The sequence below is a fragment of the Muntiacus reevesi genome, chromosome 3, assembly GCF_963930625.1.
Source record: "Muntiacus reevesi chromosome 3, mMunRee1.1, whole genome shotgun sequence".
Classification (NCBI taxonomy): domain Eukaryota; kingdom Metazoa; phylum Chordata; class Mammalia; order Artiodactyla; family Cervidae; genus Muntiacus; species Muntiacus reevesi.
In genome coordinates, this window is record NC_089251.1 from 107,542,874 (window position 1) to 107,685,967 (window position 143,094).

General features: G+C 48.4%; 2 protein-coding genes across 3 annotated transcripts in view; both read left to right on the forward strand.

The window, feature by feature from the left end:
• Window positions 1–21,820: 21,820 nt before the first annotated feature.
• On the forward strand, window positions 21,821–96,754 carry ZBTB40 (zinc finger and BTB domain containing 40). 2 transcript variants are annotated; one of them, XM_065930016.1, is made up of 20 exons: window positions 21,821–21,956; window positions 29,015–29,055; window positions 48,802–48,852; window positions 57,231–57,994; window positions 58,450–58,583; window positions 67,533–67,722; window positions 68,328–68,485; window positions 72,488–72,680; window positions 75,017–75,153; window positions 75,546–75,747; window positions 76,111–76,244; window positions 77,867–78,035; window positions 78,344–78,802; window positions 79,863–80,069; window positions 83,614–83,778; window positions 86,952–87,166; window positions 88,468–88,630; window positions 89,368–89,454; window positions 90,564–90,781; window positions 92,517–96,754. In XM_065930016.1, exons 4-20 carry the CDS (start codon window positions 57,304–57,306, stop codon window positions 92,709–92,711), a joined length of 3,717 nt encoding a protein of 1,238 aa, XP_065786088.1. In that variant the 5' UTR covers window positions 21,821–21,956; window positions 29,015–29,055; window positions 48,802–48,852; window positions 57,231–57,303; the 3' UTR covers window positions 92,712–96,754. The 2 variants fall into 2 exon arrangements, with proteins under 2 accessions (XP_065786088.1, XP_065786089.1); XM_065930017.1 differs by lacking the exon at window positions 48,802–48,852.
• Window positions 96,755–127,863: 31,109 nt separating this feature from the next.
• EPHA8 (EPH receptor A8) overlaps window positions 127,864–143,094 on the forward strand; it is a 37,151-nt gene continuing 21,920 nt past the window's right edge. Inside the window, exons 1-3 of the mRNA XM_065927509.1 lie at window positions 127,864–127,957; window positions 133,325–133,389; window positions 139,809–140,472. Of these exons, the coding sequence (XP_065783581.1) occupies window positions 127,864–127,957; window positions 133,325–133,389; window positions 139,809–140,472 (823 nt within the window). The remainder of the gene's footprint in view (window positions 127,958–133,324; window positions 133,390–139,808; window positions 140,473–143,094) is intronic.

A 143,094-nucleotide genomic window follows, 5' to 3' on the forward strand; every position in this document is an offset into this window, starting at 1 on the left:
CTTTGGGGTGAGGGGCTCTTCCGAGTTTTTCCTTCCTTGAGTACACTCCTTCAGCCTTAGAGGCAGCAGCTTACTCTCTACATCTGTGTCCTATGTGGTAGCCACTTTCCAAATGTGGCAACTTAGATTCAAATATAATTAAAATAAAATCAATTTTAAAATTCAGTTCTTCAGCCTCACTAGCTACATTTAAGTGTTTCATAGCTCATGTGGCTAGTTGACTATTGCACTGAACAGTGCAGATATAGAACATGTCCATCAGTGCAGAATGCTCTACTGGTTGGTGATGCTTTAGCAGCCTCTCTTTTTCTCTTAGGAGTTAGTTTCCTTTATTAGCTAATAATTCTTTACATTGTTCAAATTAATTTTACACTAGTTACATTGCTGTGCTGTGCTTAGTCACTCAGTCGTGTCTGACTCTTTGCAACCCCATGGACTGTAGCCTGCCAGGCTCCTCTGTCCATGGAGATTCTCCAGGCAAGAACACTGGAGCGGGTTGTCATGCCCTCCTCCAGGGGATCTTCCCAACCCAGGGGCTGAACCCAGGTCTCCCACATTGCAGGCCGATTTTTCACTGTCTGAGTCACCAAGGAAGCTCAAGGATACTGGAGTTGTAGCCTATCCCTTCTCCAGGGGATCTTCCCGACCTAGGAATTCAACCGGTATCTCCTGCGTAGCAGGCGGATTCATACTCATACTAGCTGAACTAACAGGAAAGTCCACTAGTTGCATTACTAACTAATAATTCTTTTTATTATTTCCTGTTCTGATTTCCCAGGTTTCTGTCTGCTGATCGGCCCATGAATGATACACATTCTATTTTTCATATGTAACTTTCCAATATTTTTATGCAAATATGAGCAAATACAAGTATATATTCCTTTTTTAAGCTTTTTATTTTGTGTTGGGGTATAGCCAATTGTGGGTTTCCCTGGTGGCTCACAGGGTAAAGAATCTGCCGGCAATGCAGGAGACCTGGTTTTGGTCCCTGTGGTGGAAGATCCCCTGGAGAAGGGAATGGTTACCCACTCCAGTATTCTTGCCTGGAGAACTCCATAGACAGAGGAGCCTGGCGGGCTACAGTCCATGGGGTTGCAAAGAGTCAGACACGACTAAGCAGCTAATACATACAAATAGCCAATTAACACTGTGAGAGCGTCAGGTGACCAGCAAAGGGATTCAGCCATACATATACATATATCCTTTCTTCCCCCAAACTCCGCTCCCATCCAGGGTGTTACATAACATTGAGCAGAGTTCCATGTGCTATACAGTAGGTCCTTCTTGGTTATCCATTTTAAATACCGTAGTGTGTACATGTTCATCCCAAACTCCCTAAGTAACCCTTCCCCTCATCCTTCCCACAACCCAGCAACCATAAGTCCATTCTCTAAGACTGTGAGTCTTTTTCTGTTTTGTAAGTTCATCTGTATTAACAAATATATATTCCTATCTCTATCCACTCCAACACATACACTTGTTTACACAAAGATAGCAAAATATGTATATAGAGCAGAAGTCTGACAAACGACTGCCAGCAGGCCAAATCTAGCTAAATCTGTCCACACCCATATGTATTGTCTGATTGCTTTCAGGCTACAAATGGCAAGTTGAAAGTCAAGCAGCTGCAACAGAGATTGCATGGCTCGCAAAGTCAAAAATATTTACTGTCTGGTCCTTTACCAAAAAAAAAAAAAGTTTGTTGATTTCTGTTCTTCATCTTGCTTTTTAAATTTAGAAATACATATAGGAGTTCTTTCTCTGTGAGAATGTTAGTGCTTCTTCATTCTTTTTGAAGCTGTATACTATTCCATTGAGTGGACACATCACAACATATGTAAGTTTGTTCCTTTGGTTTAAATCCCATCTTTTTTCCTATTTCAAGGGTTATTTCAGTGAATAACTTTGTGTATGCATCATTTTGTACATCTGTAGGTGCATAGACAAAATAAGTACCTGGAAGTGAAATTATTGATCAAAGGGAAAATGCATTTTTAAAGTTTGATAAAATCTGTTAGTCTTGGGACTTCCCTGGTGGCCCAGGGATTGAGAGTCTATTTGCCAATGCAGGGGACATGGGTTTGATCCCTGGTCCGGGAAGATTCCACATTAGCTACAAAGTAACTAAGCCTGTGCGCTAGAGCCCACAAGCCGCAGCTACTGAAACTTGCACACTTAGAGGGCTGTGCTCCCAGCAGAAGAAGCCACGGCAAGGAGAAGCCTGCACAGAGCAGCTAGAGGGCAGCCCCCACCTGCCACAGCTGGAGAAAGCCCGTGAGCTGCAGCGAGGACCCAGTACAGCCCAAATAAGTAAATAAATAAAAATCCTTCATCTACGCAGGAATGGTACTAATCTACATTCCAATCAACATGGAGTGCCTGTTTCCCATCTCACTGTCAAATTTCCAAAATTTTGTGAAATGTGATAGGTTTTTTTAAAAAAAGGTATTTCAGCATAGTTTTAATTTGCATTGCTCATATCATGAATGGGTTGAGGACATTTTTGTGTGCTTATAGCCCATCTTCATGTCTTTTTAAGTGTGTGAACTGCCTCTTGATGTCTTTTTTTTTTTTTTTTTCTTTGATTTTCAGAAGACTTTCAGTCTTGTTCTTCTTAATTTCTAGACGCTCTTCGTGTGTTAGGGAAATTAGATCTTTGTCTATACTATGTGTGGCAAATAAATCCTTCCAGGTTGCCATTTTTGTTTAAACTTTATTTATGAGCCTTTTAAAAACTCTGGCTATATTGATCAATCTTTTCTTTTTCAGTTTTTAGATTTTGAATCAATTAGAAAGTCCTTCAGTACCTCAAGGTTATAAGGAAATTTGCTCATTTTTTCCCCTAGTACTTTAATGTCTACAATTTTGAAGCTTTAGTTCTTTGATCTATTTTTAGTTTATCCCAGCATAACATGTGAGGTATAGATAAAACTCATTTTTTCAAATGATTATCCAATTATCCTCAAACCATTAATTATAAAGCTTAACTTTACTCTTATACTTTTAGAATATATTAAACTTCCATATGAATTTTGGTTTAATCTTGGATTTTCTATTTCATTCCATCAGTTTGTCTGTTTATGTGCTAATTATTCACTGTTTTAATTGTTGAGGCTTTAGAATGCAGGTCTGGTTGATAGGTCTGGTTCTTCATATTCTTTGCTGTTTATTTTTTCCATAAGAAATTTAAAATCACCTTGTCCAGTTGCAGAAAAAAAATATGTTGTTGTGTTTGCTGAGAATTAACATTTTCATATTTAGTCTTCTTGATATTTAAGAAATGATGTATCTTTCCTCTCAAGTTTTCTGTTGTATTCTGCACCAATATTTGAAGTTTATACTTAAAATTAATTGACAATTTATTTTTTGTTACTATTGTATATATGGTCTTTTCTTCTATTATCTCCTCTAAGTGGTTTCTGTATAAAGTTTATTCATTGGTATATCAGTCAGAGTTCTTCAGAGAAACAGAATCAAAAGGATACGTATGGACATGAAAGAGTTTTATTTTGGGAATTCAGTTCAGTTCAGCTCAGTCACCCAGCCATGTCCAACTATTTTCGACCCCATGGACTACAGCATGCCAGGCTTCCTGTTCATCACCAACTCCTAGAGCTATCTCAAACTCATGTCCATCGAGTCAGTGATGTCATCCAATCATCTTATCCTCTGTCGTCCTCTTCTCCTCCTGCCTTCAATCTTTCCCAGCATCAGGGTCTTTTCTAATGAGTCAGCTTTCACATAGCTCAACTGGAATTCCATCACCTCCACTAGCTTTGTTCATAGTGATGCTTCCTAAGGCCCACTTGACTTCACATTTTAGGATGTCTGGCTCTAGATGAATGATCACACCATCGTGGTTATCTGGGTCATGAAGATCTATCTTGTACAGTTCTTCTGCATATTCTTACCACTTTTTCTTAATATCTTCTGCTTATGTTAGGTCCATACCATTTCTGTCTTTTATTGTGCCCATCTTTGCAAGAAATTTTCCCTTCGTATCTCTAATTTTCTTGAAGAGATCTCTAATCTTTCCCATTCTATTGTTTTCCTCTGTTTCTTTGCACTGATCACTGAGGAAGGCTTTCTTATCTCTCCTTGCTATTCTTTGGAACTCTGCAATCAAATGGGTATATCTTTCATTTTCTCCTCTGCCTTGCTTCTCTTCTTTCCTCAGCTATTTGTAAGGCCTCCTCAGACAACCATTTACCTTTCTGCATTTTTCTTGGGGATGGTCTTGATCACTGCTTCCTGTACAATGTCACAAACCTCCATCCATAGTTCTTCAGGCACTCTGTCAGATCTAATCCCTTGAATCTATTTGTCACTTTCACTGTATAATTGTAAGGGATTTGATTTAGGTCATACTTGAGTGGTCTAGTTGTTTTCCCTACTTTCTTCAATTTAAGTCTGAATTTGGCAATAAGGAGTTCATGATCTGAGCCACAGTCAGCTCCCAGTCTTATTTTTGCTGACTGTATAGAGCTTCTCCATCTTTGGCTGCAGAGAATATAATCAATCTGATTTCAGTGCTGGCCATCTAGTGATGTCCATATGTAGAGTCGTCTCTTGTGTTGTTGAAAGAGGGTGTTTGCTATGACCAGTGCATTCTCTTAGCAGAACTCTATTAGCCTTTGCCCTGCTTCATTCCATACTCCAAGGCCAAATTTGCCTGTTGCTCCAAGTCTCCAAGTATCTCTTAACTTTCTGCTGTTGCATTCCAGTCCCCTATGATGAAAGGACATCTTTTTGGGGGTGTTAGTTCTAGAAGGTCTTGTAGGTCTTCATAGAAACGTTCAACTTCAGCTTCTTCAGCATTACTGGTTGGGGCATAGATTTAGATTACTGTGATATTTGGTTTGCCTTGGAAGAAAACAGAGATCATTCTGTCATTTTTGAGACTGCACACAAGTACTGCATTTTGGACTTTTTTGCTGACTATGAGGGCTATTCCATTTCTTCTAAGGTATCCTTGCCCACAGTAGTAGATACAATGGTCATCTGAATTACATTCGCCAATTCCAGTCCATTTTAGTTTGCTGATTCCTAAAATGTCGATGTTCACTCTTGCCATCTCCTGCTTGACCACTTCCAATTTACCTTGATTCATGGACCTAACATTCCAGGTTTCTATGTAATATTGTTCTTCACAGCATCAGATTTTACTTCTATCACCAGTCACATCCACAACTGGGTGTTGTTTTTCACTGTGGCTCTGTCTCCTGATTCTTTCTGGAGTTATTTCTCCACTCTTCTCCAGTAGCATAATTGGGCACCTACCGACCTGGGGCATTCATCTCTCAGTGTCCTGTGTTTTTGCCTTTTTACTGTTCATGGGGTCCTCATAGCAGGAATACTGAAGTGGTTTGCTAGTCCCTTCTTCAGTGGACCATGTTTTGTCAGAACTCTTCACCAGGACCTGTCCGTCTTTGGTGGCCCTGCACGGCATGGTTCATAGTTTTATTGAGTTGGACAAGGCTGTGGTTCATGTGATCAGTTTGATTAGTTTTCTGTGATTGTGGTTTTCATTCTGTCTGCCCTCTGACTGATAATGATAAGACTGTTATGGAAGCTTCCTGATGGGAGAGACTGACTGTGGGGCAAACCGGGTCTTGTTCTGATGGGCAGGGCTATGCTCAGTAAATCTTTAATTCAATTTTCAGTTGATGAGTGGGGCTGTGTTCCCTCCCTGTTGTCTGACCTGAGGCCAAACTACGGTGAAGTTAATGAAGATAATGGCGACCTCCTTCAAAAGGTCCTGTGCTCACACTGCTGCACTCAGTGCCCCAGACCCTGCAGCAGCCACCGCCGACCCACACCTCGGCTGGAGACTCCTGGACACTCACAGGCAAGTCTGGGTCAGTCTCTTGTGGGGTCACTGCTCCCTTCCCCTGGGTCCTGATGCACACAAGGTTTTCTGGGTGCCCTCCAAGAGTCTGTTTCCCCCGTCCTGTGTAAGTTCTGTAATCAAATCCCACTGGCCTCCAAAGTCAAATTCCATGGGGGTTCTCAATCTCTTTGCCAGACCCCTAGGTTGGGAAATCTGTTGTGGGTCACAGAGCTTTCTTACCAGTGCGAGAATTTATTTGGTGTAATTGTTCTGCAGTTTGTGGAAACAGTGAGAGACTTTATTTTGGGGGGCTCTAAAATCACTGCAGATGGTGACTGCAGCCATGAAATTAAAAGACACTTGCTCCTTGGAAGAAAAACTATAACCAACCTCGACAGCATATTAAAAGGCAGAGATATTACTTTGCTGACAAAGGTCCATCTAGTCAAAGCTATGTTTTTTCCAGTAGTCATGTATGGATGTGACAGTTGGACTATAAAGAAATCTGAGTGCTTAAGAATTGATGCTTTTGAACTGTGGTGTTGGAGAAGACTCTTGAGAATCCTTTGGCCTGAAAGGAGATCCAACCAGTCAATCCTAAACAAAATCAATCCTGAATATTCATTGGAAGGACTGATCCTGAAGCTGAAGCTCCAATACTCTGGCCACCTGATGTGAAGAGCTGACTCATTGGAAAAGACCCTGATGCTGGGAAAGATTGAAGGCAGGAGGAGAAGGGGACTACAGAGGATAAGATGGTTGGATGGTATGACCAGCTTGATGGACACGAATTTGAGCAAGCTCTGAGAGTTGTTGATGGACAAGGAAGCCTGGTGTGCTGCAGTCCATATGGGGTCGCAAAGAGTTGGACACAACTGAGCAACTGAACTGAACTGATATCTATAACCATGAGTACAGCTGTGAAAAAGAGAAAAGCACTAATAAATGCAACAACACAGATGAAAACCAACTAATTACACTGAATGAAAGAAGCCAGGAATAAAATACTATTACATAATTTCAATATATGAAATTCTAGAACAGTCAAAAGTCATCTATATGGACAGAACGTAGATCAGTGTTGCTTGGGGAGTGGGGAGAAAGGGGAATTGAACTAGGAAGGGGCACAAGAGAACTTTTTCAGGTGATCAAGGCTGTATATTGTCACCCTGCTTATTTAACTTATATGCAGAGTACATCATGAGAAACCCTGGGCTGGAGGAAGCACAAGCTGGAATCAAGATTGCCGGGAGAAATATCAATAACCTCAGATATGCAGATGACATCACCCTTATGGCAGAAAGTGAAGAAGAACTAAAGAGCCTCTTGATGAAAGTGAAAGAGGAGAGTGAAAAGTTGGCTTAAAGCTCAACATTTAGAAAACTAAGATCATGGCATCCAGTCCCATCACTTCATGGCAAATAGATGGGGAAACAGTGGAAACAGTGGCTGACTTTATTTTTCTGGGCTCCAAAATCACTGCAGATGGTGACTGCAGCCATGAAATTAAAAGATGCTTACTCATTGGAAGGAAAGTTATGATCAACCTAGATAGCATATTAAAAAACAGAGACATTACTTTGCCAACAAAGGTCCGTCTAGTCAAGGCTATGGCTTTTCCAGTGGTCATGTATGGATGTGAGAGTTGGACTATAAAGAAAGCTGAGCACCAAAGAATCGATGCTTTTGAACTGTGGTATTGGAGAAGACTCTTGAGAGTCCCTTGGACTGCAAAGAGATCCAGCCAGTCCCTCCTAAAGGAGATCAGTCCTGAGTGTTCATTGGAAGGACTGATGTTGAAGCTGAAACTCCAATACTTTGGTCATCTGATTCGAAGAGCTGACTCATTTGAAAAGACTCTGATGCTGGGAAAGATAGAGGCAGGAGGAGAAGGGGATGACAGAGGATGGGATGGTTGGATGGCATCACCAACTCAATGGACATGGATCTGGGTGAACTCCGGGAGTTGGTGATGGACAGGGAGGCCTGGCGTGCTGCAATTCATGGGGTCGCAAAGAGCCGGACATGACTGAGTTACTGAACTGAACTGAAACATATCCTAGAACCTCTGGTTTCTAGTCTGCCATGTAAGAAGCTTGGAGGTTACCACTCCATTCTAACATGAAGTAAAAACCTGAACACACTGAAAGATCTATAACTCTCCTTAGATTCATCAGAGAAGTGAGGTCACAGAGCAACAGAAACCTCCATGGGAACCAGTACCAGAATAGGAAAACTAAATTGAAATTGATGGATTTCTTGTGGATAAATCTGAAAGTTAAAAACTACAGAGGGACCTGGTAATAGATGGGGTGGAGGGGGGTGGGGTGAAGGGGGAAGCAACACACTTTTTTGAGTTTTATCTCCTCGAATTCTCACAGTGAGTGTCACAGAGAAATCCTCTAGTCCTTCTGGCATCAGGAGGAGGAAAGGAACCATTTTGGAGTACACCAGAGCATTTTATTTTATTTTTTCAAGAATAAGGCCTTCTTTCATAGGAAACCACTGAACCAGAGTCTAACCTGCAGGGTTCTATCACAGTCTAACAGCCATGGGAGAAGGTAAATACACAACTCTAGCTCACTCTTATCAATCTCACTCTTGCCAATCCCACATAAGGGGGTTTGAGGATGAGAAGCACTGGTGAAGTTCATAGTCCAAAGACACAGGCTCGCCAAAAATCTGAGATCGAGTCATATGTCTACAAAATACTTTCCCTCCCCCTATGCCTTACCACCCCATCACTAAAGGTCTATTCTCAGCAATTCCTTTTACCTAGTACATCATGTCCACCTTTCAACAAAAGATTACAAGGTATAACAAAGACAAAACCCACAATTTTAAGAGAGAAGCAAGCACCAAGAGTTAGAGGGATTTCCCTGGCAGTCCAGTGGTTAAGACTCTATGCTTCTGCTGCAGGGGGCATGGGTTTGATCCCTAGTCAGGAAACAAAGATCCTGCATGCCATTTGGTGCAGCCAAAAAATAAAACTTAAAAGAAAAAAACAGAGTTACATATGCCAGAGACATTGGAATTACCAGACTGAGAGTTTTAAACAACTATGACTAAAATGTTAAGGGCTCAATGAGTAAAGTAGGCTGCATATGAGAACAGATCAGCAATGCAAATAGAGATGGAAATTATAAGAAAGAAAGCCCAAAATGCTAGAGATAAAAAACAATGAAATGAAGAATGCCTTGATATGGGCATATGAGTTGAATGGACATGGCTGAGGAAAGAAATTCTGATCTAGAGGCTGTTGTTGTTGTTCAGTTGCTCAGTCAGGTCCGACTTTTTGCAACCCCATGGACTGTAGCCTGCCAAGTTTCCCTGTCCCTCACTGTCTCCTGGAATTTGCTCAAACTCTCGTCCATTGAGTCGATGATGCCATCCAACCATCTATCCTGTTGTCGCCCTCTTCTCCTCTTGCCCTCAATCTTTCCCAGCATCAGGGTCTTTTCCAATGAGCAGGTTCTTTGCATCAGGTGACCAAAGTATTGCCAGATTTAATAAATAAAAATACAGATCCCTGTTCAATTTGAATTTCAGATAAACAACACTAGGCATAGGGTATGTTGTTGTTCAGCCACTAGTTCATTTCCAACTCTTCAAGACTCCATGGACTGCAGCACACCATGCTTCCCTGTCCCTCACCCTCTCCCAGAGTTTGTCCAAGTTCATGTCCATTGCATCAGTAATGACATCAACCATCTCACCCTCTATTGCCCTCTTCTTCTGTCTTCAACGTTTCCCAGCACCAGGGTCTTTTCCAAGGATTTGGCTGTTTGTATTAGATGGCTGTTTGTATTAGCTCCAAAGTACTGGAGCTTCAGCTTGAGCATCAGTCCTTCCAATTGGTATTCAGGGTTGATTTCCCTTAGGATTGACCGGTTTGATCTCAATGGAAACCTCCAGAACTGAAAAACATAAAAAAATCCCTAGAATGTATAAGATCTATGGAACAACCACAAAAGGAGTAACAGACAAATAATGGAACTACCAGAAGGAGAAGAAGCAGAAAAAGTTGTTACTTGTTTCAAAGCAATATTTGAAGCTATAATGAGAACATTTCCTCTAATTAATGACAGATACCAAACTGCAGATCCAAAATCTAAAAGAATGCCAGCATGATAAATATGAAAAAAATAATCCACAATCCATATTGTATTCAAACTTCAGAAAATTAACTATAAAGAAAATATTTTTGAAAGAAGAGAGAAAACAACCTACCTTACTTAACAGAGGAGCAAAGATAAGAATTTCATCATGCTTTGCAGAAACCACGCTAACAAAAAGAGAATGGATGAAATCTTTAAAGTGTTAACAGGAGAAACCCACAAAGCTAGAAGGATGTACCCTGCAAAATTATCCTCTGTAAGTGAAGAAGAAATAAAGACTTCTCAGACAAGCAAAAATATAAGGAATTGGTTGCCAATAGAACTGCCTTGCAAGAAATGATAAAAGTTCTTCAGAGAAGAGGAAAAATATATAGATCAGAAAACTGTATCTTTTGTGTCCAGAAAGAGCATAAAAGAAGAAATAAGTGTGGGTAAAATAAAATTATTCATATTGTATTGAGCTAACATAATAGTTTGTTCAAAATAATAATATCAATGATGTGCTTGATTTTATAAGTATATAATATATACAAGAATATATTTATGTATGTTTATGTTTCAAGGAAATGAATGATAGCAATGATACAAGGAATAGGAAGGAGGAATTAAAATTATTTTGTTCTTATAATGTATTGACACTACTTGTGAAGTGTTATAGTGTTGTTTGAAAATAGACTTGAATTAGTTATAAATGTATTTTGCAAATCTAAGGCAACTACTAATGAAAGTAAAATAAGAAATATAACTGATATGCTAAAACAAAGAAGAGAAAATGGAATAATATAAAATGCTTGATTAAAACAAAAGAATAAAAAGGTGTAGAAGACAAAATTAGGACCAAAAAAGAAAGGACAACAAATAGAAAATAGTGACAAATGTGAAAGCTATTAATCCCATTACATAATAATCACTTTGAATATCAACTAGACTAAATACACCAATTAAAAGAGATCATAACAATATACAAAAATCAGTGTGCTTCTAAACACTAACAAGAAACTATTTAAATGATATTTAAATGATATTTAAACTATTTAAATGATATTTAGATAATTAGATATACTCCTAAGTATTTTATTCTTTTTGTTGCAATGGTGAATGGTATTGTTTCCTTAATTTCTCTTTCTGTTTTTTCATTGTTAGTATATAGGAATGCAAGGGATTTCTGTGTGTTAATTTTATATCCTGCAACTTTACTGTATTCATTGATTAGCTCTAGTAATTTTCTGGAAGAGTCTTTAGGGTTTTCTATGTAGAGGATCATGTCATCTGCAAACAGCGAGAGTTTCACTTCTTCTTTTCCTATCTGGATTCCTTTTACTTCTTTTTCTGCTCTGATTGCTGTGGCCAAAACTTCCAACACTATGTTGAATAGCAGTGGTGAGAGTGGGCACCCTTGTCTTGTTCCTGATTTCAGGGGAAGTGCTTTCAATTTTTCACCATTGAGGGTGATGTTTGCTGTGGGTTTGTCATATATAGCTTTTATTATGTTGAGGTATGTTCCTTCTATTCCTGCTTTCTGGAGAGTTTTAATCATAAATGAGTGTTGAATTTTGTCAAGGACTTTCTCTGCATCTATTGAGATAATCATATGGTTTTTATCTTTCAATTTGTTAATGTGGTGTATTACATTGATTGATGTGCGGATATTAAAGAATCCTTGCATTCCTGGGATAAAGCCCACTTGGTCATGGTGTATGATTTTTTTAATATGTTGTTGGATTCTGTTTGCTAGAATTTTGTTAAGGATTTTAAAAATGCAATACTACTTATCTTAACGTCCCCACAAGATTAAATACTTAAGTACAAACCAAACAGAATATGTTTAAGATTTTTATGAAGAAAGCTACAAGATTCTGGTAAAAGAAATCATAAAACTAAGTAAATGGAGGGCTATGGGGCTTCCTGGGTGGCTCAGACAGTAAAGAATCTGCCTGCAATGCAGGAGACACAGGTTCAATCTCTGGGTTGTGAAGATCCCCTAGAGAAGGGAATGGCAACCCACTCCAGTATTCTTGCCAGGAGAATTCCATGGACAGAGGAATCTGGTGGGCTACAGTCCATGGGGCGGCAAAGAGTCAGACACGACTGAGCGACTAACACTTTCCCTCTCATCCCAAGTTCATGGATATGAAGACCTAATACTGTGAAGATATCAGTTCTTTCAAACTTGATCTAAATACTTTATGCAATCTCAAGGAAAATCTCAGTAAATAATTTTGTGGATTTTGACAAACTGATTTTAAAGTTTTTATGGAGAGGCAAGAGACCCAATAAGCAGCACAATATTGAAGGAGAAGGACAAAGTTGGAGGGCTGACACTACCCAACTTCAATACTTACTATAAAGCTATGGAAATCAAGACTGTGGTATAAGCAAAAGAATAAATCAAGAGAACAAAATAAAGAGCCCAGAAATAAACCCGTATAAAGTCAACTGATATTTGACAAAAATAGCAAAGGTAATACAATGGAGTAAAAATGGTTTTAACAAATGACACTGGAACAACTGGACATTCACATGCAAATAAATGAACCGTGACACAGATCTTACTTTTCACAAAATTAATTCAAAATGGATCACAGACAGAAATGTAAAATGCAGAGCTCCAAGACAATAACATAGGAGAAAATCTAGATAATCTTGGCTATAGTGATGACTTTTTTGGATACAAACCAAAGGCAGAATCTATGAAAGAAAGAATCAAGCTAGGCTCATTATAATTAAACTTTTTGGCTCTGCGAAACATTATGTTAAGAGAATGAGAAGACAAGCCACAGACTGGGAGAAAATATTTGCACAAGATGTACTTGAAAAGGACTATTATTCAAATTATACAAAGAACACTTAAAACTCAACAATAAGAAAACAAACAACCTGATTTTAAAATAGACCAAAGACCTTAATAGATCCCTCTCCAAAGAGGATGAACAGATGGCAAGTAAGCATATCAAAAGGTACTCCACAACATATATCATCAGGGAAATGCACATTAAAACAACAAGATACTGCTATATACCTCCTAGAATGGCCAAAATTCAGAACACTGACAACATTAAATGCTGGTAAGAATGTGGAGCTGTGGGAACTCTCATGCCCTGCTGGTGGAGTTCAAAATGGTACAGCTACTTCAGAAAATAATTCAGGAATTTCTCACAAAACTAAACATATTTTTCTTATATGACCCAATAATTGTGCTCCTTGGTATTAACCCAAACAAACTGAAAAGCTATGGCCACACAAGAGCTTGCACACAGATGTGTATAATACCTCTATTCATAATTGTCAAGACTTGGAATCAACCAAGACGTCTTTCAATGGGTGAACGAATGAGTAAACTGTGGTACGTTCAGAGGATGGAATATTATTCAGTGCTAAAAAGAAATAAGATACCAAGTCATGAAAAGACATAAAAGAAACTTATATGTATATTACTAAGTGAAAGAAAGTAAAAGTGAAAGTTGCTCAGTCGTGTCTGACTCTTCTCCATCCCCTGGACTACATACAGTCCATGGAATTCTCCCAGGCAGAATACTGGGGTGGGTAGCCTTTCCCTTCTCCAGGGAATCTTCCCGATCCAGGGATTGAACTCAGGTCTCCCACATTGTGGGCAGATTCTTTACCAGCTGAGCCACAAAGGAAGCCCTAAGTCAAAGAAGCCAATCTTAAAAGGTTATATACTGTATGGTTCTAACTATGTAACACTCTGGAAAAGGAACAACTATGGAAACTCACAAGGACAGTGACCTCCAGGGGTCTGGGGGCAGGGAGATGAATAGGGAGAACAGAGAGGACTTATTTACTTTTCAAGTGATTTTTTTTTTTAGCTTTAATTTTTAAATTATAAACATAGCATATGAACATATTTATTAGAAAAACTCAATCATCACCAAATATATAGCAGAAAAGTGAAAAGCCATCTGCAAATCTCAGGTTCTACCTTATATACAGATGTCAAGCAGTTTGATGGGTTTACAAATGTTCATTTTTATAATAATTTTTGAATAGGAAATATATGCTAATAGTTCAAAATTCAAAAGCTACCAAGTAGCTTATAGGAAAAATTGTCTCTTTCCCTGTTTCCAGCAATTAAATTCCCTCCCTTGAAGGAAATCCTATTAACAGTATATATATTTATGGGCTTTTTAAAACCTTTTATTTTATAATGGGGTATAAGTGATCCCTGGTGGCTCAGTGGTAAAGAACCCACCTGCCTGCCAATATAGGAGACCCAGATTCGATCCCTGGGTCGCTGAGATCCAGTGGAGGAGGAAGGATCCCCTGGAGGAGGACATGGCAACCCACTCCAGTTTTCTTGCCCGGGAAGTCCCATGGACAGAGGAGCCTGGCTGGTTACAGTACATGGGATCTCAAAAGAGTTGGATACAACTTGGCGACTAAGCAACATTTGTGTTTTTTTCAATTTTTATTTCATATTGAAGTATAGGTAATTAACAATATTGTGTTAGTTTCAACAGTACAGCAAATGCATTTCAGAGCAGCGAAACTACCCTGTGTAATGCTATAGCGGTGCATACATGTTATGCTGTTGTTCTTGTTCAGTCCCTAAGTCATGTCTGACTCTCTGTGACCTCATGGATTAGAGCCTGCCAGACTTCTCTGTTCGTGGGATTTTCCAGGCAAGAGTACTGGAGTAGTCAATCCCTGGGTCAGGAGGATCCCCTGGAGTAGGATACACGTTATGTTGACCAAGTCCACAGAACGAACTCCACCAAGAGTGAACCCTAACATAAACTTTGGGTGATAAGGATCTGTGAATGTAGGTATATCAAGTGTAACAGATGCGCTGTTCTGGTGGGAGATGCTGATGGTAGGAGAGGCTATGAGTGTGTGGGGATAGGGGAACACTGGAAATTTATATACTTTCCTCTCAATTTTGCTGTGAACCTAAAACTGCTCTTAAAAATAAAAATATTCTATATCTTGATATGGTGGTGGTTACATGGGTGTATGTACTTGCCAAAATGCCACTTTAAACGTGGAGAAGGGAATGGCAACCCACTTCAGTATTCTTGCCTGGAGAATCCCATGCAGGCTATAGTCCATGGGGTCACAAAGAGTCGGACACACCTGAAGCAGCTTAGCAGGCACACATGCACACACTTTAAGGGAGTATACTTTTTCTTTTATGTAAATTATATTTAATAAAGTCCACTCTAGATGAGATGACAGATTACACTGGCCTTCTGTCTGCAGAATAAAGGATAATTTAAAAAAAAAACTGCAGGAGGAGGATAGGTGAGAGATAAAAGTCATTCAAACTCTGGCCATGGAAATAGAGTATATTTAGAGGTAAAATCAACAAGACTTGGTGACTAGTCGAGGGTGAGTGACAGACATGTCAAGGACAATTCCCAGCTGTCTAACCTGAGCAATCAGGTAGAGAGTGGTGGGTGGGCTGTTCTCTCTGAGCTCGGGAGCTGCAGGGGAGAAGCAGACTGGGCTAGAAAATTACAGCTTCTGGTTTGGATTAGATGGATATGATGGGCCTGTGAGCCATCTCCAAACATGTTGATCCCGTCAGTCTGAATGCAACAAAGCCTCTTGTCTCAGGGGAAATTGAGATTCATGATATAAGATATAAGAAGACCAGACCCCACAGAAGTACCCTTATTGGCTGAGAGCCCCTTTGGAGTGAGGTAGTCTCTCCCTTCTCTTGGTTTTTTTGTCATCTCAGATGGATGAGCAAGCTGACCTTTCTGAGTCATTTGGCAAATTCCAACAGCATCCTCATCTGAGACTCTCTGGCCTCCACTGGGCAAGATCTGAAGACAAGCTTCATTTGGATTGGAGAAAAGGGTTAGTGGAATTCTAACACTTAGAAAGCCAGGAAAAGAAGGCTAAGGCCCAGATACCTACTCTAGCAGATAAAAAGCATATGCTGAGCCTCTAGCAAACTTCACTTCTACAAATAACACCACCGCCTTGGGGAACAGCAAAGACATTTGACCAGGCGGCAGCTGTGCGGAGAGTGCTATTTAAAGACACAGCTTTTGCAGCCCAAGGACTCTGGGCTTAAGATTTGATTGGAAGGCGGAGCAAAGACTGAGGAAAGAACCAGATTTGGGGAAAAACATCACCAGGTGGTTGGCTGCTGATATGAACTCTGAATATGTTAAATGAGCTCATTTTAATAAAATTATGTCTATCCATCTCTCTCTGAGTAAATTAAATGTGCTAATTCACAGAAAGCACTTGGAACAGTGTCCAGCTCATGGTGCTTATTGAAAGGAAACTGTCCTTATTACCATCATTATCTCCCCATCTATCTACCTACATATATTTGCTCAGAGATGGAGAAATAGTCATCTATAATGATATGTTACTGCTAAGTGGTAGGATTTAGAGTGATTCTGTTTCTAACTCTCTTCTTTATATGTTTCTGTAATCCTTGAACTCTTTATAACAAACACATATATTTTGTAAAACCCACAAGTCATTATTCTGGGGGTAGGGGGAAGTGAAGGCTCTAGAGTCAGAGCCTTAACCTCAACTCCACTGATTAATCACTGTGTAACCTTGAGCAAATTATTTACCTCCTCTGAGTCTGGTTTCTCCTCTATAAAAGGAGGTAATGATATTACTTACCTCATTTGGTGGCTATGGGAATGAAATTAGATAATCTAGGTAGAACTTGGCATGGTACCTGGCAGCAAATAAGAGAGAGACAAATAATGACTGCTATTACTAGTGGTAGAAGTGGTCCTGGTTGTGTTATTTCCTACCAGGGCAAGGCTGATGCTCTACTTACCTCAGTGTTCTTGCCCTGAAGTAGTCATTCGGGAGACAGTTGGCAGTTTAACCAGGTCCACCTCAGGCATCAGCCTGGGAACATTTTATGTCAAGGTAGAAAAGAAAGTGAAGAGACCTCAAGCACCATCCCCCTCATGATCAAGAGTTAGGTCCTTTTGGTGATTGAGAAGTACAAGTTATTTCTCCAAAACTCTTGAGACTCTCCCAAGTGAGGAGGTCGAGGATCCACCATTGGCTTCTTATTCTCCCATATGATGGCTGGCCAGAAGCCAGGAACACTGCCTTCCATCACTTTATGCTGTTCTTCATGGGCTGTAGGCAAGTCATTTCCATGAGAATTTCTAATAATACAAAACCTCAAGAGAACAATTATGGGGAAGCTGCAGCCATTTTCCATTGACCATGTGTGAGTATGTTGGGGAATTGCAATCACTGTTATGTCTAAAGCAATCCTTCAATGTACAGATGACCAATAGGCATATGAATTCCAGCTGTTCTATTTAAAATCCTAAATGATGATGCTGTTAACATGCTGCACTCAATATGTCAGCAAATTTGGAAAACTCAGCAATGGCCACAGGGCTGAAAAAGGTCAGTTTCCATTTCAATTCCAAAGAAAGGCAATGCCAAAGAATGCTCAAACTTTCATACAATTGTGCTCATTACACATGCTAGCAGGGTTATGCTCAAAATCCTTCAAGCTAGGCTTCAACAATATGTGGACTGAGAACTTCCAGATGTACAAACTGAATTTAGAAAAGGCAGAGGAACCAGAGGTCAAATTGCCAGCGTCTATTGGATCATAGCAAAAGCAACGGAATTCCAGAAAAACATCTACTTTTGCTTCATTGACTACTCAAAAGCCTTTAATTAGGTGGATCATGACAAACTGTGGGAAATTCTTAAAGAGATGGGAACACCAGACCACCTCACCTGCCTCCTGAGATACCTGTATGCAGGACAAGAACCAACAGTTAGAACTGGACATGGAACAACAGACTGGTTCAAAATTGGGAAAGGAGTATGTCAAGGCTGTATATTGTCACCTCACTTATTTAATATAGATGCAGAGTACATTATGCAAAATGCTGGGCTGGATGAATCACATGCTGGAATCAAGATTGCTGAGAGAAATATCAACAACCTCAGATATGCAGATAATACCATTCCAATGACAGAAAGTGAAGAGGAACTAAAGAGCCTCTTGAAGAAAGTGAAAGGGAAGAGTGAAAAAGCTGGCTTAAAACTCAACATTCAAAAAACCATGATCATGGCATCTGGTCCCATCACTTCATGGCAAATAGACGGGAAAAAAGTTGAAACAGTGACAGATTTTATTTTCTTGGCCTCCAAAATCACTGTGGATGGTGACTGCAGCCACAAAATTAAAAGGCACTTGCTTCTTGGAAGAAGAGCTATGACCAACCTAGATGGCATATTAAAAAGCAGAGACATCACTTCACAGACAAAGGTCCATATTGTCAAAACTTTTTCTTCCATTTTTTTACACTCTTCCTGGGGGCATGCCTTGTGGCTCAGCTGGTAAAGAATTTGCCTGCAATGTGGGAGACCTGGGTTTGATCCCTGGGATGGGAAGATCCCCTGGAGAAGGGAAAAGCTATCCACTCCAGTAGTGGGGTCACAAAGAGTCAGACACAACTGAGCGACTTTCACTTTCACACTTTCCTGTAGTCATGTACAGATGTGAGAGTTGGATCATAAAGAAGGCTGAGTACTAAAGAATTGATGCTTTCGAACTATGGTGCTGGAGAAAACTCTTGAGAGTCCCTTGGACTGCAAAGAAATCAAACCAGTCATTCCTAAAGGAAATCAACCCTGAATATTCATTGAAGGACTGATGTTGAAGCTCCAATTCTCTGGCCACCTGATGTAAAGTGCTGACTCGTTGGAAAAGACCCTGATGCTGGGAAAAATGGGAGGCAGGAGAAGGGGGCAACAGAGGATAAGATGGTTGGATGGCATCAGTATCAGTTATCAGTTCAGTCGCTCAGTCGTGTCCAACTCTTTGTGATCCCATGGACTGCAGCATGCCAGGCTTCCCTGTCCATCACCAACTCCCAGAGCTTACTCAAACTCATGTCCATCAAGTCGGTGATGTCACCCAACCATCTCATCTCTGATGGGGTCACAAAGAGTCAGACACGACTGAGCAACTAAGCACGCATACATGCACTCCTAAGTTCACAGGAGCAGCATTTACAGTAACCAAACATGGAAACAATCTAAATGTCCATAGACAGATGAATGGATAAAGAAGATGTGGTTGTATGTATGTGTACACACACACACACACACACACACACACACATACCAATGGAATACTGAAAGAAAGTGCAAGTGTTACTCACTCAGTCCTGTCCGGGTCTTTGCCACTCCATGGACTATAGCCTGCCAGGCTCTTCTGTCCAAAGAATTCTCCAAGCAAGAATACTGGAGTGGGTTCCCATGTGCTTCTCTATCCAATGGAATACTGCTGCTGCTAAGTCACTTCAGTCGTGTCCAACTCTGTGCGACCCCACAGACGGCAGCCCACCAGGCTCCCCCGTCCCTGGGATTCTCCAGGCAAGAACACTGGAGTGGGTTGCCATTTCCTTCTCCAATGCATGAAAGTGAAAAGTGAAAGTGAAGTTGCTCAGTCGTGTCTGACCCTTAGCGACCCCACGAACTGCAGTCCACCAGGCTCCTCTGTCCATGGGATTTTCCAGGCAAGAGTACTGGAGAGGGTTGCCATTGCCTTCTCCAAATGGAATACTACTTCACTATAAATAATGAAATAATGCGATTTGCAGCAACATGGATGGATCTAGAGATTATCATACTAAGCAGAGTAAGTCAGAAAGAGAAAGACAAATACCATATGCTATCACTTGTATGTGGAATCTAAACTATGACACCAATGAACTTTTTATAAAACAGAAACAGGAAGAGACTCACAGACTCACGGACATAGAGAACAGATTCGTGGTTGCCAAGCAGTGGAGTGGGGGTAAGGGCAGGGATTGGGAGTTTGGGATTAGCAGATGCAAACTATTACATGTAGAGTGGATAAATAACAAGGCCCTATTGTATCTCAAGGGCAACCATATTCATTATCCTATAATAAACCATAATGGAAAAGAATATGAAAAAGAATATACATCAATATTTAGAACTGAATCTCTTTGCTGTACAGCAGAAATTAAGACAACATTGTAAATCAACTACTCTTCAATAAAATTTTGAAAAATAAATAAAACAAACCTTTAGATGAAAAGAGTTCTTTCTATATTGTCTATACTTTACAACAAATGTATACTCCTCAAAATAAGAAACAAAACTTATTTAAAACCTCATCCTATAACCATAACCCCAGGAATTCAACATATCCACATTTCTCTTTTTTTCTTGTTCTTGTCTCTGTAGGATTCAGTCTTAAATAAGGAGCATAGATTGTGTCTGCAGTTATTCCTGTTGCTTAAGAATAATAAACCTCAAGTCATCCACATTTCCATATAGTACCTTGGCAATAACACTGCTCTTTAAACATTCGACTGATCAGATAAATATTTCAATAGCACCTACTATGCACCAAGCACCACTCTATGTGTTTGTTAAATCTGACAATGTGGTATTGAGTGCTCCCACCAAAGGAGAATGCAGAGATCGTGAAAATAAGCGATTAGGAGACACAATGGCTATAGGTGTGAGTCTAGTGACTACAAAAGTGACTGTCATCTACAGTTACTTTGACTCTTAATGTGATAGCGACACATGACTGTACTAGTGAACGTGACTAAGCGGGCGGTAACAAGGACCCTGTACACCCAGCTGTGTGTGTTAGTCCCTCCGTCGGGTCCAACGCTTTGCGACCCCATGGACTGAAGCCACCCAGGCTCCTCTGTCTGTGGAGTTCTCCAGGAAGAATACTGGAATGGGTGGCCATTCCCTTCTCCGGTGGGGGAGGCGGGGATCTTCCCGACCCAGGGATCTCACCGGGGTCGCCTGCACTGCAAGCAGATTCCTTACTCTCCGAGCCACCAGGGAAGCCCGCCTGCCCAGGCGGGGTCTGTAAATGCTGACTGTGTGGCAGGGAAAGTAGCTGAGGGATAATGATGGTGAAAGCAACTGAAACGGTGACAGCTGAGCACACATTCCAATTGCTACACCGCACAGGAACTGTTAGAAGTTTGTGGCCACAGAGAGGGGAGGTCGCGTACTGGACAGTGACTGTAGAAGATAATGAACCGATGGCAGCAACAATGCAAATGACAGTTTTGCCCAGTAGATTGAATTTATGATTAAAAAGGTGATGGGAGTGGGTCCAACAATGACATCCTTCACAACGACTGAGTATTGACACTGTGGATGGAACAGCTGTAACCAAACAGGGAGCTTGGCCTTGTACCGAGACAACTAGATTTGAGCAGCATGACTGGCAGTGAAAGGAAAATTTGCTGTCAGTGACAGAATGATATTGTGGGGTTCAGCGGGCCAGCATCGATGTGATTTAACTTATCTGACACTGTTTGGATATGATTTCATCTGTCCGGCTGTGGGAAGGTGGCAAGAGGAGCCCCCCAACTGCAAAGCATAGGATGCGATGGCATGTCAACAGAAAAACAGAGCAAAAGCAGAGCTGTCATTTCACCCCCAAACCCACGCATCCTACAATGGCCTCTTCACGTCCGAGTCAAGCTTCTCCACCAACGACGAGGCGTTTGGGGACGAGGCTCGGGTCACGTCTCTGTCTTGCACGTGAACTTGCTGTCTTTGGAGAAGGGGAAAGAAACCTTTAGTGCCTAATTCTCTGCCGTGGTTTGAAATGAGAGAACCTTAGCGCGGCCTCACCCAGGTTAGTGGAAACCTGTTAGAATTTCCTCAGGGAGTGTGGGGAGGGGAGCGAAGGGTCAAGGGTCAGAGGTCGGAGAAGGAGTTAGCAACCGGCGGGTCCTAGCGTGTTTGCATTGGTAGAGATCACGCGCGTGCGCGGGACGCAGGCCACGCCCCCGTAAGGCCTGCCCCCTCCCCCAGCACGTGACTGTGGCGCGCGAGGCAGGCCGGGCCGCCCCCTCCCGCTCTTCACACGCCTTCAGCGCCGGCCTCAAGATGGCCGCCCTCTGGCGTCTCTGGCGCTGTTGAATGGAGAAAGCTTTATTGTTCCCTTCGGGTACGAGTGTTCGTGTCCTCTATGGCGCTGTCAATAAAGAACGGCAGTTTGAATCGGTCCTGAACAGGTAACCATAGAAACGGGGCCGGGACTCCGCGTTGGAGACCCCTTTTGCCGCTGAGGGCCGGGAGGCACCCCAAATGAGGGGCGCGCAGAGACCCTTCGGCCTGGCGAGGCCCGCTGCGCCCTGCCGAGTGTCCCAGCCGCCTGTCCCCGCCCCGGGGGGAACTTGGAACCCCCCTACCGCACCTCCGGAGCGGCCCACACTCCTGAGCGTAGGCTCCGCTCTCGTCTCCGGCCGAGGGGTATGCCCCGGGGTCCCGGCCCGGATGTTCGGCCGGGCCTAGGCCCCGCTTGGGGCCCGCCCTCCGCCGGGGACTTGCCTTCGCCCCGCATCGCATCGCACCGGCAGCTCGGCGCAGTCGGAGGCCTTCTCGCAGCTGCTCCTCGCATTTCCCCTTCCCCCCGCCCCCGCTAAAATCCCTACCCCTCCCCGGGCCTCGGCAAACTGAGGCCTTGGCCCAAAGCCGCCGCTCCCCTCCCTTCCCTTTTTTTTTGGTCTGCCGGGAGCTAAGAAGGTTTTACGTTTTTTAAAAAAACTGGTTGAGGAAGAAAGTATTTCACATAACTTGTGACAGTTAACAGGAAATCAAATCCCGGTGTCCATCAGTGGAGTTTTCTTGGAACACAACCGTGTTCGTGGTTTCTATATTTGTCCATGGCCGCTTTCCTCGTGCAAGAGCGAATTTGAGTAGTTGCAAGGCTTAATCTGATGGCTCTGACGCTTTGATCCCCAAAGCCCACGCTGTCTTTGTCCTTTCGCAACAGCGTGGCAGGCCCAGCTGTAGACACAAGTAGGCTGGGTCAGTGTTGTCCTTCAGGCTTCAGGGACTCCTCAGGCCCCTTCTCACCCGAGTGGGAAACTCGAGTTACAACTACCCTGTGCACCCCTAGAGCTCTGTAATTAACCACACACTCTGGCTTCCATTACTTCTGGTTTTATTGGTTTATTATTCCAAGTGGAATTGTTTCCCCTCCTTTGAATAACAGTACGATCTACTGAGCACCTGCAGTAAGCCAGATGCTTGTTTATATTAATGCACAGCGCTTTTGTGCCAGCGACTTTTGTGTGTCCATGTGTCCGTTTTGCGTGAGTTGAAAGCCCAGGTTCTGAGAGGTTAAGCTGTTTTAGAGCCTAATCGATTATGGGTCTAGCAAGTTGCTCTTGGGAGCCACCTGCCTGGGGACCCATGTCATTCTGCTTGGATTTTATTCTTTCAGATCTGTCAACCTGGCACTGTTGGCTCTTCCTTGGAATGGAAGCCAAATCTTTGTATGGTTTGTGGATTTTAATTACAGCCTCAAAATGAAAATTTCCTCTTACTTGGCTAAATCATCAAACTTCTGCTGCACCCCCACTTTCTAATTTAGACTTTGTCCTTTTATAGGAGTTGTTCCCAAACCCAACTATTCATCACTAGTTTAACAAGTAGACTCAGAGTACCCCATACTTGTATGCATGCATTTGTTAATCATTCAGTATTTGTCGTGTGTCTACAAAATACTAGAAATGATTCAGACTCCTGGAAATAGAAATACAGTGGTGAACAAGATCAGTGTGATCTCTGCCCTTCCGTGGAATTTAAATTCTGTAGAAACTTGGACAGATGGCATACGAGTAATCAAAGATAACTTCATATACAGCTGTCATAGCATCTTTATAGTAAAATTAGTAGTTAATTTTTATTGAGTGATTCCTGTGTGCCAAAGACTGCATTATGTGCTTTATTTCCATAGCCTATCATTTAATCCTCACACCAACACTATGGCATAGGTTGTGTTAATAGTCCTGTTTTAAAGATGAGGAAACAGAATCAGGAGAGATGTCCAAGGTTACATAGTTAATGCCTAAGGGAGCTAGGACCTGAATCTAAACTGATCACACTAACCACCCTGCGTTTCCCATCTGTTTATTGTCTTTCCTACTGCTGGGGAGGTCTTCAAGGGCAGGTCCTGCTCCTTGCTTGTTTTTACACCAGCTGCTAGCCAGGGCCCACAACCTGGCATCTGGCAAATATTAAGTAAATGCAGGTCATTCATTGAGCAAACATTTGAGTGTCTGCTGTCCACCAGACAGCACTGTGCCTGTGATCGCCAGGATGATACGTGGACCTAAAATCAGGGTCTTAACACAGGAAAGCGACAGCCGAGTTACACCAAGTTGTGGCAGCTGCTGTAAAAGGAACAAGGCGGTGCTGGCTCGGGGGCCCCCCTGCCTCCAGGGGTCTTTCTTCCGGGTAGCTTAGGCTGAAACTTGTGCGGTGACCAGGATCCAGTTCAGAAGGGAAAGGGGGAGGAGTTGAGGCGGAAGAACTTTTCAGCAGTTCAAGCACTGTGCGATGGCAGCAGCTTGAGAAGCCGGTGATGGTGCTGTGGTTCACAGGCCTGAGCCGGGAGTCCTGGCCGCTTTTCCAGCTTTCCTGCTGCTAAGGGGCATCTCTTGGGCCAGTTACAAGTTATCGTCTTATCTGATACATGTTGGTAATGAATAATGGTACCAGAGGACTCTTGTGTGTTTTTTGTTACACGTGTTGCTGAATTCCAGTTAGAGTAGCCAAGTTTGGCCCCAAATGGAAGCTTACTTAAAATGCTGGAAAGTGAAAGTGTTAGTCACTCAGTCCTGTCCAACTCTTTGTAATCCCATGGGCTGTACTCCACTGGCCCTTCTGTCCATGGAATTCTTCAGGCAAGAATACTAGAGTGGTTTAGCCATTCCCTTCTCCAGGGGATCTGCCCGACCCCGGGATCAAACCTGGGTCTCCTACATTGCAGGCAGATTCTTTACCTTCTGAGCCACCAGAGAAGCTCACTCAAAGTGCTAAATAAGAACAAAAATTCAGAAGTGCATTACAGTTGAATTTGAGGGTGTGTGTGTACATGGGTGTATATGTGTATGTTTTTATGTTTGGGGGAGGGGACAGGTCTTATTTTTTTCTTAATGTTTATGTTAAGAGGGGGACATTTCCAAATGGGATTTAATTTTTTTAATAAAATTGCACAACTGCCTGTAGAGAGTGTTTCATCGTTTTGGTGTTTTAAGCTTGAAAATATTTGCATTCCTTCATTCTAAGAAAATGATAGGCTTCTTCTAGTTGGTAGTAATTTTAGAATTTGTTTGCAAATGATTTTAGGTTTCCTCTAAAAGTTTTCAAAATAATGTTGCATACTATAAGCAGAATGTTGAATGCTTTAAAGCAGGTAGATTTTTTGCACAGGTAAAGACACATGATGTTTGGGCTCATAAACATGAAAAATTACAGAGGCAGTAATAAATTGAGCAGAGTATATAGGAGGATCAGCAGTGTCAAGTTTTACTTTAAACTCTCTCCAGTAAACACACTGCATAAGTCATCAGAATATGTGATCCAGCCCAGCAAATGGAGCAGGGAACCCAACAGAGAGTGGCGTGTTAATGCAGCGCTAACCAACAAGCCCTGAATTAAATTGCTATTTTAGGTTTGGGTGGGACCTTCGCATTTAAACTCTTGCAGTTTTACTCTGTGATTTGGGTCTGTTGGGTTTCGGTAAAGAGTAGGTGGTAACACTATTTGAAGGATAATATAAAACTGCAGGAAAAGCCAGGGCATACCAATTTGTTCTTCAATCTATTTTATTTCAGTTCAAAGCGTCATTGCAGACAAGCAGCGCAGGGTAGCAGGCCACACTTGGGCAATACTCACCTGCTTTTGGAGATTGAGGAAGACTGAGAATAACCAAAGTGTGGCTTGTTTTCTCGGACTATCTGTCTTCGAAGATGCTTTGAACTGAAATAAAATAGATTGAAAAACAAATTGGTGTGCCCTGTTGCCTCGTACTGAGTATTTACATTACCCTTCTGGAGTACTGCCTGTGCCAGCACCCTGGGGGGAGGCGTGACCCTTCAGCCTCTTTCAACTCTTCAAGAGCGTGAGCTCTTTGATTTTCACAAGGAAATTGAATTGGGATATGTGGTTTTCTGGATCTCCAATAGCCTGCCTTCTAAAGCCATCATCCTAATAACGTGGAGAAGGCAAGCTATAACCACAGAGAGGAAAGAATTAAATATTAAGGGCATTTAAATTCAGAGATGAGGTTGTCACTTCCTTTAAGTCATGCAGAGGGTGCGGTATTTCATTCATACAGAGTGCAGTTTTAAGGCTGCTACAGCTCTCAAGGCAGAGAAGGGTAGGGAAAGAAAACTGTCTTTCCTAACATTACCCTAATGATGTTATTTAACTGCATAGCCTCAAAATCATGACATCAAGTATTTCATTTCCATAGATAAAGTAAATATGTTACTGCTGATCCACGTCAACTTGTTAATCTGGGGTAGATGGTCAGGTTGCAAGGGACCTGTGAAGCCTTTGAATTTGCCTACAGACTTGTGTGAATGCCATTTTTAATTCTGGGAAAAGAGCCCATTATAGGCATAGTGCAGAGATGTGGTGGGTTCAGTTCTAGACCATTGCAATAAAGTGAGTCACATAAATTGTTTGATTTTTCAATTTCTCAATTTCGATTTCTCACTTTCTCAAACATGACATGTAAAAGCTATGTTCACACTATATTAGTCTGTTAAGTGTGTAATAGCATTATGTCTAAAAAAATGTACATACCTTAATTTTTAAAAAACTTTATTGTTAAAAAATGCCAACCATCATCTGACAATGCGTGATTGCCACAAACCTTCAATTGGTAAAAAAAATGAACTCTTTTTGAACCACAATAAAATGAGGTATGCTTGTACTTTAGTCAGATCTCAGAGGGGTGGATCCTAGACCCCTCCAAAGGTGCAGAGCCAACAATGAACATACATACACCACTGAACTGAAACAGCGCGGAGAATCCCCTTAAAACCCGTACTTTCTGTTTTTCTTTGACCTTGACCTCAAAGATGGAAAAGTATCTTTCCTGACTTTGTTTCTTGTCTAAACCGGTTGAACATAGTTGAATGTTTGTGCATAAGCCTTTACCCAGCGAAGTGCTTCAGAGATGCTTTAGAGATCCCTGTCATTGTTTTACGGGAGGCTGGTGAGTGGGGACGCATTGTCTCGGCAGCCTGGTAAGCAGATGAAACAATCGTTTCTTCCGACAGGTGAAGGGAAGAGCACAGAAGCCCAGTACTGTGGCTCTAGGCACCAACTTTCTGCAGATAGAGTCAGCTCCTCAGGATTGGAAAGCGGGGATAAGGGGGAGAGAGAGAAGGGTAGACTCAGGGAGGCAGCCCAGGGGGAGAGGGTGCTGCCCTGCGTCTGTCCTGGGCCCCTCTGTGACAGCAGAGCTGCTGCTTTGAAACCAGACCCTTCTCAGACTTTAGCTAGTGTTAGGACCTCTGAAAAAGTCAGTTTGTAGACGTGTTTTCTGGTTTTATTGGTACCCAAAGTGGGGTGGGGAACGGGGAAGAAGGAAATATCTTTTACATCTTTATGTTCCGTGTGTGCATGCTCAGTCATGATGACTCTTTGCAACCCCATGGACTGCAGCCGGTCAGGCTCCTCTGTCTGTGGGATTCTCCAGGCAGGAATACTGGAGTGGGTTGCCATTTCTTCCTCCAGGGGATCTTCCCAGCCCGGAGATCGAACCCGCATCTCCTGCATTGGCAGGTGGATTCTTTTAACCACTGAGCCTCCTGGGAAAGCCCATCTGTATGTTAGGATATATATTTGTTTAATGGGACCTTAGTAGAAAACAGTTTAAGCCAGAGTTTGGCCCATGCAGTGTTTACCAATTAATTGCTTACTTTTATTTTATTTTTAAATATTCTGTCAAATTAATTGATTACTTTTAAACATCAAAGATTTTACATCTGTCTGACCCCTGAAGGCATTTGCATGAGTGCCTTCTGCTGTAACTAGAATCTGATTCTGGGACACACCATAGAGTCTGTTTTGTGAAGGAAAAGACCCAGAAAGGTTGAGGGAGATTAGGAGCAAAGGTTCACAAGGCTGAATAGCTTTTTAGGTTCCAAATACTGGCTGTCTGACTTTTTTAAAAATTAAAATCATAAGTGAACAGTATACGATTCTGTTTCTGACTTTGAGAAAATTTTACTACGGGTAATCTAACTCTCCAGTTTCACCTGTTTCTCATCTTTCCAGGACTGTGGCCTGACAGCTGGGTCTTTCTTCTTGACTTCCCTTAGCTCCCTCCCCCCACGAGGGGCTCCAGTAGCAGTGAACTTGTTCTTTTTCCTTCATCTGCCACTTCTCTTGGGTTCCTCGTCTTGGTGGATGGCGCCACAGTGTTGCCAGAGGTAGAAATCCGGGAGTCGTCCAGTGTTCTTCAACTCCCCTTCTCTTCAACTCTCCATCCCCTTCCACTCCCCATCCGCAAATGGCACCCATTTATTTAGCCTACAGGCCTGTTGAAGTCCCCTTTCTCTTTTGGCCAAAGCTGCTGTAATCTCTTGTCTTGAATTACTGCCACAACAGTCTTCTAGCGGGCTCGCCAACTTCCAAGCTTCGTTTCTCTCCTGTCTGTTTGTACACTGTTGCTCGTGATCTTTGAAAAGCACAGATCTGAACGTGTACTCTCCAGGCTAAAACTCGTCTGCACGGCTCCTTGGCATGGCTTGGGCTGCCCTCAAACCCTGGCTGTGCCTGCCTCAAGCCTAACTCTGAGCACTGTCTCCACTCACCTCTCACCCTTCTGCTTGGCTAACAGTCATTAACACTCAGCGGGCCATGCTCTGGGGCTTTGGGGCTGTTCATTCACTCTGGATTTCTCCGGCCACGTTTTTAACCAGGCAGGTAGCAATGCTGTTATCTGTACTGACCATTAGGTTGCTGAATGTTTTAGTTTCCTGTGTGGTTTCTTTTGTCCTTCGAATATACACTGTTTGAGATGAAGAGTCAAACACTGTCCCAAAGTCCCTTGATATAATTGTTTTCTCTATGTGGTTATGCCACCAACTTGATAATCAGACTGATTTTTGATTTAAAACTTAAAAATTGCTTTTTAAAATTTAATTTTGTTTTTTTAAACTCTGAAAACCATGTACATGCTTCCAAAATCGGAACTATATAACAAGGGACATTCACTGAAGTTTTTATTTCATGCCTGACCTTTCTTTTCTTTTTCTCTTAGGTCTTGCTGCCAGAGTTTTGGGGGTTCTGTCAATCTGTTAGGTAAGAAATAATATTTAAGTATATTTCTAATTTGTTTTCTCCTTTTGTGAGTTCAGAATATCTGCCCAATGTCTGTGGTGTAAGTTACAAAAATATTTTTCCCGGTCTGTCACATGCCTGACTTTTACATATGTTGCGTTATCGCTGTAAAGTTTTACGTCTTTATATAATCCTAATTATCAGTCCTGCAGTGTAGACTCAAACTTTGTAGTTTGAGTCAGAGTTAGGAAGTTTGCCCCACTCTCAATTTATGAGGAATTCATTAACGTTTTCTTCTAGAAAAATATATGGTTTCACCTTTTTTAAAAAAACATCTAAGACTCTGATTCATTTGGAATTTATCTTGGCATTTGGTTCGAGGAAGGGTCGAATTTTATATTTTTTCCAATGGCCAGCCATTTATTGTAACACTACTTATTAAAGGCTCTTATCCTTTCTTCACTGATTTGAGATGCTGTCTTCAGCAGATACTACTAAACTCTTATGTGCATTTGGGTTTCCTACTGGATTTCCTGTTTTGTTCCATTGGTTTGATTGTCAATTAATACGCCATTACAAAACTGTCTTAATTTTAGTGGCTTTGTAATTTGTTTTGATATCTGGAGGGATTAGTTTTTCCTTTTCAGAGTTTCCCTGGCTGTTTTGCTTATTTATTCTGCCATATGAGCTTCATAATAAGTTTATTTAATTTCCAGATGAATCAGCTTGGTGGTATTTTTATTGAGATTATGTTTTAATTTATAAAGTAGCTTAGAGAGAATCGACATCTTTATGAGGGTGAAATTTTCTTCCCAAGGATCATGGTTCGTTTTTCCATTTCCTCAAGGCCACTTTTGTGATTTTTCAAGAGTATTTTATGTTTTTCCTTATATAAATTTTGTTTGCTTCTTGCTCAGTTTATTATACTTTTCATTCTTAAAAAAAAAAAAAAATCCTTTTAGAATCCCCCCAGAACATCTCAGAGAAGTTGTATACACCCATATACTCAAAAAGAATTTGCATATCATTTCTGATGGTTGATAGATGCCCTCCTCCAAAAGCCCATCCCACTATGTCGTCCCCTCAGAATCCCTCCTCTTCTCTCTCTTCCCACTCTGAGTGCTGAGCTCCGAGTCCTACATACTGAAGGCAGTCAGTGCATGTTTGCTGAATGGAGTGAGTAAAGCAGTAAGAGGAGAGGAAAGAGAATCAAAGAGTGGGGAGGAAGCCTGTAAGACCTGCTTTAGGGAGGTTTTCCATGTACAGATGCTAGATGTCCCTAACATTAAAAAAATGAAGATCATGGCATCCAGTCCCATCACTTCACGCCAAACAGATGGGGAAATGATGGACACAGTGACAGACTTTGTTTTCTTGGGCTCCAAAATCGCTGCAGGTGATGACTGCAGCAATGAAATTAAAAGATGCTCCTTCGAAGAAAAGCTGTGGCCAACCTAGACAGCATATTAAAAAGCAGAGACATTACTTTGTCGACAAAGTTCCGTGTAGTCAAAGCTATGGTTTTTCCAGTAGTCATGTATGGATGTGAGAGTTGGACCATAAAGAAGGCTGAGTGCCAAAGAATTGATGCTTTTGAACTGTGGCATTGGAGAAGACTCTTGAGAGTCCCTTGGACTGCAAGGAGATCCAACTAGTCTATCCTAAAGGAGATCAGTCCTGAATATTCATTGGAAGGACTGATTCTGAAGGTGAAGCTCCAATATTTTGGCCACCTGATGTGAAGAACTGACTCATTAGAAAAGACCCTGATACTAGGAAGGATTGAAGGCAGGAGGAGAAGGGGATGACAGAGGATGAGATGGTTGGATGGCATCACCGACTCAATGGACAGGAGTTTGAGTAAACTCTGGGAGTTGGTGATGGACATGGAGGCCTGGCGTAGTACAGCCCATAGGGTTGCTATGCATTGGACGTGACTGAGCAACTGAACTGAACTCCAGTCTGTAGTCTTAATTCACTGGTTCATAGCTTTTTGTCCTCCTCTAATCCCCATCCCAGAACTTAAAAAATACAAAAAATACTGTGTTGACAATAAGAGTTACCATTTATTGAACACCTAAAAGGTGCCAGGCACTGTGCTAGGTGTTTTACCTAATTATTTCTTGTAATCCTCACAGGAACTAAGCAATAGATACCATTATCCCCATTTTAAAAATTATGATGGAAATTTCAACCATAAAAGTGAGTAGAGCATTATGAGCTCCCATATACATGTTCACTCATTTTGCACTTGAGAAAACAGATTGTGAAAGGTTAAGTAACTCAAGGTTTCAGAGCTAAGGTCAGGCTTAGAACCCAACTCTTGTTATTTCCTTACTAAGACTGTTTTTTGCTTTTTCAACTCCAACTGGCCAGGGAAAAGCAGAAGCAAGGGAGATGGTCAAGAGCCACGCTTCTAAATGCCTACTAGTTGTCGTCTAGTCACTAAATCATGTCCGACTCTTATGACCTGAGGGACGGTAACCCACCAGGCTCCTCTGTTTATGGGATTTCCCAGGCAAGAAGACTAGAGTGGGTTGCCATTTCCTTCTCCAGGGGATCTTCCCGACCCACAGATAGAACTCCTGTCTCCTGCATTGGCAGGTGGAGTCTTTACCACTGAGAGGTGATGTTGAGGTGGATTCTTTACCACTTTACATTCTAATTCACATCACGATATTTCCCTCAATGCACTGTTTGCAAACAGCAAGCCCTCCTCTCCCTCTTTACTGCCTCTCTTATGCTCTCTGCCTTTGCTCTGCCTTCTCTTTATCTAGTCTTATTAGTGCAGTCTGATACTAGTTGATTTTTAAAGGCCTGTCACTGTTTTGAGTACCTAGCTGCTAACTTGATGTTGGGAACATAGTAAAAACTTGTAAATTTAAATAACAGTGAAACTTGCTGCTCCTAGTCATTTAGCCTGTACCCACAAAGTTTGCTGCGGTGCTATAACTTTTGAGTAATGCTCAGACGCCCCGGTAGTCATTAAGTCTGACCACCTAGACACAAGCTGCTCTTCTAGCTGGTACTTGAAGCTGCCGTCAGCTGCCCTCAGTTCCAGTCAGATTTAAACCAGAGGGAGGCTTTCTAAGGTCAGAGTCCAAGACAGCAGAATAATTGGCCCCTAGAGTTCTGGGTTTTGTTTCTTTTTTTTCCTGGGCAGCAAAATGTTGAGGATAAAATTTTCCATGTATTTCTTTGAACATTTTTGAGCAAATATGGAGTCCCATAGGCTCTTTTCAAAAGTTAAAGGCAAGAGAGAAGCTACCCTTTTTTTTTTCTTTTTCTTTTTTTTTTAGTTAGCTAGTTAAGTTAATCTTCTTGTCATAATCCTTAGTGATGGGTGAGAGAAAGATTGAGATGAAAATAATTGCCACTTCTTCAAAGACAAGAGAAAAGGCTCACAGCACTGAGAGGAGAGGGGACTGGAGTTCACGTCTGAAATATCCACAGAGCTGTCCTGCAGGCTGGGGGACCTGAGTAGCGGAATAGGACAGTCTTGCAGGAAGTTAGGGCTCCACAGCCTCTTCAGTGCTTCTGCTGCTTAACTACAAAGCAGAAGAAAAGAAGGCTCTTAAACTGAAAGTGGTCTCTCCTTCCCAGATATGCCACAAACTCCTTGAGAGCAGGGAGTACGCTGAACTTCTTTCTCCGTGTAGTTCCAAGCCAGTGAAGGGCCTTTGGCTGAGCTCAGTAAAGATCTCCAGGACAGACAAGCACACACTGTCCACTGACAGTCTAGGAAGTGGGCTTGGAGCTTCACGGGCGGCGTGGGGTTCGCTTCCCCCAATGGCTCTTTGACCAGCTGTGTGGCCTTGAACAAGTCAGGGGGGCTAGAGTAATGTGTATGTGGTGCTTCTTCAAATAGCAGGGAATAAGGGCTTCCCTCATGGCTCAGCTGGTAAAGAATCTGCCTGCAGTGCAGGAGACCTGGGTTCAGTCCCTGGGTTTGGAAGATCCCCTGGAGAAGGGAACAGCTGCCCACTCCAGTGTTCTGGCCTGGAGAATCCCATGGACGCTATAGACCATGGCGTCACAGAGAGTTGGACACGACTGAGCGCCTCTCGCTTCAAGTAGGCTCTAAATCAAGGTCATCTGTTCTTCCTTAAAAAATCACTTCATTTGCTGTCTGTCTCTGCACTGCCTCTGAACAGAGAAGTTACTAAAAAAAGTAGAAGGACTCAAGGATCAAGAGCTTCCATGCTTTTTAAATTCTCAAGCTTGGGCAATATCCAGTGGGAAAGGTTCTGGCTCCAGAGTCAGACAGCATGGGTTCATTTACTGACTCTCCCTCTCACTGGCTTTGTGATTTGGGGCCAGTCATTTTATCTCTCTAGGCCTCCACTTTCTCAGTTAAAAGGGGAGTTAATAATAGTAACTACCTCACAGGTTTTGCAAAAATTATATAAGGCCACCCATGCAAAATGCTTGTCACAGTGCCTGGGCTATAATCTTCATAAAACGTTAGCTCCCGTGGTTAGGTTGCTGCCTTAACCCTTCCAAACTATGCCTATCTTTCCGCCTTTCCATCATGTCTTCCTCACTGCTTTCCATTTAAAAAATATTTATCGGAGTCAGAGCAAACAGAAGAGTCTGATTTCTGTCGTTAGTGAACTGGAAGGTCTTAAAACACTTCTCAGGGCCTCAGTTTCTTCATCTACAGATGAGAGAATTGGAGCAGGTGGTTTCAGTTCTTTGTATCTGCTATTAATTTTCAGTGAATTAAGGGCTTTCTGTGAAATCTCTCAGATTACAGTCCAGCATGCTGTTATGAGAGGCCCAGCTCTCTCCCTTTCTTAGCTGATTCAGCTGTGAAACTAGCAATGTGATTGTCTATAAATTCTTTTTTAGAAATTATGTAATATTTGACGTGTAGCATATAGAAGATACTGATACACATATAATTTATATAAGTGACGAGGCAAAGTGGTTAAAAACAAGTAAATCTGTGAACTGACCACACAATCAAAAACTGTAAAAAGGATATTTGGCAGGTGTATTTTTATGCTCCCTTTTAGCATTTAATAAATGTTTACAATGTTATGGGAAAGGCTTTCATGTCTATTAACTCATTAACAGTGACTTATTAATGCTTGGGCTTCCCTGGTGGCTCAGATGGTAAAGAATCTGCCTGTAGTCAAGGAGACCTGGGTTCCGTTCCTGGGTTGAGAAGATCCCCTGGAGAAGGGCATGGCTACCTACTCCAGTATTCTTGCCTGGAGAATTCCATGAAATGAGGAGCCTGGTGGGCTGCAGTCCATGCCTACAGCTATCCCATGAGATATGACTAATATTATCCCCATTTTATATGTGAGGAAACTGAGGCCTAGAGGGTTAAGCAACTGGCCTAAATTTGTATAGCTGTTGAGAGAGACCAGGCTGCAGTGCACCCCCGGGCAAGCTGTCTGTCTCTACAGACTGTGCCCCAAACCTTGACTGGTGAACGCACAGCCTCTGGAGTCGCACGGCCTGTCTTGGTGTTCTCTAGCTGCCTGAGCTCTTTTCCATTAGGTGGGTATCTTTGAATTTGAAATTTGCTCCTGAGTGGTCCAGACTTACTCCCTACTGCAGAGAAGTGTGTTCTCATAATCAGATTGGCAAAAACTCAGAACTCATCCACATTTTCAGATCAAGGTAGAAGTACAGTGACAAAGCCAAGGGTCCTTTGTAACACCTAAGAGGTTGGCTGTGAGCGCGCTGCGGTGGTGATTGCTTGTTGAGAGTCTGCAGGCTGGAAGGCTCGGCATTAGATGTAATGCAGTCACAATCCCCAGTCACTCATTAGATGAACATGTTGCTCGGGAGATTTTGCAGTTTGGCCTGTGAAGAGTCATCTTGGGTGAGCTACTGGATCAGAGCAGCGTGGCCCAGAAAGGCAGGGGAAAGGCAGATAAGCCTCTCAAAGCCACCTTCCATTACAATAGCCTTGGAAAAAACTCTTGTTTCTATGAATTAGACAAAAGATAAGAGGACACGAGCAGTTTGTTATGCCGAACAGTTGGGTGTTGTATTTTACAGAACATCTCAGAAAAAGAGTTTCATTAGAGATTGAGAGAATCTGGAAAAAGAAATTAGTTGAATGTAATAGTTATAGGCTTTATCAAGAAGCAGATGCTAACTGCCAGTTTTGAGATGTGGGAAACAACCTTTCTAGTGGTCCTTAGTCTACCATGTCCTGCCTCCTTGAGAGTGTGGTGGTGAGGTGGTGGTGGTGATGCTGACAGTGAGGCTGATGCTGGCAGTTAGCCGCTAATTAATTTACTGAGCACTTACTGTGTCCCCAGCGTATAATGCCGGTGCTTTAGCTGCGTTAATTCTTTTGATCTTCCAACAGCCCAGTGAGAGAGGTACTGTTATTACCCCTATTTTGTAGATGAGGAAATTATGCCCCGTGGAGTTTAGGTGATTTTCCCAAGATCACAGAGTTTGTAACTGGGCATTCAGGATTCACACGCAGGTAGTCTGACTCCACCTGCAGCCTTTAACCATGAACTACCCTGCTGCTCGTGATCGTCTCTCAGAAAGTGTGCGGCTGAACAGTGTTCTGTGTCAGGGCTTTTACAGAACTTACGGGTGCATCTTCGCCTTCCTAGTCCATGGAGTTGGGCTCAAACCCCACACTAGACATGTAAATTCCTTGTGGGCACTGATTTTATCTTATTTAACTTTGCTTGATACATGGTGGTGGTTGTTGTAGTTGTTCAGTTGCTCAGTCGTGTCTGACTCTTTGCAACCCTATAGACTATAGCCTGCCGGGCTCCTCTGTCCATGGGATTTCCCAGGCAAGAATACTGGAGTGGGTTGCCATTTCCTTCTCCAGGGGAATCTTCCCAACCCAGGGGTTGAACCCATGTCTCCTGCATTGACAGGGGAATTCTTTACTACTGAGCCACCAGGAAAGTCCTGGTACCTGGTAGGAGATAAATAAATATCTAATGAGTGTATAGTCTGTCAGAAATAACACTAGCTTTGAAGCTGAGCAAACATACCTGAGTTTTTTAATTTGCAGATTATAAAAATAATTTATGTTTACTGTAGAAAAATTTGAACTATATGAAGAAGAAAATAAGTCCCCCACAGTGATGCTACCTAGGGACAACTACTGTTAGCATTTTAATATATTTTCTGTCTTTTTTAATGCATATGTATGTATGCATTTACATATATTTAAAAACCACATTGGAATTATATATACAGTTGCATGCTGTTTTTTTTCCTTTTAGTACATTGAAAGCATTTCACCATGTTATTAAAAATCTTCAAGAGCCTAATTTAAAAAATTTATTTAGATATAATTCACATACCGTACAATTTACTGTTTTAAAGTATACAATTCAAAGCCTGTGTAACTATCTCCACTTTCTAATTCTAGATCATGTTCATCACTCCCAAAGAACCCCCACACCCATTAGCATTCACTCCCCAATCCCTCCCCCTCCCAGCCTCCAGCAATCTAATCTACTTACTGTCTCTATGGCTTTGCCTATTCTAGACATTTTATATAAAAGGGATCATGCTCTGTGTGGCCTCTTGTGTCTGGTTTCTTTAACTTAGCATAAGGTTTTCAAGGTTTACCCCTGTTTGTAGCACTATGAGTATTCCACTCCTTTTAATGACTGAATAATATTCCATTGTATAACTATACACCATTTTGTTTGTTTATCAGTTGGTAGACACTTGAATTGTTTCCACTTTTGGGCTGTTATATATACTGCTACAGTGAAAATTAGTGTACAAGTTTTTGTGTAGACATATATTTTCATTTCTCTTGGGTATATACCTAGGAGTGGAGTTGCTAGGTCATATGGTAACTCTGTATTTAACTTTTTGAGGAACTGTCAAACTATTTTTCACAGTGGCAGCACCATTTTACATTCCTACCAGCAGTGTGTAAGGTTTACAGTTTCTTCATATCTTCAGCAATGCTTATATTTTCTGTTTGTTTATTATAGCACCCTAGTAGGTGTGAAGTGACATCTCGTGGTTTTGATTGGCAATTTGCTCTGTGACTACTGATGTGGGGCGTTTCCTCATGTGCTAATTTGCCACTTTGTATGTCTTCTTTGGAGAGATATCTATGCAAATCCTTTGCCCATTTTAAAATCGGCTTATTTGTCATCTTATTGTTGAGTTGTTATGAGTTCTGGATACTTTGTTCTGATATACTATGTTTATATATTCTGGGTACCAGACCCTTATCAGATATATGATTTGAGAATATTTGTTCCTATTTTGTGGGTTGTCTTTTTACTTTCATGATAGTTCCCTTTGATCCACAGAAGTTTTTTAATTTGATGAAGTCCAATTTATTTTTCCTTCGATTACTTAGGCTATCTATAGGTATCATATACAGAGCCTGATTTTTAACGGTTGCATAATATTCCATAGTGTGTCTGTATACCATATTTACTTTAAAAATCTCATATATCTAAGTTTCCAGTTTCTTTACCATTAAATCTATTGCTCTGCATAAATATTTTATTATATCCCTAATTGTTAAGTATGTCTTTATGGATAGATTCCTGGAAGTAGGTCTAAAGGAATAAACATTAAAAAAAACCTTTTTCTTCTAATATCATGGGACTCATTCTTTTTTTTAATCTGTAATTATACAGCTGATTTATGTTACAGATATATTCTGTAAAACACATCCTGGTAAAACATTCAAACAATGCATGTAAGGTATATTTTCCACAGTCTCCCCAAATTCTCATGTCTCTCTCCAAGGGCATTTTTTATAGCTTTAGGTGAGCAGGTTGCTTACTGGATTACATCCCTAAAAGATTTTTACCAGTTTATACTTCCGTCAGCACTGTATGGGTACCTGCCTCATTGCTCCCTTCCCTCTGTTATCAGGGCAAATATTATATTTATCACAATAGGTAACACATATTGAGCATTTACTGTTGACAGGCACTTTGTTAAAACATTTAAGGTGCATTGTCTCATTTCATCTTCACACCAAAACTGTAAAGACATTAGAGTGACTTGCCCAGGATCACTGACTGAGTGTCCAAGTTAGGCTTCAAACCCAAGTCTAAATCAGAGTCCATGGCCTAAAACCACTGCTTCCCACTGAAGTACTATCATTGCAGAACCTTTCCAAATTGATTGCCCCTAAATAGTATTAATGTTTTGATTTGCATTTCTTTGTTTATCAGGGTTGTTAACTGTTTCTTTAGTGAATTATCTGTTTTTCTTTGTCCATTAAGAAATATCAATGTTGAGATTTTTCTTGTTTTTGTATTATCATTCTGTTCTAATATTAGCTGCTTATTTTTCACTTCATGTGATATGAAGTATTTATTTATGTTTTAATTTTGCTAGTGCTGATTTTTTTGGCAAGTTTTCATTTATATATAGTCAAATCTATTGATCATTTGTAAATTTATTGTGTTTCCCATATGCATAGAAAGGCCTTCTCCACCCTGACCTTAGTTAAGTTTTCATTAATATATCTTTTAAATATCTTAGTCACTTAAAATTTTTTTGTTTTTTGGGTTTTTCTTATTTTTGGTAAGTCACAAATCCTCCCTACTGCAGTTCTCCCTTTGGCAGTGGATTGGGAAATTTGCAGTTATGTATTCCCTGAGATACTTGTGGGCAATTCTGTGGCTTGAGAATAATTATTTTCTCACTGTTAGAGCTATCAATGATTGATATTTAAATCAACATTCAAAGAAAAAACTAGTAAACCAAATAACGTACCTAGTACTAGTGGCTGCCAGTCTGTCAGATACACAGGAAGCCTCCCCACTGAAGGCCTGTTGTATACACTTAGGAGTTTGGTACTTGGTTCAAGTGCTAGCTTGAAAGCCCAGAAACCTAGGTCCTGGCTCTAGCCCTACCATTGTCTAGATAACAGGACTTGGCAGTTCACTGAATTTCTATCAATTTCTTCATCTGGAACATGAGAGGGCTGAATTACATAGTCTCTATAGATAATTCTTGTTGTAAAATTCTCTGATTTTTTTTTTTATTATCCTTGTGATCAGGAGTCATTCATGTTTGTTATTAATATATCTATATATATTTAAGTTTTAGTGATTTGTGGCAGAGTGGTCTGAAAGAATGAGAGTACATGAGAACAAAGTACATGAGAGGAAGGAGGAGGTGAGTAGACCAAGGGAAAAGGAGTAAGGACTGAATGGGTTCAGCTAAAGCAGATGACCCAGATATAATTTAGAAGGTGGATGAGTTCAAAGTTGAAAACTTCCTTGGACATAGGCTCCTTGAAGGAGGAGTAGTTCTGATCTGCTATGGATAGAAGTTTGGAGCATCTGAAGAGAAGGCTGTGGGTGGAAGCAACCGGAGGGCACTTCCTGTGTCCTAAAAGACTGAAAAATTAGCTCACGGTTAGTGAGCAATTAGGTACCTGCACAGGGTCGCCTCAAAGGCAAAGCTGAGTTCAGCTGTATCAGAAGAGAGGCTGGAGCCACGGTAGAAACCAGGAACTTGATAGTGGAAGGGACAAGCCAGAATGTCAGTGGCCATGCAGTGGACATTGACCCCAGACTCTACCTGCCTGGCCTGGGGGCCACACATTTACTTCCATGGCAAAGACAGATACACCAGGCCACCCCTGAATGTTGAGAGATTCAGTGTCTTGTGGGATTTCTCATTATACCTGATCTTACTGCTGTAATTCTTTCACAGATGACTGCAAAGAGGAGGCATATTTCACTAATAAGTGAACTAATAAATTGACTTTCTGATTTATATTTCTTCTCTTGTAAGTTTAGACAGTGCTATCCAAACTCTCAGATGCTTTTGAACTGTGGTGTTGGAGAAGACTCTTGAGAGTCCCTTGGACAGCAGGGAGGTCCACAGTCCATCCTAAGGGAAATCAGTCCTGAATATTCATTGGAAGGACTGATGCTGAAGCTAAAACTCCATTACTTTGGCCACCTGATGTGAAGAACTGACTCATTGGAAAAGACCCTGATGCTGGGAAAGATTGAAGGCAGGAGGAGAAGGGGACGACAGAGGATGAGATGGTTGGATGGCATCACTGACTCAATGGACATGAGTTTGCGTAAACTCTGGGAGTTGGTGAAGGACAGGGAGGCCTGGTGTGCTGCAGTCCATGGGGTTGCAAAGAGTCGGACGTGACTGAACTGAACTGAACTGAACTGATCCAAACTCCCCAAGTCTGATTAACTTTGGGACCTAGGGTGTTTGTATCTGTGAGGTTAGGGTTAGGATAATTGAACTAGACCTTTGGTAAATGAAATTCAAACCATCGAGGGGAAGTCCCCTGCTAGTCTCTTCCTGGCAGGTCAACTGGCCTGTTCCAACATCACTTTTTCCCAGATACGAATTTCCATCCATCTTTTAGCAGAGATCACCAAAAGACAAGACATCTCAAATTGAGGTGATCCTGTCGGATCTTCCAGCCACATATCTCTGTCTATGAGAGGGGTTGAAGAATGGTGGCATTGAGCCCAGAAATCCTAAGACTAAGGTAGTAATTAAGAACAGGTAGATCAGTGTTTGAATGCCGCTCAGACCTGTATAGTCTTGGACAAGGTCTGGCATAACCTCACATAGTTTAATTTCATCTGTGTATTAGGGATAATAGTGAGATCTACCTCATAGGAATGTTGGGGGATTAAGTAGGGAAGTCTATGGACAGAGCTTAGAACAAATGCTGGGTATCATTATCGTCATAGAGCAGCATTATCGTCATAGAGCAGCATTATCGTCATAGAGCCAAAGGCACTTAAGAGATTCAGGGATAGGAAAAAGAGCAGAGACCAGTGAATTGGGGAAAAAAGAAAAACTGGTTTAATCACTTCCTCTTCACTCCGTTGAGGAGGGAGGGATTCCTACCCTAGGGTTGTGTGGATGGCTGAGCACACAGCAGTGGACACTGGCAGATGAGACTGACGGCAGTTTATAGCACTTATACTAACAGCCCAGGGAGGACACAGCGGGTGTATGCAGGAGCAGAGTGAACAACCAAAGGCTGTGGGAGGCAGGCCTGTAAGTATCAAAAAAAAAAAGTGGATGCCATCTTGGTTATGCCAGAGGGTGTGATTGGCTTGTTGAATAATTCTGTGGGCTGTCAGGGAACTGAAACCCACTGCCCAGGAATAAACAGAAATAGTACCTGCCCTCTCTGATAAGGAAGATTGTTTGGCTAGGGGACCTTGTCCACAGGAGAAAAATGGGTATTGGAACTTGTGGTTGGGACATTTGAGGCCCTCTTGATTTTACCAGATGTCAAGGCAGCACAGATTATTAAGCCTTCATCTTTAGACTTTATACCATAAAAGAGAATATAGGCCTTGAAATGCTATTTGATACAGCTTTCAGGGGATTTGAGTAGAAGGCCGTGGAAGGCAAGCAAAGTTGGCTGGTTCAATGGGGGAAGACAGATGGGCATAGTAGTTAGAATGGAAATGTCACAGGAGGTCACACATGGTGTCATGAGCCCAGAACTGTTCACTCTCTCCAGTTCAGCCTGCATTTATGGATTGGCTGTACCATCCTAGGACCTGACAAGGCTTAGCCAGGTTCAGCTGACCACTCCACTCTAGATCAGGAGCAATTTGACTTCCATTTACTTTGGCAGCAACCTAGGAAGCTTGTCTATCCCTGGAAGTCCAGGTCACTAGAATGCATTCTAAAGGAGTTTGGGTTGGTTCCAGGCTACAGAGCTATTCACCTAAGGTTATTAGAATCCTCCATATTTTGCAGGTTTTGTTCTTAGAGCTGTTCTGACTAGAGAAAAGGGCAGGTGCAGAAGGGAAGATTTTGAGGATGACTTAGAACTCTTTAGGGGTGAAGGGTTGCATTAACATATTTGATAATAATTAGATGTGAAAAAATGTGATTTGAGACGAGTGTGGTATAGTGTTTTGCTAGTCAGAGAAGGTTCCTTGGACAAACAACATCTGAATCAGCTCTTTAGAAATTCAGAATTCAGATCCCATCCTATGCCTTCTGGATCAGAATCTTTCTTTGGTGAGACCCCAGGTGATTCTTACATACATTGAAGTTTAAGAGACTGTTTTAGTGGGTAGAAGGGCATGAGCTTTTAGAAGGCTCAGACAGACTGGATTAAAATTTCAGTTCTTCTACTGATTTGGCCCTGTTGCTTAACCTCTCAGCCATTGGAACTGAATTGTAAATTGGCTTTAGCTATCTTGCTGAGTTATTAGTATTAAAGAGGGTACCATGTAAAACATGCTTAGAAACATAGTAAGGTACTTTATTAGCAGCTCTTATTTGTGGTTATTTGATAAATAACATCCTTGTGAAATTTGATAGAATATGAAAAGAGAGAGCAGGTGCCATCAGAGCTAACTGTTCATGAGACATGTATTGGTAATTTAGAGAGTATGGTCTCCTGAGCTGACGGGCCCGTGGTTGTGGTTGGCTCACTAACCACTTCCCCTCAGGGTGCGACTGTAAGTGTCCTTTTAAGTAAGCAAGAGTTGATAGCTGTACTTCTTAATGGCCACTGAGCTCTTAGAAGATAGAGTAATCTGCAGAAGTGGTAGTGAAGTCTTGGCCTCCAGCGAGGCCTTCACATTATAGAGAAAAGAACTATGTCTTGAGAATAGTTCTTCTCAAGAGACCTGGGCTCATTTATGCCCCTTGTTAGCTGTGTGGCCCTCAGCAAGCCATTTGACACCCCTGAGCCTGAGTCTGTGTCTGTAAGAGAAAGATAAGTGGAGTGCTGAGGTAGGAATCCCCGTAGATAGCAAGATACTGTCCCTGCGTGGTGAGTACCATAGAGCTCACTAGACAGCCTCCCAAATCCCCAAAGGTGAATCTTAGGCCTGATTCAGCTGCCTTAGACTCTTCAGTGTAGTAAATCCCCTACCCCCGAACCTTCAAGGTGCAAACTTGCAGAGATGCAGACGTGCCCCTGTACGCCAGCCGTTGTACAGTACTACTGTACGTTTCAAGATACTGCACTGTAGAGTTAAAAATGTTTTATTTTTTGTGTTTGTTGTGTATTATTTGTATGAGAAGTATTATAAACCTGTTACAGTACAGTCCTATTATAGCCAGTTGTGTTAGCTGGGTACCTGGGCTAATTTTGTTGGACTTACAGATTGGACTTATGAACATGCTCTTGAATGGAACTCATCCAGTTGTAGGGGACTTGCTGTATGCAGTGCTTCAGAGCTGTTCCAAATCCACACCCAGATCTCCCAGTAACCAGACTGTGCCTTAGGAAAGCACACAGGCCATTCAGGCATTGCTACAAAGCTGGAAGGTTGGAACAGTAGTAGACTAGCATTTGGGATGGATTGATGATGATAGTGATGATAATATTAGAAACAGCAATGACAATACATATAAAAAGATACTGTCATGAACCCAGGAGTATCAGATATAAAATCTCCATCCCTTACACTATATACTGCTGCCTTTCAGGCCCTCAGTGTAAGAAGAGACCAAATGACAGCTGCTTTTGAACTCGAGAAATGTGGACCTGCTAAAAGCTACGGTCACCCTTTTGTAACCTCACCAATCCTACTTGCGTTCTCAGAAATAATTGCTAGTGGTTTTCTTTTAACTTAGCTGATTCCTTAGATACCTTACATTTTAAATCGTCTTTTTGTGTGTAGCAAATGCCCCATTTCTTGTCTCTGAATGTGTGATCTTTGCTCTAATTATGTTGAGAGTGCCTGTTATTTCACCTGACTCTGGTTGTTTGTGAGATACTAAATAGCCATGGGGTTCAAGCTGATTTGGATCAAAGAGCAGCTCAGCCTCCCAGGACCTCAGTTTCCTCCATTAGAAAGGGGAGGGATTGAACTAAGGTCGTTGGGTCATGCAACAAGAGTACGTGATAGATAAAGTAATGAACTTCTGTTTGCTGAAAGCAATAAATAGGGCTCTCCAAGAACCCTTTCCAGCTCTCTGGTTCCAACAGAGCCCAGAAATCGAGACAGAAGTAAAGATTTTATTTGGAGATGGGAGTATCAATAGCAACAGTAAAAACAGAACTTTAAGCAGATAAGGTTGCTTTGAGCCAGACCAAAGAGAGATCTCAGACCATGAGAAAGATGTGCCCCAAAGAGAGTGCAGAATTGTTAGGAGAACCAGGATGTAGGACCTTGACCAAGTCTTAGAATGGCTTTTCTTTCTTGGGTATTGGGATACAGAAATCTAGGCAGAAGTGGGTCCAACTTGTGTTCCATGGAACTTTACTGTTAGACAATATACATAGGATCCGTGTTCTTCCTTCCCATTGCTAGTCACTTTTCCCTATTAGCGGCTTCCCTGGTGGCTCAGAGGTTAAAACGTCTGCCTTCAATGTGGGAGACCCAGGTTTGATCCCTGGGTCGGGAAGATCCCCTGGAGAAGGAAATGGCAACCCACTCCAGTATTCTTGCCTGGAGAATCCCATGGACGGAGGAGCCTGGCAGGCTACAATCCACCGGGTCGCAAAGAGTCGGACACGACTGAGCAACTTCACTTTCCCTCTTAGACCATGCCGTCTGTCACTGGAAAAGCTCTGCTTTAACTGTGCTGTTTCTATTTCAGAAGCTCCTCCCTCAGTGCAGGTTGAGCTCCTCTGCTCATTGTCCGGCCTCCCTAACCTAGGCAGTCTAGTGCTCCACCTCCCCTCTCGCATACGGAGACCCACCCTGGCTCGTGTCCTACTGATGGCGACACGCTGGAGGCCTTTCCAGTGGGGGCAGTCCCAGTTGCCTGTACTCACACATGATCCCAGAGTATTCTCCCTCCCTTCTCACCCTTGCCTGTCGAAATTGTACCTAACTTGCATTTACCAACTCCAGCCCTTCCCTTTCCTTTCCACTCACTGAGATCAATCTGGTTTTTTTTCCTCTTCTCTCTTTCCCTCTTCTTGTGTCTGGTGGATTGGGTCTTTTAATACTTCCATTTTCAGTCATTCCAACAGAAATAAGCTGTCAACTTTATTACAAACTCCCTGTGGACAAGGATGTTGTTTTATATTTCACTTGGCTTCCACACTGCACCTAACAGTGGGTTGAGTAAATGGTAGGCAGTTGACCCATAAATAGTTGTTGGTTGACACGTGTATTGCTGGCTGAAGACCTCCCAAGAAATAAGTGCAGTGAATTGGGGAATGGTGTGTCCAGTTCCTGAGGCCCACAGAAGAGGCTTTTCCCCTCCAGCAGTGGCAGCGGAGGCCTTGGTTTGAGTCTCACTAAGGGCATTGCCATCAGTTGTGAATTTCAGAACATCTACTTTAATTAAATGATGTATATCAAGACTGTAAGTCTTTGGTGTTATATTACTTTTTCATTTTTTTTTTTAAATGTTTGTTTAGTTGGCTGCACTGGGTCTTAGCTGAGGCATATGGGCTCTAATTTCCTGACCAGGGATCGAACCCATGGGCCCCTGCATTGGGAGACTGGAGTCTTAGCCACGGAACCACCAGGGAACTCCCTTTAGTGTTATATTCCTTCTTGTTCATTGAAGGGATTCCGTGTTTCTCACCAGCTCTCACTTAGTTCTCACTTGTGTTTTTTCAGTTGTCATTTTTTTTTTTTCCCTGTGTGTATGACTGTTGTTTCTTTGTAACTTAAAGAATTCTCAAACTTTGAAATCCTTTTTTTGGAAGTAGACAGAATAAAAATTGAAATAAATAAATAAATAAATACTCTTTGTGCTTCTTTTAGAAAGCTGGCCTAGTTTCCACTTTGTGTTGAATTCCCATTTGTGTTTTGGGTCATTATGCAGCACTTGGTTCAGCCAATTAAGTGTTTTCTTTCTAAGTATTTTCTGTATCCGTACAGTCTTTTCTTGAGGCTTTAGTATTGTTCCTTTGAGTAACATCCATCTCTCTGGTGCTTTTTTGTTGCTTAAACGTTCTTCCCTTGCGACTTCTGACAGTTTTCCAAAGTCTAGCAATTTCAGGAAGTGCTTAATAGCATGACTTAGGTTGCCTCTATATAGGAATCTGTAAGACTTCACTTAAACAGTTCAACATACTGTGTTCCACTGTAGTTTCTTAACTCTGAAAAGCACACTTTCATGACATTATATTTAGTGCTATGTTCTCTCCCCTCCATTTAACTTCCTTGCAAGCAGAGTCAGGAGGAAGCAGTAAAATATATGTTAAAGGTTTTTACATTTTAGTTGTAAGATTGACAATATAGTTTAGCCTCTCCCTGTAGTACATTTCAGTTGCCCCCAAATCGCTAGTGTATCCCTGATGATTATATATTACATTTATTTAATAACAGTATTCTGTACTTGAAAGTGATCTGCAAAGATTATATAGTTTAATTGTTTATGTACAGATATGTACTTTAGCTGTCATGTCAGATAGGTAGTCTCAAAACTATTTAATGAGGAAGATTCAGTCTGTCTAGGTAATTACAACGCAGCCAATACATGTGGTCTTTACTGTGTGCTAGGCACTGCTCTAAGTGTAAACACACCCACGCATTAATTCTCTTATAAGCAGCGTATGGCTGTGTTTTTTTTTTTAAGAATCCAATCAGAGACTCTCTCTGCCATTAACAGGAAAGTTTAATCTGCTGCTTTATTGTGATTACTGATACATTTGGACTTACTTCTGCCATCTTAGGTTGCTCTGTCTTTACCACACTTTCCTTGCCGTTCTTTCCCCCTTTTCTACTTGCTGCTGTGTGTTCCAGTTGCTTCGGTTGTGTACGACTCTTCGAGTCCCTCTGGTCTGTAGCCCACCGGGCTCCTCTGTCTATGGGATTCTCCAGGCAAGAATAATGGAGTGGGATGCCATTCCTTCCTCCAGGGGAATCTTCCCAACCCAGGCATCGAAACTGGGTCTCCTGCGTTGCAGGCGGATTCTTTACCACTGAGCCACCAAGGAAGCCCACTTACTATTGTAGTAAAATCACATTTTCTTAATTCATTTTTATATCTCTTATTTGCAAATATTTGTTCAGGTTTTATTCCCTTATTTCCTTACCTGTTAACATCCATCCTTCACTTAAGCCTAGAGCTAAAGTTAATCTTTATTTTTGTCATCCCCTTGGCCCTTGGAACATTCTAACTCTCATTCTTCTTCTCTCATCTTCATTTTTCATTTCAAAGAGACTGTGGATTTTTATGAATGTAGACCTCAGGGCCAGACTGCCTGAGTTTGGAGCCCAGGTCTGCCACATGCTAGTTGTGTGACCTTAGGTAAGTTGTATAACCTCCCTGTGCTACAGTTTTCTTACATGTAAAATGAAGATGATAAGAGTACCTACTTTACCGAGTTGTTGAAAAGATTGAATGAATTAATAGATGCAAAGCATTCAGAACAGCGCCTGGCACATGAGAAGCATGCAGTAATGGTGGCTACTGTGGTTGTCATTATTCTCTTCATTTTTAATTTCCCCTTCCTTGTCCATTTAAAATAGCTGGTATATGTTAGGTATACCAACACATTTCTTAATTTCTTTTTTATTGAGATAGAATTAACACACAGCACGATGAATTCTACTTGAGGAGTTTTTGACCAATACCTACTCTTTAACCACCATCCAAAATAAGACATAGAACATTTCCATTCCCTGAGAGTTTCCTTGTGTCTCTTTCTGTTTAATTCCCTCCCCCCACACCAATCCCACGACCTCTGCAACTGCTCTCTGGTTTCTATCACTGTAGATCGGTTTTGCCTCTGTTTCCTGTAGATGGGGTCATATGTATGCACCCTTTTATGCCTGGCTTCTTTGATTTAACATACTATTTTTAGGGTTTATCCATGTCCTTGCTTGTATCAGTGGTTAATCCTTTATTGTAAGAAACCTCCACACAGTTCTTCAGCGCATTTGTAATATTTTGTACTTTCATCTGTAATGTATAGGAGTTCTAGTCATTCCACATGCTCACATATTCAGTGTTGTCAGTCTTTCTGATTTTAACTTTTTAGAGGCTAAAGAATATGTTTAGCAATTTCTTCGCTACTGGTGTTTTGTCTTAAATTCTGTACCTTCTGTTTGGTTCAGTTTCCTTCTTATAGTAATTCTTTCAATGCTAGTCTCTGAGCCTCTTATCTTTGAAGGTGATTTTAGTTCAACCTATATATAGATACATGGTTAATTGTTATTTCCCTTAACATTTGAAACTGTTAACTCCATTTTATTCTGATATCTGTTGTTATTAATGAGAAGTCTGTATCAGTCAACTTGTCACTCTCTTGTTAATGATCTTTTCTTTTGGTTTGCTTACAATTTCTTTTTCTCAGTGTTGTTGATATTTTCAAGTTTCTGTTTTAGACTCATGTCTGACTTTGATTCTTGAGCATTTTCAGAAATTACACATTCAAATTGCTTCTCCCATGTGTTCTTCAGCATTTCTACCAGGGACGCCCATTGAGGTGCGTGTGAAACCTTCGTATTCTGTTTTCCATGGCCTTTAACCTCTTTCAGATTTCTGTATTTTGGTTGTTGGATTTTTTTTTTAACTCTGCTACTTGCTGAGCCATTTTCTCACACGTCTTTTCCTAATCACTAGTTTTCTCTTTAGCTTTCTCTAATCTGTTTAATTCATTGATAGATGAATTTCAGTGACTTAACTTATTCCTAGAAGTTCTTTTGGTTCTTTTTCACATCTGCCTTTTCTTTTTTCATATTATCTTTTTCTTTATTTATGGACTTCACTTCATTTTGCCTGTTTATTAATAAACTAAACAATTTATCGTGTTTTCATAGTACTCTGTAATTTTTAGGATTTTCAGTTCTTGGGGATGCCATCTGTGCTCTTTCCTGCATCTAATGTCTTTCCATGTGGCAATTCATTTCCTCATCTGACCTTTTGTTTTTATTGTTTGCTTTTCAGGGGTGTACAGAAATCCTCCTCATCTGTGACACTCTACATTTGTCTGTCTTGGTAAGGCTTTTCGTGTTTGATTTTTTTTTTCTCCCTCACCTCCACCCCCTGCTCCCATTTCCTTCCCCTTTACGGCACCCACTCTAATGTATTTGTTAAAATGTCTTTGGCTGCAGTGTAACTTTATTTTATTTATTGTTTTGATTATGTGTTTTTGACTTACATACATGATATTATGCTCTAGGTCTTGTTCTGTTTGTAATTTTTTCCACTCAACTGGGTATTTAAGATCCATCCATGTTTCTAAAAGCTAGTTGTTTGCTTCTTTCTAATGCTGTCTATTGCATAGTATATATTCTGCATGTGTGTGCAGGCTAAGTCACATCAGTCATGTCCGACTCTTTGTGACCCCATGGATTGTAGCCTGCCAGGCTCCTCTGTCCATGGAATTTTCCAGGCAAGCATACTAGAATGGATTGCCATGCCTTCCTCCAGGGGATGTTCCCAGCTTAGGGATCAAATCTACATCTCTTTTGTCTCCTGTGTGGGCAGGTGGGTTCTTTACCCCTAGCGCCACCTGGGAAGCCCATATATTCTACATGTCTATCTGCATATCACTAAATTCTTCTAGTGATTGACCTCTAAATTACCTCCTGTTTCCCTGCTACCAAAAACAATGACTCAGTGGTCTTTCTGGCTGTTTTCTTATGAACCTATGTGAGAACTTTTGAAGGAAATTTATCCAGGAATATGGTTCTTAGGGCACAAGGCATATATGCACAGACAATTTCACTAAATATTAGCAGCAGGTTTTTCCAGAATCGCTATATCAATTTATATACCACCAATTTTACCCTGGGCTCAATTTTATGTTCTACTATATGTTACTGTAAGACTTTAGAGAAATTACTTACCCTCTCTGGACCTTAGTCTCTTCATTAGTAAGAGGGGGTAATAATAGCATCTGCATCATTAGATTGTTAAGAGGATAAAATGGGTTAATATATGTAAAGCGTATTCCTGAATATAATAAGTACTCCCTGAATGTATAATAAATATTACTGCCTTTACTGCTATTATAACAACTGCTATTACTTGTTAGCCAGTTAAGTAAGCTTCTTTTCTGAATTGCTGTTATATCATTTGCCCATTTTTCTCCCCATTGAATTTTTTTCACTGAAGGTTTCCAGGAATTTCTTATATATTCTAGTAATTAATTCCTTGTTGTCTTTAAGCTTTGCAAATATCTCCTGGTCCTACCATTTGTCCATTGTCTGTTAATCGTGTCTATAGATAGAGTTCTTTGACAGAAACCTTTAATATCAATATAGTCAAATTCATATTTTTTTTTTTTTTTTTAAAGCTTTTTAAAGCTTTTGGGGCAGTGTTTAAGAAGTTTCCCTACTCCTGCTTCAAAGATACCCTTTGATGTCTTTTACTGTAGCTTTTATGAATTTACCTTTCACATTCAGGTCTTCCTCATATGGTTTGTAATAGTGAACTCTTTTCTATGTTTTTCTTTTTCCCTGTGTGTCTCTGTGCTTTGGGTTATGAAAGTATTCTGGTTTTTTTCTCCTGCATGTCAAAGACCAGATTTTATGTTAATTTTTCAACTCACGATTCTTGTGTGATACAGAATATAAATTTGGATCCTTCACCCTTTATGTCATAGGCCTACGTTTTAGATTTCTTGTGAGTGCCTTTTCCACTATTCAAGAACCAGATAATTAGCAACTTTTATTGCCGTTTCCCTGAGCCAGTGAGATTTTTCAGACTGCAACTCAAGGAGGAGTAGGTATTTGAGGCTCTGGGCCTTGTACAAGGGTCTCAGTTCCAACGCCCCTAAATTCTGCTGCCTGAAGCTGTATTTCCAGTCTCCATGTGAGGATTGGTGCTTTCTCCTCCAAGCCCAAGTTCTGTATGGAGTTTAAAACCCTACGGGCCACCACGGTCTCAAATCCCACTTACTGTTCCAGCTTTGATTTTGATGTTACTTTCATTTCAGGTGCCTGGGGATTTCCTTTTTATTTTTATTTTTTTAAAGTTTGACTATATATGTTAAAAGCTTTTTTGTTGTGTTTTATCCAGCGTTTCTGCGTGTGAAGTGGGAGGAAAAGGTCCATTTACATCAGCCCAGTGTGCCGTTTTGCCAAAAGTCTATCCTTTAATTAGTATTCCTGTTGATCTCAGTAAACTTTCAACTTTACCAACGTATATTCATTAAGTAACCTTTGATCACCCTTGAATTTATTCTGCCTTAACTATCCCCATTATCTTTTTCTTGCTCAAGTTTATAACCATGTTTTTAGTGTCTACTAAAATAGACATAAATTGGTTCAACTTTTTAAACCCTGCTCGGTTGCTTTTTCTGTTACAGTTATTTTTTATTTTCTTATCTAACTTAGTTGTTTACAAAAATATGAAATAACTGACCACAAAAAAAACTGTAGTTAATGCTTAAAATACCTCCCTTGGGATCATTGGTGGTTCTCTGTGTTTTTTAATCTAATGAAAGACTGACGAAAAATGACCAGAAGAATGACTCCCAAAGCAACATTTTGAATAAGTTTTAGTTTATCCTAAAGATATAATCCCAGTAACTTGTTCTTTAGTAATATGTTTGTTTAAAAAGATTTATGTCTGCATTACTTTTGACTTATTATAATCCATAAAGCCTGTTTCTTGCCTTAGGAAGAAAATCACATTCCCTTGATATCATTTGTTCTTTAGAGAAACCACATCATGTTTAGTAGTTTTTACTTGGTTCTCAAGATGCTCTTTGAATAAACTTTTTAAAAAATTATATGAATTCATGAATGATCTACAGTGTTAGACACTACATACAGTTTGGGGTGATTAATACTGAAAAATTTACATTCCTAACTGGAAATTATTTTTTAAATAAAAGAACTTTATTTTTTAGAGCAGTTTTTGGTTCACTCTTAATTAGAGCAAAATTAAGAGTAAAGTGCAGAGTTCCCATATAACCCTGTCCCCACACAACTTCTCCCACTATCCTGAAACACGGTGATACGCTTGTTACGGTCAGTGAACCTACACGGATACATGATTATCACCGGAAGTCCTTAGTTTTCAGTAGGGTACATTTTTGGTTTCATACATTCTGTGGATTTTGGCGTGTGTCTGATACATGAATTCACCATAGTAGTTTCATAGAGGACAGTTTCTCCGCCCTAAAGACCCTCCGTGCTTCACCTGTTTATCCCTCCCTACTCCTGACCGCTGGCAACCACTGATCTTCTGCAATCTCCATCATTTTACGTTTTCCAGAATATAGTATGGTTGTATACATATTGTAACGTTTTTGTGTTGGATTCTTTCACTTACTGATATGCATTTTTAAGTTTCCTCCACATCTTTCCATTGCTTGATAGCTCATTTCTTTTTGCATGAATCATATTCCATTGTTGGGATGTACCACAATTTATCCATTTACCTGGTAAAAGATGTTTTGATTGCTTCCAAGTTTGGGAAATTGTGAATAAAGCTACCGTAAGCATCTGCATGTAGGTTTTTGTGTGGTTGTAAGTTTTCAGTTTGTTCGAGTAAATGCCGAGAAGCACAATTGTAGGATCGTATGGTAGGAGCGTGTTTAATTTTATCAGAAACTCCTTAACCGTTTACAGGGTGCTGTACCATTTTGTATTCTTGCCAGCAGTGAATAGCAGTTCCTGTTGCTCTCCATCCTCACCTGCATTTGGTGTTGTCAGTGATTTGGGTTTTCGTGTTTCTAATAGGTTTTCTTTGCAATTCCCTTATAACATATGAAGTTAGACATCTTTTTATATTCTTACTTGCTAACGGTAGCTCTTTCTTGGTGGGATGTCTGTTAAGGTCTTCAATCTATTTTTTAATCAGCTTGTTTATTTTTTATTGTTGAGTTTTAAGAATTCTTTGTATGTTTTGGGTAATAGCCTTTTAACAGATGTGTCTTTTGCAGATATTTTCTCCTAGATTGTTGCTCTGTGGCTTGTCTTCTCATTCTCCTAACATTATCATTCACAGAGCAGAAGTTCTTTAAGTTTAATGAAATCCATCTTATCTGTTACTTCTTTCAGGGATCATGGCTTAGGAGATATATCTAAAAAGTCATTGCCATACATGAGTTCATCTAGGTTTTCTGCTCTGCTGTTTTCTAGGGGTTTTATAGTATTGCATTTTTGCATTTAAGTCTGTGATCCACTTTGAGTTAAATTTGTGAAGGCTATGAGTTCTGTGTCTATTTAATAGATTCATCTTTTTTTTTTTTCACATGCGGCTGTCCGGTTGTTCCAGCACCATTTGTTGAAAATACGTCTTTTTTTCCATCGCACTCTCTGCCCCATTGTCTAAGATGAACCGACTGTATTTAGTGGGTCTTTATCTGCTCTGACCGGTCGCACGGTTCGATTACTGTCGCTTTGTCACTGAGGATTGAAGTTGAGTGCTGAGTAGTGTTAGTCATCCTACTTTGTCCTTCTGCCCTGATGCCCCTGAGTGGGCTATTCTGGATCTTTTGCCTCTCCATGTAAACTTTAGAATCAGTTTGTCAATGTCCACAAAATAACTTGCTGAGATTTTGATTAGGATTGTTTTGAATTTATAGATCAAGTTAGGAAGAACTGAAATCTTGACACTGAGTCTTCCTGTCCATGAACATGGAATATTTCTCCATTTACTCAGTTTTTCTTTGATATCTTTCCTCAGAGTTTTGTAGTTTTTCTCATATACATATTATATATATTTTGTTAGACTTATTCTTAAGTATTTCACTTTTTAAATTTTACTTTTTGGGGTGCAACTTAAATGGGAATGTTTTAGCTTCAAATTCCACTTATTCATTGCTGATAAGGAAAGCAGTTAACTTTTATATTTATTTACCTTGTATCCTGCGATCTTGCTATTATTAGTATTAACTTTTTTTTTTATCAGTTCCTTCAGATTTTCTATATATCATCTCATCACAGACAGTCATATCATCTGTGAACAGACTGTTTTGTGCCTTCCTTCCAATATGTATACCTTTACTTTCTCCAGAATGATATTGAAAAATGATGGTGAAATGAGACATCCCTGCCTTGCAACCATTCTTGGTAGAAAGCTTTCACTATAATCGATATGCATCTTTAAGTGGGTTTCTTATAGGCAACGTAAGAGATGGGTCTTGTCTTTTGACCCACTCTGACAATCTATTTTTAACTGGTGTGTTTAGAACACTGAGGTGGTCAGGTGTGAGGAGGAGGAAGTGTGTTCTATAGACAGAAGGTCTCAGCCTCGTGGCGAGCCTCTGCCCCCGGACTGTGAACCTCACCCGTGCTTTGCCCGGCCCCCCGCCCCATCTGCAAGTGGCACAGGATGACTAGAATGGGCTGACGTTGAAATTGGGTGCTTCCCTTCCTCCAAGTAGGTTAGACTCTGGTCCAATAGTCTTCTGATTCTAGACCTTGTTGAGAAGAACAGAATGCTTTTTCATATTTTAAAATGGTTACTTTCTCCTTCTTCCTGCCAGAACAGAAGGGAGTTTTTCTTCAGGATATGCTGTTAGAACTCAGTAGAACTCTTGGAGTTAAAACTCACAAAATCATGACGCCATCCCTCTGGGGCTTTTCACCCTCAGACTGGTCCACCCTGAACCTCTATCACTTTGTCACCTTAAGCTTAGTTTTCCTGTTCTGGTGCCACTTCCATGGACTTCTGCTGGTGCCTTTCTCTCTGAGAAGCTGTGATTCTCTGCCTGTCTCTCCAAGTTTGGGGGCAGTGCTTTTGCCCAATGACTTCACTTCTCTGACAGAGATGAGAAGTGTTGTTGATTTTTCCATTTACCTTTTCACTTGTTGTCTGGGTAGAATGGTGACTTGTAATTTCATTACATGCCAGACTAGAAACCTGGGAACCAGAACTTGGAAATATTTTCACTCTATTTGTCAATTTTAAATGTGGGAAAATAAGGAAATAGTGGTAGAGTGAAAAAGTAGTCATAATCCTTCTGACAAAGGCAACCGTTGTTGTTTTGATAAATGTCTTTCCATCCTTTTCATAGTTTTTTTAAAATTTATACAAGTGAGATTGTATAGTTTTGCTATCATCATAATATCCTCAAACCCAAAGCAGAACTAGATGTCTGCTTCCCTGAACTCTCTCTTTCGGGTTATCTGGATCCTTTCGGATGACTCACTCCCCAAACCAGGAACCTGGGAATTGGCTCTGACTTCCCTCACGTCTCTTCAGACCCTCAGTCATGGTAGTTACACTTTCTAAATAATTTTGGCTACCTCTCTCCCTTCTATTCCCACTTCTGCTGGTCAGAGTCCTCAATGATTTTTCCCTGAACTTCTGCAATAATAGAGCCTGACTCTAGCATTATCCCCTTCAAATTCTGCCCAAGTGTCTCTTGGATGATATATTCCAAAATGCATATCTGACCATGTGCCTTTCCTAGTTAAAGTCCCTCAAACTCTTCACTGACTCCTCACTGCATTAGGCTAGATCCACGCTCCGAGGCATGGTCTGTGCACCTCTCTGTGGGCAGAGCCTCTGCCTGCCTCTCCGGGTTCATGTTCTGCCTCTCCCTGTCCCCTTCTTTGTGTCCCGCTATCACTGATGGCCGTGTTCTCCCCGCTCCTGAACCTCCTTCCTGCCACTGCGTGATGTGTTCTTATCTGTGTGCTTCCCACAGGCTTCCCTGCTTGGAAGGCCTTATCCCCGTCACTCATTTCTTAAGGCAGGTGAGCTGTTAGCTCCTCCTCAGAAACCTTACTCTGACTCTTGAATATCCCTGTCCCCCAAGCTGGCTTCTAGGTACAAATCTCTGTCATTACATTTCCTCCCATTCATGTATTCATTCCACCAACTAACCAACACTGTTCATGTTGGGCAGAATTTTAAGCACTGGGATACAGCAGACAATGAGAAAAAAAGCTCCTGTCCTAATAGAGTTTATATCCTAGTGAAGGGAGGTACATAATAAGTAAGTGGTAAAAACATGTGTCAGTAGCTATGATGAAAAATAGAATAAGAGGGATGGAATGTTCTGAGCTTGGAGAGGAGGCTGCTGTTTAAAGAACATGGTCAGGAAAGGCCTCATTGATCATGTGGCCTTTGAGCAGAGCCCTGATGGGAGCAGGAGTGAGCCACGCACACGTGAAGAAACTTGTGCACGAGTGTGCTCCGTGTGTTCCACAATCAGCAAGGAAGGCCTGGTGCTTTCTGCACATGGTGAGGGGGAACGAGGCGGAAGGTGAGTTCGAGAGCTAATGGCAGCCAGAGTCAAATTCTGACATTTGGCTTTTACTCTGAGACCAGGAACCATGCATGCTTTTGTACAAAGTGACGGTATCTGACTGTGTGCTAAAAGATGACTCTAACTCCTGGGTTGAAAATAGAGTTGGGTAGAGAGAGGTAGGGCTCAGAAGGGGCGGAGGCATGAAGACCAGATAGGACGTCGTTGTAGTAACCCAGATAAAAGGTGATGGTGGTGTGGGCTGACCAAAGTAGAGCCAGGGGAGGTGGTGATTAGTGATTGGAGTCGGGATATATTTTGAAGATAGAGCCAACAGGATTTATAAAGCCTTGGATAAGGGACATGAGAAAAAGCAGAAGTCCAGAATGATTTCCAGGTTTTATATCTGAACAACAAGAAGGGACAGAACTGCTGTGAAGTGGTGGGGGGAAGATGGCAGGGGAGTGCAGATTTAAGTTTAAGAAGCTGATCAGGCCTCCAGTTGGAGATGTTTAGTAGGTAGTTGCTAGTGTGCTTCTGGAGTTCAGAGGAAAGGTCTGCGCTAGAGATATAAATCTGAACGCTGTCAGGATTTAGATGTTTCAAAGGTGTGGAATCAGATGAGAGAGAAGATAAGATGTGAGATGACAGTCCTGGAGCAAAGAAAACTTTAGAGGCCAGAGTGGTGCAGAGGACCCTGCGAAGGAACCAGGGAGTGCAGGCGCAAGCGGGAAATGCATCTTACAGGGTGGGGACGATGACCTGTGTCCACCGCTGCAGGCAGGTCAAGGTTGTGTTGTAAACCTGCTCTTGTGTGTTTGTCTCCTTCAGTTGGCTGAGAACTCGAGAGCAGACACATTCAGCAGCGTTGTTATTGCAGCTTTGAAATCAGTGAGATATGGGCGTGCCATTTAATGGCTATTTTTCCTTAGGCTGGTTCTCTCAGTCTCTTTGAGCTTCAGTCTCATCTGTAAAAGGGGAAGGTTAGAGCATCTTGTAAGGATCAATGAGATCATCCAGATGGCATACCAAGCAGAGCGCCATCCATGTGGTTAAACCCGTGCCAGTTATCATGATTAATTCAGTGCACCCAGCCCTTCCTGTTCAGCAGCATTTGCTGAGTGAACCAGTGAATTGCATGTTCATTTTAATATTTCATTCAGGCATTTCCCTGTGTGCTTGTGAAGCGTTAACGTGGCATTTCTGGGGGTTCCTCCAGGGTTGCATGCTGACCCTCACCAAGTGTTTCTGCTGGAAGAGAGGAAGGGGAGTGCTTGGACAGAGCCGACGTGATGGAGCTCCCCAACTACAGCCGGCAGCTGCTGCAGCAGCTCTACACGCTGTGCAAGGAGCAGCAGTTCTGCGACTGCACCATCTCCATCGGGACCATCTACTTCAGGGCCCACAAGCTGGTCCTGGCCGCCGCCAGCCTCCTGTTCAAAGCCCTGCTGGACAGCACAGACACCATCTCCATCGACGCCTCCGTCGTGAGCCCCGAGGAGTTCGCCCTCTTGCTGGAGATGATGTACACCGGCAAGCTGCCTGTGGGCAAGCACAATGTCTCCAAGATCATCTCCCTAGCCGACAGCCTGCAGATGTTCGACGTGGCCGTCAGCTGCAAAAACCTTCTGACCAGCCTCGTAGGCTGCTCTGCCCAGGGTCAGGTGGCGAGGGACGTCTCCACACCATCCTCAGTGCCGTCCAGCAAGGAGTCAGAGAAGCCCGGAATGGAAATCCTTTCCTCCGAGGGTGCTGGAGAGCCTCACACTTCCCCGGAGGTCTCCACTCCTCCAGGGGGCCCCGTGAAAGTGGAGGTGAAGCACGGGGTCCCTACAGCGGGTCAAGAGATGAGAGTGGATCCTCCCGCTGCCCAGGAGGTTCAGAGGGACACAGACACCCCAGTGTCGCACTCAGCTGAAGTTTGTCCCTCCCGCCCTGTTGTACAAGCCTTTATTGAGGCAAAGGAAGCAAGCACAGAACAAGGTAATATTCACTTAATCGTCGTTTTGTAACTATCCCTCTATTACTGGACTCAGTGACCTTTATGAGTTTTTTTGTTTCATTGATAAATTTATCAAAGACCACTGTTAGATTGGAAACCAAGATCCTATGCAATAATCGTACGAGGGCATTCTTCTTTTAAGCACGTCTGTGGTTTTAAGTGTTGCAAGCCTGAAGGTGAACCACAGGGCAGAGAAGCAGTGTTGTATTGAAATAACCGTGTACCATTTTTGATTTTACCCATTATCTTAACTAGGATGAAGATGACGCAGAGGAGGAAGCTGTAAGAAATGGTGTTTTCTGCTGCTCATAATTGATATGTTAGATACCATTTATAAATGTAGTGCATTACCTAAAAGTTCTCAGCTTAAACTTATAAAAATCATTTCAAGTAATCAGCCACTGATTTTTTAAATTTTGTTTTGTTTTACATTCAGAGTATGAGGGAAAACATTACCAGCTGAATTTTCTTCTAGAAAATGAAAAAATCTTTTCAGATGCACTCTTGATTACCCAGGATGTTTTAAAAAGACTAGAAGAGTGTTCAGAAATTAAAGATGTGCAGAAGCAGGTAGGTACCATGAGTTTTATTTGTTTGCTGGTTTCATGTTCTAAGGATAGCAGATCAGGTATCAGGGTCTCAAAACCTTAAGCTTTTTTGGGGGTGGGGGGGGCGGACATTTACCCCCTAAAAGGACAATCTTGAAAAGTGCTAGGCAAGGTACTTTCAAAACAAAGACACATTTTGATCACTAGGTGAATCCCCAGTTTTGAACCAAGATACTTAACTGAGGTTACCATTTCCTCCTGATTAATCAGGGGTAAAATGAGGCAGAAGGTAGTCACAGATAACCCCAAATCATAGATCAAATAATAGAAACAAAAAACAAATAATCATAATTACTCAAAACATGGTACAAAAAGGATTTAATATAAACTTACATAGTAAATTGTATCCGGTGTTTAGGAATACAGTTGCTATTTTCAGACAATAATGGGGGACTTTTATTGAATACTTTACTTGTGCTATACTTGGTACATACGTTAGTTATCTCATTTAATCCTCACAAAAATCATTGAGGTGGGTACTATTTTATTATTTTATATCCCTGTTTTACGGATGAGAAGAACTATCTCAAAGAGGTGATATAGGTTGACCAAGGTTGCAGAGGTCATGAAGCTAAACTCTGAGCAAGAAGTCAAACCTAAGCGTTCTGATGTTAGAGCTCTTCTGTTACGCACTGTATTATTGCCCCCCACCGGGGTGAAAATGATACGCGCGTGTCACACATGTGTAAGTGTTTAGTGTTCTCTACGGAAAACTGCCAGCTGCTTGCCAGCCCTGTCACTTAGTTGATGTTTCCTGCTTTTTCGCCGTCTCAGTGAGATGCGTGCCCACCAGTGGGCTCCCTCACTGCCCAGCTCCTCACACCTGACGGTGCAGGACCCCACGGCCACTGTAGGACCCCCTCGCGCCCCCTTTCTCGTGGCCTCGCCGCTTACCCTGAGGGATGCTGGCAGAGTGAGCAGGCACCGCCCCACAGGCCTGCCCATCCGACTGGCAGGTCCCGTGGGGAGGCCTCCTCTGGTGCCGCAGGCAGTTTAGTGGCCGTTAGTTATACTGTGGGTGACTGAGCTGGTAAGGAATCCGCCTGCAGTGCAGGAGACCCCGCTTCGATCCCTGGATCCGGAGGATCCCCTGGAGGAGGAAATGGCTACCCACCCTAGTCTTCTTGCCTGGAAAATCCCATGGACAGAGGAACCTGGTAGGCTATATAGTCCATGAGGTTGCAAGAGTCGAAAACGACTTAGTGACCAAATCACCAGTTACTATTCATCCACCCAATACATGCCTTCTACTCTTTAAATAGATCCCTAATTCATAGCAAGTTACTTTTTATTTTATTGTTTAATTTTTAATTGGAGGGTAATTGCTTTGTGTTGATTTCTGCTGAACAACGCAAATCAGCCCTAAGTGTGTGTGTGTGTGTGTGTGTATCCCCTTCCTCTTGAGCCTCTTTCCCTCTGCCCCACCACAAGCTGCTTCTTTGAAAAAACAAATTCAAGGTCAAGTGTTTACCTCAACCATGGTTTACTGACAATTGGCTGTAAGTTGTTTTCTTGAGAGATAAACTGTTTACAAGACTGTGTGGACCCTGATGACTCTCTTAGGGGAGGTTTCGAGTTGTAAATCCTTGGTACTCTTTGTACTGATTATGCAGAAGGACATGATGGTTTTATATTTTTGCACTTGGATGTTCTCTTAACAGTGCAATCCATCATTTTTGTCACTAGTTTGTTATCTCTATAGCGTACAGACACACCTCTTCGTTTTCTCTCTCTGACTTCCTCTGCACTTGGGTTACCGAGGAGTGTTATCATTCCTTAGACCAGCAGTCCTCAAATTATTAGTGTCACCTGTGTACTCACTTAAACGGAGTCTTGTGCATTTTCTTTTTCCTGACACTGGTACCTAATAGTGTCTGGCACATAACAGGTGCTCAAAAAATATTTGCTGTACAAGGGTTCATTCAGCATTTCCCCCTCCTCCTTGTCCTAATCCTTTGATGGCAACAATGTTAATAGTACTTTGCAACAACACTGATTCTCTGTGAGTGATCTTTATAGGATTATGTTATTTCTTCCTCTGGTTTTAGAGGTCAGAGTAAGAGCTCTACAAAACACTTGGTGGCTACATTTAAAAATGATTCTGTTTTATTCTATAATAAATTGTTCAGCTACAGAAAGAAAAAGGGAAAAATACTATAAGAACATAAGATTAAATTAAATATAGAGTTGGAGGAGGAATTCCTTGGTGGATTTTCCACATCCAGCGCAGGGGTCCCAGGTTCAGTCCTTGGTTGGGGAGCTAGGATCCGGCAAACCGCGTGGCAGGGCCAAAAAAATGTATGTATACGTGTGGCCGAGCCAGCAAGAGAGCGTTAGGGGCCTCGCCTTGTGCACAGTTCTGTACGCTGCTTTCTCGCTCTTGCTCTCCTACTCCCACTTTCTTTTAGACAGCTTGAGGTATGATTGACATACAGCAAACTGCACATGTTTAAAGATAGCTGTTTGCTAAGTTTCAAAACCTGAAATCATCATCACAATCAAGATAGTGACCATGTCCATTCCCCCCCCGCAAAATATTTTCACATCCCTTGGCAATCCGTCCATCCTGCCCCTTTCCACTCGCCCTTCCCCAGGTAACACTGGTCTGCTTTCTCTCTCAATGAATGTGCATCTTCTTGAGTATTATATAAATGGAGTCCTACAGTCTGTGTTCCTTTGGGTCTGGCTTCTTGCATTCAGCGTAACTATTTTGAGGTTCACCCAGGTCGTTGCATATTCATTCCTTTTTATTGCTGAACAGGGTTCCATTGTATGTATATACCATTTATTTATCCAGCTCTACCATTTAATAGCTCTGGAGCAGGAAATGGCACCCCACTCCCGTATCCTTGGCTGGAAATTTCCCTGGGTAGAGGAGCCTGGTGGACCATAGTCCGTAGGGCCGCAAAGAGTCAGACAGGACTGAGTGATGAGCGTGCACACACACATCCCCTGTTTACTAGCCTTGTGACCTTCATCGGCTTAATCTCTGTAAGTCTTAAGTTCCTAATTTGTAAAATTTGGGAGTGTTATCACCTACATCATAGGGTCATTGTGAAATTAATTAAGATTTATGTAAAACTCATACTAAAATGCCAGGCACATAGAAGGAGCTCAACAGGGATGACTGCTGTTGTTTGCTGATACATTAACTCAGTGTTTTTGGGCCCAGTCAGCCTTGAAACTCCTTTTTCACTTAATACCTTATAATATCCTGGTACTCTGGCCACTTCCTTTGACATGAGATGGTTTGCTATTGATGTTGAAGCTTAATTTGCAAGTCATGCTTTCAGATGGGTGCCATTACCCTTGAAAGTCGTTTCCTGAGCTGCCGGTGTACTGTCTCACACGGAGCCATCAGTCTCTAGAGTAACAATTCAGTGTATATAAAATGATCTTGTTAAAATGTACGCCTCCAGACCACATTTCCGGAGTCTGAATCTTACATTCTGGTAGAGCTTGGGAATCTCCATCTTGAACAAGTTCCCTGTGGATGGCTTTTTTGGTACCTCTAGACTACATTTTGAGAAGCATTGCTGGAGAAGTTAACAGCCTACAACATTCTTAATGTGTGATGGCAGATGTCACAGCATCTATGCTGACAGCTCTCAGTGTTTTGAGGAGTTGCTGAATACCCATTTTCCCAAGTGTTATTCTTTGTTTTGCTCTTGGTTCAGCAAATATTTACTGAGCAACTGGTATGTTCCAGGCATTGAGCTGGTTGCTAGGGAAAAAAAAACCTAAATAAGGCTGGATCCCTATCCTTATAGAATGTCTTGACAGCAAAGCAATCCTGGCATGTAGGTAATTCTTTGGGAAGAGTGCACAGAAGTCACACAACTGCCAGAATCCCCCAAAGACTTCAGTGTCAAATCTAGATTTAGAACTGTTCACGTGGACCATCATTCTGTGTTTCAGCTGCAGTTGTAAAGGTTGTTTGAAGAGTTTGTTTGCTGTTGTTGTTCCGTTTATACATTTCTGGCTCCCAGATAGCTTTGTTTTTTTGGTGGTGGTGGTGGTTATTATTTGGTTAATCATCATCACATTAAAAAAAAAAATTAGCTTGGGCTTCCCTGGTGGCTCAGTGGTCAAGAATCTCCCTGCCAGTTCAGGGGACACAGGTTCGATCCCCGGTCCGGGAAGGTCCCACATGCTGCAGAACGTGTAGCCCCGTGCACCACAGCTACCGAGTGTGTGCTCCAGAACCCAGGAGCTGCAACTCCTGAAGCCTGTGCACCCGTGTTCCACCACAACCAGAGAAGCCGCTGTAATGAGAAGCCCACGCACCACAGCTGGAGAGTGGCCCCTGCTCGTCGCAACTACAGAAAAGCCCGTTCAGCAACAAAGAGCCAACACAGCCAACAATAAATTAATAAAATTATATAAAAAGAGATAGCACAATGTTAAAAATAATTTACACTTAGATGTGTAATTTTGAGGCCTATTAAGGGTTGTAAGTGATATTCTGATTGAGATGGGCCAGTCGGTTCCTATTTTTTTTTTCCTAAAAATCGGATATGAGATCGGCAGCTGGCCTGGATTGCATTAAGGGGGGACACATGGACTGGTGTCCTGACTGTTTTCTTTCCTGAGATGAGTGATGAAAGTGGCAAAGCCATTGCCTGAGCAGTGATTGCAGCAACATGAGAAGAGGCTGGGCGGCTTGAGTTGTGTGAAACCAAAGCCAAAACTGATTAAGGAGAAACCTCCTGGGTGTTGGGGTGGGAACGTGTCTTATGCTTGTCTTTATCTCAGTGTAGTATCTCTGACCCATTAGAAAAAGCAGGCACTGACCTAAAGGGCTCTCTGGCTGAGCTGAGCAAAAGAAAAGTGTGAAAGTGTTAGTCGCTCAGTTGTGTCTGACCCCAGGGACTGTAGCCCACCAGGCTCCTCTGTCTATGGGATTTCCCAGGCAAGAATACTGGAGTGGGTAGCCATTTCCTTCTCCAGGGGGTCTTCCAGAGCAAAGGATCGAACCTCCATCTCCTGCAATGCAGGCAGATTCTTTACCATCTGGAACCACCAGAAACTTACACTTTTTTTCAGCCTTTATGCTAAACTTTTAATTGTCTACTTTGTTTAAAACTTTCTTAGCCATGGCTCTGCTTTTTAATTCATTGTGTATATAGCAAAGTGAGTCTTTGACTAGAATAAGGAGATATCTCTTTCTACTATTGATTTCCTGCTCTCTGATCTACTTTTCACCTAAAGTTCTAGGAGGACTCTGCAAACCACAGGCCTGGTAGCATCCTTTTTTCCTTCACCTTTGTTTCAAAGGCAAATAACATTGAAGGCTCTTATGTGAATCTGATGTTTTCAACTGTGTCGTGACTTCAAGGGTTTGTTAAGTGCAGGTCTGTGTTTTGTGGACTGTGTTCACTGACAAAGTAGGGTAATAACTTTCTTGAGAAGTGAAGGGGTAGGATTCACTCTACAGATCTAGGAGAGAGAAACTTATGTTGTTTTTTCGAATTTCTTCTAATTATCAAGTCTAAGATATGCAGCTATAGCTCAAAGGGCTGGTGGTCTTATGGGAAGGGAATTTCATTTAGTTAAACATTTATTAAGCACCTATTGTATACTGGTCTCTGCACTAATCATTGAGACCAGGAGGAATGGTATAGATTGTCTGGAGGCTACCCAGTGTTCCATCTGATGTTGATTCTAATAAGTCCAGTAAAATCCAGTGAAGTGGATTTGGTCACACTCGAAGTCTGGAAGGTGAAACTGGGCGAAGGAGGCGTGCCAGGTCCGTGGAGTGAGCCGGTGTTTCATGCTGGTATTCTGCTCACCAGCCACGCAACCTTGGGCAAGTGACTTCACCTCTCTGATGCTCCTTTAAATAGTCGTGGTAATGCCTGCAGGATCTGGCGGGAGGAGTGAAGTAGATGGCACGTATTGCACCATGTCTGGGGTGGCGCTGAGCTGTCGTGGTCTGTCTCATTATTGCCCTGGTCTGGCCCTCAGCATTCAAGGAAGGCATGAGCAAACAAGAGTGTGGTGTAACCAGACAAGTCCAAAGGCAGTAGGCAAACAGTTGGGAAAATAAGTAAATGCCATTAAAAGATATGAGTGTAAGGGAAAGATTGAGTCATTTTTTCACAGACAACAGGGAAAGAAAACTGTTCCATCTTTAAATATATTGACCCATATTTCATTCATAGATAAAAGTACTTTGAGTACTTGTGTGACCATGAATTGGTATGAATTTATTGAAGTACTTTTAACTCTAAGAATCAAAGGGGTTCTAAATGTCTGGTTGAAGAATAAAAGTCTGTTTTGGTTCATTTTCCTAGAGTTCTGTTCCGTGATAGCAATCAGTGAGTTCCAGCCTGTTGCAATATGTGACACCCTTCTGTTTAGGCAGATTCCCTATTTCCAGAAAAGGGCTTACTCCACTGTGGAGCCCCAGGCAGCTTAGGGGGCTGATGGAGTTAACAGGTAACTGCGCTGGCTCCGATGCAGGTCCGCAGTAGGTTCTGGAAGAAAGAGCAGGGAGCAGGGCCGTCCAGCCAACTGACTGCTCGCTCCTGGCCCTTCTATCAGCCCAGCCCCGCTTCTCTTCCCAGATGGCCACCCTGGTGTCACTGCTGAGCAGTGAAGTTAACAAATGTTTTAATTTCACTGCTGAGCAGTTCGGCAGAGGAGGAGACGGCGTTGAGGATAATGAGCAGCACATCAGATCCCACCCTTGATGGAAGCTTCCCCTCCCCGCTGGCTCACATGATAATGCAGACAAATTGGATGCTGAGAGGGGCAGACCTGGGATATCCAGAGAGCTTCCGGCGAACGAAAAGTGGCCTAGGATTCAATGAGATAGCTGCAGGCTATTACCAGCTAAGTGCACAAGATGGGCGGAGGAGGAAATGGAAAATAAAGAGGAAGAAGCAGGTTTAAAACTAAGGGTATGAGCAATCATGGGTCTTTAGGAGATACCTATTCCAGTGATTCAACGTTGAACAGATTTCTCTTAAACTTTAGCAGCTTTAAAGAACACGCATCTATGCCCTCACGGTTTCTGGGGGTCAGAAGTCCAGGCACAGCTCAGCTGAGTCCCTGGCTCGGGGTCCCTCACAGCGCTGCACTCAGGGTGTCGGTCAGCTGGGGACGTCTCTTCCTAAGCTCCCTCTCTTGCCTGTTGGCCAGAGACCGAGTTCCTTGCCACGAGGGCCCCTCTGGTGGCACCTCCCATCATGGCAGCTTGCACCCCCAGAGCAAAGATGCCGGGAGAGTCCACACGGGGACGAGACAGCAGCCACAGTGACCCAGCCTCACACGTGCTGGCCCAACACCTGTCCCATGTTCTTTTCCCTAGAAGCGAGTCACGAGGCTCAGCCCAAGGGCGTGAAAACCTGGAGGCGGGCATGCTAGGAGCCATTTCAAGAGGCTGCCTGCCGCAGGTCCCTACTGCTGTCAAAGAAGAGGCGTTCGAAAGAGACTGTAGGCCAACTGCTGAAAGCCAGAAGTCTGAATAAATGAGAGCAAAGAGAATTAGGCGTTCAACTAGTATCTTTATCTTATTTATTTTATTTTTAAAATAGAGACAATGATTTATCTTTTGTTCATGAAAGTTACTTATTCCAGTAAAATCTTAGTGTGGATTATGTGTTTTTATCTCTGTTTACTTTTGGAGATGACCAAAAAGCATAGGAACCTTTTTTTTTTTTAAGTTCGCTTTATGCAGTCCTTTCTGATCAGAAAACAAGCTCGAGCAAACTCAAGAAACACAGAGTCTGACTCATTTATAATCTGTTTATTTGAGAGGCAAGGAGAAGATCAAGTCTCTCTAAACAATAATTTTAAACATGTAATTACTGTCAGAATATGTAATAACTGTCTGGGTGAACTTTGCCAGTGTACATATTTATGAGATCCTTTTGTGTTGTATATATTGCTGTGTGTGTGTGTGTGTGTGTGTCTAGAAAACCTTAAATTTTTGTTCTCTAAAGACTCTCCTTAGAAAACTATTTTCTTTTGTAGTATCAATACTAAAAAAACATCAGCAGTAGGTTGTAGTTTTGCCAAGTAGGAATATAAAGATTATACATAATGCTATCCACATGAAATTAAGTTTTGATTACCAGATTTGTCATTACTGCTGAGATAGAAATATGAATTCTGCCTTCCAGTTGGCCTTCTTCCCATCTGCATGAGAGATGCTCAGTCAAATGTAACATTGTTTATTTTACCCCTGGAGTCACGTTAGTGCTCTAGGTTTCAGAGTCCTGGAGGTGAGCTGGGTGTGAGGCATGTGGTGCTGAGACCCCTGGAGGATCAGGTACATCCAGCAGACGCTGTGACTCTGGGCTGAACAGAGTTCAGGATGAGCACGCTGCTTTCAGGGCTGTCTGCATGAAGCGACATGTGTGAGAGCTTTTCAAAAGGAGAGTGTGTAAGGGAGAAAAGACAGAGTTGAGGCCAGTCCCAGGTACTGCTTTTGGTTATGGATGTGAAAAAAGAGCTGTCGAGGAGGGCAGAGGAAGAGTGGCCAGAAAGGCACTGGGCTTCAGACTTTCCTGGTGGCTCAGACGGTAAAGCGTCTGCCTGCAATGCGGGAGACCCGGGTCGATCCCTGGGTCGGGAAGATCCTCTGGAGAAGGAAATGGCAACCCACTCCAGTATTCTTGCCTGGAAAATCCCGTGGACAGAGGAACCTGGTAGGCTATATAGTCCATGGGGTTGCAAAGAGTCGGACACAGCTGAGCGACTTCACTTCACTTCAGAAAGGCAAGTTCTTACCAAAACACTTCCATGTCAAGAAGTCAGAGAATTGTGTTGCAGAAACGATAGTAACATCAAATGTCATAGAAAGGTCATGACGGCGGGGATCATACTGTTGAGGGCCTGCTTGCCCAGTCCAAGGAGCATAGGATTTCTGACTCATCTCTTTCTGGGCACTTGTGTTCTGCAGACCATAATGGGATGCCTTGAGGGTGAAGGACAATCAGCATTTCAGAGAATCCTGGATAAAGTGAGAAGTGAGAGCCTGGATGTTCAGACCGTTGTGTCTCTGTTGCGGCTGTGCCAGGATTCCAGTCCTGCAGTCAAGACAACACTGTCAAACGGAAAGCCAGAGGCTGTAGAAGCAGAGCCGCCAAAAGGTAGGAGAAACACCACCCACCCGAGTGACTGCATTTTGCTCTGGGAAGATGCTACAAAGCTTACTTGAGTGATCCCATTTTTTCAGTGGCTTAGTTATTGTTAAGTGGTTTGCGCATAAATTTCTACCTGTAGTTCCAGAGGCTGCGTGTTAACATACACAAACTGAATTTGAGTCTTCATTTCTGCCCCCTAGTTAACTAAATCTGACACCTTGAAGTTGCAGAATATCATCCGTGTTCTCCTGCCCTTCAAAAGCCACACATCCAAATCCGTGTTTGGCGTGCCCAGGGTGAACTGGTGTGCTGACAGCACGTCAAGGCTGAGGTTTCTCTCGTTTGGGTTAGGTACAAAGCGGTGGCCTTGCCAACCAGACGTTAACCTCTGGCTGGCTCTATCGCTTTGTGTTTCGACAGATAAATGAAACATTTTCCCTTTCATAGAAGAGTTTAAACAGAATAATAAAGTATTTTCCTCTCCAAAAAGAGATTCTGCGTTCGGGTGCTCAGAATAGGCTGAGAATCACTTTACTATTCTGTTAGATCTCTCTTGACAAACCACACTGTCATTTTCTTCAAATTGACTAGCTTCTCTTGTTCGTCTCCAGCTCTCTCTCCCCCAGGGAGCACAGAGGAGGGAAAGACCTTGTCTGTTCTGTTACTGGAACACAAAGAGGACCTGATCCGGTGTGTAACACAGCTGAGACCCATTTTGGAGTTCCTGGAGACAGCGGAGGAGGAATTCCTGCCTGGCTCTGAGAAAAGGGTAACTGTCCAGTGTCTCTTGCTCCCTCCTGAACTCGTGTGACACTTATTTCTGAGCCTCTCTTGTGGCACAGAGCACCATTTCCCCTTATTGCTTCACACACTGTGCGTATGCACCTTGAAGCTCGGGTCCTTACCTTCACACCTCCTGTGTCCCCTGCGTCTTTAGCTGCATGGACGGATGGCTGTCCCTGCTCTGACTCCGTGAGATTTTGATATACAACATTTGCACCCGAAAGAGTTAGGTATGTGTGTGTTCAGGCACATTTCTAATTATTATGACACTTTTTACAGAAATGATAACACTCTTCATCTTTAGAGAAATTGGGAAAGCAAGCAGAAAGGAACAAACTTAAACGTCCCACCTTCTTAGCACTCAGAGATCGTCACTGCTAACATTTTGGAGCCTGTGCGCCCACTTTTCTTGTTTAAATCACCCTGGGGTGGGAGTACTGTATAGTTTTCTGAGTTTATTTTTTAATTGAATATATTGTGAATGTGACTTCCCTGGTGGCTCAGATGGTAAAGCATCTGCCTACAATGCAGGAGACTCAGGTTCAGTCCCTGGGTTGGGAAGATCCTCTGGAGAAGGAAATGGCAACCCACTCCAGTACCCTTGCCTGGAGAATCCCATGGACGGAGGAGCGCTGTAGGCTACAGTCCATGGGGTCACAAAGAGTCGGACACGACTGAGCGACTGCACTTTCTTGCACTTTGTGAATGTATTTCCATACCTACAGTATGGATCACGGTAGCTGTATTCTGTTCTAATGGCTATACCATGATTCTTTAAGGCTTTCCTGTTGGGCATTTGTTTCTTATTTTTTGCTGTTCCAGTATTTTGCTATCATAAATGATGCTGCAGGGAACATTTTGCACACAGATCTTTGCATACATCTCAGGTTATTTTCTCAAAGGAATTTCTAAGAAGTGAGATTTTGGAAAAGAGTGTGTCGAGTTTTTCAAGTGTTTGATATATATTGCCAAATTGCCCTTCAGGAAGGTTGTACCAATTTACTCTCCCACCAGCCAGCTGCTAAAATCCTCATAAAACTGCTAGCATGACTTCTCAAGTCAACTAGATAACTGTATTTGTTGGTGTTATCGATTTCAACTTTGTGCTAAAAATATTTTGATATTGGGAAGGAAGAAAGAGGGAGACAGAACTTTCGTGGCATCAGACTGTGGGAAGTGGCTTCACTGTTCAGGAGAAAAAATGTTTATGAGCCATGGGTGTGATGGCTGAGTGTTGGACTGACAGTTAAGGAATGGATCCTCGATTTTCTTATTCTCAATGATATTGCATTGCCATTTTTTTCATATAAAATGGGAAAACTCTTCATCTCAAAATTGTATTTTGAAATTATATTTTTAAAAATTTAACTCCTTTGAACTTTTTGAGAAAGATGGTACACACACAGGATAAGATTAAACCCCTGTTTTCTCCTTAGACTTCAGATTAAGTGTAATTTTAGGCACTCAGTTTAAGTAAGTTGCTTCTAGCTCTAGAAGTATCCCATTCCTTGTTAAGTGATTTCATTCAATTACTCATTCAAACTTTTTCCTTATTAGCTAGATTGGATGTGTCCTCTGAACTGTTTCATTATCTTGGTAAAATAGCACTTATAGGTAGAGCCCAAACTCAGCCTCGTTCTCGCCCGGCAGACCACACTGTCATTTTCTTCTGTCACTTTCAGTTTGCTTGACAGAAAGGGCTGAAGCAGAAGAACTTAAATTAGTTATAAATCACAAAAGCACTTCTTAGGATTGGGGTTCCACCAGAGCTTCATTAAACTACTCTTTCTCACGAAAATTGAAGCAACATAATAAAGCAGGAGTGTAGCTGTGAATGTCGATCACACAGGCACAGTGTTTTCATACCATCTGGAGCAGGCTGTCTCGGACCTTTGGAACTTTCTCTCTTCAGGAATGATGCTAATCATAAGTACCATGGCCCTTCTGTAAACATACCTTGGGTTCTGTAAGAAGTGGTAAATAGGCATTTCTTTACTTCAGGATTGGAAACAGATACATAAATAGTAATTACTATAGCTGCCACTTGTTTATTGTTTTCTGTGTACCAAGCAGTGTGCTGAGGACCTTTTAAGCCTTCCTAAATTCTACCCTTGCAGTAACTTTATGAAGTCGTGGATATTACCCTAATTTAAAGATGAAGAAACAGAAGCTGTAGAAGGTTAAGCAGCGCACCCAAAGGCACAGTTGCTTGGGGCCGGCCCTGGAACCCAGACTTCTAAATAAAGCACATCTGGGACTTCCCTGGTTCTCCGGTGGTTAACATTTCACCTTCCAGTGCAAGGGGTGCTGGTTCGATACCTGGTTGGGGAGCTAAGATCCTACATGCTCTGTTGCCAAGAAACCAAAACATAAAACAGAAACAAGATGGTAGCAAATTCAGTAAAGACTTTAAAAATGGTCCACATTAAAAAAAAAAATTTTTTAATAAGTGAACAGAGCACATCTCTTAACCCCTGTGCATCTTGATTCCTATTAATATTGGTAACCACTGTCATTTATTAGCAATCACTTGTCCTAGGAGTTAGGCTTGGCTCTACAAATGGGAACTTCATTTTAGAGAATCCTCATAACAACTGTGCAAAAGAGTTGGTATTGTTATTTTGTTTTGCAGATGAGGAAAATAAGTTTTAAAGACTTAAATAACTTGCCCAAGGTCACAGAGGGCACACATTTTAGAACTTGGTTTCAAACTAGGCCTGTCTGGCTTAATAGTTCCTTCTCACTATTAACAGTATCCGCCTGCCTCATTTTGGATCAGGTTATCGTTTAGGATCTAAGAAGTAGCATGGAAATCAGAATAGCTTTTAGATACAAGCCCTTATTTTAAATTATGACTCATTTTGTAGATAGAAATCTGATCTGTTTGAGACCTTAAAGAGAATGACTATGTTCTGTACAGACAAGAAATATGACAACTTGATTTATTAATATATACACGTGCCTTTCATAGATATAATACTCCTTTTACATATATAAAACCAATTTGGTTTTATACCTGAATTTATTATTTTTAAAATGGGAGTAATTTGATAGTGGCATCCTCTGACATGCAACAGTGACTGATCTGCCTAACCCCTTTTTCCTGAGAGCTGGCATTTTCCCAAAGGAGACCTCAGGATTCAGTTACTGTGAACCTATAGACTACATGTACTAAAATAATCCCCAAAGTTATGCACAAGAACCAAGTTATATAGAGTGAGTTGCAGTCCATGAAGAATTAGTTCTACTGTAATAGGAAAATAACTATAAAGTCACTGTCAGGGATTTGACTTTCCAACCTTTTGCAGAAGCCCTGTGCCCTCTTGACTCAGAGAGCCCCCTAGCACTCCAGGGAAGAACCAGTGGGTAGAACTGTGGGGTGATGGCTGCAACTGGTGTCTGTGGCCGCTGGGGAAGAGAGGGGTAATGAGGAACCCACAAGAAAAACAATCCAAAAGTGCACTTTAAGTCTGTTATTTTGGGGACCACAGACAAATGAAGTATCTGGGTATTCAAATTGCTGTATCAATAAAGGAAGGAAGATAATAGAATTGCTCTGAACTTGCAACCTCTGGCCAGTTTATTGAATAAAACGGGAAAACACTGTAACCGTATTTATTAATTGCTACTCGATTTCTCAATCCTTAGTGTCTGAACAGACTCAATCTAAAGCTTTGATGTAGACTGCTCACTCTGTCACATAGGCCTAGCATAAGAATATTTTCGCAAAATGCAATGAGGTAAAGAATACGCACAGAACTGCAGTTGAAAGAGAAAGATTTTCATAGAGCTGTTTATTTGGAGACTGCTTTGGATTTTATTTAAGCAGAATAAGGAAGAGACTGTGACAGCTAGCTCTAGAGATGAGCAGGAGAGGACTTGGAGACGGGGCAGCTTGTACTGCGGTCTTGCTGGGCTTTCCAGTGGTGTGTCAGATACACTTAGAATTGCCAGTAACTGGTGTCGGGTTGATTGCTTGCCACCGCAGGTGATTCTGAATTGCTGTGAGGGCAGAACACCCAAGGAGACAATAGAAAATTTGCTGCACAGAATGTCTGAAGAGAAGACCCTCAGTGCTGAGAGTTTGGTAAAACTGCTGCAGGCTGTGAAGATGACGTTCCCAGACTTGGGCCTTCTGCTGGAGAATTTGCAGAAATTAGCCGCTTTGCCGAGCACCACAGGTATAAGTTAATTATTGATTCTCCGGACTGGGATCACTGCTACAGAAAATGATAGCTTAAAACTCCCCATTTGGCTCCTCACTGGGGAGATAAGATGGCGTTTGGAAAGGCCATTGTGAAAGAGAAACGCGCTGCCTCCCAGTCAGTGCTTCTCAGCGTTTCTGGAGTTAGGATTGGAAATCCGAGAATTTCTTCTCCATTAAACTCCCCTGTGATGTTCCCCTGGTTCAGGGTTTACGAAAGTATGGCTTTCCGGGGCTGAATGCCTGTGGAGCAGATGGGCTCACAGACGTGAGCAGCGGGAACTCACTTCCCGCCTAGAGTGCTGTCTGCTTCCAGCAGTGCCCAGAGTGGACCACCCCTTGTGTCCAGCCAGTTTGGGTTAATGGATCCACATCCCATCCCTTAGAAAAACAACCCAGCTCTAGCCAATCCCACTCCCACCCCACCCCACCCCCATCCCAGAGCATTGGAGACTGAGGTGGGTTTCAGAAAAAGGGAGTTTGGGAAGTAAGAGAACTTTTTTACTAGCTGATAGAAATAGCATATCCTTATACAAACTTGAACCATTCAAAAAATAAAGAAGGAAAGAACCTCAAATCCCAGTTGATTATGTCAGTATTAACACATTCTGTCACATTATTTTTACAGTGTTGAGATACTCTACTACATTTTATCATTTCCCCCACTTTACAGTGCAACATAAATATTCTCCACATTTCAGAACACTCTCTAGAGTTCTGGGTTGTTTTTTTTAAGGCTGTATAGTTTCCATCATCAGGATACATGGGCTGTTTCACTTGTGCCTGTATCCAGGGGCACGTGTAACCTAACGGTGGAGTCTTATCAAGAGTCCTGGGGTTTGCATCCTGCCTTCTTTGGTAGCCTTGTGACCCTGAGTAAGTGACTTAACCCTTCTGAACCTTATTCTCTCCTCCGTGAAATAGGGGTAAGAATGGTACCTACTCGTTCATTTTCATGGCTACTATGAGATAAATAGGTAAACATTGAGCCCAGAGCTCAGCACATAATTTTGTCATTGTCTAGTGGTCAAGTCATGTCAGACTCTTTGCAATCCCATGGACTGCAGCTTGCCAGGCTTCCCTGTCCCTCACCATGTCCCGGAGTTTGCCCAAGTTCATGTCCATTAAATCGGTGATGCCAGCCAACCATCTCATCCTCTGTCGCCCTCTTCTTCTGCGTTCAATGTTTTGCAGCATCAGGGTCTTTTCCAATGAGTTAGCTATTTGCTCTCTGGTAGCCAAAGTATTGGAGCTTCAGCTTCAGCATCAGCCCATCCAAAGAGTATTCAGGGTTGATTTCCTTTAAGATGGACTGGTGGGATCTCCTTGCTTTCTAAGGGACTCTCAAGAGTCTTCTCCGGCACCACAGTTTGAAAGCATCGATTCATCAGCGCGCCACCTTCTTTAGGGTCCAGCTCACATCCATATATGGCTACTGGGAAGACCACAGGCTTGACTGTACACGTAACAGGCACTCAGTGAATGTTGGTTGTTATCTTCCTCATCATCATCTCAGGTTTCTTAGTGGCGAATATCTTTTTTTAATTTATTTATTTTTAATTGGAGGATAATTACTTTTCAGTGTTGTGCTGGTTTTTGCCATATGTCAGCATGAATCAGCCACGGGTGTACATGGTGGCAGGAATCTCTGTACACAGATGTTTTCTTTTCTTTTTTTTTTTTTTTTTGCCTTCAGATCATTTCTTAAGGCTAGATTCCCAGAAATGGAGTTACTGGGCCAGAGAGGAGAATAAATTTTTAAATATCTGTAGAGCTAAAGGGAATGCCTGATAGTTTTTATTTTTCTTTGCTTTCAAATAAATACAACTTCTTGAAAGAGAATCGCTAACAGATTGGCACCAAGGGCATCTGAACAGAAGAAGGATGGGTCAGCTTCGCTACCGCACTCGCCAACTCATGCCTGCCTGTACTTGGGATCACCACATGGATGCTCTACCTGGGGCCTGATGCATAATATCCCTTGAATCTGTACATCTGAATCTCTTACAAGTGCAGCCTTCTGATTACCCCCCTACTGAGCAGTCACTAGCTTCTACCACTGGGCACTAACTTTCAAAGTGCTGGTGGGTGTTGTGGGCCTGCAGCCCTGAGTGGTTAAGTGTAGCCCAGAGGAGACGTGATCACGTGTGTGTGAGGCCCCACGCCAGGAGCTCCAGCTGTGCGCCAGAGGAGACCAGGCTCCCATACCGATCTGCTCCTCTGCCTGCATCTGTAGCTCCCCTCACGTCACCTGGAAGAAGCCCTTAAGGAGGCTTTGTCGCGTCAAACGTTGTCTTGCTAATATCCTTACAGCTCAAGCAAACCCTGATGACTATGGGATTGAACTATTGAGACGGTATCATGAGAACCTCTCTGAGATTTTCACAGACAACCAGATGTTACTAAGAATGATCCCACATGTGAAGAGTGTAGTCCCTGGAGAAAAAGAGGTAAGAGAGAGGGAGGAAGGGTGGGCAAAATGAGAGAGAAGAGAAAAGATTAACATATATCTGTATGTTTAATATATATTCTATATAAGCACACACAGCCATGTTCAGATATGATAGGCTAGGAAGTCAGCAGAGAAGGAGAAATAGAAGGTGATTCCGTTTCGAAGGCAGAGTGACAAGTAGGGTAGTTGTAATGTCTGCAATGATGTAAAGAAGGGCTTTCTAAAGGAGGAGTGGGAAACCTTCTCATGTATCAACATCTCTCAGGTTGAAAGAGGTGAAGGATGTTGAAAGACTCCCCAGAAATATGTTCACTATGACACAATGCCCAGACTCGCAGTTCTGTGTCGGCTAGAAAGCCCCTTACGTTGTGTCTGTGCTGCATCCCGAAGGTCATGGAGAAGCTCGTGAGACGTGATGCTGGTTCCGGCAGTTTCAGTGCTCTGATGTCAGCAGTTCTAGAAAAGCACACACTCTCTGCAACGGCCATCTGGCAACTTCTCCTGGTGGCTCAGGAGACGAAGACCTGCCCATTGAATCTGCTCATGGAGGAAGTACGAAGGGAGCCTGCCGCTAACGCTTTCTTCCGGGCAGGTAGGGTGCCAGGGACTCTGTGCTCGCTTTGCCCCCTCCAGAGACTATTGTCCGTCTTGCCAGAAAATAGAGCTCTCTTTCAGTCTTCCGCATTCCAACCAGTAGAAGTAAGGACCGGCAGTTTTGTTCAAGGATGTGGGAGTTTGTAAACCTCTTAAAGTAAAATATGGGCAGTTATTCTGCGCTTCTATTAATAATATCAGTCTTCCAGCTTCAGTGCTGTCTGCCCTCCCCCTGCCCCGGCCCCGCCGAGGTGGGAGCTGGATGAAGTAGATTCTCGTGCCGAAGAATTGAGCTGAGAAAAGGTGAGGAAAAATGCAGCTCAGTGCTCTACTCATGAGTTTTCAACCCCTCTTTGTTCAGTGATGACCCCAGAAAGTGCTGCCTTCGAGACCATCCTGAGGCGTCACAGCTTGATCCTAGAGGCCATCCAGCAAGCAGCTCAGCTCAAGTGCCTGGCCTCAGAGGAAGAGCAGCTGGCAGCGACCGTGAGAGAGGTGCGCTGGGGATGAAAACGCAGCGTCTGGGGAGCTCTGCAGCGTCGGTGCCCAGGACCGCGTTCTCTCCTAAGGGAGGAGCCAGCTCCTGTTCAGCGACTGCTGTGGGCGGGCCTGGGACCAGGAGACATTTGTCGCGCTTTCGCTCTTTTCATCCTCCCAACTCTGCGTGGCAGGTGCTGTCGCCCACATTTTACAGATAAGGGACCTGGGGCTCCGAGGGGTCAGTGACAGATCTAGGATGTGCCAGCCGGTCAGAGAAGCAGCCAGGATTGGAATGCGGGCTCAAGTGACTCAGAGGCAGACTGAGTCCGTTTGTCTGAACCTAGGAAAATTCAGAGGGAACCATGATACTCTCCTGTCACATGTTCTAAGAAGCAACTTTTTTCAGAGGAAGAAAAGTAAAATTGGTCTTATTACACGCTCTGTTCTGGCTTCTAGAAAGAGCCAAAATAAACATAGAAAGAACAAAGCTTTTGCCCATATGGGGTAGCAAATAGTGCCAACTCATTTTCTGTAAGGCTTCTCACAGTGTGGCCGGCGTCCCAGAAAAACCAGGTGGGGATGGCGGGGGGAATTCACGGATGTTCATCCCAGGATCCTGTGCATCTTGAGTGCAAAAGAATCATAAAGGAACATGAAATTTAGCTACAGATTCACCTATGGTGCTTTTTGATCCAGATGGGCATGGCTGTGGTGTGTAGAAGGGCCTTTTCTAACTCTCCACACAGGTGACAGCCCCACCTTGGTCTGACTGTCAGATGGGCAGAAGACGGCACACGTTTCTGTGGGGCTTCAGAGGAGAGATTCATCTGCTAGACTCTCTCCAGCATGCCTCGTACTTCAGAGATGGGGCTTCTGCCGTTGATCAGTTTTAGCCTCACTAATTGGTCTCAAGCCTGCCTCCAGGGACATCAGGTTTATTTAGATAGACTTGAAAAGAGCAGAAATAAAATATCCCCCAAAATGAAAATTCCATTTGGCCATCTGTGGATGGTTTAGTTGTATTTCTCAGCATACTGACTCTTTCTGCTGATAGCTCTAACATTCTGAGAGGGTGGCTTTGAAATAATATTCTTGGCCTCTTTAAAGCCCCTATTTGAACCTTCTTTAAAAAGCTGAGTTTCTTTATGAAAGAAAATGATGTTTAAAAGGGTACATCTAAGTATCTAAAAATGTGAAGCCTGCACTGATCATGCAGAATTGCTTCCCGACACTGAGACCATTATATACAATGAAAAATTATCTCAGTCTTCAAGACAGAAATGCCAACAGCCACATCCTATAGCTCTCCCAAGCATTTGATACTGAGATCTAGAAAAGTTCTTTAGGAGACTCCTGGTTTCTGAGTAGATACTTCTCATAGAAATACCTCATCGATTCCTTACTTGCACCTTTGTATATGCACAGTGGTCTTCACATGTGTCTCCTTGTTTAAATTTTGTGAATTTCCCTGCGCTTGGAGAAAAGGGGGCTCTCTGCTATATGTATAGGAAGAAATGTGTTACTTATTATAGATGGGGCAATGCCTCCCTGAAATTAGCTTTGTTTCCTAAGTTGTAAACCATAGAGAAAATCTGCTGATGTTAACCACAACCCTTGGTCTCGTGGTATTCATTTAGATTCTGAGCAGCTCCTCTGAGACAGCCAGCCCCGAAGCTTCCCTGGGAGCACTGCTGAGCAGAGCCGCGGAAAAATCCATCTCAGCCACTGAAATATGTCAGCTCCTGTGCAGCGTCCACAGATCCTCGCCAGGCCTGCAGCCCGTCATGCAGGAGTTAGCGTGCACTGGTAAGAAACGGGGCGGGTGGGTCCTGTTAGGCCCCCAGCTTGTCTCCTTGCTGGAGAGAAGAGGCTGCAGTTCATGGAAGAGTTCATTCTTCACGACCTTACTTATTGCGTATGCTCTTGAATGCTTAGAGGAGTCATAGACCATAGATATGGTTTGTGTTTGTCAGAGAAAAGAGATGACAGTGATATTTCATTAGAGTTTGATGAGGGTCCCAAGTAGTTTCCAGTTTCCCCCAAAGAAGGAAAGTTAGAAAGCAAAGTAGAAGCCAGGACAATTTCCAGAGCCGTGCGATCTCTCTCCTGCACAGGTTTCCTTACTCAGGAAAAGGGAGAGAAGGAAAGGTGGACAATGAGTGGTAAATTTCACTCTGAAGGCAAGGACAAAGCAGGTGAAAAGCCAGCCGGAGAAGACCGCCAGCCTGGAAACCAGGACGGTCAAGGAGAGACAGCTGCCTTGCCCGAGCAGCAGGAGAAAGACCCGTCTGCCTCCCCAGACTCTGCCAAGAAGAGCTTCGTCTGTAAGGCCTGCGACAAGAGCTTCCACTTCTACTGCCGCCTCAAGGTGCACATGAAGCGCTGCCGGGTGGCCAAGAGCAAGCAGGTGCAGTGCAAGGAGTGTAACGAGGCCAAGGACTCCAAGAAGGAGCTGGAGAAGCATCAGCTGGAGGCCCACGGCACGGCTGCAGAGCCCAGCGTCCCCAAGAAGAAGAAGAAGAGGCTCCCGGTGACCTGTGACCTCTGTGGACGAGAATTTGCTCATGCCTCAGGTACGCTCAGAAAGGCGTGGTCATGGAGGATGATGATTCAGACACAGTGAGTCCCCTCCGTGTGGACGACTGCTGTTCTGACAGTGTGTGCTTTAAGTCCAGCAGTCAACCTAGGTACCCTGCTCGGCTGTGTAGTACTGTATTACAATGGGTTTATAACACTTTTCACACCAATGCTACATAAAAAACAAACGCAAAAAAGAAAACATTTTAAATCTTATAGTATAGTACCTTGAAAAGTACAGTAGTCCAGGTCAGCAGCTGGCATACAGGGGCACATTCGCATCTTTGAAAGTTCGCAACTCGAAGGTTCGTATGTAAGGCACTTACTGTGTTGTAGTTTGGATTCCAGGCCTTGCCTCCAGGATACAGGAAGGACTGTGTAAGGCCTTAGAAAATACAGCGGAGGCAGGGGACCGTTTTGAGAAGAGCGAGAGCTTGGGAATCAGCATCTTGAGCTTTCATTTACACCCTCTGTCAAATAGGTACCCTGATTAACACCCACTTTTTTGGATTGTTATGAAGGTTTAGGGCTTCACTGGTAGCTCAGCTGGTAAAGAATCCGCCCAGAACGTGGGAGACCTGGGTTCGATCCCTGGGTTGGGAAGATCCCCTGAAGAAGGGAACAGCTACCCACTCCAGTATTCTGGCCTGGAGAATCCCATGGACAGTATAGTCCATGGGGTCTCAAAGAGTCGGACACGACTGAGCAACTTTTCGCTTTCATGAAGATCTAAGACAGTATGGCTGACACACCTAGTACCGTGTCTTCAGTAGAGTTAGTGCTCAGTAAACTGTCTGTTATTATTCACGACGATAACCAGCTCTTTCTCACATGATACTCTGGTTTCCATGTACCACTGGTTTCTGGAGAGTAAATAAGAGTCCCAGAAACAGCAGCAGTAGGTGGTTTTCCCTTGCCTGAGACCTAGTGAAACAGAGAAGTGAATTCACACCACGCTCTCTCTCGAGGCCTGGCCTGGCAGTGCTCAGGCGTGTCCTCCTGCTGGTTTCATAGCTCTAACACTCATATTTCTGGTCCCTGGCACGGCTCCCCTAGGCATGCAGTACCACAAACTGACGGAGCATTTTGACGAGAAGCCGTTCTCCTGTGAAGAGTGTGGGGCAAAGTTTGCGGCCAACTCTACCCTGAAGAACCACCTCCGCCTCCACACGGGGGACCGGCCGTTCATGTGCAAGCGCTGCCTGATGACCTTCACCCAGGCCTCCGCCCTGGCCTACCACACCAAGAAGAAGCACTCAGAGGGTAGGCGTGGGGGTGTCTGCGTTCTTCCTGCAGATGATGGTGTGACTGCCTGAAACCCACTGGAAACTAGGCCTGACAAAAAGGCTCAGGTAGATCAACAGCAGAGACAGACGCAGACTCTCCAGGCCCACAGACGCGGGGAGTGCCTCTGTGCACAGACGTGTGAGAAGCTTAGGGTGAGAGTCTAAAGAGCGGCCAGCTGACAGTGCGGTGACTTCACGGTCACAGATTCACATAAAGCCAGGAATCCCGTGGGCTTCGGGGTGGAGGTCAAGCGTAAGAAAACCGTGGGTGAGCATGCACTGTGGGTCAGGCAGTGGTGGGTGCTGAATGTGTCACCTGGAATCCCTGTGAGCATGGCGCTGATGGTCTCGAGTGTCTCTAGTGTAGCGACAGAGACCTCAGTGGTGTGAGGTGGAATAAAACCATTACAGGGACACACGGAAGGTGGACATAGGGTTTCTAGTCCAGTGGGAGGGGAGGAGGAGGTGTGTGGTCAGGGAAGGCTTCCCAGAGGAGGCTGTGCATCTTTTGGAGCAGTTATGTGTGAGCGCAAATGCCACCATCATCTCACCTGGATCACTGCTGTTGCCTCCTAACTGGTCTTCCCCCTCACCCCCTTTCTCTGGGCAGTGTGGTCAACGCGCAGGCTCAAGCGAGCCTCTGAAAGCTAAACCATAGCAGGTCACTTCTCTGCTCAAAGCCCTGCAAAGATTTTTCACCTCAGTTAGCGTGAACTCTGAAGGTAGCCTGCTAGTCTCCTCGTGATCAAGTCCCCTGATGCCCCACTGACCTTATCCCTCACTGCTCTCCCCTCACTCGCCCTGTTCCACCTGTTGCAGCCTTCTTGCAAGGCCTCTGACCTGCGAGGCACCTCCTGCTGACCTGTGCTGTGGCTGTTCCTCTGCTTGGAAGACTTTCCCTTCAGACGCCTCCAGGCTTCACTTCCTCCCCACCTGCAAGTCCTCACGCATGCCTCGCCTTTCCCGTGAGGCCTCTCCTGCCCACCCTGTGTGAAATCTCGGCACTCCAGCCCTCCTGCGTTGGTTTTCTCCATATAGCTTACCATAGGATCGATCTGTCATCTACCATCTTAATTTATTTTGTTTATAGTTGGTCCTCCCCCTGTTAGAATGCACGCTGCATGAGGATAGAGCGCTCAGTCTTTTTTTTCCCCCTCTTTCCCCTGTATCTGTGGAACTTAGAATAGTACTCAGCAAGAGGAGGCCCTCAATAAACATTTACAAGAGTGAATGAATTTCTTGAGCATCATTCCAGGTGCTAGAGATGGTGCAACTGTACACACCCTCATGGAACTTACATTCCAGTGGGTAAAACCAATCGTATATCGATGTATAATATAAATTCAGATAGTAGTCATTGCAGTGAGGGAAAATAAAGCCGAGTAAGCAGTAGGGGTGCAGGTCAGGCCCTGTTTATTTCTGTCAACAGTGAGGGCAGATGAGATCTGAGTAGAAACCTGAATGGAACCAGTGGAAGATCCAGGAGAAGAACATCACCATGAGGACCACACACCTCCACATCCCACATGGGAGTGAAAGAGCCTCACCTGCTTGAGGGGCCCAAGAGAACTAGAAGGGGCTGAAGCACAGTCCACGAGAGTCCAATGTTGAGAAATAAGGTCAGGGGGGTCACCAAAGGTTGCTCTTATAGGATCTTAGGAGTCAAGGTAAGGACTTGGCTTTTTATGTGAGGAGTGTTAGTTTCTATTGCTGCTGTAAAAAATTTCCAGAAAGAGTAGCTTGAAACAGCATGAATGTATTATCTTTTACCATCTTGAAAGTTAAAAATCCAAAATGGGCCTTGAGAAGCTTAGCACCAGAGTTTCGGCAGAGCGCGTTCCTCCTGAAGGCTCTCGGGGAGTTTGTTCCCTGCTTCTTGCAGCTGCCAGAGGGGGTTCTGTAGCTGCAGTCTCTGCCTTGTCATTGTGACCCCCCTTGCCTGTCCTCCCTGCCTCTTCGAAGGACCCTTGAGATTCCAGTTGGGCCTGCTGGTGTACCTAGGGTGCCCTCATCTCAAGATCCTTAGTCACATCTGCCAAGTCCCCTTTGCCATGTAAGGTGACGAGTGCACAACCTCGGGCGTGAGGCTGTGGGCCTCTTTGGGAGCACTGTCTGTCTACCACGGAAAGCCATGGGCGAGTTTTGAGCAGAGGAGTGATAGGATCTGACTCACAGCTTTTCTGGTTGACTCTGACCACTCTGGACAATAAACCTTAACAAGGCAGGTGTATAGGATAAACAAAGAGATAGTTAATCCATTGTGGACGTGATGGACTTTTTGATGAGAGCCATGTTGGCGGAGCTGTAAAAAACATTCAAGTTGGGGGCTGTATTGTTGAAAGTGGAAGTGACAGGATGGAGAATGGATTAGATGTGGGATGTGAGGGAACGAGAGGCATTAAGGATGGCTTAGGGGTTTGGACAGGAGCAACCAGGCAAGTGATGCTGCCCTTTAAGGAAACGGGGAAACTGGAGAGAGAGGGAGAGTGTGTGTGTGTGTGTGAGTGGCTGTGTGTGGGTGTGGGGGTATGTGAGAGTGTGTGTGTGTGTATGGGTGGGTGGGTGGTGGGGTAGAGAATCCGGAGCTCTGTCTTGCTATATGATAATTTGAGATACCCCTTAGACCTCCAAGTGGAGAAGGAGACCGATAGATAGGCAGTGACTGTAAGTCTGAAGCTTATGCTCTAAATGTGGGAGCTGTGAGTGTACAGATGGAATGCAAGGCTCTGAGATGAGATCATCCAGAAGGTGGAGAAGGCGGCCAAAGGCTGAGTCCTGGGCTTCTCAATAGTTTCAGCTTTTAGTTCTAGAAACCCTTTTCTTTCCTAACAAAATTTTATTCCAAAGGGTAAACATACGAAAAATGAAAATGAGTTTGGTCACCCTAGTTAAGGTCAACCCTATGATCTGGGGGGTCTGGACCCTAACCTTATAGGTTTTCCCCCTTTTTGTTGGCCCATAAGGGTGATTGGAAGTACAGTTGTTCTAGCATTTTTTTTTTTTTTTAGCAAGTACCAGGTTTCCAGACATGCTCTTTACCAGTGTTTTCTAATACTCTTTGGCAGTCTAGTCTGGTCATTGTATTTTCATTCCGTGTATGAGAAAATAGAGAAGGCAAGAGAATCTTTAGAGCAAGTTGCTGGCAGAAAATTTTCATTCTCGGAAGCTCTGTCTGTCATTTTTATGTGCATTTCTGCCCTGTGTGTTTTCAAAGGGATCCAGGCTCAGGTGTTTCTGGGCTCAAGAATATATCTGTTTCCTGGGAATGGAATCAGCTCGTCCTCACTTGCAGTGGCCAGATTCACAGATGGGTAGTCTCAGGGCAGGGAGGCCACGCTGATGCCCTCTGTGTGATCTGCTGTGTTGGTGAGGTGCCGTCTGACCGGATGGCCCAGAGCTCGCACCCAGCGCGTTACACAGTACCTGATGTTTCCCTGCCGTGTGCCTTAGAACGTGACTGTGTTTTTATGAATGCCCTACATGCCTGGTGCTGGCTCTGATAGACTCCTCTGTGTTTCCAGGGAAGATGTATGCCTGCCAGTACTGTGACGCTGTGTTTGCCCAGTCCATCGAGCTGTCCCGCCACGTGAGGACGCACACCGGCGACAAGCCGTATGTCTGCAGAGACTGCGGCAAGGGCTTCCGGCAGGCCAATGGGCTCTCCATCCACCTGCACACCTTTCACAGTACGTACTGAGGTTGCACCGGGCACCAGGCTGGGCCCTGGGAAGGCATGCAGCGGTCCTCACGGCGGCCGGCTCTCCACCCTCCCGGGCCCCGCTCAGCGCCTTCCCCTCCCCTGTCCTCCTGCAAAAAGCTGGAGTCCCTCTTTGCTATTTCCAGAAGAATCCCATTTTAACGTGTCTCTGTGTGATGCCTCATTTCTCTGTCCGGGCTATTTCCTTGTCTTCTGGTTTAGCCCACCTGGCTCTTCTTGGCTGACAGAGGCCAATTATGTTTGAAGGAAAGAGCCTCTGTGACAGACAGGCTCACAGAGCCCCAGAATATTTCCCATTTGTCTGCTGAGCTGCTTTCTTCTCCTCCCACCCCGCCTCTCCCACTCTCCTTCTGGTCATAACCTGCCTTTCCCCCGAGGAGCAGCCCGGACACTTTGTGAATTAATGTGTAGCGTGTGGCCCCTCGCGTGCCCCTTAAAAGCCTGCTGCTCAGCATCCTCTTCTGGATGCCTTGTGTTCACTCAGTTAGTGGGGTCTGCCCTGTCTTTGTGGAGAAGGAAATGGCAACCCACTCCAGTGTTCTTGCCTGGAGAATCCCAGAGATGGGGGAGCCTGGTGGGCTGCCGTCTATGGGGTCACACAAAGTCGGACACGACTGAAGCGACTTAGCAGCAGCGGCGGCCCTGTCTTTGTCCCCTTTGACTAGAACTGCTACGGGTAGAGACACATGTCCATTCTACACACACGGTGGGGAGGGAGAGGAGATTCTGTGATCCCCCATCATCAAGAAAGGGCTTTTTCCCCCGTGCTCAGTGGGTAAAGAATCTGCCTGCAATGCAGGAGACACAGGAGATGCGGGTTCAGTCCCCAGGTTGGGAAGATCCCCTGGAGACGGCAGGGCAACCCACTCCAGTGTTCTTGCCTGGAGAATCCCATGGACAGAGGAGCCTGGTGAGCTACAGCCCCTAGGGTCACAAAGAGTCGGATGTAACAAGTGACCGGGCACGCACGTACGCATCATCAAGGAGACACGCGCGGGTCACACCGTCTCCAGCCGCGCTAGTTGTCGCAGGCGCGTGATCGGCACAGCCCAGCGGGGGCTTCACAGCCCGGGTCTGAAATCACACGGGCCTGGGTTTGAATCTTGACTACTCTGCCATTCACTTCCTTGAGGCCTTAAACAGATTTCCTTCTCTTGCTAAGCTCCGCCCCTTCGGTAAGCGAGAGGAAATGGTAAGGCTGCCACACTGGGTTGTTGAGAGAGGAGAAGAGACCTCACACGTGGAGCGTGAAGCTCCACGCCTGACACTCAGAACGCGCTCAGGAAGTGCAGACAGCGCTGGTGACAAGAGCAGCCATCTCTGGTGCCATCTGTCACGGTCAGAGCCTGTCTCCTCCCTCACGCCCTGCACCTTGCATTCCCGTCTTCCCTTTTCCCCTCCCTGCCTCTGTTCCCCACACACCAGTTTCTAGCTGTTGGCAAATGCGGTATCTCACAAACATGTGCTTTCTGTCAACACGTTCAGGCCTGTTGTCAGCCGGCCAGCAAGGCACTTGGCCAGGGCGGGCATGTGCCCAGCGTGTGGCTGGACACTGGGCAGCACAGGAACACACAGTGCCTCCCACCGTGACCCGCATCACCCCCCAGGACTTTTACAAGGACGTCCAGCCGAGGGAGATCTGGCTTGGAGCCAGTGCCACAACTTGGAAGTCCGCTCAGCCTCTTTCAGTGGCGTTCCGCTCCAGTCACATTGTCCCAGGAGCGTTACGTGGGGTCAGGAGAGGGGCAGACTTATCAGTTTTCAGAGTAGAGCAGACCCTGAACCCTCCGCCATGACTTGGCGTGCGTCACCTGCAGCAGGTCCAGCATCCAGGCCCCTCTCTCGTCGGCTGTTCTTGCCTGTTTCATGGTCTCCTCACTGCTTCTGGAGAATCCCTTCAGGTGTCTTAGAAGACAGTGTGAATCTGAGATCTCATGAGCTCATGTCTGCGGGGAAACTAGTTAACGATCCCGAGTCCCACCGCATGTCGGAATTCCCAAGTTAATCTCAATCATCGCACACAGGAGATTGACTTGTGGGCTGGGCCTTTCTTGTGAGCAAAGGATTTTATTATTAAAACATTTTACTTTCCGTTACTTTCAGAGAAAGTACTCATGTCTCCTGCCACAGGGCTGGCAAATGTAGTCTTCATCAGTGCTAGTTTTCATTCTTGAGGTTCCCCCGAGGAGTTGCCTTGTCCAGTTAAGCATGCAGTGCAGAGCGTGGCCTGGTTACCCAGTTCCTCAATATCCTACTCATGCCATCGGACATTCTCTAAAGCTCAATTCTCCTAATCTGTAAAGTAGGGCTGGTCATAGAATCTGCACATAGGGTTATTGGAAGGATTGAGTGAATGAGGGCATGGAGGGCACTTAAAACTCGCCCGTCATATGGCACTTAGTAGACATGGCTTAAAAATGTTTTTGTGGTTGAATCTAAAGTGGGGATCAAGGACGCATTCCTCCTCTGAGTTGTCCTACTGACCACAGAGAAAGTAGTGATGCTTCAGTAGTGATGTATGGGGAGTCTCTGTGGAGAACTAGAAAACTCCACAGTGCCCCTCACCACCAGGGGAAGGGAAGAGTCCTGCTTCCTGGAAAATAGTAAAATCAAGTTTGAATCATAAGACGTGAAGTGAGGAGTTGAGGTAAACTGCTTAATGCTCAGTTCAGTTCAGTCCCTCAGTCGTGTCTGACTCTTTGCAATCCCGTGGACCACAGCACACCAGGCTTCCCTGTCCGTCACCAACTCCCGGAGCTTACTCAAACTCATGTCCATTGAGTCATGATGCCATCCAACCATTTCATCCTCTGTCATCCCCTTCTCCTCCCGCCTTCAATCTTTCCCAGCATCAGGGTCTTTTCAGATGAGTCAGTTCTTCGCATCAGGTGGCCAAAGTTTCGGAGTTTCAGCTTCAGCATCAGTCCTTAAATGCTCAGAGGCGCTTAATCCAGAAGCCTCAGAGGAGTCTCACCCCCCACCCCGGAACGAAGGTGGGAGGAGGTGGGTGGTAGATAACAGTGACTCCCAGCCCTTGGATCCATGGCCCCATGTGACCTCCGAGCAGCCTGGCGTCTGGAACTGCACACAGCCAACCTCTTCTCACTGACTGTTGCCTGTGGTGTCTCCCCCGCCCACCAGACATCAAAGACCCATACGACTGCAAGAAGTGCAGGATGAGCTTCCCCACCCTGCAGGACCACCGCAAGCACATCCACGAGGTACACTCCAAGGAGTACCACCCCTGCCCGACGTGCGGCAAGATCTTCAGCGCTCCATCCATGCTGGAGCGGCACATGGTGACCCACGTCGGGGGGAAGCCCTTCAGCTGCGGGATCTGCAACAAGGCCTACCAGGTGAGCCCGGCCCCCGCGGGAGCCTCCCCAGCTCCGCACCGCCCCCCGCCCCCGCCCTGTGGTCCCCCTCGGCCCCCTGGGGCTGGCGGCCTGTGGGACACCCCGAGTCTCCAGGATGTGACGGGACGGCTGGTTCTCATGAAGCACACAGCTGGTAGCTTACTCAGCTCCTCTGCGGTGACTGGTCAGAGTGGGGTCGGCGGGGAGCTTTAATTGGAGCCAAGAGTCCTTGCCTTCCTTCTCTTAGAGTTCAGCCTTGTCCTGAACTGAATGCTGCTTTTTCCCTGGATACTCAACATTCTTTGGAACCTATTGATCCGTGTGTCAAGGGATGTGAGGATGACAGTGGCTGGAATTATCTTGTTTAGCAGAATTACTGGTGTTTTGTGGGTTTCTTTTTTTTTTTTTTCCTTAACTCCTAGGAAAGAGCTCTTTTTTTTTTTTTTACCTTAGAGTTCGCTATGTAATTAAGTGAAACCCCATGTGGATCTGAAAAGAAACCACATCTGTGAAAAGCCCTCTGAGACCACAGAGCGGAGGATGGCCCTTGCTGGCGTCTGTAACACTTGGGTACAGAGAGATGCCCAGCAGCTCATTTCAGCTCAGCTGACGTGGACAGCTAGCTTTGTTCTGAGCCTTGTGCTGGGACGCTGGGTTTGCAGGGCTGGGTGACACCTAGGCTGGCTCTCTGGGAATCCGTGGAGCTGTAGGGAGAGTGTCACAGCGCCGCTCCAGAACCCAGGAGGCAGGGACCCTGGCTTTCGGAGCTGGCCCAGCAGCCCCTCTCCAGGCTTCCCTGCTGCGCCCTGGGCCTCCAGAGACAGCTGGGTGGTGAAGGACAGATTCTCCAGGCAGGCCAGGGTGTGGCTCTGGTGCTTCTGTTTGCTAGTCGTGTGACCGTGGGCACTGCAGAGAGCCTCGCACCTCCCCCCCAGGCGTGCTGTGAGGCTGCGTTTCTGAAGGGCCCAGCCCTGCCCTGTCGTGGCCTCAGTACACACACGGGCACCTCGTTGCTATGAATACCAGCCTTCCGTCGCCTGTCAGCGCTCACGGTGACGCGTACGAGTGAGACTCCAGGTCAACTAACTAACTGGGCTCCCCACTCCTTGCAGCTCCTTTCTCTCTAAGATTGGCTGCTGCCTTATTCAAATCAGTTTTTGCTCAAATAAACTCTTTAAAAAAAAAAAGAGTGGGACTCCAGATCATAAGCTTCCCTGGGAGCGCTTGTCTCTCCTGAGTCTTTGTGAACCCTCCAGCTTCCGGAAACATTTAAGACCTGACGCTTGCCACATTGCTTTCAGCAATTGTCCGGCTTGTGGTACCACAATCGGACCCACCACCCAGACGTGTTTGCTGCTCAGAACCATCGATCTTCCAAGTTCTCGTCCCTCCAGTGCAGCTCCTGTGACAAGACCTTCTCCAACACCCTTGAACACAAGAAGCACATCAAAACGGAGCATGCAGGTGACGCTGGGGTTCCCCAGACAGGGAGTGGGGTCTGGCGAGTGGGAGGGGCCCAGTGGGTCAGCGCCCTGGGCTCCAGCCCCAAATTGCTCCTCCCCGTGATGGAGCATGGGGTGCTTCGGTGATTCCCCGGCACGCCCTGGAATGCCCGTGGGTGCCATGTCCGTCTACCCGTCCACTAGCAGAGGCAGAGGTCCTAGAACCTCGAGCAGTGTGACTCCCGCCGTCCCCGGGTGATGGGGGTCGTGACACAGGAAAGGGCACACAGCCTGGGGTGGGTCTCCTCACTCCAGTGTGTGACCTTGGGAAGTGACCCTTCTCTCTGAGCCAGTTCCCTTCTCTTCAGAAGGTCGATTATTCACACCTGTGTGGCAGGTAAATGGCATGATGATGGCAGCTCGCGCTCAGGGAGGCTTTCCTGAGCGCATGGCAGTACGCTAAGCCCCGGGTGTTTCCTCCTTTGATTCTGCAATCCTCCCCTTTACATCCAGCCATTCTGGATCCACGTCTGGTGCTCTTTACCACACATTTCGCTGGTGTGTTGGGCTGGCCAGAAAGCAACATCGTGCAGAAAAACTGAATGAACTTTTTGGCCAACCCCTAGCGTAGGAGTCAGGTTGCTAGCGCTTGTAAGATGCCCACGATGTGTGCACCCTCGCCCCAGCCCCGGTACTCCCCGGCCTCCGAGAGTCTCCCTTTCGTTCTTCCCACCACGTCTCTTCTCGTGCGCTGCGCAGACATGAAGTTCCATGAGTGTGACCAGTGCAAGGAGCTCTTCCCCACGCCAGCCCTGCTGCAGGTTCACATCAAGTGCCAGCACTCAGGTCAGTGCCCCGCAAGGTGCCCCAGGGCAGGGCGACCCAGGGCGCGTCCCCTCCCCGTCCCCCGTTCACAGCTGCGCGGCCCAGGCTAAGTGCCTCATCTGCAAAGTGGGGCCGAGGGTACTGCCTGCCTCATCGGGTAACCGTGAGACCCAAACACGGCAGTGCGCGGAGCACTCTCCAGGCCCCGCGCGGACAGGCATCTCACGCATCGCCTGTGATGGTCGTTGCTGCTGCTATGTTGCATCAAACCTAAAAGCCAGTTGTTTAAGAGGCACCGTTTTTAACGAACCATTAGAAAAACTGGTTATCCTAAGTTATGCTCTGGGCTCAGTTTGACATAGATTTTTATGCAGTCTCATCTGCCATTAAGTAAGTTGATTAACATAAGAACTCGGCTTCCCAGAGTAGCCCTCAGGTGAAATTGTTGGCATGCATGTTATTCCACACGGGGTTGTCCTCTGCCATCAAGAGCGCCGGGGAGGGAGCGCGTGGTAAGGCCTGTGGTTTAGGTCTCCTGAGCATTAGCGTAGAGCTAGTCTCTTCTGATTCCTGCTTTGGGAATGCAGCTCACCATTCAAACCTGACCTCCCCCCTCCTCAACCATTGGGTTCCTGTGAGTTAGAAACACGCACGGCTCCCGTCTCAGGGCTTTTCGTTCAGGCAGTGGACAGGCATGCTGCAGGTGTGCATGCTGCCTCTTTAAGAGTGCGTGCACAGGCGCTCGTGGACAGTTACACCCGACCTGCATGGCTTGCAGCAGCGGTACATCATTGATCCCATTTCAGAGATGTTAAAAGTGACAAAATGGTCAACATCATTACCATTGAATGAATGAATAATAGGCTTTGGCAGAGGCAGATGTAGCCTGAATCGGATGCTAATGAAGCTGAACTTGGGACCTCTCACTGGTGGGACTTTTCCAAAGCTCCCAATCCTGTGTGTGTAAATTTGTATTCATTTCCCTAAAGAGGGCTCCCCAAGTTGTTCAAGCTCCAGGCCCCACACAAGCTGAAGAGCTGCCCCTGGACGCCTGGCCCAGCCCCGCCCCGCCCCTTCCCAGCCCCGACCTGCCGGGGTCCCTCAGCCACACGTTCCTCCCCCTCCCGCAGGGTCGCAGCCCTTCCGCTGCCTGTACTGTGCGGCCACCTTCCGCTTCCCGGGGGCCCTTCAGCACCACGTCACCACCGAGCACTTCAAGCAGTCGGAGAGTACCTTCCCCTGTGAGCTCTGCGGGGAGCTCTTCACCTCCCAGGCCCAGCTGGACTGTCACCTGGAGTCTGAACACCCAAAGGTGCTGGGCGCTGAAACGCAGTCGCAGTTGGTGCAGGTGATTGTGGGACCTCGGATGCGGGGTGCTGACCCAGGGGTCTTGAGGCTTCTCCGGAGGCAGCCCCTTCAGACAAGTAGCCTTTCTTCCTGGGACTCTCAGGGGGCTCCGTGAGTGATGACTTCAAGGCCAGGAGGATCTTGCAGAAGTCTCCCTGGATCTTTTATCAGAGAGAACACAAAATTCTAGCCACCTGGTGGCTGCCTGTGAAATGGCCCCTGGGTATAGAGAGGCTGGAAAAAGAATTTTAAAAGCAAAATGACCTGGGCCTCTGCTCCCAATTCACACCCTCCCTCACCCTCTGTGGACCACCATGGGGTGTGGTCAGAGTTACAGGAAACCTTGGAGGAGGTGGATGAGCTCTTTGTTGGGACCACCTTGGGTGGAAACACTTTGATAAGCCCCTGTGGACTGGGCTCAAAGCATGTTTGAATGTCTGGGCTTTTCTGGGGGAAAACCTGCCTCTTCTCAGTTTCAAGGCTGTGTTTTCTCCAGCCCTCTTTGTGTCTCTGGAACTCTTACTGCTCTTCTGGTCTTCTCCAGAGAGGGTGGGCAGAAGAGGAAATGAAGCTCCATTCTGTTGATTGACAGTAAATTGTGGCTGGACCAGAGAGGGGCTGGGAGCTGGCTGGGCTGCACTCCATCCTGTCCCGTTGAGCAGTCCCTTCAGCGGTATTCCTGCAGGCCTCTGTGCAGAGCAGAGGGCGAGGCAGGTGTCCAGGCCTCTGGGTGCTGCTCCTGCTGCCATTTCAGAAGAACAGCTCTGCTTTTATTTTATATATATATATATATAAGGACTCTTGGTAAGATGTCCTTTGGAGGGGAAAAACAAAAGAGAGTCCATTGCTAAAACAACAGTTTGAAAGCTGCTGTCCTAGATGATTTTTTATTGAACGTTGCAGTCAGCCTCTTCCCTCCCACAGCAGAGACGTGGCTGAGCTTGGCTCCCCCGTCTCTCCACTCCTGTCTAGAGGAGGACACACTCTCTGCTCTCGACCAGCCCTCAAGAATCAGGGTGGCTGAGCCCTGTGTGGGCCCTCCGCATTGACAGCATCAGCTATCCCAAGCTCCATGGCTCAGAAGGTTGAGGTTCAGGCAGCAAGTAGGTGTTCTTAGCAGACTAGTTCTCCCGGTGATGGGGACGTCAGCTCTATCAGATGATGCACATTTGAAGGGGTACCTCAGCTGGGTGAGCTGCGCAGGGGAGCTGATAGAAGCCACATTCTGTCTACCTGTTCTCTCCTGTAGCCACCTAGCCTCCCAAGTGAGGCCCTTCACCTGATCAAGGCCCAGACACGCCACCTACGGCAAGCTGAGGCTACCAGTCAGCCATCCCCATTTCCCCAGTCCAAGCATGACACGAACCACCTTCATTCAGTAGCACTCCTTTCACATGGCACTTAGCTCTGTGGTGTAATCCTCGAGACAGGAACACCAGTGTGAGAAGCGGAGCCCGTGTTCACTGGTGTGTAATCATAGAGTCCAGGCGCCCTGAGATGGCGTACTGAGCTAAATTATAGCAATTTAGCACACAGAGTTATTTAAATTGTTTGCCTGCCTTCTCTTTTGCATCACGGGTGTGTTAGACTTGCCTCTTCCCATTAGGCACATGTAATTGCTCTCCTCAGGTGAAAACATAAATACCATCATTACAGCGTGAGAGGAAAACCATGTAAATTCTGGGGAGCCAGCTGTGGACACTGCCCAGCCCTGCCTCGCGGCCTTTCCCTTTCAGGTGATCCAGACCCCAGAGCCGCTGGCTCCGACGGAGCAGGTGATCACGTTGGAGGAGACCCAGCTTGCTGGCTCACAGGTGTTCGTGACGTTGCCGGATTCCCAGACAGCCCAGACCAGCTCTGAGCTCGTGGCCGTGACTGTGGAGGACTTGCTGGACGGGACCGTGACCCTGATCTGTGGGGAGGCCAAATGAGTGGCTGCTCGTGGCGGGGGGGTCCTGCGTGTGCAGTGGAGGAAAAGCTCCACACTTGCCTGTTGCCCTTCCTCCCTGGCACGGTATTGAGCATCTTAGCTTCGCACCAACCTAAGTGGTCTCCCTTGGGAAAGGGGCAGAAGCATGGCTGTTCTCGTAAAACCAGCATCTGAGTCATTGGCAGCCAACACGACCACCCCCCCGTGGTCGGCAGGCCCGTTCCCCACAGGCCTCCTGTGGCGGCCTCTGTGACCCTGTCCACCCCAAGTGGAGTGAGGCTTCTGAAACAGCCTGAAGGAGCAGTGGGGTAAGGGCCGGTGACCAGAGGGACAGGTGTGACGTGCCGGGAGCCCTCAGTGTGCGGAGTGGCAGCTCCAGGCGGGGCCGTGGCCTGCGGAGTGGGCCAGCACACACTGCCAGTGCCTTCTGGCCGTTGAGAAGGGAGAGAGCCGCACCGTCAGACCATGCAGGAATCCCTCTCCTCGAGTCTGGTGTCCTCCCAGCCCCCGCACGGCGGTGGTAGGACCAGTAGCCGCATGCCCATCAGGAAGGCCTCGTTTCCAGGCCGAGGCCCACCCTGTCGGTTGCATCGGCCCTTCCCATGGCCGTGGGGGTGTCCGCTGTGAGGCCACGTAGCTGCAAACCATGCCTGCCCTCCCGGAAACTCCTCGTGGTGTTTTGCACCAGAGGCTGGTTCCCACGGTGTTTCCGGGGTGTCCTTATCCCCTTTCCTTAATCAAAGCCTCACCTTCCACCCAACCTGGAGGCCTTGGCCGCCGCCCCCTGGTGCACGTGGGCCCAGGGGGCGCGGTGCCCGCAGCCCCCAACTCCTCCCCCTGCCCCGGGTGTCGCCTCAGTGGCAGCGCCCTTCCCGGCCGCCACGGGGAGTGCTGGCCAGCAGGCCTCTGAGGTCTGAACTTCACAGAGCTTTTTTTTTTTTGTCTTCAGTTCCCAAAATATAATCTGATAATTAATGGTTTATGGAATCCATTATGAAGTGCAATTAGATGGATATAGGTTCCCGCCGTTTGGAGGGAATGGCTAGCATTTATCTTCCTTTCCTTGATGCCAGAAGGTTGATGTCTGCGAGGGCAGCGTGTCCACGCCCAGCACGGCTCCCTGCCAGCTTGTGCAGCTAAGCCCCTGTCTGATCCCTCACCCTCACGGTACAGGCCGCCTGAAGACAAGGCCACCCCTTCTCTCTGAGCACATTTCACATCACCAGGCACCAGCAGGGGAGGGGGTCGATTCGAGTCACTGAGGTCAGTCCTTTTATCACCATCACACTTTGCTGGCCGGACCACAGGATGGCCCTTACCACCAGCCCGCTCTCTGCAGGCAGCTCTGCAGCTCGCTCCCACCTCCAGCCGCGTGCTCGTTTTCTGTGCAAATCGCTTGAGCTTGTCAGTTCAGGGATCTTCCTGTTAGGAAGTAAATGAAGTTTTCAAAGGCCAATGACTGACCAGAAGATGGTGCTCAAACCTTTAAGACTTGGCCTCCCTGTGAGGCCCTCGCTGCTTCTGCCAGGGCTGTCTCTATCTTCTTAAGGTTTCTTAGCCCCGTGAGCTGTCAGACCAGGACTGCTCTTGATCAGCAAATGACGAGATGACACCGAAGCTCCGCTTGGCACCAGATAAAACCCCACTGAAAGGACGGAGCTGTCCAGCCCGCAGGGTGTGGAGGCCAAGCCCGGCAGATAAGAAGGCAGGGGTACTTGGGAATCGCAGCGTCATCAAAACTTCTTCCAGCCAAAAAAGGAAAAATTTAAAAATTAATGACTGAGGACCTGTAGGGGAAAGTGATTTTTTTTTTCTTTTTAAAAAAGTCTTCTGAATAAAGAAAGCTGTAAACTTTAACCCCAACTTTCCGATCCTTGTCAAGTACCGAGACACCCTTTTCTCAGGTTTCGGACAGAGACCCAGACGGAGGCAGGACGCTCCTTCACCTCAGAATGGCCGGACCCGCAGCTCGCTTTGCCGAGAGCAGGCGGGGAAGCGGGGCTTGCCGCCTGCTGCGCTCTGAGCCCCGGCACAGGCAGCGGGAGCACGAGGCCTGTGTGGGTTCTGGTCGGCGCGAGGGGAAGGTCCACCCTCAGTCTCGTTTCTGCTCCAAGTGGACCTCTGCAAGATGCCGCATCAACGGTGATTTTTACACCGCTGCTCCCTGGAGATCCCCAAGCATAGATTCCACTGTAGGAAGACTTCTCTAGTTCCGTCTGCCCAAGAGACTCTGAACTGCAGGACGCTGTTCCCGGGTTGCTTTGTCCACATCACTGGCTGTCATGTGGCACTCGTGGCCTTTGCTGCCGTGTCGCTGCCCCGACGGTCTCGGGGCTGAACCTTGGGGCACTGGCCATGGTACCCAGAGTCTGTGGGCTTTCTTGGAACACTTGGATTTATTCGTGAGACCCCCGCCCCTCCCCGCCCAGCCCCCTTCTCTGATGTCAGAGCTCCTGAAATGCCTGGTGAGGAGGAAAGGGCAGGCAAATTCCAGGCTGGAGTCTGATTCCATGGGAACAGTGGGGGATCTGTGATGGAAAAGCATTTGCTCATCACAGGTGAGTGAGGCAGCTAGACACTCAGGAGCAAGGACCACCCTGGGAAGATGGGCCTGGGCAAGTGTGTGAACAGAGGCTGAAAGGGAGTGGACAGAGACAGCGGTCTGTACTTGTTTATTTTATAAGGCCTCTCTCTTCTGTCTCAGAAGCTGTATGTTTGGGAAACGCTGAGCCCAGGAAGCACCACAATCTCTGGTGTGAAAGCAGGGTTCCGCTGGTGGTTCAAGTCCTCTCTGAGGAAGCTGTCTGACTCTCCCCCCCGCCAACCACGGAGTGTTCTTCAGCTTCATCCCCCGGAAAGAGCCCTGAGAGTCGCAGGCTGAAAGGAGACCCAGTCAGACAAAGGCACACAGGGAGACGAGGAGCCCGCTCTCTGCCCGCGGTGTGACTTGCACCAAGGAGAAAGCTGGGACGGGCCCAGAGCTTCCCTATCCCAGGCGACGCTGCAGCCACCATAGGCTAACTACATATTAGTATTGAGGGTGCGGGGGGCGGTGTTTATATCTCACGTCCCTGAGATCTACAAATGGACCGAGGGTTGGAGGATCTGCCAGCCTTACACAATGGTTCCAGGAGACAAGCGGTATCTCTGAAATTGGGGTAGATAGTTGGGCAGCGGTGGAGAAAATCGGGGGTGCTTTTGTCAGAGGAGGGCTTGAGCAGCCTCTGCCCAGCTCCACTGGTCCCAGCGTGTTCCCGGGCTCTGGGGAGTCAGGGAGAAAGTGGGCACGAAAGAATGATCTGGGGTCTTGTGGCCATGGAAAACTTTGGGGCTGGTAGGACTTGGGCCCAAAGCTCAGCAGCACAGCCAGAAAGAAGTCAGAAAGTTGCTCCCCTCGGACTCGGCTTGGGGGGAAGGGAGAGGACATTGTGCTTTGGGGATGACATTGTTGGAAAAAAGAAAAAAAAAAAATCCCCTGGGCTAATTTAGATTTCTTCCCAATCTGGAAATGTTTGATCACGTCCTTTACAAAGGCTAGCCACAGTGGCTACCACCCGTGGTGAGGGCAGCTAGCCGTCACAGGGTGCTGTTGGAACTGGATTACAGACCATTAATTTGCATTCAACTTGAACTACTCTATATAAATAAAATACGTACTTTGGAAAGAATTATGCTGTGTGAGTTTCAAATGGACTGTGATGATGCAGACCCGTGTTCTCTGTGGTTGTGGGCAGCTGTCAGATGGGAGCAGGCTGGACAGGCCTGCTTTCCCAGGGGCTCTTGACCCTGCGGGCCGTGTGAGCACGGCCTGGGGACGGCCAGGACCCGCCTGTCAGGTGGAGTCTCCTTTTCCAGTCCCTCGCTCCCAGGGAGCAGGCGTGGTGTCTGGGTTTCAGAGACCCACCTCGGCGCATCCCAGCCCTGTCACTTTATGACTGTGACCTTGGTGAGATCCTTATCCTCTCTAAGCTCCCTCCTCCCAGCGCTCGCTCATTCACAAATAGAGGAAATTATTGTATTTACCCCACAGAATTGTTCTAATTAAAAGCCTGGATTTAATGAACTTGATGTTGAAAATTGTAGTTGTTATTAATAAGTCCTTCACATGCAGGTCAGCCGTTCCCTACATTTTCCAGTGCTGGGGAGAGCATTCATTCCCGCCCCTTTACACGTCTCACCTCTTCCCCTCTCTCTCTGCATCCTTGGGGATCTTGAGAACACCCACCACTTTCCATTTATCTCTTGAACCTCAACTGCCCCCAAAGCGCAAAGTGCTGAGCAGATAACTGTGAAATAAGCAGAAACCTTTCGTGGTGAACAGCTGAAAATGTCACGTTGCTGGCAGCCAACGCGGAAACGAGAGGGAGCCACGCGGGCAGGATGTTCCCAGTTTCCGCAGTGAGAGTCCTGCGGGGAAGGCGGGGGCATCGTACCCCGCACCCCCCTGAGCTCAGGTCTGCCCCGAGGCGGGGTTGGGGTGGCTCTGCTCACGTCTGGGACAGTCCTGACCCTTGCCCAGAGCCCACGAGGCCTCTAGGACGTAGGCCTTTCTGCCTGAGCAGTGTGTGTGGGGAGGGGTCTGGAGCCGTCGGTCGTGTCTGGAGCAGTGATCCTGGGCTCTGGCCGTGAAGGTGAGTGCGTGCAGAGGTGAAGTGCTGCTCTGGGTCAGGAGTGGTTGAGCAGAGCAAGGAGAGCGGCCGGGCGATTCCCCGGCGGTGTCGTTATCTCAAGTCTGGGCCGGGGGTCGGCTGCTGGAAGCACAGCCAAGTTGCAGCTTCCCAGCCCTCCTCCCATCTGACCGTGAGCTTGGGCGAGTCATTCCTGACGACGGCTGTGAGGGGGAGGGCCAACATCTGTAAAATGCCCAACGGTATGACGTCTGTTCCTGATTCTAGTACTTGAACCTGAGGGAAGAGGGCAGAGAAGGGCAGGACATGCCCTGGGATGGAGGGCCTGGAGCAAAGGGCAGGGGAGCCCCAGACCCAGACCCAGAAGTTCCCGTGGAGCTCCCTAGGCCGCACTATAAACAATCCAGAGCCTCTGTCTCAGGCCGGGGTGGACAGCGATAAGAGGGGGACAGGACCTCCCAGAAGGAGCCGGGATTCTCGGAACTGCTTGGCCCCACCGCCTAGGGGTCCCGTCCGAGGAAGGGCGCAGACTGGCGGTCTGGTGGGCAATCCAGCCAGAAGGCGGGAAGCGGAAACACCAAGGATGCGATGGCGTCCAGCCGTCCCGCCTTGCCTCTGGAGCTCTCAGATTCATTGTTTATCTTCCCTTCCACGAGCCAGTGCTCAGGCACGTGTTTGGGTAAAAAAGAAAGAACTTGGGGCTCCACGTGCCTTGTCCTAGACCTTTGTTGGGAAGCACTCCAGGACTCACGGCTTCACTGAGAAGAGAGGATCTAGGACATGGTTGCGGGGGGGTGGTGCGGCGGACGAGCTCAGCTTCTTGTGAATCCTCGCCAGGCCTTTCTTGTGCGTCTGTCCTGCCTTCTGCTCTGTCACCCGGTGCTACCAGAGCATGGGTCCCGCGTCCACTGGACACTTGTATTTCCCACATGCCTGGCACCAGACGGCGAGCTTTGGGGGTTTGCGGGTGTCCCTCCTGCCCAGCCAGGGACCGGCAGAGCTCCTCCAGTTGCCCTCATACCCTCAGGCAGGACTCACCTTCCGCCTCTCCCCACTGCTAGCGAGCGGGGCTCCCCAGTTACCTATGGGCGGGTCCATCAGGACATCCTCCTCTCTCTGTCCTCCGAGAAGAGCTGGGCAGAAGGCTGACAGCAGCTCGCCCAGCCCAGAGCTCCCCAGCTGCTCTGATCAAACACCACTCCTGCCGGCTCTGCGTGCACCAGTTCCCCCAGCGCAGGCCGGAAACAGCTGATCAAACACATCAGGACAAGGTCAGTCCAGGGACCCACACTACCCCTCCAGGAGAGATTTCACAGACCTGCCATCAGGAGGGTCTGATAAAAACGGACAAGGGGTGGGGAAGCGGACCCACGGGGCTGACCCAGGACGAAACATCTCTTCACTCCATTTTGAAACCTCTGTGCTCCATGCAGGGTTCAGACCAAAGCCCACATTTCCAGACAGGCCAGAGCCAGAGCTGCCTCTGAGCCCAGGGAGCCAGGGGGATGCGTGTGCACACAGGACTGTGGGGGTGAGAGAGGTGTCAGGTAGGAGCGCGTGGGCTTGGGAGTGTGGGGCTGTTAGATTGTCACAGGATGACTTGAGAGCCTCCCTTGCTAAACTGTGACCCTTTCAAGGGCAAGAACTGTGCATTATCCTTTTTGTTCACACACACACACACACACACACACAGGCTGGCACAGCAGGTGTCCTTTTGAGCTGAAGTTCTGGAGCCTGTGGGGTCCTATCATGTACATGGTCTCATGCCCGATGCTGTGGAGGTTGAGGGTAGATCAGGCTAATACAGCAAGGAGATCAAACCGGTCCATCCTAAAGGAAATTAACCCTGTGTATTCATTGGAAGGATTGATGCTGAAGCTGAAACTCCAATACTTGGGCCACCTGATGCGAAGAACCAGGACCCAGGTCTTGATGCTGGGAAAGATTGAGGGCAGGAGGAGAAGTGGGGGGTGGCAGAGGGTGAGATGGTTAAATAACATCACTGACTCAGTGGATCATGAGTTTGAGCAAACTCCAGGGGCTAGTGAAGGACAGGGGACCCTGGTATGCTGCAGTCTGTGGGGTCTCAAAGAGTCAGACACGACCTAGTCAACACGACTGGACAACAGCAACAACAGGCTAAGACAGTGTGTGATGCCTGCTCCGATGGGACTGCTAAGCTGGCTGGCCAGGCAAGGACTGCGGATGAGACATAAGTACCAAGAAGCCCATGCCAGTGCAGACGTGCAACCTAAACACCTGTAAACGCTGTGTTCCTTTCTCTCTCTCTCTGTTTAGTTTCGTCTTTTTCACAGGTGGGAGTGATTAATATTTTCAAGAAATGCTCTCATCATTAATAATTAGTGTTTTTAAGTGCTTAGCACATGTTGGACTCTGGATGAAGAGCTTTATGTAATTCTTATTTCACCAGCACCATGATATAGGTGCTGTTGTTACCCCACATTTCAGGCGAGGAAACCCGCCCAGGAAAGCCACTTGACGGGTACATGGCCAGTGAGCAGCTCAGCTGGGATGTGATCCAGACTGCCTGACTCCAGAGTTCGATCTTTTTCTTAACTTTTAATTTTGTGCTGGGGTATAGCCGATTAGCAATGTTGTGATGGGTCAGGTGGGCAGCGAAGGGACTCAGCCACACATGAACACGTGTCCATTCTCCCCCGAACCCCGCTCCCATCCAGGCCACCCGGAGTTCACTCTTAAACACCAGGCTACATCCAGGCATTTCTTGCTTGATACCCAGTTAGCCAGAAGATACCTGGGCAGCCAGCTTCTCAGTCCTTGGGCCACTGGTCAGGGCCATCTGGACGATCATAGACCTACCGCATCCCCTGACCTGCTTCCTCCTTGACCTCCCCCTCCATCTCTCCTGCCTGAGACAGCCAACCAGGCCGGAAACTCTGCTTATATCAGCTGGATATGTGTCCAGTAGCAATAGGAGTCATGCCCTTCGCCTTGTTTTGGGACTAGATCGTTTGTGGTCTAAGAACTGTCACTTGGAGGGGCCCCTGCTACCTCTCACAGGGTCACCAGCCCCCAGTGGACCCTTGATGGCTCGTCCAGGGCTCTTCCTTCAAATCAGAGGACCGTCCAGGCACTGTCTGAGCTCCCACTGAGCCCAGCTTGGGGTCGGGCACGAGTGTGTGAGGGTGCTTCTCCCCCAGGAAGCTCAGGGAAGCGGCACAGCCTCTCTGCCTTCCCCATCTCTCCTGTTATCCTGTGATCCTGAAGGAAGCAGTGTTTCCTAGAACAGCAGTGCTTTTTTGGGGGGACACAGGATCAGGAGACAATAGAGCATGCAGCGGTTCAGAGGCCGCTGTAGAGTTACTCAGATCTGAGTCCAGATCCCTGCCTGGTCCCCTGTTACGTGTGTGCTTTGGGCATGTCTGCGTGTCTTTACCTGATTGTTTTTCTTCTCTGTAAACTGGAGGTGATGAAAGTCTCAGGGTAATTGTGGAGATTAAAAGGAACGCCTGTGAAATTCAGGTGTTACTAGTGGTAACGAGCCCACATGCCAACGCAGGAGAACTAAGAGACACTGGTTCGATCCCTGCATTTGATACGATCCCCTGGAGGAGGGCGTGGCAACTCACTCCAGTATTCTTGCCTGGAGAATCCCAGGGACAGAGGAGCCTGATGGGCTCCAGTCCACAGGGCTAAAAAGAGGCAGTCATGACTGGAGTGGCTTTGCATGCACGCATAGGTCATGGTATGTAGGAAGTTTTCCATAAAAATGACCCCATTCATCAAGGGACCCAAAGCCCCAGGCAGCCCTTGCCCCGGTGCAGAGATCCCACTGGGTGCTTCCAAAACTCAGGTAGGGTGTGGGGGAGTGGAAGGTGAAAAAGAGGGCCAACCGGACAGAGTCCCCGGAGGGCAGGGCCCGGCTGGGTGTCTCTCCGACCCCCATTTCCTTGATATCTGCATCCAGGGAGCACCTGCTGCAAGATTGGCGAGCGGCGAGCCCAGGCCTGGAGTCCGGACACCGGGAACTGCGCTCCTGACGCTGCCCCCTGCTGCCCCTCGGGGCCACCTGGAGCGAGATCCTACAGCCCAAGGGGCAGTCACAGGGGCAAGCAGACGTCCTGGATAGAACCTGGCCCTGTGGCCCCAGTGGGCTCGCTGTCTTGTCCCGGCATCAGCGGAATAGGTCGTCTTGACCCATTTCTGTGCCAACCTGGTCTCTGGGCTTGGAGCAGGAGAGTTCTGGGGTGGGGGGTGGGGGGTAGATAGAGGGGAGGGGCACGGAACCCAGAAAGGCAAGGAGGTGGCAGGTCCTTGGCCCAGAGACGGGGCCTCCAGCGTGTTGTGCAGGAGCAGCAGGCCCGGAACACCTTACACTTGAGGAGCACTCTGCTGCTCTCAGATCACTTCCATTTGCGTCACCGATCCTCAGGGTAACGTGGAAGTGTAGAGTCAGTATCTTCATGGTGACCCTTTTCCAGTGAAGGAATTCAGATGCAGCCTCCTCTGAGGACCCGAGGGTCCTCAGCTAGTGAGATGGTTTGGACACCAGTTGGAGGCTTTGCCCACCTCGCCACGCTGCCCTGTGACTCTCTGGTTCCCCTCCATGACTTCATGACTTGCAGTCATTTGCTCGCCTGACTCTGGGCAGCATTGCTCTGAGGCTGGAAGGGCTTGAATGATTATTTTGCAGATGAAGAAACTGAGGTTCCGGGAGGTGATGTCACTCGGTCCCGTGGGAAGTCAGTAGCAGAAATGCAGTCAGAGCAGCTGGACCCGGCATGACCTTCACTTTGCAAGGAAGGGCACACCTGAGGCCAGGTGAGGGAGGGGACTCAGGGCTCAGCTGGAATCCCCAAGGAGGGGCAGGCTGAGCGTCCGTTACCGCCCTCTGCCCTGGCCTGGCCAGGTGTTCACCCGCCCAGTGAGGTCACAGGTGAGCCCCTCCGACAGGACCCTCTCTGATGACGGAGGTGGTCTATCCCGCACCGCCCATGTGGGGCCACCGTCAGATGTGGCTTTGAGCACTTGAAACGTGGCCAGTGTGGCCGAGAAGCCGGGTTTAAAACTTTAAATGGTCGTGTATGGCTAGTGGCTGTCGTCTAGATGGCAGAGAACGGGGTGGAGGCTCAGAGGTGATCACTGCACAGGAAGTGGGTGAACCTGTATTCAAACCAGGTCCGTCAGACTCCAAAACCCACCACCTTCCCCCGCCTGTCAGGAGGGAAGTGCAGTGAGCGAGTGGGTAACACTGGCCTCCCGAGGTTCAGAACACCTAGCTTCCTTCGGTAAGGCTTCCCTGCTTCATGCTTGTAGGATCAGTGTCTCCACTGCTCTGCGCCCGCCCCGTCTTCATCCTCATCCTTTTTATTTATTGTACCAGGGTCTCCACCTCCCCGGTGACTGACCTGGTACGTCCTCTATGGTGACGGTACTGCCATCCCATTTTACCGATGAGTAAGTATGGATGCTCCAGAGGGCGGAGAAACTCATCCAAGCCGGGTGATCTCTTGCTGGAAGAGTCACGCTTGTATGAATACACAATGCCCAATTCTTGCTCCTGTTTCTCTCCAGCTCCACACCAGAGCTGAACTGAACTTAGAGGGTGCCACGGAGGCAGCCAAGAAGCCCCCTGCCCTTCCCTTCCTTGAGAAGACATGGCCCTGAGCACGCCGCCTGGGCACCAGCCACCAGCCACCCCAGAGGGGGGCGGCAGAGGCTTCAGTGTGCCTGGGGACACACACCCTTTGTGTGTCTCCTAGTGCAGTAGAAAGCACTTGCCTCAAACACGTTTTTTAAAAAAGCCTACCACAATCTCAAATGCGAGTTTTGTTTATCTTGGAACTAGCAAGATTTGTGGCAGCAGGCCAGCACGTCTATAATGAGAGTCGTGGGAAAACTGAATTCATTGTCACTCACGAGCCGCGTGACCTTGGACAGGTCTCCTCCGCCCCACCCCAGCGAGTGGGTTAGATGACCTCTATGGGCCCTTCTGCAACATTCTGTGACTCCTTACAGAGCACGGGCAATGGAGAAATCAGGATTCGGGGCCCAACTCTGCTACTTCCACATCATGTGAGTTGTCTCTGAGCCTCCGGCTCCTCACCTGGGCTGGTACTGCCCCTGCAGATGGAGGCCTGGACCAGACACGGGGCTGCCACGTGGCGAGGGGGCCGGGCCACCGCTGGTGGGCTTCATGGGGGCTCACACAGCGCCCAGCCGTGCCTCATCGCCCCACTCTCGAGGAAGAGACTCTGGAGGAACTCCCGGTCCTCAAGGGGGAGGGGAACGTGTCCCCTTCGGGCCAAAATGCTGGCACAGGTGCTCAGAGCTGAGCCAACGAGAGCCTCCCAAGGTGCCCTCCATCCGGTCCAGTCCCGCCTCCTCCCTCCCCAGTGGGGGCCACGCCCACCGCCTGCGCAGCTGGGAGGAGCTGGCCGGACAGGTGACAACAGCCTCCAGGCCTTCCTGAGCTTGTAGGGAGGAGCTGCCCCTGGAGGGGAGGGGGATGTTAGCACAGCGGCCCTGCAAGCCACGGTCTGAAGCAAGCCCTGGGCCAGGGGTTGCCCCGGGGCTGAGTGGTCAGGCCTGTGGGGTCACATGGTCAAAGGTCAGCCCTGCCATTGCCCAGTCCTCTGGGCAAACCACATAACCTCTCAGGCCTTATTCTCCTCATCTATGAAATGGGGGCTTCCCTCATAGCTCAGTTGGTAAAGAATCCGCCTGCAAAGCAGGAGACGCTGGTTTGATTCCTGGGTCGGTAAGATCCGCTGGAGAAGGGATAGGCTACTGACTCCAGTATTCTGGCCTGGAGAATTCCAAGCGGTGGCAAAGAGTCAGACATGACTGAGCAACTTTCACTTCACTTCACTTCACGTGAAATGGGGAGGATAATAGTCCTTGCCTGCCTCTTAGGATTATAAAATAACCCACGTGAAGGCCTTTAAGTGCTCGGCAGAAAAGGGACTCAGTGAGTGGTTATTAGCTTCCCCGGCCCCTGACCCCAGAAAGGTCAGTTGTTGCAGGACGAGGCTTTGATTCACAGCCGGGACTCTGATGCCCAGGGTTAAGAGCAGAAGGAGTGCCTGCTAGGAGTTCCACCGCCGCCCTTGGCTAGGCTGCGGCTTTTGCAGTGATAGGGAGAGGCCTGAAGGGCTGGGCGGTGGAGACCAGAAACCCAGGTTTACGAGGGGCTTCCTTAGCCCAGCCATCAGGCGGCCTGAGAAGAAGGGATCCCTGGCTCTCACAGACTGCCCCCATCTCTAGGTCGAGGCTCCCCACAGGCCATCTCGGGGGCTTACGCCCAGGCCCTGAGAGGGGACAGGAATTCAAGACTCCCAGCATGGGGCCCATGGACCCCAGCCAAGCACAGATACTCCAGGCCAAACTCACCTCCAGGCCCAAGCCGACCCCATCACCCACCCAAGCCCTGGGCCTTTTCCACCCGACTTCTCACCATCCTTCAAGGACCAGCCCGAGTGATTCCCACTCTAGAAAGTCTCCACCAGTCACCCCAGCAAAAAGGGTTGGCCTCTGGACTTCTCTGATCCCTTATATGACCCACAATATTAAAGCACGTGATAACATGTGTTCACGCCTTCTCTTTTTACTTTATTTTTTTTGTAGACTTCCCTGGTGGCTCAGATGGTAAAGCGTCGGCCTACAATGCAGGAGACCCAGGTTCCATCCCTGGGTCAGGAAGATCCTCTGGAGAAGGAAATGGCAACCCAGTCCAGTACTCTTGCCTGGAGAATCCTGTGGACAGAGAAGTGTGGTAGGCTACAGTCCATGCGGTCGGGAAGAGTCAGACACAACTGAGGGACTTCACTTTCACTTTGTGGCAAAATAAATATAACATTTACCTTCGTAGCCATTTGTGAGCGTACAGTTCAGGGGCATTAACTGCACTCATGTTGTACAACCATCACCACTGTCCATCTCCAGAACCTCTTGCCACTTCATACTGAAACTCTCTTCCCACTGAATGTTTTCATCACCCTTGAAGGCAGCCCCATCCCTGTGAGCATCACCCCTTGGTCCCCCTCCTCCTGGACACCACCATTCCACTCCCTGCCTCTGACTGGCTAGTCTAGGTTTATCATCTGTTCAGTCGCTCCATCGTGTCCAACTCTTGGCGACCCCATGGACTGCAGCACGCCAGGCTTCCCTCTCCATCACCAACTGGAAGTGGAATTAGTGAAATTATGTAGTATCTGTGTTCATGGTTTAACTCCCCATGGAGCTCTGTGCCTCTACTAATGAATGGGGAAGAGGGGCAAGTGAAGGAGCGAAAAAACCAAAGGTGATGCCGAAGGCTCCCAAGACGGTCCTGGTCCCCTGCACACCACGGTCCCCTGCACCCCCTCACACCACTTACCTGGAATCCATTCATTCAACGACAGGCATATATTAAACTCACTGTGGCCAAGACAGGGTTCTAGGTGCTATAGATACTGCAGTGAATAGAACAGAATGAAATCCCTGCTCTCATGGAGCTCATATTTTAGTAGGAGAGACTATACATGAGTCGATAGTCTGCTGGATAATGTGGAGTATCCGAGAGGACAATTAACAAAATTAAAATTTTTTAAAAAGAGAGAACAATTATACTGACAGGGGACAGAGGGGCCTGGCAGTAGTGTGGATAGGAGGCTGGAAAAAGCCTCACTTATAAAGTGACTCCAGCAAAGACCTGATGACTTCCACGGCCTGGCCATGTGAATATCAGTGTCTCCAGGAGAGCTTCCCCAGCAGTGGGAACAGCTCGTGCAAGAACCCCGAGGCGCGTGCATGTGGCTGGTGTGAGGAGGCCGGTGTGGCTGGAGCAGGGTGGGCCAGGGAGAGCCTAGGAGGAGATCCAGTTAGAGAAGTAGTCAGGGGGACCTCCCTGGTGGTCCAGGGTCTGAGACTCCACACTCCCAGTGCAGGGGGCCCCGATTCAATCCCCGTTCAGGGAACTAGATCCCACATGCCGCAGCGAAGATCGAAGATCCCATGTGCCGCAGCTAAGACCCTCTCAGCCCAATAAAAAAATAAAAGTAACTATTAAAAGGAAGAAAAGTAGTCAGGCCAAATTACCTAGGACCTTCCATGGCCTTGTAAGGGTTTGGCCAGTGGCGGGTTTTGAGTGAGTGCTGAGACTGCTGTGTAGTGAATAAATATAGGGAGAGAGAGTGGGTGCTGGGAGATTACTTAGGGGTTATTGCAGTATCTCATCACAGAAGAATTTCATAAAGATTAAAAATTAAAATGAGGCTGCAACCTAAATAAGTTTCTGAGTGGCTCATTTGTTAGCCGAGCAGGAAAATGATGAGGGCCTGGACCAGGGCACTGGTGAGGGGTGGTCAGATGCTGACAGGGCGCACACAGGGTTTGCTGATGGATTAGACGTGGGATCTGAGGAAAAAGAGAAGACTCAGGAATGATCCCCAAGCTTGGTCCGAAAGTGGGAGCATGAAGTCGCCATAGGCTGTGAGGGGAGAAGAGTGAGGGGCAGGTTTTGGAGGAAAGAGAAGGAACACAGCTGGGGGTGTGTTAAGCTTGAGGTTTCAGTTAAACACCCAAGGAGGCACTTGAAACATGAGTCTGGAGTCAGGGACCTTAGTGATCACCCTGCCCAGTGTTTCTGTTTTGTTTTCTGAGGCCCAGCTGGCACCTGGCATCAACAGAGCTTTCCAGAAACCCAGGTGTCACAATCTGCCATCCTTTGTGCATCTGTCCATCTGCCCATCCATCCATTCATCCACCCACTCATACATCCACTCATCCACCCATCCACCCATCCATTCATCCATCCACTCATCCATCCATCCACCCACTCATCCATCCATCCACCCACCCATTCATCCATTCATCCACCCATTCATCCATTCATCCACCCACTCATCCATCCATCCACCCACTCATCCATCCATCCACCCACCCATTCATCCATTCATCCATCCATTCATCCATCCATCCACCCACTCATCCATCCATCCATCCATTCATCCACCCATCCATCCATTCATCCACCCACTCATCCATCCACTCATCCATCTATCCACCCATCCATTCATCCATCCACTCATCCATCCATCCACCCATCCATTCATCCATCCATCCACTCATCCATCCATCCCCCCATTCATTCATCCATCCATCCACCCACTCATCCATCCATCCATCCATCCATTCATCCATCCATCCACCCACTCATCCATCCACCCATCCATCTGTTCATCTGTTGATGCACCAGGCCCTATACATCTAACCTGTGTCAGGTACGGTGTCAGGTGCTGGGAAGACAGGAATTAGGAAGACACATCTCCCCCTCAACATGTTCACAGTCTTGTTACAAATTCTCTATGCCTTCCACTCCTTGGCCTCAGTCTTCCCATTGGTAAAATGAGTTTGGGCCAGACAATCTTGAAGGGCTCTGCCAACTCACATCTCCCATAACCTCATGAGGACAACTTGCCCTCGCCCTCCTCTGAGCTGGGCCCCCCAGCTGGGGTGGGTGGATCTAGGCTGGGGCTCATGTTGCCTTCCTGCTCCCACATGACCTAGCAAAATTGCCCTAAGCTTGCCTTTGCAGTGTATATCTTCCACCGAGAAGTGATTAACTCTTGGTGAAGCAATTAAGTCAATTAAGCAAGTGTGATTTGCAGGCCACAGCAATCACAAGTGACGTGGGTTAAGGTTGAGGGGGTATGTGCTCAGTTACTAAGTCATGTCTGACTCTTTGCCACCCCATGGACTGTAGCCTGCCAGGTTCCTCCATCCTTAGGATTTTCCCAGCAATAACACCGGACTGGGTTGCCATTTCCTTCTCCAGGGTATCTTCCCAACCCAGGGATCAAACCCACATCTCCTGCACCTGCTGAATTGCAGGCAAATTTTTTTTACTGCTGAGACAATGGAAAAGCCCAATTAGGGGGGATAATACTTGGCAATTGGAGGGTGAAAAAATCTTGCTCTTTTTACATAAAGTGCATATATGTGTAAAGTATATACACAAACATACATGTATCTATAGTATGAAAATTTCATGAGCATGGAGAATTAGGGGAGAAGATGTCTTAAAAGGCTCCTTGGGGAGCAATTCTGGAAAAAAGAGTGAGAAGCACCACATTAAGAGAGGGAGGGAGGGTCAGAGTTTGGAGCAGACAATAATAGGGCTCAGTGCTCATGCTGGGGACAGAGGTGACCAAGCTCAGAGACTCTTCCCTGCAGCTACAATCTAGTGAGGGACAGGCAGGAAGCTAGACAATCGTTATGCTCGATGACAAGCGCTGTGCTGGGGCCGGGGTAGGGCTGGGGGTGGGGCCAGCACCAGGAAGGCTCCAGGGACGTAGGTGAGCAGGCAGCTCTGGGCAAGGGCAGCCTACTGACCCCAGCTCCCAGTCCTGGGGGCAGAGAGAGCAGATGCCCACACAGAGTGATTCCTCTGGGGAGATGGGGGTGCAGGCTGAGAATTTCCTGCTTTCAGAGTCTCCGCTCAAAAATAACATCATTGGGAGACACCTGGAGTCCTCCTGTTAGAGCTCTATGAGGGCAACTTGAAAATATTACTCTTGATGGTACTGGAAAGCATTCCAGACCAGGTACCAAAATACCTGACTCCTGGCCCCTGGTGTACACGGAGTCAGCGTCCTCGGACAGGCCACCTCCCTCCCGGTCTCAGCTTCCTTGCCTCTAACACGGGAGGTGGAACAGCCTCTCCCCCACCTACGTCACAGGGGTGTTGGATGAGGGAGGCACTACAGGAGCCATGAGCCACACCCCCCAGACACGTGAACTCATCTACTTACACCCACCCACTGCTCTGAGCAGGAGATTCCTCCCCGAAGACTGAGGCACAGAGGAGCTAGTCACTTGCCCAAGGCCACACTGACAGTAAGTGAGGGAGCCAGGATTCAACCCACGGGCTGAACGCAGGCATGAACGTGGTGAGAAGACAGACAGGAGTGGGTTTAGGGAGCCAGACGCACTGGGCGCTCTGAGCTGTCTGTTTAAGAGCCACGATCCCTCACTCCCCTGGGCCCCGTTTGCAAGCAGGGCACATGCTGAAGAGATGGCCTCGGATGCAGCTGGAGATCCCAGGCCAGAAAAGGGAAGGCCCCCAGGGCCCTAGAGCTGTCTTCCCAGGCCTTCAACCGTCAGCAGGATCTGCTTATGACGGGGACGGGGTCACATTGTGCCCTGGCTCCAGACCCGAAGAGTGGCTGAGATGAAGTCCCGGTGGTTCAGTCGGACAGGCAGGGCACTCCACGACTCATCACTCACAAGTCCCAGCCTCCAACCTCCCTCTCCAGACTGCCAGCAGCCCCCTAAACGCTGTGCCTGCCCTGCTTCTGCAGCAAGAAGGGAGGGTGGGCTCCCTGCGCCTCCGCTCGTGGTCCCAAAGGCCAGGGTGCCTGTCCTTCACTACCTCCCGGGAGACTCCTGCTTCCGCTGGAAGGCATCCCGAGCTGTGACTGGGATGTCGGCTTTTTCAGGAAACCCTCCTTAGCGCCTCCGTTGCACCCTTGCCTTGCCCTGACCCCAAGGGTCACGGTCTCGGGGGTCTGTCTTGCTGGATAGGCCTGGGCCAGAGTTGCCATCTGCAGGTGGACCAAGGCCCCACACCGGCCATCCCGGAAGGCCAGCTCAACCTTGTTCTGTGTTCTCAGCCCCATGGCAGAGAGGAAGAAATAGGAACTCAGCCAAGGTCACACGGCTGCTAGGAGGTGGAACTGGGATTGACCCAGAAGTCCAGTGTCAAAGCTGTCATCTCAGCCTTGCAGGAGGAGTGGGCCCCGGGGAGGCAGAGGGCCGGAGCTGTAGAGCCTTTGCAGAACTTTCCAACACCAGGGCTCTCAGATTCTAATAATATCCACAGTAGCTGAGTGCCACCTGGGCAGCGAACCACCCGTCCACACGGCCTAAAACAATTTGCCCATGTCACTCTCTGCCCGTCACCCTCAAGTTAGCTGTTTCCACCGCACCTGTCACCATCTACATGCTTACACCGTCTCTACTCACTGGTCTGTCTGCTCACCTACACGGAGGAAGCACAGTAGGGGCAGGCACCTGGACTTCCTGGTTCACTGTTGGATTCCCGGCACCTGCAACAGGGCAGGTGCTGAACGAATGAATACTTCCCGTGCCTGTGTGCCCAAACCCTTCACATCTCTCACCCACCCACCCTCCCAGCGGTCCTTGGATGGAGGAGGTTTTTTCAAAGAGGACGTGGTGCCCCAGAGTTGTCAAGTGGTCTGCTCAGGGCCTCGGATATGAGACAGAGCCAGCCAGTGGTCAGGCCCATTGGGTTACAAAGACTACCCTCTTGGACTTGCTGTTGTTGTTCAGCTGCTAAGTCATGTCCAACTCTGCGACCCCAAGGACTGTAGCCCGCCAGGCTCCACGGGGTTCTCCAGGCAGGAATACTGTAGCTGGTTGCCATTTCCTTCTCCAGGAGATCATCCCGGATCAGGGATCAAATCATGTCTCCAGTACTGGCAGGCAGGCTCTTTACCACTGACCCATTAGACACTAGGCCGCCAACAAGGAAGCGGGCACCAGAGAGGCTGACGGGCTAGCCTCACCCCCCAGCCAGCTTCGCCTTTGTTCTCTGCACAGCCCACTGGCGGGTCTCTGAGATCCTGAGGCCCAGACCTGGGCCTATTTGTAATACTTCTGCTCTACCTTTTATGAAGTGTGTAAGGCCTGCAGCCTTCACCACTGAAGGCTGAGTCCAGAGTTCAGCTTTGTCTTTGCCTTTTTCTCCTTTTTAAATGAGCGCATCCTTCAGCGACTAGGGTGTCCTTAATTTACTGGCCTGCCCCCATCCTTGATGAGTTCTGGATACTCCTTTTAGACTGTGTGACCTGGAGCAAGCCCCGGTCCCATCTCCAACCTACACCACGAGGGCTAATGGTTCTTCCAGCTCAGCTGTTCTAAGACCAACAGGAATAACACACAAGCCAAGCCACACGTGTCATCCTTTAAAAAATACTTGTATTATTTATCTATTTGGCGACACTGGTTTTAGCTGTGGCTCGGGGGACCTTTGGTCGTGGCCTGTGGGATCTAGTTCCCTGACCAGGGGTGGGACCTGGGCCCCCTGCTTTGGGAGCTCAGAGTCTTAGCCACTGGACCACGAGGGCAGTCCCCACAGGTGCCGTTTTAAATTTTACAGTAGCCGTGTTAAAAGAATAAGGAAAAAAAACAGGTGAAATTAATTTAACTACATATATATATTTAAATTTCTTTATTTTCGGGTGTGCTGGGTTTTCATTGCTGTGCATTGACTCTCTCTAGCCACAGTGAACGGGGGCCGCTCTCCCTCCGCGATGTGCAGAGCGCCCACCGCAGTGGCTCTTCTTGTTGCAGAGATGGGCTCCAGGCTCAAGGTCCACAGTAATTGCAGGCACATGGGCTGAGTCGCGTGTGGAATCTTCCTGGCCCAGGGATCGAACCTGTGTTCCCTGCATTGGCAGGCAGATTCTTTACCACTGGACCACCAGGGAAGCCTCAATTTAACCATACATCTTATTTCACCCAGAACATCCAAAATATTCTCATTTTAACATGTAATCAATATAAAAATACTAACGAGATAGTTGACATTTTCTTCATACTAAATTGTCTCAGTTCAGACTACCTGCTTCCCATGTGCTCTGTAGCCACACGGGGCCAGTGGCTGCCTGCACGACCCATGCTGGGCTGGAGTTCTCATCTCACCCTGCCCCAGCCTCTGCTCTCCCTGACTCCCCAGAGCCCAGCTAGATGGCAGCTACAGGGCCCGTGACACCCAGAGCTCTGCTCTGAGGCTGGGGGGTGGTCCTTGTGGCCTTGACAGGATGTACGACCCTATGAGGCTTTCCCCCACACCCCCCAGGCCCACCCAACCTGGGAGGAGGGGACGCAGAGGAGAAGGGCACCGCCTTCCTCTCCCCCAGAGGGGAGACATCACAAGGAAGACAGATCTCAGAACCTGGGGTCTCTTTCCGAGGGCGTGGGTCCCCTTCAGCTCAGATTCAATCGAGCCAGGTGCTGGGCTAAACCCTTTACACGACTCATCTCATTTACCCTGGTGAGAGCCGGGTGAGAGGTGGGAATTCAGATCCTGGGCTTTCCCAGAGGAGGAAACTGAGGCTCAGAGACATGAAAGGACTCTCCCTTGCTCCTCGATTCCTCTTTCATTCCGCCTCTCCCTTTCCGGCGCCTTCTCGTCCATCGTGCGTGTCTGTGTGTGGGTACGGGGGGCACTGGGGGGGGGGTTGGCCACAATGCACATAGGACCCACACACAGCCTTGGCACCAGGCGTTATCATCCTGCTCGAGAGCCGCCCCATTGCTGAGGGTCGGGACAACAGATGGAGGTTCAGAGCTGGACTCTGGGATCCAGAGACACAGGACCTAAGACCCTCAGCTAAGGTGGGGGCGGCAGGGGGCGGGGGGAAGATGGGGAAGGGAGGCTGGGAGACAGAACATTCTTCTCCTGCCCCACCCAGCGCCCTGAGCCATGTCCCACCCCCAACCCCCGTTTCCCCCGTCTCATTCTCTGGGACCCCAGGGTCCCCGGGCCTGGCCCTGCGCACGCTCATGAAAGAGTGTCTCCCCGGCGTTCTCGTCCGTCTGTCCGTCCTCCCCCTCTCTCTCCCGCCGTCCCCATCCTCCTGGCATTTGTCTCCACCTCCCTCCTCTTTCCCTCGCTCACTCCCTGAGCCTGGCTCTTGGCCTGTCTCTGTTCCTCCCTGTCTCTCTCTGTCTCTTTCTCTCTCTCTTCGCTCACCTTTTTCCCTCTGGGCCGTCCCATCCTTCCCCACATGCCTGGGGTGTCCTCTGGGGGCCCCAGCCTCACCCTCGGCCCCTCCAGCCTCTCCGTCCTCCCTCTCTGCCCTCGGGGTCTGCTCTCATCCCTCCCCCCAGCCCCCTCTCTCCCTGTCACTTGCTTCTTCTCCTCCTCCTTGAGCTGCAGTGGCGCCCCAGCTCCCGGCTCCTCCCGTCCCTCCTCCCCGGGAAGGTGGGCGGCCAGCGAGAGGGCCCAGCGGATGACAGCCGAGCCGCAGCTTCCCTCGGAGCTGTCACCGAGGAAATCACACACCAGCGCCTGAAATTCAAATTAGAGTTTTGCTGAAGCTGCTAAAACTCATCAAATACTATCTTTGAAGTCGCCGAGCAAGCTGGCCATTGCTCTTAAACGAATCTCTGTTGGAAACCGAGGGGTGGGCGGAGGGTTTGGGCCAGGCCACCCTCCCCGGGGACTCCTCCCTGCCAGGCCACCCCAGACCTGTACTGCCACACGGGTCCACCCCCCGACCCCCGGACACTCCCGGGGTCAGCTACCAGGCTCAGCTGGCTGAGATCCCACTGCCTCACAGGCTCCCCACACCTCCCCAGGGGATCACCCCTGCCACGGACTGGCTGGGAGGATGATGGAGAGCCAGAGGCGAGGGGATGGGTGGGGCGTGACCCTGACTCTGCACAAACTCCGCCTCTAGGCCCCGTTCCTCAGCTCCTCCCCGGCTCCCTGCCCCTCTGACTGCCCAGGCGGGGTGAGAGTATTTACCCACACAGTGTGGCAAGGATTAAATGAGCTATCACATGACTAGGGCCAGCGCACGGCTCGATAGAGAACCACCATCACTATCACAGCAAGAGCAAAAACGCGGGTAGCCAAGCAGCATCTTGATCACAGCAAACACATACACCCCAGCCTGCCGCTCGGACCTGGATCCTGTGGACTCAGAACTACCCCAGGAGGAGCTGCGGGGATCACCTCCGTGGTCCAGAGGAGCTCGCTCAGGCTCCTCCCCAGGGCTCTGCCCCGCCGCCCCCCTGCTGGTCCCTCAGGGTCCCTGCCCCAGGGTCTGGAGCTCGGTCTTGAGCCTGCCCTTTGCCCCCGGCCGGCATTTAGTTTCCCCAGCAGCCTTTGGCCCGCCCCTGTGACCGGACGTCTGGGTAGACGAGGGCCTGTCACCATTTCCTCCTCCGGCCTGGCCTCCCGTCCCCGCCCCGGGCCTGCCCACTTCCCCACCATTACTGTCCCCCCACTCATCTGACCTTCCTCACTGCAGATAATCCTTTGTGTCTGGCCTTGTCACAAGCAAGGACAGGCAGTTTTCTGCTCAGGAACTTTCCAAGTCCTTGGACTCTGCTTCTGGTGATCGCTGGAAGACGACTCCATGAAAGGGCAAAAGTCACGAGGCTGAGATAGGGAGACGGAGCCCCGAAGACCTTGGGAGCATGAGAGAGGGGGCCCACCGTGTTTGGAAAAGGCACACCCAGGAGGGCATGGCTGGCATTTGTGCACCGGCCTTGTGCCTGGCGCTGTAGGACGGTCCTCGGTTGAACTTGCCTATGGCACAGGGTTGGAGCCTGCTGGGCAGGCAGCCCCGGGGAGGGCCCTTGGCCCCAGAAATGGCCATGTTTGGCAGGCGCTGAAGAGTCAGGTGGACGCTCAAATCATGAGGTGGGAACCAGTGGGGGCGTGGAAGGGCAGCCAGAAGCCACCAACCCTGAGTTTCCCTTGAAGGGGACACCAGCCCAGCGCTCCCAAGTTCTAGGTGGCTGGAGAAGGCGCCCAGCATGGACACGTCACTGTGATGAGTGATGGCAGAAGTTCAGGACGCTGCAAGCCGGAGGATGCACCCAGCCCAGGTGCAGGGAGCCGAGGACGGCTTTCCGGACGCCTGAAGTCGGAGTAGCTTGAGGCTGAGTTCACCAGGCAAAGGGGTGGGGAAAGAGGGGTGCACCCACGAGAGACTGGCAGAAGGGAGCCAGGGGACCCCGGCAGCCTGGGGACACTGAAGCTCAGAGTGGTTGTTGCTTAGCCTGGGGAAGGAGGCGTGGTGAGACCCGTGGCTGAAGAGGTAATCAAGAGCCAGAACTTGCAAAACTTGATTGCAGAACTCTCTAGGTGGGGAACTGATACAGAAGAAGGGATTTCCAAATGCTGCCTGAAAATTCACTCTTCCAGGATTTGGTGACTGAGTTCAGACTAGCCAGACTACCCTGAGTACCTACTGTGTGCTCTAAGTGCTATGTGAACAAAATGACTGTCGACATAGGAACACCCCTAATAGAGCCTCCTTGGCCCTGAGTGCCCAGCAGGCTCTGAGTGCCCACCACGGCCGGGCCATCATCTCTGGTCAGGCTACAGGGACCACAGGCCAACCAGCATTCACCACGAGATTTAGGCGACCTTCTCAGATGCTCTGGCGGCAAGGGCAGCCTGACGGCCTTTCAGATAAGGAAGCTGGCACTAAAGAGGAGGATGCCTCGGTCACCCAAGAAGCCAAGGTCACACCTGAGTTAGTGTCGAGGCCAGCACTCAGAGCCCAGAGCACTCATCCAGCACTTTCAGCTCGATCGAGTGAGCCTCAGAGCATGAGGCTCTCGGTTAGGAACTTCTGATGCTGCTGAAACCTAACGCATTCAGCCTACACACATCTCCGGTTGTGTGCCGGGCGCCGTGCTGCATGTTTGGAAGCTGTGCTGTGGACAGGGGTGGGGCAGGGATCAGACAGCGTCTGAGCCGCACCAAGGCCCTTTCAGAAGGATGCAGGAGACGAGTGAGTGCTGTGCAAAGATAAAGTGTGATCTGAGGGAGGAGGCGGCCACGAGGGATGCAGACTATGAAAAGATGCCTGGGCCCCCACCCTGGACCCCACCCTTCCAACCCGGAGGCCAGGGGGATTGCCGAAACCATCTGCCAGGGTTTCCTATCCTGCCCTTCTGCGCTGTTCGCTGAGCCTGTGTGCGTGCACGCATGTGCACGTGTGATGAGCAGAAGCTGCTGACAAGTGCCCCAGGTGTATTTCGGGGGCCGTTAAAGCTCCGTGTTTAATGGCTGGAGCCACAGTGGTCACGGCTGTCATCGGAGATTTCACGGGCTCGTTTACATCTTTAGCTTCCTCCTTCGGAGACAACTTCATCATCCCCAGCTCCCCCCAGCCCCTCGGCAGTGGTGCGGAGAGGAGGTGGGGTTCAAAGCTTCTGGTGGGGGAACAGGCTGACAGAACAAGCCCAAAACCCAGGCTGAGGGCAGGGCAGGCCCTGGGGTGGGGTCTCGGATCAGGCTTATCCCCAGCTGCCCCACACAGAGCCAGTGGGCAGGAGGGGGTTGGGAGGGCCAAAGGCAGGATCTGCACGTGGAGACAGGGATGGGGGACCAGCAAGAAGCAGGATCTGGAAACCAGGAGGTCACAGATGGGTGAGGTCAGGAACTCCGGAGTCAGTTAAGGGGCTGCCAAAATGGAGCTGAGAGTCCCAGGAGGAGGCTGAGAATTCCTGGCTGCACTGGGAGGAGTAGGCCCTTCATGCCCTTCCCTGGAAGTCGCTCAGAACTGTCAGGGCCTCCAGAGGCCCAGGGCTGCTGGGAGGGGTGGTCCTGGCTACAGTCAGACTTCCCAAGGCTGCTTCCAGCCAGAGCTCGGGACCAGCCCCCAGAAGCCAAGATATCAAAGGTAAGATGTGCGCTCGGTCTCTGTCTGACTCGTTGCAACCCCATGCACTATAGAGTCCATGGAATTCTCCAGGCCAGAGTCCTGGAGTGAGTTAGCCTTCCCCTTCTCCAGGGAATCTTCCCAACCCAGGGATCGAACCCAGGTCTCCCGAATTGCAGGAGGATTCTTTACCAGCTGAGCCGCCAGGGAAGCCCAGGATGTATGCTAGAAGTGGGTAATCAGGAGTTTTGAAGTCTTTGGTTAACCTTAGCCACTGGTGCCTCTGAGGACATCATTCCCATCTGGAGCCCCCCCATCCCCTCCTTTATAAAATGGGTGATCACAAGGCATTCAAGTATCATAAGGTGCATGCCACAGACGAACAGGCATTTCCCACACTCTGGGGGGTGCCAGGGTGGGACCAGGCGATGCGAACACAGCACTGAGCACACGCCCAGCACAACTTGAGAACACACCCCCAGTGAGCTGTTGCAGGATGATGAGGAAGATCAAGGGGTAAATGCCAGGATGCTGGGGGCAAGGAGCACCCTACCCAGACTTCCGGACTGCAGTTCAGGGAAGGCTTCAAGGAGGAGGTGATGTCCAAGCTAAGACCCATGGGAGAAGTAGAATTGGGCCCTGTGGGGAAATGGCAGGGCCAGGGGAGGGTGTGCAAAGGCCCAGGGCAGACAGGAGAAGAGCGCAGGGAAAGAGCAGATGCCAGACTTCAAAGGGCATTGCTTCTCAGGCCAAGGAGCCAGGGCTTTCTCCTGGGACCGTGGGGTACCTGCAGCTGGTAAGCAGGGGAGAGTGGTGCTTGAGAAAGGTCACCCTGCACGTGGTCAGAAGCGAGATTGGAGAGGGGGCACCCGGAGCAGACACCCGGCCTGGCATGATGGAGTTAAAGAGGGGGTGGATTCACTGGGTAGTCCCAAACCAGAAGAGGGCTGGCGGCTGGGCGATTCCTGGGGCTCCTGGGGAGGAGGCATCGGAAAGGCTGAGCCCCTGCACATCGCCGACTCCAGGCGAGGGGCCAGGCTGTCTCCCCATCATCAGTACTCCTTCCACAGCCCCGGGCCTGCCAGCAGCCCTCGGAAACATCCCCTCGGAGAGGAGACGCGAGGCGAGGCGCCTGATGGACCTGTCACCGCGGTGCCGCCCCGCCCCGCCAGCCCCGCACCCGGTAATCTGCTTTCACCAGGAACGTTGTCCTTCAGTCTCCGCCAGCTCCCAGCTCAGAGCCGGGAGGGCGGGGCACCCGGGGCGGAGAAGCTGCTTCTCTTCCCCAACAAATGACCTTGGGCCAGGCTGGGAAGAGCTTGGCCGGAATTCAAACAGCCCAGGCCCCTACCTCCGTCCCTACCCCCGGCAGCCCCGGGCTCTCGTCCCTTCCTCCAGCCACCTCCCCGAGAGTAAATCTGCATTTGGGACCATTTCAAACTAAACTGGACTCTTGGGAGCTCCGGCCACTGATGGGTCTCCTCCCACTTGACTCTCTCTCTCTTACTCAAGAAGCCCTCCCCTGCCCGGGGTCGTCTGGCCAAGATTGACACACACCGGTGTGAGCATCAGATATCCTGGGTTCACATCTCAGCTCGGCCACTTGCTGGCTGGGTGACCTTGGACAGCTTGCTCTCCCTCTCTGAGCCCCCAGGGAGACTAATGTACACGGTGTGATACCCTTGGTGTGGGGTTCCTGGATGGTGAGATACAGCCTTGGTGTGCGGGTCCTGGGCAGGGGAATTGCAAAGCATCTCAGCAGATAGCCCATGAACGATGACCCCCTTCCAGCTGCTGATCTCCCCTTCCCGTGGGGAAGCCGCCCGCAGCCCCACCCCACCACACCTCTCCCTGAGGCTGACCTGTGATCAAACCTCAGCCTGGCCCCCTCTCCACATCCTAAAAAACTCTCCCTGGTGAGATGGCCTCGCGTGAGGGCCCTAGCACTGGACGGACGGCCAGGAGATTGGGTGCTGGTCCCAGATGTGTGGCTGCTGCTGGCTGTGTGCTGCTGCCCTGCCCTCTCTGGGCCTGTGACTCCTCCCCTTCTCCTCCCTGCAAGCGCACCATCACCACCCTGTTTAGCTGTCTGTCCTTCCTTTGGGCCATTTAGCAGCTTTTCCGTGTTCCCGCTGCAAGGCCATGGAAGGCTCTATTTTGGGTCTCTCACACAGGCAGAGCCTGGAGGGCCACTGGTGTGTCCCCCCACCCTGCCCCCCCATCCTAACACTTCTGGGCCTCAGAAAACTGGGTGGAGGGGATGGAGTGGGAGTGTCACAGTGCCCCAGTTGCCGAGGAGCTGGTGGGGCCGGGAGGGAGGGAGAGGGCGATGGGTGGGGCGCAGCGCCCCTCAGTTTGAAGCAGCCGTGATCACCGAGGCTGCTCAGTGACCCTGCAATGCAGGGCCAGGGCTCGCCGCACCCCCACGCTGCGGGTCCTGCAGTGACGGCAGTGGGCAGTGACGGTGGTGGCCACGAGCCGGTGGGGGTGGCCTCGGAGCTGGTCACGACCCCGGGGGCGTGGGGTGGGGGGACTCCTGTAATCAGATCCTCCCAGGCGGCCAGAGAGGCCCTGCCCCTCCCATCACACCCTCTGCCTCAGAGGCTTTAATGAAAATCAGACAGAGATCTTTAGAGCTGCTTAGCATTTCAATACATTCAATATTGGGTATTACCAAGTCACCCTCCTAAAGCTATTCCCTGCTCTGGAGAGGTGCCATCCCCACCCACCCACCCCCAACAAGTCATGGCACTCTCATTCTCCTACACACACACACACACACACGCACGCACACACACACACACACACACACACACGCACACGCACACACACACGCGCGGGTCTCTGAGTGTGTCTCTCTGTCTCTCTGCATCTCTCTCCCTCCCTCCTTCTCTGATTGACTCTCCCGCAAACACAGAGAGCTGCTCCCATCTGTCAGAATACCGATGGGGGCTCATCTCCTCCCGACAAGCAGAATGATGACGATAAGGTTATTTTTTTAATATCAGAGATATTAATGCTCCTCTTTCTGATAACAAGCCATAGACTGATCACTCCTGCCCCTGCCCCCAGCTCCCCAGAGGACAGTCTCCAGGCCGGGCATGAAGCAGAGGCGGGAGGTCCTACTGGGCACCAGGCACCTTCTAAATCATCAAACCCCTAAACAGCAGGTGGTGGTGTTCCATTTTTCAGATGGGGACCTGAGGCTCAGAGAGGTGAAGTGACCTCCCAAAGACACACAGCTCTGGGAACGGCCCGCATCCCACCCCACCCCACCTCTGTAACCCACAAATCATCACTCGGGATGGCCTCTGCTCTCCCTCACTGCCCACCAGGCCCGAGTCTGGGGCTCCCCCTCATCTGAGTACCCCCTCTCTCCCCTCTCCCCGCTGCCTCACCACAGCGGGAGTGTGGGCTCTTGAAACCACAGATCTGGGTTTGAACCCCGGGTCTGCCGCTTCACAGCTGTGGCATCTTGGATGGATCATGTCGCCTCACCTCCACCTGATTTTCCTCATTTATAAAGTGGAGATAATAATAGAACTTGCTTCAAAGGACTGTTATTAAGATTAATAAGAATAGTGAAGATCCTGCCTCATCATCCCAGATGTCGAGAGCCCGTGGAGGCCTCCCCACCACGCTGAGCTGCTCCCCAGAGAGGTCATGTCATTTGCCTGCAGTCACACAGGCAGGTAGGGGGCGAAGAGGATCTAGCCCCCTTCCCGGGTCTGGGCCAGGCCCCCCTGCCCGCACCAAAGGGTGCCAGGACACAGGCGAAAAGTCCTCATGGAGGCGGCCCCATACTGCGTGTTGAAGGTTTGGTGTCCAGCGCCAGCTGAGATGAGCCCTGCTCTCGTAGGAAGGGGGCAGGTGGATTCCCAAACTTAGCTGAGCTCTGGAGGGCTTTTCTAAGGAGTGGACTTGGGCCAGGGTCCAGGGATCGTTTCTCTGAGGATGAGCAGGAGAGGCTGGAGGGCGGGGGGCGGAGGGGAGGTCCAAGGCAAAGGCTGTGGGTGGAGGGGGCGCCGTGCAGACAGGGAGGAGGTGGTGCTGGAGAGGTGGCTGGGTCCAGACTGCCAGGACAGGTCCTGCGGGCATGGTGAGGATCTGGGTCTTTCTCTGCAGAGAGCAGGGGAAGGCTCTGGAAGCGCATGGGGCAGGGACCAAGCAAGAGAGTTTGCGCTGACTGGTCCTTCTGGCCGCGGCATGGAGGGGCTTACAGGGTGTGAATGGGGGCAGCCACGTGTCCCCAGAACTGTCCTGCTGGAGTTGATGGAGGCGCAGCCTGGATGCTGGTGGTGGTGAGGAGCAGATGGGGTCATGACACATTTTGGTGCAGAAGGAGAGTCACGGAGGAAGAAAGCAAACGTAGGGTTACCAGGGGATTGCAGTTCAGTTCAGTTCAGTTCAGTTGTTCAGTCATGTCTGACTCTTTGCGATCCCATGGACCACAGCACGCCAGGCCTCCCTGTCCATCACCAACTCCCAGAGTTCACCCAAACTCATGTCCATTGAGTCGGTAATGCCATCCAACCATCTCATCCTCTGTTGTCCCCTTCTCCTGCCATCAATCCTTGCCAGCATCAGGGTCTTTTCCAGTGAGTCAGCTCTTCATATCAAGTGGCCAAATTATTGGAGTTTCAGCTTCAACATATGTCCCTCCAATGAACACCCAGGACTGATATCCTTTAAGATGGACTGGTTGGATCTCCTTGCAGTCCAAGGAACTCTCAAGAGTCTTCTCCAGCATCACATTTCAAAAGCATCAATTCTTTGGCGCTCAGCTTTCTTTATGGTCCAGCTCGGGGATCACGGGGGAGGGATAAACTGGGAGATTGGGACTGACACCTGGACAGTACCACATACAAAACAGGCAACTAATGAGTCTGAGCAAAGTCCGAGAGACAGTGAAGGGTGGGGAAGCCTGGCGAGCTGCAGTCCAAGGTGTCACCAAGAGTCAGACACAACTGAGCAACTGAACAACAACAATGAAAACCTACTATGTAACACAAGGGAGTTCTACTCAATACTCTGTAATGGCCTATGTGGGAAAAGTATCTAAAAAAGAGGGGGTGTATGTATATGTATTAACTGATTCACTTTGCTATACACCTGAAATTAACACGCATTGTACATCAACTATACTCCAATTAAAAAAAATTTTTTAAGATTTGGTGGTAAAATCAAAGGACTTGGAATGTCCTGGATATACAGCTGATGGAGAAGGAGGAAGAGGGTTAAAGTTCAGGTTCCTCATACGTACAACTGGGCGGATGGTGGTGTCGATGAGGACGGGCCGTGGGACAGAGAATCACGGAGCGTGCATCTGGACGGGGTTGTTTGGGGGACTGTGGAGGTGATGATGGACAAGGAGGGACAGAGAGAGTAAAACGTGGAGTCTGTGAGGACAGATGATTCAAGAAGTTTGCTGGGAAGGGGAGGAGAGAAGGATGGGCAGGGGGGACGTGGAATAAAGGGAGGGTTGGTTCTGTTTTTCCAGGACAGGAAAGACTTGAGCATGAAGGATGGAGTAAGCCTAGACCTTTGAGGCTCATCCAAATTTCGTCATCTTTCTACTCTATTCTGCTGCTTGCCACTGGTTCCAAACTGTGGAAGTGATTGATTATATGTAAACAGGAGGAAGCAATTAGTCTGTGCATGCCTGGCCATTAATAAGCCTCTTATGTATTTATAACAACACCTCATTTACCCTCCAACCTGAGAACAAACAGCCTGGAATGAGCAGAAGAGACCTCTGAACAGCGGCGACCTTGGGCTCTCATCTCGTGTTCTTTATTCACAAGAAGATCCCTCGCTTAGAACCCATTGACTCTCACTTTACATACAATGCTAATCAGCGAGTGTTTTTAAGTCCACAACTGATTAGAAGCCTCAGTTTAGGAGGCACTTGGGAACTCTCAAAGGCCCAGAGAGCATAGGCAGCTGACGGCCTGGGAGAGAGGAAGAGAGAGATGCTAGCCAGCAGGGCAGCCTGGGCTCATTCAGTGGACAAGAGGAAACAGGCCCACCCACGTCTGCGACTCTGAGGGCACCTCTGTCCCCTGCGGCCCCGCCGGCAGCGGCTTGCCAACTCGTCTCTAGGTCCTTTTCCACGTCAAGGTTCACTGATTCTTGCTCACACCGTGACTCTGAGCGCCCGAGAAAGGGCTGAGTTACTCGGTATGTTCTGCTTCAAGAGGGCCTTTTTTTTTTTTTTAATATTTTAAATTGTAAATTTTAAGTTTTGGTGGCTACGGTTCCTGAAATATTCCCTTACGCGGAGGGGGATTTTGTAATTGCCTATTTAATGATCTGCTTCCCCGTTAGACCGCAGCTCTGGGCGGCGCCGCCTACCTTATTCCCAGCCCCACAGAAGGGGCTCCATATATCACCGTTGAATTACCGAATTGATTAATAAATTAATATTACACACCGGGCAACATGCCCGCAAGAAATATATTATTACACTTAATTCCACCTCTTTTTGTTTTTTAACAGCGCTGCTAGAAAAAAGTCAAGTTACCCATGTGGCACACGCTATACTCCCAGCGGACGGGGCTGGCTGAGGCCCTGGCTCCAGAAGTGCTGCTGCCGCTGTTTCAGTTTCTCAGGCGTGTCTGACTCTTTGCAACTCCACAGACTGCCGTCCGCCACCCTCCTCCGTCCATGGGATTTACCAGGCAAAGATACTGGAGTGGGTTGCCATTTCCTTCTCCAGGGCATCTTCCTGACCTAGCAATCAAACCCGCGTCTCCTCCTTGGCAGGAAGATTTTTACCACTGTACCACTGTGGTTTAAACGCCTTTCACTGAGTTTCATCCTAACACTGAGTTTAAACGCCTTTTCTGTGGTCCGGGTGAATTGCTGCTATGTCATGGAAGTGACTTCCTCACTTGTCCCCAGGAATCTGCCTCCCCTCCAGCCTAGGAGCACATCACGGGCAGGGTCCTATCTTATGACCTGGGAACCCCAGCCCCAGCCGAGTATGGTGGGGGGCAGCTCCATGCTCCCTTCATGACCATTCAGTTCAGTTCAGTTCAGTTGCTCAGTTGTGTCTGACTCTTTGCGACCCTGTGGACAGCAGCACGCCAGGCCTCCCTGTCCATCACCAACTCCCAGAGTTTACTCAAACTCATGTCCATTGAGTCAGTGATGCCATCCAACCATCTCATCCTCTGCTGTCCCCTTCTCCTCCCGCCTCAATCTTTCCCAGCATCAGGGTCTTTTCCAGTGAGTTGGTTCTTCGTATCAGGTGGCCAAAGGACTGGAGTTTCAGCTTCAGCATCAGTCCTTCCAATGAATATTCAGGACACTTGGGGAAAAGAGTAGAGCCAGCAGGTCACACATGGGAAAACTGAGGCCCTAAACAACACAGGCCTCATGTTAGGAAGCTGGTTCTTCCTGAGATCTCCAATGGCTCACCCCCACCCCTGGCTCATCCCAGATCCTGACCCTGGGGAGAAGGAGAGCTTTCTATGCAAATGTGACAGATGCCTACCCTCTCCGATCCCCTCACAGACTGAACCAGGCAGAAGCTGAGAAGGGGCAGCAGGGCAGGCCTTTCTCTGCAGAAATATAGGCCCTGCGTGGACAGCTTGGGGCAATAAGACATCCAGGGTAGGGGTCAGGGTGGCTCAAGGGTGAGCGAGGTCTCACCACTAGCCAGAGCCCTCCACCCACACACTCTCTCATATCCATCTCCTGCTGGACATCTCTTCTCCCTGTGCCTGAAGGGGCGCCCTGCAGGGCCCATCCCTCAGGGGCAAAGGACAGCCCAGCTCCCGCCTCCTCATCCTTACAGAAGAGCGATGTCTTCCAACCTGAGCTGTCTTGACAGGCCTCCAAGCACGTTTGCACCTGTGAACTCATGTGAGCCTCAGAGCAACCCTCTTTGGTGGCATATCCATCCTCATTATGCATTTTGCTCCTTATTCTCATACAGTTGGGGAAACAGGCTCAGAAAGGTGCAGTGGGAAGAAATACTCTTGGGAGGGTATTTCTCCCAGAAATGAAGACTGTAATGGAGAATGTGACAGAGGGGCTTCCCAGACATTCCTGTGACTTCTCTCATCACTCCCAGAAGGAAAAGACGAGGGTCAGAGAGGGGCCCCGAGCTGGGAAGGACTGTTTGGTCAGGTCCAGCCCTGCCTGCCCCACCCCCACCTTGCTCCGCACAGTAAAGGCCCAAAGCGCCTCTGCGCTGCTGGGAGGGCCAAGCGCTGTGCAGATTCACCCCCCACGAGAGCTGAGGTCAAGCTCACCTAGCAGGTCCAGCTAGCACAGATGTTCAGCAATCCAGAAAGCAGGATGTCCTGTAACCCGCAAACGGCCTTCCAGCAATGACGGCCTCAGGCACTGGGCCAGCGGGGCGTGGGTCTCCACGCATCTGCTCGAGGTGTATTGGATCATCCAGCAAACGTTCTCGGAGCACCCACTGTGCACCAGCAGAACGCATCAGGATTCAGCAGGGACCCTGCCGCGGGCGTTCAGAACCCGGTCGGGAGACGTGACATGCTCCATGAGCATCACGGAGTCCACTCGTGCGCCTCATAGAGTTTCCTGCTCCAGCAATCAACCCTCAGAAAACTCACGCTCCTTGTCTTTAAAATGGGGGTGGGGGGAGGGAGGCAGGAATTCTGTGAGAGAGGGATGCAGGGTCCAGCCTGGGAGGCACACAGTGAAGGACAGCTGCGGGTGAGCTGAAGACAGGGGTAGGAGGTTGGGATGGCGGTGGAGGTAGTCAATGGCTGCTTCCTCCCCACGGGCAGACAGTCAGAAGGGAAAATGTGGGAGGAGAGACCCCAGGAGAGGGCATCGTGGGGGTATCAGAAGCTCAGCTAGACAACAGAAAGCAAACCGCTCTTAGCCCGTGGAACGTTTGGTGGAATAAACTTCTCACTTTGCCCAAGAGGATTCAGAATATGGAGCAGGCCCCTGACAGAGAACTCCCCCTCATGCTCACCAAGTCCTTCGAGGCTTCCCCGGCTTCCTCACCTTTAAAATGGACAAAGCCTAGGTTCGATGGGCTTTGCCTCCACCTGGGGATGGAGAACCCCAGCCCCATACAGCACCTCCTCCACCAGCGAATATTTCTGGGAGCCCTGGCTGGGGTACGGGATGCCCAGGAGTGCCTTGATTGCATCCTGAACTGCCTGCTTCTTTCTGCCCTGCCTGGCCCACAGCCCAGTGGCCCAGGACCCAGGTGCCAGCCAGAGACTCTTCTTCTGTCTGAAGGAAGCTCAGAAGGAAGGTCAAGAGTACGGTGTGCTATGGCCACCTCTCTGCAGGTCTGCACACACTTGTAATTAAAATGTTTGCACTAGCAACTTTAAATACTAGGAGACACCACATAAAAATCCCAGATACACAGCTTCTCTTGAAAATGCAGAAAAATGGGCTGATACCCCCAGGGCAAAGTTGACTGGAGCTGGGAACATTTCCCTTGGTAGGTTTCATTAGCGTGTTGGCCTGTCTCAGGTGGCCATTTGAGTCTGCCTCTCTGGGTCTAGTTCCAGTCTGCACCCCTTACCCTCAGCCTCCCAGAGCAGTCCCTAGCCAGTGTTGGTTTGAATGCCTCTGGTAACAAGGGGCCAACTACATCTTTGAGGCAGTCGGTCTGAGCTGTTCAAAAAGGGCTCCTAATACAAGCCGTCTTCCCCTTTCTGTAACCAAGAAGGACACACAGGAAAAGAAGTGGGCTTTGGAGTCCGGCAGATCTGGATCTGAGTACCTCTCTAGCGTTTAGCCAGCTGTGCGATCTCAGGCAAATGATGGCCTTTGTGCGCTTCGGTTTTCCTAACTGCACCTCCCCTGCAGAGCTGCACGAGGCTTAAAGTAGAGCAAGTTTATAAAATGCCGAAAGCAGGGTCTCTGATGCCGCATGGACCCCCCAAATGGCCTTTATCATCCTGTGTAACCTCCAGCCATGGGTCCGATTCTTCCCCAGGGAGCCGAAGAGTGGGAATACACTCAGAGGGTGCTGAGCCGCAGATGGAAGTCAGAGGCAGAGGCAGAACTCGCCCTGGTGGGCACACACTTGCTGGCCAGCCCCCAGGACTGCAGATCTCTGATAGTTTGGCCTACTGGTACTCCCAGGGAGAGAGTCAGCTTCACGAGGGAGCCCCTTCTCTGGTCCTTCCCCCACAGACTGCAGCCTCCCCCGCCCCCCCCCCCCCCAGGAGGCATCCCTAATCCTGGGCCTGGAACTGGAGTGGGGAAGGTCAAGGGAGGAAAAGCAGGGAATGGTAACCGCCTTCAGCCAAGCTGGCCATCTGGCTGTGTGTCTGGCCGACGGCGGGGCACCTTACCTGGGTCCTTGCATATCATTTTCACATCCACTCTAGGACACAGACCCTCTCATCCCTGTTCTACAGACATGGACCTGGAGACTCAGGGAGGTTTAGAAACTTGCTCAAAGCCAGCCCTGAGACGTCGGTCGGGTCCCTGAGCTCTGAGCCCGTGATCACGGCGCTCTAAGGCCTCCCCTAAATTCGGGGTGCCCAGTCGCTGGGGGCGGGGCAGGGGAGAGCATTTTTAACTGAAAGCGCGCCTGAGTTTGTCTCTGAGCCGGTGTCCGCGCCTCCGTCCGTGAACTAGTGTGTGCACATCACCTCGTGCGAGGCAGGCAGTTGGGGGGTGCGTGTGCCTGAGGGTCACGTGTGCAAGAGTGAGCGTGTCCGTGTCTATCCACGCGGGGCCTCCCACCCCACCGTGGGTCTGGGTGTCGCGAGGCGTCCGGACCCCTGGTTGGGTGCGCGGCGGGCGGCTGAGTCCAAGCCGGGCGCGGGGTGAAGGTGCTGGCGCGAGCGTGCGCACGTGGGGCGGGCGGCGGTGTCCGCGGGTCGCTGTCCGCGGTGCGGGCTCCGTGTCCCCCCCGCACCCGCCTCGGTGCTGATTGGCTCGGCGCCGCCGTGACGGGCCGGCCCCCGCCCGGGGCGGCGGCGGCGGCGGCGGCGGCGGCAGGGGCGGGCGCGGGTGCCCGCGTGTGCGCTGCGAGCCGGCGTGTGCGCCGGTGTGTGCGCCCGGCCGCCGGGTGTGCGGGAGATCAGGGAGCGCGCCGACGCGCGGGCGGCCGCGGCCGAGCCCAGGGTGCGCGGCGCCCCCGCCCGCCCGCCCGCCCGGCCGGGCCATGGCCCCCGCCCGGGGCCGCCTGGCCCCCGCGCTCTGGGTCGTCACGGCCGCGGCGGCGGCGGCCACCTGCGTGTCCGCGGCGCGCGGCGAAGGTGAGCGGCGGCGGCTGGCGGGGCGGGGGCGGCCAAGGGGCCGGGGGCGCGGCGCGCGCAGCAGCCGGAGCGAGCCCGCCGAGAGGCTCAACTTCCTTCCCCTCGACCCCAGTGCCCGAGGGGCTGGGATCCCTGGATCTGGGTGGGGAGGGGTGGCACCGCAAGAGACCCGGGGTCCGGGGACGGAGCGCCAGGGACAGGGCTGGGGGGAGAGGGACCCGGGGGCTTGAGGAGGGACAGGGAGGCACGAGGGACAGGGGGACGGGACTCGGGGCTTCGGAGCTGGGGACAGGGAACTGAGGATCGGACACCGGGGATGAGGAGACAGGACCGGAGGATGGAAGACAAGAGAAGAGCTAGAGGGGACAGAGGAGACAGGTCAGGGGACGGGGTGGGGGCAGAGGACAGGGGACCGGGATGCAGGGCGAGGTTCAGAGGGCCGAAGAGAAGCGGCCGGGATGGCCGGGATGGCGCCCAGGGATGGGGGCCAGGAAGGGAGGCAGGAGGACCAGAGAACAGAACCAGGTTTGGGGGAAGACCGGCGTGAAGGGCAGGGAATGAGGGTCTTGGAAGTGGGCTGGGCTGGAGGGCTGGGGGCCGGGGGCGCGGAGGGACAGCAGTCGCCAGGGACTGCCTGCTGGGAGGGGAAGCAGGTTTGGTGGGCGCTGGGGAGAGGGGCCTGGGAGGAGGGGGCTGAGCAGACTGCAGACAGACCGAGGCGGCAAGGCCCGGAGAGCTGGGTCTCGTCCAGGGACAAGGCTGGGGAAGTGCGGTCACTCTGGGGGACACGGGATGAGGGTGTGGGCTGAGCGTTAGAGACCAAAAGGATCTGGGAGGGGATAAGGGAAGCCGGGAGGGGGCATCTATCAGGTTTCACCAACACCTAGGGCTGCACACCTGCGTGAGCGTGTGCGTACACACACACACACACACACACTCACACCTTAGTCCACCAGGCACCCCAGGTCCAGCTCAGGACACTGCCCTGGGTTCTGCTCCTTGCCCGACCCCTGCCCTGGACCTCCTCTCCTCTTGCAGCTCTGCCAGGAGGAGGCCTGACTCGGGGGTCTGTGCAAATCCTAGGGTTCACAGCCTGGGTCCAGAGCCGCGTCCTCAGCCTGGCAGGATGAACTCCTAGATTCCAGGGAGCTCCAGAGCTGGTGTCTCTTATCCACGCTCAGACACACAACCGATCCACCCCTCACACACGAACAGCTCAGAGAGATGCAGCCATACCCACAGCCACACTTGCAGCAGCCGCCTCGTGTTGGGATTCACACACAGAGACCCAGGCCCGCAGAGAGTTGTGTGCATGGACAGCCCCCACACCCCTACAGTCAGATGCCCAGAAGTGCAGCCAGTACACACATGCACGCGTGTGCATGTAAAGATTCATGGGTGTGAAAATATGCACATCGTGGGCAGACACCACATATATGAAAAGACCCTCAGACTTGCATTCCTGTCCCTAGAAACGCATGTGCACGGCACCAATGCACATCAGATGTACATAAACTCAACCTCCAATGAGACAGGGGCCACACAGGGAGCAGGGACCTTAGCAAGGGAGCGGAGGGGTGAGCCGGGAAGGGGTGAGCCGGGAAGGGGTGAGCAGGGAAGGGGACACAGGGCCCTGGGAGGTCTGGGAGCTGGGGCCCGAGGACAGTTTCCTCCGGGTTGGATGGGGAGAAGGCGGCAGTTTCTTTACCCAGCGGGTTTCTGAGGGGCCCACAGCAAGTGCCTGGGCTTCGGGTGGTGCAGGCCCAACTCCGTACTTCAACCCTTGTCTTTGGGGAGGATCCAGCGCCCTCCAGAATGCCAGACTGGCAAACCCCAGATCCCCCTAGGAGGGGACTTTGACCCGGCTCCTGAGCAGAGAGCAGACCGTTTTGGCCTGGGAGAGAGGCTGTGTCCGGGGAGGGGCAGCAACTGGAAAAGAGGCGAGGTCACCAGGAGAGGAAGCGGGGTGGGGGGGGCGTATGTCAGGGGTGGGAGGGAGGCAGGCAGGCCAGGTGCCAGGGCCTGGCCACACCTATTTGATCTGCGCAGCAGGGCGCCCCTGCCTGGGCACAGTTTACCCACGCAGGTCTGACGGTCCTGGGTGGAGAGTTGGGGCCTGGGTTCCATGCAGGACAGCCAGAGTCTGTGCGCTGGTGCAGGGCCAGGACCGGCCGGGGGGACTGTGGGAACTCAGGGAGGGGACTCATTTCTCAGTGGGGGTCCTGCAAAGGTGACAGTGCCCCAGGCTACCCAAGTGCCCCTCTGACAGGTGCCTCACAGGGCTGGGGACGGCCCTGCACCTGCAGAGATGCCCCCAAACCCCACCAGGCTCAAAGCCCCTTATCACTCTCTGACGTGGATTATCCACCAATTTGGGTGATCTCCGAGGCATTCACATCCCAGCTGACATCCCCTGGCCACCCCGAATTCTCCAGCCTCGCCACCATGCTCTCTGTCCTCCGGGAATGTAAATCAATTTAAGTATTAGTCTCAGCGAAATGGAATGGGGGAAGGTGACGGCGCGGGAGAAAAAAAGAAATCGCATAATACCTTCCTCAGTCAAACAGGAAAGGCTTAGGAATTATCTGTGATTCTCAGAGCAGGGGGGACCCGTTTGATCCCCCAGAACAGGCCGGCAGGTAGGCCCGGGAGGGACGCCTGCAGACATCTGGCCGATGAGGAAACTGAGGCACAGAGGGGTTAAGTGGTTGCTTCCTTGAAGGCCCTGAGAGACCGTGTGTTCAGTTTTCCCATCTGCAAGTGGGGAGATGGGCCCAGAGAGGGTCATCGACTTCCCAGGGGTCACATAGACCTATAGTCCAGCAGCGCAAGAGGCCAGAGAAAGCTCGGCCCTGGTGAGCTGAAGCGTTGGCCTCTCCAAGGGGACTCAGGCCCTGGCAGGAGGGGCCTTAGCCCTGGACTTCCCTCCAGCCCCGTGAGACCTCCTGTGGGCCTGGAGCCTCCCGTGAGAGACCCTCTGCATCCACCCATAGAAGGGGACAGGACACGGGGAAGATGGGGACAGAGAGAGAGGAGGGGAGGGGACGGACAGAGACGAGTCTGGAAGGAATTGGAACAAGCAGCCATGGAATCCGGTCGCTCTTCCTGAATCCAATAGAATTGACTTTTGACTTATCTTTGGATTATCTGAGCCCCCCCTTGCCTGACTGATCACAAATCAGCTGCAGATGTGGTTGGGGATTCCCAGCGGGGAGGGAAGGGCCTGGAAAGTGGGGGTGCGCAGGATGCTGCCTCTAGAGTCGGGGTGTTCATGGGGAGAAGTCCCAGGGGCCCCTGGGTGGACACAGGTCTGAGCTGCATCCAGGGGTGCTGACCCGGGGTCCTTCAGTTCCGAGACCCCCGTCTGGGATGTGGGGTGTGGCGGGAGAGCCCACAGGTCCCTGTCCGCCGCCCACCCCCCCACTCCCCAAACTCGGCCCGCTGGTCTGGGGGAAACTGCAGTGCAGCCCCTCCCCCGCCCACCCGCCAGCAGGAGGAGAGAGCTCCTGACCCAGTTTTCTCGCCATTGCCGGGGAGGGAGGGAGGGAGGCGGGAAAGCTTCTCTGCCTGCCGCCCTGGCATGGGGCCGGTTCAGCTCAGGGAAGGGAGATCCCCCTGCGGACGTTGCCTCCATCCCCTGGTCCCACCCGGCCCCCCGGGGATCCCAAGCCGGAGCTCAGAAGGCCCTCCCTAGCTCGGCAAGTCCTCTTTCCAGCTGCCCTCTGGGCCCCACCCCCAGAGGGGATGGGTGGGGACAGTAAGGGGAGGAAGAGGAAGAAAAGCCGCGCATGAGAGCATCCTCACTCCCAACATTTCCTGAGGACACTTGTCTCCATCAGTGAGGGGCAGGCGCAGAGCTATGCAAACCTCAGGCAGGAGGACAGCACCCACCCTCTCTTCGGGAAAGTTCCAGGAAGGCCGATTTTAACCCTCTGCCACCTGCACGGGTTGGTTGGAAGCCCGTGGTTGCTGGCTGGGAGAGGTGGGTAGACAGAAGAGAAAGGAAAATGAAAGCTGTGAGACTTGGATCCCAAACCCCTTTCATCAGAGAGATCAAAGGCAGCAGGGCCCAGAGAGGTGGAGGGACTCACCCAAGGACACACAGCACTTAAAGACAGTGCTGGTATTCAAGCCCTGATTTCGTCCCAGTTTGGTGCATCTTTATCGCCTTAAAGTGAGTGATACTCACTACTCTTCGGTACCAAGAGAGAGGCAGGAGGGCCGGGACTTAAGGAACAGGAACCAACTTTGGTAAGGCGTTGGCTCCAGGCGTTACCAGTTTACTGTCGCCCACCCTTATGTATCATTATCCCCATTTTACAGATGAGGAAATTGAGGTTCAGTGAAGTGCAGGTCACCCACTATCAGGTAGCTGTGTTGAGATGTGAGCCCAGTAGTGTCTGATTCTGAAGGCAGGCTCTTTTCTCTACCCTGTTGTTGGTACTTAGCAGAGTCCCCTTTGAGGGTCTGACTTAGAGTAAATGTGCCTCTCGGGCCAGCATTCCTTCTCTGAGGTTCTGCTCCTTGGGCTCAAGCTGCCGGGGCTGGTGGCTTTGTCTGTGGTGCTTTGGGTGCCAGCCCAGCAGTCACACCTGTGGAGCTCCAGGCACCGTCCTGATCTTCCCTGAGGCTCAGTGTTTTCATCTGGAAAATGGGCAGAGGGATGAGCACCTTTCAGTGTTGCCATGTGGACCGTGGATGAGGCATTGCAGGCTCCCCTAGCAGAGCCCAGCACGTAGTACGTGCTCCCTACGAGGCAGCGCCTCCTCCTCCAAAGCCCTCCATGTCCCGTCTGCACCGAGGACCTGCTCGGTGGGAGGTGCCTTTTCGGGACCCTGCTGATGGGAAAGCTGGGTCCAGTCCTCTGGATGGAGGTTTGACTTTCAGTGCAAACATCGGTGGGCGCTTTGGAATGTCATGTCCTGTGAGTGGCCCAGGGCCAGGTCATCTTCACAGCCCCCTGCAAGGCAGGCATCACCATCACCCCATTTTATAGAGGAGGAAGTGGGGGCTCAGGGATGGAGGAAACTCGGTCAGGGACAAACAGCTCCTAAGTGGCAGAGCTGTGATTCAGATTCAGACTTCCTGGACCACTAAGCCCCGACCTTCGGCATCTCACTGCCACCACGTCGAGGCAGCCTAGCTCTTAGGGCATTTTGAGTCTTCCGGGAGGTGAGAAGGTTATATTTTGTGGTGGTAGAGGCAGGCTTCAGGAAAGAGCAAGAACTTGACCTGAGTCTTGAAGGCCAGGGAAGTGAGAAAGGACCCAGAGACCGGAGCTGGAGTGTTTGGGCCGGTGTGGCCAGGCCGCCCTGGCCCTGGGGGACTGGCCAAGGATCTAATGTGCTCTTGCCTCCTCTTCTGCAGTGAACTTGCTGGACACGTCCACCATCCACGGGGACTGGGGCTGGCTCACGTATCCAGCTCACGGGGTGAGTGATGGGCAGCGGGGCCAGTGATGTCCCTCTGTGAACAGAGAGGTGTGACGCCCAGTGCTTATCATCGGGCAGATCAAAAGGAAGCAGAGGCCACGAGAGGTGAAGGGACTTAGCCAAGGACACACAGCAATCAGAGGCAGAGCTGCAGACTTCTTAAATTTCGTGCATGCAGACTTCTGGAATTCCAGAACCAAGTCCAGGGCCGGCTCCCCCTTCTTCCAGTCTGAGGTCTGGATGTGGTATCCTTCCGCCTGTGTCCCACGCCCACCCGGCCTCCATGGTGATGCTGGGCTCCGCCCAGTAGATCCTTGTACTCACAGGCGACTCCCTTCTGCCCTCCTGGGGAGTTGGCATGGTAACCCCAAGTGTCCAGAGCCAAGGATACACTGCCCAGTCCCCCCGATTCTCTTAAACCTCAGGGGGGCAGGGCGGTAAAGCCAATACAAGCCCATGAGCTTGGTGGGGTTGGGCCCCACCATCCACAAGCTGAGTGTCCTTGAGTCACCACTTCACCTCCCTGAGCCTCAGTTTCCCTGTCTGTAGAATGGGATGAGCACGTGGCAACCTCGTGGGGTTTGCTGGGAGGGTGAAGCGAGATGACACGTGGTCTTGGCACCATGCTTGGCACAGGGTAGGCCTCCATTAAATGTATTATTATCATTATCATTGTCATTAGTGTGTATTATGGCTATATCTTAGATAAATTTCCTCCTACAGACAGGCTCAGAAACACGCACATCCCCACCATAGACACAAGCACGTCTGGCACCCGCAGCTTCTTGCATGAACACTTCTGCTTCCATGGCTCCGGAGACAGAGTGATGATAATATTAATGATGATGATGGCACTGAGCTGATATTTGAGTATTTCTTTACTGTGGGGTAAGACTGTAGTCTGGGCTGTCTGGGGGCTGTGCCTGGGGTCAGGACAGTCCCGGCTCCTCTCTCTCTGGGGGTCTGGTCCCCAGATGGTGGTAAGCTGAGTCTATTGTCAGCAGCTCCCCTGTACCAGGCTCCAGGGAGTTGAAGGAGCAGGCCAGGGCCCCTGAGAGCCAGGACAGACCCCTTCTCTGTCTCAGCCCATCAACCCTGCCTGAAGACAAAGGCTGGGCCCTGGGGGTGTCCCATTACCCCCCAGGGCCTCAGCCTCTCCCCTTGAGGGGCTCTTCTGTGTGTCTCGCATGGCTGTCTCCTGGGGTGCTCGTGCATGTGAAGGGCTTTGGTGCAGAGAACCGGCTCTGCCAGTAGCAGGGGCTGACCCAAGACAGGGGGACTGCCTGGCTGTGGGCTGGGTCAGCGTCTCCCTTGCGACTCAGCAGCTGGGCAGGAATGGAACTGAACCCCCGGTTGGTGCTGGGTGTCTCTGTCCCTCTGTCCCACTCAGAGCTTAGGACTTGGTTTTTAGGGTAACAAGAAGTAGGAAGGATTTTAAGGAGGGGTGGGGGGTGGTGAGAAATATGACTGGACTTGTGTTTTGGACAATAGCACTGGTCATGTAAGGTTCTTTTGTTTGCTGGATGCTATGAAGAGTGGCTCGGGGAATTCCCTGTTGGTCTACTGGTTAGGACTTCGTGTTTTCACTGCCAGAGGTGCAGGTTCAATACCTGGTTGGGGAACTAAAGATCTTGCAAGCTATATGGCATGGCTAAAAACAGACAAACAAAATCCCCTAAAAAAAGACTGGTTCAGAGTTACTCATTTCACTTGAGAGTTAGAACAAATAACTTATATTCACATAAAGTGAAGTCGCTCTGTCGTGTCCAACTCTTTGCAACCCCATGGACTGTAGCCTACAAGGCTCCTGCATCCATGGGATTTTTCAGGCGCGAATACTGAAATGGGTTGCCATTTCCTTCTCCAGAGGATCTTCCTGACCCAGGGATCAAACCAAGGCCTTCTGCAATGTAGGCAGCCACTTTACCGTCTGAGCCACCAGGGAAGTCACATAGCTCTTAACAACTTGTGGACATTTTCTCATTTAATCACCACTACTAATCTAAGTGGTGCAGTCATCCCATTTCACAGATGAGGAAGCTGAGGCTCAGAGCAGGGAGAGAAAACTCTCCACCATCAGGCAGGTTTCAAGTGATGGATATGAGCTCAGATCTCTCTGGGCCTGGAGCCGTCACTGGGTCCCTGTGTCACCTTCTGAAGGGCTGGGAACTGATCCTGCATTATTTACTGAGACAGGGACCTCCTCCTATCAGCATAGGACCTGGAGATGGGGCTTGCCCAGAGGAGAGAGAAAGCCAGATGAGATCTCTGTTTCCAAGCTCTGGATCTTGACCCTGTTCCAGGCTGGCGGGTGAAACATGCAGGTGCCCACATCCAGGGGGTCTGGGGAGGGCCCTGGGAATCTTTGGTTGAATAAGTTTGTAGCTGGGTGGAGATTGGTGGTCCCTGCGGTTCCATCCATCCTTCTGATTCTGGAGTCTGTTAAACACCCTGGGTACAAGGGTCACCAGTGCCTGTCTCCAGCATCACCAAGTTATCAGACCGTCAGGCAGGCCTCACAGCCTGAAGCCAGCAGTGCTGGGTCGGGACGAGCCGGGGCTCTGCGGCCTCAAATCAGCGTGATCAGGCCAGTCCTTTACCTCGCCTCCACCTCCTCGTTTATAACACAAGGATGATCACAGAGCCTGCTCCCTGCAGTTGTCATCTGAGAGATGATGCAGGAAAAGGACATTGTACCAGCAAGAAACCAGACGCTCTGAGAGGTTAAGCGTCTCCGCTAAGATCCGGGGAGTCTGGCTCCCAGAACTCACGCTTCTAACCAGGCTGCGACCCTCTCTTTGGACCCCTCTGTCCACGCACTGGGTCGTGCTCCACCTCACCTGGTGAATTAAGAGCCTCACCTGGTGAATATTCCTTTTCATTATCTCTTGATCCTCACCAGCCCCTGGAGTAGATGAAAGTTGGCAGGCGTTAGCTACCTAAATTAACGTATGAGAAGTCCAGAGCTCAGAGAGGGAGTGTGATCTGCCCAGGGATGCACAGCTGGTTCGCTGCTTTCGGTTCCTGGAGGGGGACAGAGTTCCGTAGGGATAGTGGGGGCTGGTGGGAGCGGTATGTGCCAGGCAGCTGGGCTGGGCGTGGCACTGGGCATGGAGTGGGGTGCTCCAGGTGAGAGCAGGGCTGATTCTCCCTTGCACCACCCACCAGGAATTTGTGCCACACTGTCTGCGGCAGCCCCTGAGGCTAAGCCAGGCCATTGGCCCTGCTCAGGCGGCTGGAGCAGACTGGGATCGAGCTGATTAATTTATCCGGGTCCCTGGCAGGAAACAGACAGCAAGCAGCTGGCTAACTCTTTGGTGTTCTATTAATTGTGACAATGACTTTAACCCCAGATGTGACACAGTGCCGCCCAGAGCCCCGACTGCAGAGTGAGGTGTGGCGTGGGGGTCCTTCTCGGGGTGGGGGGCATGCAGGAGGCATAGTCTTTCAGGTAAGGCTGGCACGCCCTGGTCTGCTTCCCCAGGGGTCCCTGGAGGCAGGCACAGGGAGTGGGATGATGACAGGCCAGCATCGTGTCAGTCCCCTTCTGGGCCAGGCCCCAGCTAAGCACCAGGCAGGCTTCTTCTCTGTGCATCCTCTCAAGTCTCACTGAAGTGGGGCCTTTCTGAGCCCCTCTTACAGATAAGGGCGCTGGGGATTGAGACCATATAGCTGACCAAGATGAAGTCAGATCGAGCGGCTTTTGTCGGGCAGGGAAGACTCGGGATGCCTCAGATCCCCACTCTAGTGCTTGTGGGACAACTCGGGACGCTGCCAATTCTCAGAGAAAGTGAGGAGTGATCTTCGCTCCTCCCAAACTGTCCTCCCCTCCCCGGCCCCTGCTTAAGCAATAGGGTCCCCTGTTCAAAGACAATACCCACAGAAGCCCAAGAGAGATCACGGCCCTGCATCTCTGATGCACGCAGGACGTGACCCCAGAGAGGCGTGGTCACTTGCCTAAGGTCACACAGCCAGCTGAGACTGAACCCAGGCCTCTCGACCTTTGTTTCACTTCTCAACGCTGTGTCTTCGACGTGGCTCTTCTGTGTCCAGAGGGGGCTTGCTGAACATTGCTGGGGCTATCCCTCGAACCCCTGCAGGAAGGTCCAGCCTCAGCCCTGCAGGGGATTTTGCCCACCCCGAATGCCCCCACCCCGAATGCCCCCACCCTGAGTGCCCCCACCCTGAATGCCCACACCCCGAGTGCCCCCACCCCGAGTGCCCCCACCCTGAATGCCCACACCCCGAGTGCCCCCACCCCGAGTGCCCCCACCCTGAATGCCCACACCCCGAATGTCCCCACCCCGAATGCCCACACCCTTCGTGTGTCGCCCTCCACACTTTATCTGTGAGAATAGGAGGGGGCTGGTGGGGAGAGAGTATTTCTTGTGCAATTCTTTTTATTAGTTCAGGTCAGTCACTCAGTCATGTCCCACTCTTTGTGACCCCTGCTGTGAACTGCAGCACGCCAGGCCTCCCTGTCCATCACCAACTCCCGGAGTTTACCCAAACTCATGTCCATTGAGTCGCTGATGCCATCCAACCATCTCGTCCTCTGTCGTCCCCTTCTCCTCCTGTGGCAAAATACACTTAACATAACATTTACCATCTTAGCCATTTGTAAGCCTCCAGTTCAGTGGCATTAAGTCCATTCACATTGTTATGTGACCGTCACCACCGTCCATCTCTAGAGTGCTTTCATCTTCCCAGACTGAAATTCTGTATCCATTAAATTATAATAACTCCCATGACCCTCTTGCCTCAGCCCCTGGTAAGTACCAGTCTACTTTCTGTCTCTAGGAATCTGATGTAAGGGCCTCATGTAAGTGGAAGCATATAGGACTTGTCCTTTTGTGTCTGGTTTATTTCACGCAGCATAAGGTCTTCAAGGTTCCTCCGTGTTGTAGCACGTGTCAGAGTTTCACAGAGTCCCGCTGTATCAGTAGGTACATTTTGTTTGTCCATTTATCCACTGAGGGACATTTGCGTTTCCAAACTTTGGGCTGCGATAAGCATGGGTGTGCAAATCTCTGATTGTGTCCCTGCTTTTGTTTCTTTTGGGTGCACACCCAGGGGAGGAACTGTTGGTAATTCTATGTTTAATTGCTTGTTATTCACTGTTTTCCACAGTGGCCGCACCAGTTAACATTCCCACTAGCAATACACAGAGTTCCAATTTCTCCACATCCTCGCCAGCCCTTGTTATTTTCAGTTGCTTTGATAATAGCTAATGGGTGTGAAGTGGTATCTCACTGTGGTTTTGATTTGAATTTCCCTAATGCTTAGTGACGCTAAGCATCTTTCCACATGCTCTTTGGCCATCTGTGTATCTTCTTTAGAGAAAAGTCTATTCAAGTCCTTTGCCCGTTTTCTAATTAGGTCTCTCTGGTTCTTTGTTTTTCAATTGTAGAAGTTCTTTATATATTCTGGATACTAATCCATGTCAGATACGTGGTTTGCAGCTGTTTTCTTCCATTCTGGGGGTTGCCTTCTCACTCCATTGATTGTGTCAGTGACGGTCACTGGTTTTACTTCTGAATCAGTGACGCCTGGCCAGTATCTGACACATAAGTGATCATACTCAACTTCCCCGCATCCCGGTACGCCCTTGCAGGGGACCCAGGGCAGCCCATGGTGGGGGGGGGGGGGCAGAGGGAACATCACACACAGCAAGACAGAGGAATCCATCCATCAGACACTTAACAAGCACCGGTTCAGCGGGTGCTGCTGAAGGATTTGAGGCCAGGGTGTGACACAGCTTCATGCAATTGAACAGATCTTTCTGGCAGCTGATGTGAAAACTGGACTCGTGGGCTCACTGACTTCCCCACGCAAGTCACCCCACTCTGGGAGTGACAGAGTAGCTGTGTAGAAACGAGGTCAGAGCCCTGTAGCTTTGGCATCAGTTCTAGTCCTGGCTCCATCACTCGATAGCTATGTGACCCTGGACACACGGCTCTAGGTTTGAACCCCTTGGTTCTGTGTCTGTGAAGAGGCAACAGATAACGCTTCCCCCAAAATATCCCCGGTGGCTCAGACAGTAAAGAATCTGCCTGCAATGCAGGAGACAGAAGAGATACAGCTTTGGTCAGGAAGATCCCCTAGAGAAGGAACTGGCAACCCACTCCAGTACTCTTGCCTGGAGAATCTCTTGGACAGAGGAGCCTGGCAGGCTACAGTCCATGGGGTCACAAAGAGTCAGACACGACCGAGTGACTAATAACACTTCCCCGTAACCACGTGTGTAGGGTGCTTGGCCTCTTGATGGCTGACAGTCCCCTGGAAGGTCAGCCCCTGGAGGCTGGAGAATGTTCAGTCTTCTTTCCCAGACCTCCCCTAGCACCGTGCGCATGGCTTGTGGCAAGGGAGGGCCAGCCGCTGCCTCTCGTTTCAGCCGGCTGTGGTCTCTCTGCCTGCAGTGGGACTCCATCAACGAGGTGGACGAGTCCTTCCGGCCCATCCACACGTACCAGGTTTGCAACGTCATGAGCCCCAACCAGAACAACTGGCTGCGGACCAGCTGGGTGCCCCGAGACGGCGCCCGGCGTGTCTACGCCGAGATCAAGTTCACCCTGCGCGACTGCAACAGCATGCCCGGCGTGCTGGGCACCTGCAAGGAGACCTTCAACCTCTACTACCTGGAGTCGGACCGCGACCTGGGCGCCAGCACGCAGGAGAGCCAGTTCCTCAAAATCGACACCATCGCGGCCGACGAGAGCTTCACGGGGGCCGACCTGGGCGTGCGGCGCCTCAAGCTCAACACGGAGGTGCGCGGCGTGGGGCCCCTCAGCAAGCGCGGCTTCTACCTGGCCTTCCAGGACATCGGCGCCTGCCTGGCCATCCTGTCCCTCCGCATCTACTACAAGAAGTGCCCCACCATGGTGCGCAACCTGGCCGCCTTCTCGGAGGCGGTGACGGGGGCCGACTCTTCCTCGCTGGTGGAGGTGCGGGGCCAGTGCGTGCGGCACTCCGAGGAGCGGGACACGCCCAAGATGTACTGCAGCGCCGAGGGCGAGTGGCTGGTGCCCATCGGCAAGTGCGTGTGCAGCGCGGGCTACGAGGAGCGGCGGGACGCCTGCGTGGGTGAGCACGCCCCTGCGCGGGTGGGCTGACGGCTGGGCTCAGTCCCGGCAGGGCTGGCGGTGGGGGTGGGGGTGGCAGGCAGGGTTGGCACAGTCGGCAGATGTCTGGGTGGTGCACACAGCACCTGGGAGGAAGCATGAAACCCTAGTGTTCCTGCGTCTCCAGGCCACCCGTGTGTGTGCTGTGTGTGTCTTGTCGGGAGGGAAAATCACCACAGCCAGGTAGATCCCCCGTGGGTGCTGTGGAGAGGTCCATCTCTGGGCACCTGTGTGATTGGGGTATACTAACTGGGTACATACCTGTGTTAGGGAGCAGTGATGGAACCTACCACAGCCGGCACTCTTCTAAGCGCTTTTCACGTATGAACGCATTTAATCCCCACAGCTATCCAGTAAAATAGGAGTTTTATTATCCTGGTGTTAAAGATGAGGATGATGAAGCCCAGAGAGGCAAAGTAACTTCCCCAAGGTCACACAGCTGGAAAGTCAACAGAACTGTGATTTGAATTCAGAAGTCTGGCTCCAGAGTCCAGATTCAGAACCACTGAACTGCTACCCTATTGGGTGGGAGCGGGTGTCGACTGGGATCTGGGCTCGGGGTGAATGCATGCGTGGCGAACAGGGGCATCGTGAAGACAGGCGGGCGGGGACAGCCAGGGAGTTTCCGGGTTGCAGGCAGAACTTAGCTAGAGGTGTGGGGGCGGGGACAGCTGAGAGCAGCTGGGTCTTGGACTAGCACCTGTTGCCACAGGTATCTACGGCTGGGGTTCCCATATCACAGACCAGGAGCAGGGCCTGAGTCCAGGCTGTGTGTGTGTGTGTGTGTGTGTGTGTGTGTGTGTGTGTGTGTGGTCAGCGGACATGCATCTTGGATCGGTGCAGCCAGGCATCCCGACAGCCCAGGAACACCGGGAGGGCTGGCGAGCGCACACAGCTGGTGCCCCAGCTGTTACTGGTCTTGCCCTGGTTGCCCTCTGCCGTCCCTTGATCTCCCCAGGGGCCGGACACATGGCAGCTCAGCCACTCAACCCAGCCTAGTGAAGCCTGCTGTGGGGACCAGTGGTTCTCCTGGGGAAGGAGATGCTCCTGGGTGGGGATCAGAGAGACCAGGGCCTGTCCCCCAGACAGCCTCGGGGAAGACTGGCCTGCGGCCCTGAAAGACACTCAGAAAATCCTCCACAGGCCCCGGGACCACAGTTAGAGGGCCCCTCAGGCCTCCCAGCACCGAGCCTCTGTCCTAGCCAGCAGGAAGGCCCCTTGGTGCTCACAGGAGCAGGACACAGGCTGACCGTTTCAGGTGATGTTCAAGGTAGCTTCAGAGACCACCCCAGGCCACTTTAGGAGTTGTCGTGCCCCAGGAACTCCAGGACCATATTCTTCTGTCCAGCCACCAGGCCCTTTCTGGCCCTTCTCTGGGGCTGTCTGATTTCCTCGTGCATGTGTGCTAAGTCGCTTCCATTGTGTCCAACTCTTTGCGACCCTATAGACTTTAGCCTGCCAGGCTCCTCTGTCCATGGGGCTCTCCAGGCAAGAATACTGGAGTGGGTTGCCGTGACCTCCTCCAGGGGATCTTTCCGACCCTGGGATCGAACCAATGTCTTTCATATCTCCTGCATGAGCAGGTGGGTTCTTTACCACTCGTTCCATCTGTGAAGGCCTTAAATCTTTTTTTACCCTGCTGACAGCTGTACGTTCACTCTCCTGGACCCTAAACTCCAAAGCACCTTCTGTGACATTTACCTGTTTCCGGATTTGTTCTACCTTCTGTGGCCTAGTTTGCCAGGCTCCCCAGGCCTGCAGCCTCTCCTGGTTCCTTCACAGACATCCCTGTACTTCTCAAGTTCCCGCTGGGTAGCAGTAGCAACAAACATTCCTATTGCCTTTACAGCTTCCAAGGAGATTCCTAGGACATCATTTCATTGGCTTATTGTAGCAAGGCAGGTATTACAACTCCATTTTACAGATGGGGAAACTGAAGCCCAAGAGATCATGGCCTACTTGGGTCTCACAGCTGATGAGAGGTGGAATGAGTCCTGAGTCAGGTCTGTCTTGCTCTGAGCTATGTGTAGGCTTTTCACCTATCCCTGGCCCATCCTGACTGCCTTCCCTGCTAGACCCAGTTCCCAACATCCCCTTATTCTGATGGGGATAATAAAATCTCTTAGAGACAAGTTTTCAAGTGTTTGCTATGTGCCAGGCACTTAAACGAGCACTTCATACAGATCATGTCAGTAACTCATCCATGCATCGGGGATAGAGGCACAGGGCATCCCTGTCTCCAGGGAGTTCACAGCTTCTCATCCTTACAGTAGTCCTTAAAGCTAGGTATTGTATTCCCATCTCACAGATGGGGAAAACTGAGTCCCCTCCACTTAAGTGGCAGAGTAGGGATCTGATCCCATGTTTTCTCACTCCAGAGCCCTGAACAGCTTCCTCTGTCCACAAACCCTCTGCAAAGCCTTGCTTCACGCCTCCCTGGGATAACATTAAAGCAGTTAGTAACCAGGACTATATAAGCTATAACCGTCGGGTGGGCCAGCCTGTGGATACCTGCTCAAGGTCAGCTGTCCCCAGCACTGGAATGAGCCAGGGAGAACACCAGGCTCCTTGTTTGTCCAGCGTG

Bases quoted from the DNA above. Each gene is read 5' to 3' on its own strand.
- ZBTB40 (XM_065930016.1), top strand. From the start codon at position 57,304: ATGGAGCTCCCCAACTACAGCCGGCAGCTGCTGCAGCAGCTCTACACG. The intron at 78,803-79,862 runs GTACGCTCAGAA...CGGCTCCCCTAG, and splicing joins AGAATTTGCTCATGCCTCAG to GCATGCAGTACCACAAACTG. The intron at 87,167-88,467 runs GTGAGCCCGGCC...CATTGCTTTCAG, and splicing joins TCTGCAACAAGGCCTACCAG to CAATTGTCCGGCTTGTGGTA.